The sequence below is a fragment of the Neovison vison genome, chromosome 13 (assembly GCF_020171115.1).
Source record: "Neovison vison isolate M4711 chromosome 13, ASM_NN_V1, whole genome shotgun sequence".
In the NCBI taxonomy this organism is placed as follows: Eukaryota; Metazoa; Chordata; class Mammalia; order Carnivora; family Mustelidae; genus Neogale; species Neogale vison.
Window position 1 is genome coordinate 146,683,416 of NC_058103.1, and position 139,022 is coordinate 146,822,437.

General features: G+C 51.7%; 6 protein-coding genes and 1 pseudogene across 12 annotated transcripts; 2 read left to right on the top strand and 5 right to left on the bottom strand.

Annotated features, from left to right (window-relative positions):
* Positions 1-8,977: 8,977 nt before the first annotated feature.
* PLIN1 (perilipin 1) lies at positions 8,978-20,705 on the bottom strand. Of its 2 annotated transcripts, none has more exons than XM_044230951.1 (9): positions 20,338-20,705; positions 19,649-19,707; positions 16,599-16,803; positions 14,943-15,025; positions 13,347-13,611; positions 12,864-13,036; positions 10,925-11,116; positions 10,249-10,494; positions 8,978-9,325 (listed from the first exon to the last, which is right to left on the bottom strand). In XM_044230951.1, the coding sequence occupies exons 2-9, from the start codon at positions 19,694-19,696 to the stop codon at positions 8,978-8,980; spliced, it is 1,560 nt and encodes a 519-aa protein (XP_044086886.1). In that variant the 5' UTR covers positions 19,697-19,707; positions 20,338-20,705. The 2 variants fall into 2 exon arrangements, with proteins under 2 accessions (XP_044086886.1, XP_044086884.1); XM_044230949.1 differs by having other exon boundaries at positions 20,307-20,705.
* Positions 20,706-23,518: 2,813 nt separating this feature from the next.
* On the bottom strand, positions 23,519-33,354 carry PEX11A (peroxisomal biogenesis factor 11 alpha). Of its 2 annotated transcripts, XM_044232318.1 has the most exons (3): positions 33,192-33,354; positions 27,698-27,813; positions 23,519-25,564 (listed from the first exon to the last, which is right to left on the bottom strand). In XM_044232318.1, the coding sequence occupies exons 1-3, from the start codon at positions 33,245-33,247 to the stop codon at positions 24,993-24,995; spliced, it is 744 nt and encodes a 247-aa protein (XP_044088253.1). In that variant the 5' UTR covers positions 33,248-33,354; the 3' UTR covers positions 23,519-24,992. The 2 variants fall into 2 exon arrangements, with proteins under 2 accessions (XP_044088253.1, XP_044088254.1); XM_044232319.1 differs by lacking the exon at positions 27,698-27,813 and having other exon boundaries at positions 33,192-33,334.
* Positions 33,355-33,397: 43 nt separating this feature from the next.
* On the top strand, positions 33,398-77,892 carry WDR93 (WD repeat domain 93). 5 transcript variants are annotated; one of them, XM_044232312.1, is made up of 17 exons: positions 33,398-33,441; positions 36,402-36,731; positions 37,832-38,024; positions 39,383-39,447; positions 45,187-45,265; positions 47,337-47,452; positions 48,613-48,651; positions 57,000-57,084; positions 60,814-60,985; positions 62,151-62,221; positions 62,780-62,866; positions 63,913-64,032; positions 65,842-66,055; positions 68,183-68,246; positions 68,949-69,105; positions 69,446-69,644; positions 77,551-77,892. In XM_044232312.1, the coding sequence occupies exons 2-17, from the start codon at positions 36,444-36,446 to the stop codon at positions 77,645-77,647; spliced, it is 2,046 nt and encodes a 681-aa protein (XP_044088247.1). In that variant the 5' UTR covers positions 33,398-33,441; positions 36,402-36,443; the 3' UTR covers positions 77,648-77,892. The 5 variants fall into 5 exon arrangements, with proteins under 5 accessions (XP_044088247.1, XP_044088251.1, XP_044088252.1 ...); XM_044232316.1 differs by having other exon boundaries at positions 68,982-69,105; XM_044232313.1 differs by lacking the exon at positions 33,398-33,441 and adding an exon at positions 33,621-33,825.
* On the bottom strand, positions 53,952-54,034 carry LOC122894813 (annotated as a pseudogene).
* A 5,666-nt stretch (positions 77,893-83,558) lies between the features above and the next one.
* MESP1 (mesoderm posterior bHLH transcription factor 1) lies at positions 83,559-84,664 on the bottom strand. The gene is made up of 2 exons (XM_044232426.1): positions 83,954-84,664; positions 83,559-83,633 (listed from the first exon to the last, which is right to left on the bottom strand). Exons 1-2 carry the CDS (start codon positions 84,662-84,664, stop codon positions 83,559-83,561), a joined length of 786 nt encoding a protein of 261 aa, XP_044088361.1.
* Positions 84,665-101,629: 16,965 nt separating this feature from the next.
* MESP2 (mesoderm posterior bHLH transcription factor 2) lies at positions 101,630-103,644 on the top strand. The gene is made up of 2 exons (XM_044232427.1): positions 101,630-102,527; positions 103,378-103,644. The coding sequence occupies exons 1-2, from the start codon at positions 101,679-101,681 to the stop codon at positions 103,642-103,644; spliced, it is 1,116 nt and encodes a 371-aa protein (XP_044088362.1). The 5' UTR covers positions 101,630-101,678.
* Positions 103,645-109,516: 5,872 nt separating this feature from the next.
* On the bottom strand, positions 109,517-135,026 carry LOC122893426 (alanyl aminopeptidase, membrane). Its single transcript, XM_044230411.1, has 21 exons — positions 134,868-135,026; positions 126,498-127,379; positions 125,822-125,964; positions 125,570-125,709; positions 125,016-125,142; positions 124,779-124,933; positions 124,442-124,555; positions 124,211-124,354; positions 124,015-124,080; positions 123,808-123,873; positions 122,184-122,359; positions 121,854-121,933; positions 120,510-120,646; positions 120,334-120,389; positions 119,408-119,555; positions 116,099-116,190; positions 115,276-115,386; positions 114,984-115,151; positions 114,022-114,162; positions 113,548-113,629; positions 109,517-110,134 (listed from the first exon to the last, which is right to left on the bottom strand). The coding sequence occupies exons 2-21, from the start codon at positions 127,151-127,153 to the stop codon at positions 109,982-109,984; spliced, it is 2,955 nt and encodes a 984-aa protein (XP_044086346.1). The 5' UTR covers positions 127,154-127,379; positions 134,868-135,026; the 3' UTR covers positions 109,517-109,981.
* Positions 135,027-139,022: the final 3,996 nt, after the last annotated feature.

A 139,022-nucleotide genomic window follows, 5' to 3' on the forward strand; every position in this document is an offset into this window, starting at 1 on the left:
TCCCGATGCCCCCTCAAAGCTCCGCAAACCTCTCCCTTCCCTATCTCAGGAAGCCTCCACCTCGCTTTCCTCTCTAAAGCTGAGAAGGATCTATTCCCCAGGAGATTTCCGAGACTGGGCTGGCGGCCCACTCCACCCCGTGTGGACGGGCTCTGGCCACACCCTCTGCACTCACACGAAAAGTCATCGCTGGGCCCCTTCTCCGCCAAGACCCAGAGTGACCCAGAACGGGGATGCCTGACGCCACCAGGAAGCTGGCATGCCAGACGGAGAGCAGGATGGAGTCTGCCCCTGGGGGAGCCTCACCAGGGCGGGCTCCGACAAGGCCTGGCCCCAGGATGCTGGCTTGGAAGCCCCCAGTTTAGAATGAGCAGGGCAACCTCTGGTCTATTGGTAGACTCCACCGCCACCGAGCCTCGGGTTCCCCGAGGGACAAGTGCCCCAGAAAGAGGCCACTGGGAAGTGAGGTCGTAGAGTTCTCAGCCAACCTCTCCAGTCAGGGAGGTTACTCTGGGTGAACAGCTAGCAGGAACCTGTCCGAGGTACTCATCCTGCATCTACCTGGGCAGGTGCTGCCCCCACACATCTCTTCTAGTGTGCCCCCCACCGTCCACGCCAGCCTCCAGCCATCCTTGTCTCCTCCATCTGCCACTGAGCCCTGACTGCCCCTCCCCCGCAGCTTCCGTCCAGTCAAAGCTCTTTGTCCGCTATACCCTGGTCATCCAAGCCACCATCACGAACCGTAGAGCCTCATCTGGGCCACTGCAAAGCCTCTTCACTGGTTCCCCTGTCCCTGTAACGCACAGCAATTAAAAGAATAATAACAATAAAGAGCACAACGTAAGAAGGAGGCAGGTAAGAACGGTCAATGTCTTGGATGGTGACCTTCCAACTCTTTTTTTTTTTTTTTTAACCTTCAAACTCCTATTCTCTGTGTGTCTTAGTCCATTTGGGCTGATACGACAATGTCAGATGCTCAGACTGGGTGGTTTATAAACAGCAAACATTTATTTCTCAAGTTTTGGGGACTGGGAAGTTCAAGGTCATGGCACTGGAAGATTGTCAGATGAGGGCGCACTTCCTGGATGTCTCAGAGGGTCCGTGTCACGGTGTGCTCACATGGCAGGACAGACAAGCTGGCTCTCTGAGGTCTCTTCCGTATGGACATCGACCCCCTCCATGAGGGCTCCGCTCTCATGACCTAGTTGCTTCCCAAAGGCCCCACCTCGAGGGTTAGGATTTCAATGTATGAACTTGCAGGAGGACACAAACATTCAGACTACAGCCCTATAACACACAAGTACACACATAGATATAACACACATGTATAATACACACATTATCCCTTGTCCATTGTACCCACTACACCAAGAGTTCCTTGAAAGGAGTGTGCCTTATTTACCCCGTGTCTCTTTCCCTTGACCCACAGCCTGGCACTGTCACTCCATAGCAGTTTTTAGTAAAAGTTATTGAAGAAAGGAAGGAGAACATTTTTGCATGAGCAGAAATACGGACACGGGTCATTACAGCTCATGTTTTCACACTGTAGGCAAAAGGGACAGAAAAGCATGTAGGACACATCTGGAGAATCAAGAAGCATCCCCTTGATGGTGTCTTATGCTTTTGAAGTCAAGGCCCACATCCTGTCCTCAGCTCAGCGTCCCGTCTTCTGTCGCCTCTGTTTTGCACTGGCAGTCCTGAGCGCCTCCCCCAACAAAAAACAGTAGAAATGTCTATTTCCCCCCCACCAAAAAAATGTTTCCTCGTTTCTAAGACTCACATTTTCTCACACTGTAACATTTGTGAAAGGGGAGTTGGATCTTATAGTCATGGCCAGGGGAAACTTGGCCCTGGGAGAGGTGATGGGAATGTCTGCCTGCTGCCTTAAGGAGATGGTGTCTTCACCTCTGTGACCCCTGACGGACTGGTGGCACTGGGAGCACCACACATGATTGAATTTTAATTAAAATCTGGAAACAGGGACGCCTGGGTGGCGCAGTTGGTTGGACGACTGCCTCCGGCTCAGGGCGTGATCCTGGAGTCCCGGGATCGAGTCCCACATCAGGCTCCCAGCTCCACGGGGAGTCTGCTTCGCTCTCTGACCTTCTCCTCGCTCATGCTCTCTCTCACTGTCTCTCTCAAATAAATAAATAAAATCTTTAAAAAAAAATAAAATAAAATAAAATCTGGAAACACATTTGTCACGTTGAATGTCATTAGAACTCTGATGTAGTAGCCAAATTTAATTTATCATGTATACACAAGATTGCCCGTCATAGACCGGTAGTGTAAGTAAAGGCTCTAGAGGTTGCCAAGTCTCTCTGGATAGATCTGTATGAGGAAGGCCTCAGTGTCAAGGAGCACAAACCAGAGCTCGAAGTGGCTGTGCATTATCTCAGCTGAAAGACAAGAAGGAGGCGGCTCTGGGGCAGAGGAGGGAGAGAGAACTGTATCATGCGGCACTCTTTGGATCAAAGGAACTTTTCCTGGGAGCCCTAAGAGCAGCTTTCCCTCACGTCTCTTGTACCGCATGGCTTAGGGCTGCCCCCTGGGAAGTAGCCACTGGCAAAAGGGCAGAATGACTATGATGGCTTGGAATATGCATATGAGACGGGTCTGCCTGGTGCTGGGAAATGTGACGGTTCATTTTATGTATCCACTTGACTGGGCCATGCTGTGCCTGGATATTTGGTCAAACATTATGCTAGATGTCTCTGTGAGGGCATTTTTGGGTGAGATTAACATATAAATTGGTGAACTTTGAGTAAAGCAGATGGCCCTCCACAATATGGGTGGGCCTCATCCAATCAGGTGAAGGCCTGAACAGAACCAAAAGGCTGACCCTGCCCCAAATAAGAGTTTTCCTGCCTGACTTTCCTGGAACTGAGACTTTGGCTTTGATTCTGCCTTCAGACTCAAAGTGAGTATCGGCTCTTCCCGGGTCTTGCGCCTGCCAGATTTTGGACTGGATCGGACTAGAAGTACACAAAGAGTTCGCCTGGTTCTCAGACCTTCAGGCTTGGACAGTGAAAACACTGGCTCTCCTGGGTCTCCAGCTTGTTGCCTCTCCCTGTAACTCTGAGGACCTGTCAGCCACTGTAACTGTGTGAGTTAATTCCTCGTAATGAATCTGTGTGTGTGTGTGTGTGTGTGTGTGTGTGTGTGTGTGTGTGTATACACCTCCTATTGAAATATATGCATGTACTCCCTGTTGGGTTTGTTTTTCTGGAGAACCCTAAGACAGGAAGTCATCCACAACTGCATCCTAGAATTTCTAATGATAAGAGAGGCCAGTCAACTATTCACGTATCATGAAGGATCCTTGTTCAGCTACCAAGCTTCTATCTGTCAGAAGCTGCCACACTTCTGGGGTATAGAATTCAATTAAGGAAAAAAGTAATTCAATTAAGGAGAGACTAAAAATTCACCTATTTGGGAAAAATCGATGCAAACCCAGTGTTCTCTGACATGCTGTAGAAAGACAGACATTGTTGGTGCCAAATATTCTATTTTTTTAAAGATTTTCTTCATTTGACAGAGAGAGACACAGCGAGAGAGGGAGCACAAGCAGGGGGAGTGGGAGAGGGAAGAGCAGGCTTTCCATGGAGCAGGAAGCCTGATGTGGGGCTCAATCCCAGGATCCTAAGATCATGACCTGAGCCGAAGGCAGACGCTTAACGACTGAGACACCCAGGTGCCCCGGTCCCAAATATTCTAAAGCAGCTGGGGTCCTGAGCTGGAATGATACGGAGAATGCCTGTTACCATAACAGTCAAAACAATCCATTCAGACTTAGAATGTGAAGAAGCTGGAAACGAAACTTCGATCTTCATGCATGTAAATGAAACAAAAGTTGGCGAAACCTCATATTTAAGAGAAGGAGGTACAGTGATCATTATAGTTATTAAGCTTAAAGAAAATAAAATTAAAACTTTGATGTTATGATACAATTTTGAGAGACTGGTGTGATTTTAGAGCTCACCGGAACCACCAGTGTGAATTCATGACTTGGGAAAGAAACGTCTTTTTTCTCGCTCTTACTAGTGGTGGTGCGATGGTTTTCCGCCTATCGCTAATATGCACAAGGAACCATCAAGTATGTATAGCCCAGCGTTCAGACTGTAGGCTCTATCGGTATCCCCTAGAAAAGGTAGCTGACTCCAGGGGCATCTGGTGGCTCAGTCAGTTGAGCAACTGACTGCTGATTTTTTTTTAAAAGATTTTATTTATCTATTAGAGAGAGAAAGAGAGACCGAAAAGAGTGTGAGAGAGCTAGTGGAGGGGAGTGGGGAGTGAAGGGCAGAGGGAGAGGGAGGAGCAGATTCCCCACTGAGCAGGGAGCCCGGCACTGGGCTGGATCCCAGGACCCCAGGATCATGACCTGAGCTGAAGGCAGATGCTTAACTAACTGAGCCACCAAGACGCACCCGCCTCTTGATTTTGGCTCAGGTCTGATCTGAGTCATGGGATGGAGCCCCGAGGTGGGCTCCGTGCTTAGTGGGGGGTCTACTTGGGATTCTCTCCCTCTCCCTCTACACCGCCCCCCTCCGTGCTCATGCACACATGTGCTCTCTCTCTAAAATAAATTGAAAAATCTCTTGAAAAAAGAAGTGGCTGATTCCACACGTTAGGTCAAGAACTGGGATGATTTTTTGTGATCAAAAACCTCAGATACTTTTAAAACGTCTGCTGTACACCTGAAAGGAAAAAGGCTCCCCCTAAAAGGGCCGAAATATGACAACTGGAGCACCCAAAAAGCAAATAATAACTATAGTTAATTGAAAGAAACAAAGTCTGTGAAAATTTCTCTTGAAATTTTGACAAGCTGCCTTTATTATGTAAATGGAAAAGCACCAGAGCCGAGACAGCCGCTGTGAGGGCCGGCAGTGGGGATGGAAGCACCTGCCCAACCAGGTATGAAATCATCTTTTAAACTAATGTAATTCAGGGGCGCCTGGGTGGCTCAGTCGTTAAGCATCTGCCTTCAGCTCAGGTCATGATCCCAAGGTCTTAGGATCGAGCCCCCCATCGGGTTCCCTGCTCAGCAGGAAGCCTTCTCCTTCTCCAACTACCCCTGCTTGTGTGCTCTCTCTTGCTGTGTCTCTCTCTGTCAAATAAATAAATAAAATCTTAAAAAACAACAACAACAACACTGTAGGGGCACCTGGACTGTGCCCCACATCGGGCTCTCTGCTTGGCGGGGAGCCTGTTTCTCCCCCTCTCTCTGCCTGCCTCTCTGCCTACTTGTGATCTCTGTCTGTCAAATAAATAAAATCTTTAAAAAAAAAAAACTACCATAATTCAGGCGATGTATTCATGCTAGAGGAACAGACACACACAGCATGTTTGGGAACTTGGTCTATGACACGGCTGAGAGGACTGATCAGTGGGGTGAAGCCCAGCTAGTGCAGACATAAGGCCCAACCTGGTCTCTTACCCCCACCTGAACACAAGAAAACATCATTCAAGCCCCAGACATCATCAGGTCAGAAGCTCCCAGCGGCCTCCCAAGAGGAACTCTTAACCTTCCCACAGTGCACCCTTCTACTGAGGAGAACTCAAGAACTCAAAGAAATAAGAACAAAGAACTCAAGAAATTAGGAAGCATGTATAGGACAATCAGTTTCTCTACGTAGAAGAAAGAAATTGGATTCTTTCTTCGACCAAAGAGAAAAAAATAATTAAATGCAAAAAACAAAACTATGGAAAAATTCAAAGAAAACACAGGGGAATATCTTCATGACTTCATGGTTGGGGAGAATTTTTAACACATAACTCAAAATTGCAAAACATAAAGGAAAAGAATTACAATTTTGATTATAATGAAAAGCATTAATATTTGATTATAATGAAAAGCATTTGTTCAATGAAAGGAACCATAAGTAGAATGAGAAGATAGGCCACAAACTGGAAGATATTTATGACATGTACAGCTGATAAAGGATTAGTACCCAGAAAATGTGAAAAAAATACAGTTAAGAAAAACGGAAACAAAATAGGTCGTTCAATGTATGTCAACTGTATTTTGATTTCCTAATTTTTAATTTTTTGAAAGATTTTACTTATTTATTTGAGAGAGAGAGAGAGAATGAGATGGATGTGGGGTAGAAGGAAAGGCAGAGTCTACACTGAGCAGGGAACCTGACACGGGGCTCGATCCCAGGACCCTGAGATCATGACCTGAGCTGAAGGTAGACTCTTAACTGAAGGAGCCACCCAGATGCCCTATACTTTGATTTTTTTTTAATTTCAAAAAAATTTCTCAAAACTTTTGATAGACACTTCACAGTAGGGACATGCCACAAATATTCGAGAAACACAATAAACAACGTTCAACATCTTTGCTAATCAGGGACTTAAATCCACAACGAGATACTATTTTATCCATTCCAGATTTGTAAAAATGAGAAAACTAGACAATATCAAATGTTGGTGAAAATGTTGAGTAAGAGGACCCATATGCAGATGACTCTTGAACGATGGTGGCGGGGGGGGGCCAGGGGCGCCCACCCTCCTGCGAAGTTGGAAATCCGTGTGTAAGTTTTCACTCCCCAGAAAAGTAACTACTGTCAACCAGAAGCCTTGCCCAATCAATTGATAAATATTTTGTATTCTATATATCTTATACACTGTATTCTTATAATAAAGAAAGCTAGAGAAAAGAAAATGTTATTAAGAAAGTCATAAGGAAGAGAAGATACATTTACAGTACTAGACTGTATTTATTAAAAAAAAAATCATGTATCTGAGGACCTGCACAGTTCAAACCTGTGTTGTTCAAGAGTCAACTGCATTTCTGGTGAGAATGCAAACCAGAACAACCCCGTTGGAGGATAATTTGGCAATATCCAGTAAACAAGACACACACTTTATGACTTAGCAATCCCACTCAGTCCTAGTCCCCAAGAAACTCATAAGAATGTTCATTGCCAAAATTACAGAATAGGAGAAATATGGAGGGGAGCCCTCCTGGCTCAGTTGGTAGAGCACGTGATTCTTGATCTCAGTCATGAGTTCAAGCCCCACATTGGACATAGATCCTAGTTTTTATTTTTTTTTAAGATTATATTTATTTATTTGACAGAGAGAGAGATCACAAGTAGGCAGAGAGGCAGGCAGAGAGAGAGGAAGGGAAGCAGGCTCCCCACTGAGCAAAGAGCCCGATGCGGGGCTCGATCCCAGGACCCTGGGATCATGACCTGAGCCAAAGACAGACGCTTCCCCCTCTCTCTCCACCTGCCTCTCTGCTACTTGTAATCTCTGTCAAATAAATAAAATCTTAAAAAGAAAAAAAAAAGACAGCCATGGTTAATGGTCCCTCTACCCAGATCACACTCTCTCCCCCAGGAAACTCCTGGGGGGTGGCATGGACTGTAGAGGTGGGGTGGGGTGCCCAAGGCTAGCTCAGAGTCCTGGCCATGTCCACCCATGCATGTCCATCTTCAGATTCCAAACCCAAGCATCAAGGACAAGGAACTCATTACACCAGAGTCGGTTTCAGGAAGCTGGGCTTTCGGCTTTGCAACAGAGTGGGGGCCGAGAGGGTCCTCATGGTCTGAGGGGAGCCAGTGAGGGGTGTGTACATGGGCATTTAAAAGGACTGACGGAGTTGGAGCGATTATCTGCGCAGCTGCCAATGACGATAACAAGAAAAACGGAGTTTGGGTTGGAAGGCTACTTGGTGTGATCTAACAATATTTAAAATGCACAGCATGCCATGGTTCCATGTTACAAATTTCTCCTATAGATATACCTACACAACTGCACAAAACATTTTGTATACAGACATTTATTGTAGCACTGTTTGCAGGACCAAATAAAAGGAAACAACCTTAAAGTCCACCACTAGGGAACCAGGTAAATCAAAGAGAGCATATCTACATTTTGAAGCACTTACTACATGGCCATTAAAAAGAGCAAGGAGGGAAAAAAAGAGCAAGGAGGATTTACCGCGTGGATACACAAAGATCTCTAAAATGTATTAAGAGAGGAAAGCAGGATCACATCGCCCAGCTGTGTGAACAAGGTGGGCTTGCCCATGCCCAGTCTGGACTTGGAAGGCTATCCGAGAGACTGACAGCACCGGGGTTTTTGTGACGGGGAACTGGGGATGTCAGTAAGGAAGATACACATCCTTTTGCAATATTTGAATTTTTAAATTGTACTTATGCATTCTCTATATTTACCAAATATTGACATTTTCAGAAATGGGACTTGGAATGAAGTGTGGCTATTACAGAGTCCATACAGGTATCTATGTAGCTGTGACTTTATAAGGTGAAGGGCCACCATCGTAGTCCCCCGACACTGGGGGCGCCGGCATTCAAAAGACCGCGGAAGAGTGAAACGTACAGATGGAAGGCAGGAAGGATGCAAACGGCAGTGTGGATGTGAGCCAGGAGGTGGCGCTACAGAGCCCAGGCCCGGACTTAACCAGAGAAAAGTACCCGGTATTCGGAAAGGGGGGCTCATATTTATATAAACATAAAACAGCTTTTGCACCTCATTGTCGCGCCCTTCAAAGTAGTCTGCTGAGCCTGGATACTCAGAGGAATCGCTGAGCTCGGGCCTTAAACATATGTCAGAGACTCCTGCTTAATCTCTGCCGACAGAGGATGGCTCTAATTTTGGGAAACATTCAGATGTCATTAGGCCACATGTTTGGTTAAAGAAGCGAGAGATCAAGTCAGGCAATTAATTCTTTGGTTAAAAGAACAAAACAACAAGGCAGAGACTCAAAGCAAGCTGCTGCTCTGACGCTTCTTAAAAAAGAGGTTCTGACGGCTAAGCCCGAAAACGGTGCTAGAAAGATAATATGTGCCTCGGGGGCGCCGCGGGAACGCGGCTCGGGTTCCCAGGGGACAGCTTGGAAGAGGTCACCGCTCCCTCGGAGAGGCGGGCTCTGTTTCTATGCTGAGAATGGGTCCAGGCCTCGCCCTCGGGGCGGCGGCCGGGCGGCGGGGCAGAGGCGCGGGGCTCAGCTCTTCTTGCGCAGTTGGCTGTACTGCGCACGGCCCAGGATGGGCTCCATGACGCTGGGCCGGAAGAAGCTGTCGCTGACCCTGCGCCTCGGCTTCTCGCGGGCCACCGCCGGGAAGGCCGGGCGCAGCGCGGGGGGCGCGTCCACCCTGTCCTCCGGCGCCGGGCTGGGGGGCGCCCCGGGGCTGCGCGCGGGCCGCAGGCTTCCGCGGGGCTGCGAAGGACGCCGCGCGGGCTCCGGGCCCACGGGCGGCACCCCAGACGCCCTGCGCTCCGCCTCCTGGCGCACCACCTCTTCGATGTCCCGGAATTCGCTCTCGGGCTCCATCAGGGACAGCCTGGGGAGCTGAGGGACCAGCAGCTGTGTTAAGGCCCCAGCCTGGCCCTCGTCCCTGCCTCTCCCACCCACCGCTTCTCTGGGCCCCTCGCATGCACCCCTCCCAGGAGCGGCCTTCGGAAGGCGCATCCTGGGGTGTGGGGCAAAGAAGCAGGGAAGACATCTTGCCCTCTCCAATGGTCTCCTCGGTCCACACCCCCAAGGTAAGGCAGGCAGCCCCCTCCCAAAGTGCCTGGACCCCTCGGGTCGCCCTCAGGGCTCGCTCCATGGAAAAGCAGCGGATTTCCTGCCTGAGCTGTGCGCTAAGCACAGCCCACCCGCTGTCCCAGCCACGGTCAGGGGATCCATGCCTGGCCCTGTCTGGAGCCCAAGGAGAACAAGCTGGCAGCCAAGACCCCCACCAGCCTCTTGGAAATGAGTAACTGAGTAAGCCCCGCCCCCTCAAGGGGTGGGGTCCTGAGTGGGCCTTCCGGAGCCTGCGCAACCTGTAATTCACTCTGGGAGGAGGCCAAGGGACTGCTAGAGAGGCAGTACTGGTGTCTCTTGGGTTTTTCCTGTTGTTAATAGGTGATAGGATTGAGATGGGGCAGCAGCTGTGCCCTGGAATAGAGCCCGCCTCCCAGGGTGTCCTGGAAGCCTCCAGGCAGCAGCACGCAAACCCCCCACCCCCAGGTGAGAGTTGGGCCAACTGGGGACCCTCAGACTGATGGTCAGAAGCAGGGGCTGTGGGGAAAGGTCTCAGGCTAGGGCCACTGTGTCTATACTCTTGGGGCTGGCAAGCGCCTCCTACTGAGGCCACAATTTGTCAAAATGTTTCTGGGGTGCTAAGGATCAGAAGAACCACACCAAGATTAGGGAAAGGAGGACCACTGCAGCCCCTTGGGTCAAATCTGCTTTCCCCGTCCTTCCTAGGCCGCTGTAGTGGGACTCACCGGCACATAGTGGACCACCGTGTCGACCACGTTGTCAGTGACGCCCTTCAGGGCATCTGACAGGGACATGGCCCTCCCTTTGGTGGAGGAGACAGCACTGGCCGGGGCGAGGCCAAGCATCCTCGCTGCCGAGCCCAGCACCGCCGCAGGCGCCCACGTAACGACGGAGATGGTGCTCTGGACCGCTTTCTGCAGCGTGTGGGCCACGCCGCCCAGGAGGCCTTGCGCGCTGGACAGGGCTGCCACCTGGGGGCCGGAGCTAGGTCAGCACCTGCTGCGGCGCATCCCCGGGCCCGTCTCCAACCCGCGGCCCCCAGAGCTGGAGGGAAAGAACGTGGACACCAAATGGGCGAAACTGTTTGCCGATTTCTTCCCAGCTGTGTGGCCTTGGGCAGGTCACTTGCCCTCTCTGGGCTTGCTTCTTCGTGGGCACCATGGGGATGATAGTCTCCGCCCTGCCTGCTTTCTGGGGGCGAGGGTCAGCTTAGAGAAAGGCATGGAAGTGCTTAGCCGGCTGTCGGGGGAGGGGGTCCGATGAAAGGCGCATGTGTGCTACGTCTCTGGGTCTCGGGGCGCAGACCCCTGTTTCACCCCGTGCCTCTGCTTTGCGCCCCTCGAGGGGCCGTGGGACCTTGAGGCGTCCGCGCCCCCACTCAGCCTCTGCTCGCCCCCTTACCTCGTTGAGCTGGTTCTCCTCCATGTCCGATTCCTCCTCCTCCTCCGTCTCCTCTCCCTCGGTGTCCGTCCGGTCGTCGTGGTCCTCGTCCTGGGCGGCGGCGAGGTTGTGCAGCCAGGGCACGCGCACCTCACTCCGCCGCCGCGACACCACCTGCATGGCGGCCGACGCGCCCCACTGGGCCAGACTGCTCTGCGGGATGGGGGTGGGGGGTGGAACGTGAGCTGCAGGCCCGGCACACCTGCAGTCCCCAATGGGGGGCGCACCCCTACCGCCGGGGCCAGGCCCCGGCGCACTGTCCCCCAAACTTGACGCTGAGTTCTCACTGACACACCTGGGGCGCGCACATCGGGGGCGTGCAGCTCTGTGAGGTTTCCTAAGCACGCCCATGTGCAAACTACCACAGATCAAGAGAGAGGCCATTTTCAACACCCTGTTGGTACCCACCACACACACCCCCTCCGGGGGACCGCATGGGGACCTCTGCCAACAGAGCGTGGGTTCTGCCCATTGCTGAACTTCATGTAAATGGACTCATGCAAGGTGGCTTCTTCCATGAATAGCGCCTTCTGTTCCACATGGTGCTGCGGACTCATCCGTGCTATTGCACATCCAGAGAGCTCCCTGCTTGTCACTCTGTGTCATATCCCATGCAGCTCTACCGCAACCCGCCCACTCTGCTGTTGGCGGACGTCCGTGTTGCGTCCAGTTCTCGGCTAAGGATAAAGCCCGATAGGAACATTTGGACGTGTCTCTGGGGACACGTAAGCTCTCACTTCTGTTGGGTTGAACTGCTGGGTCTTAGCCGGGAGGGGTGTTTAGACACTCCTTGGAGGTCTCTGAAGATGGAAAAATGTCAAGAGGGCCACAGTGTCCCATGGGCAGAAACAGACCCGGGCAGGTGGGCTAGCGCCCCCTGGAGGCACAGCCTGGGAGCGCCCCCAACAGGGCTTCCTCATCATACGGTTCCAGGAGACACCACTGTGTTGGTGTGAACAGGATGCCTGAGGTTGTGTGGTACTAGGCTGGGACACGCGTCAGTTGCAGCCCCCCCGGGTGAATGTCCCCCAGGGCAGGGGACAGAAGGGAACCACTACTCTCATATCCCCACTGGAGCCACACAACCTGCTGACATTTGTTTGAATGCATGAGTCAGGCCTGATGATGCTTTTAAAAAGTGTTATCCAAATGATGGCTGAGAGTGGTTTTGTTTTGTCTGCTGACCCTTAGGCTTTAATTTTTAACTTTTATTTCCTTTATTTCCTTATTTGACCTTTGGTGCTCGCTTCGGCAGCACATATACTAAAATCCTTATTTGACCTTTGTTTCTTATAAAGGTTCTTATGAGAAAATCTATTCTATATCTGCTAAAATACATTGGGGGGGGGGTATGGAGGGGAGTTACCCCTTCCTGGCCTAGAAAAGGCAGTTTTACCTTAGGTGCAAGTAGGATGCAAATTAGAAGCCTCCGGAAAGGAAATGTGAAAACCTGGGGGCAGTTAGGGTCAGGGATGCAGCCCAGCTAGCGTTCTCTCCCCAACAGAAGGAGTTTAGGGCCTTGCTTACTTACAGGTGACACTCCATGGTCCCTGGATAGCAGCTAGGGGTCTCTGCTCCCTCATAGGTGGGGGGGCACAGAAAGAACCCCCTTTGAGAGGATGAATGCTGGGGTGGGACTCAGAGGGAGAGGGAGAGAGACAGAAGTGGACAGCAGGGAGGACCACCCCAGCAAGGCAGGCTTGTCCTTGGCTCACATCCTACCCTTCCCTCTCCTGGAAGCCCAGACAACTGGGTCTCCACCCCCTTAAGCCCTTGTCCTTAGACCAAAATTCCCAGCCCAAGTTGGAGGAGAGAATGTTCCTAAGACCAGAGGTGGAGCTGGGTAGGGACAGAAGGGACCCAGACTGGGGGTCAGCCAGAGCTCAGGGCAGACACTCACCAGGGGTGCCACACCTGGGATCCACATGGCCAGGGAGTGGCCCTGCTTCAGCACCCGCGCTGTGGTCTGGAAGGTGTGCCGAGAGAGGGTGTTGGCCAGGGCCCCAACCCTGTGCACGAGGCTTGGCTTGGCTTTGGGGGGCTTCTGGGTCTGCTGGTGTCCTGGAGCAGGCGCTGGGTGGGATTTGGTAGGAAAGACAGGAAAGCCAATCAGAGACAAGAGAAACTGGGGCTGTGTCTAGGGTTGGAAAGTGGTTACGGAGCTCCACAAGTCTGCTGGTGACTCGGGTCACTCGCTTTCCCCACTTACCAATGGGGAGAGGAGGCTAAATTAGGATAGTTCACTCTGGAAATCTTGCTGGGCCTTTCCTGCTCCGGGGCCGTGGCTGGCTAAGCCCTGGCTGCCTCTTGCTGATCCCCAGGCAGCATGGGTCCCCAACCCACTTCCCAGGGAAGGTCTGCCAGCCCCCCTAGTGGTAGATACCTGACTCTTCCTTGGCTGAAGGGAGGAGAAAGTCTACCATCTTCTCAACACCACCCAGGGCTAAGTCGGCCCCTCCAGAGGCCAGCCGGCCAGCTCGGGTGTTGGCGGCATACTCGGCAGTGTCCTTGGCTACCCCCCAGGCAAGCTCACAGCTGGCCAGAGCGGCCCCCAGGACCTTGTCTGAAGTGCTGGCGATGGGCACGCTGATGCTGTTCCTGGCACTGCGAAGGCGGGTAGAGATGGTGTCCTTCAGCTCAGAGGCAATCTGGGGGAGATGGGGCAGGGAGTCAGGCCTGTCGGTCTGGTAGGCCTGAGCCTGGCCTCCAGGAAGGCCTTATTTAAAGGCTCAGGGGAGAGGTAGCCAGCCGGCTCAACTAGTAGAGCGTGTGACTCCGGAGCTCAGGGTCATGAGTTCCAGCCCTACACTGGGCACAGAGCTTACTTAAAATAAAATAAAGGCCCAGGGGAGGGGCACCAATATCTGGGCTCCTTGATTTATCTGGGCTTTAAAGGGAAAGAGCTCCGGTCCTCCCTGTGCATGGATCTCTTGGTTTCTGTGTGCCCCACTTCTGCCTGGCAACACCCTAACCAACCTTACCCCCCACAGGCCACCTCCTCGATGACACCTGGCTTGATATTCGCAGGCACACAAGGCGTCGCCGCTCCCACAGGCCTTGAATGTCTCGTCTGTCCTTCCCTCAGAACATGCTCCCATTCCCATCTGCATTTAGGTTGATTCAGAGCTGTGGGTCATCTTCCTACCAGTTCCATATTGAAATAATTTATCTTTCTTTCCTATTAGTCTGGGAGCTCTTTGGCGACAAAGAGGCTCCTCAGCTGGAAAAATGTGGAGAGCCCAGGCCTCAGAGCCCAGCAGGCCTGCTTTCATGTGGCCTCCACGGAGGGCTATGCGGCCAGGGAGAAGTCACGAGTTTTCCCATCTGTAAAAGGGGGAGACCCACACTGTCCCAGAGGGCTGACAAGAGGATTAAATGGGAGGCCCCCATAAATCGTACTGTGGCCCCGGGCATAGGGTAGGGCTCAGTAAGTCTTTGTGGGATGAGTAGACAGTTGGTCAGTGAGATGAAGCTCCTTCCCCACAGCACGTGACATGGCCCTTGTCTAGTAAATGCCCAGTGCGTACGCAGCTAGGTAAAGTCACTGTTTCAGTCCCATGGTCCGTAGAGGGCTGGATCTTGAGGGCCTGAGACTGCAAATTTGGGACCTGATGAGTGTGGCCCATGATCTTACGTGACTAGAGTTACCACGTGGCCCAGTGCAGGCTCACCGGGTATCCTGGGGTAGGGAAGGCGAAATGGGGGGATCAGAAGCAGAGGTAACCACCCCAAGCCCCTGTTTCAGTTTACCCCCTAGGTTGTGCTTGCTTTCCAGAAAACCTGCCTTCATGTGGCACCATGAGGAGAGGAACGAGCCCACTGTGTGGCCTAAGGGGCAGGCAGCCACCCCCAAGCCCGGAGGGCACTTGTCGTAGAAATGAAAGGCTGACACTCATGGAACCATCAGCCTGTGCCCTCTCCTCCTGAGAGGCGGGACAACAGAGGACGGGGCACGTTAGAGAAGATGAAAGGGCCTCACCTTTTCAGGAGGGTACTGGAGGGCTGGGATCTTCTCCTCCAGGTGGTCCAGGCCTCGGCAGGCCAGCTCGTTGGCAGCTATGACTAGAAGCGAAGGCCACAGTGGGGTGAGCCACAAGGACCTAGCAGGGGCCTCTGTGCCGAGGAAGGGGCCCTAGAGCCCTCGAGAGCCCCCAGGTCTGCTGCCTCCAAAGCACCTTGGAACCCGAGCCCCCCGCCAAGCCCTTTGCGCTCCCCATCCTCTGTGACTCCTTGAGGCCAGGCTGGTGTCCTCGCTCTGTGTAGGAACTCTGGAGTCAGGCAGATCTGCGCTCAGAGCCCGGTGTGTCCCTCTGCAGAGTGTGGCTTCGGGTAAGTCACTGTGTGCCTCAGCCTCAGCTCCCCCGCCTGTCAGATGTGGACTAAGGGTGCCTACCCTGCAGGGGTGTGGTGAGGAGGAAGTGGCAGGAATGCTGTGAATCACCAGCAAATACTGGGCTCCCCCTCCCTGTCCTCCCTCCTCTGGGTGAGGTCTGGGGGCGCAGGAAGGACGAGGTGTGAGAGGAGCAGCCCTCGGATGGGCCTTGTGGGGGTAGGGCCGGCACTGCTTCGTCCTCCAGGTGACCAAGTCCGAGCTGCAGCCAGCCCAGGCCCTGAACCGTCCGCGTCCTTCCTTTCAGCCTCTAGGAGTGAGATGATCAATGGCGGGAAGAGAAAGGAGTTGCCCCCCAGAGAGGGGGGCAAGTGCCAGGGGACACAGATGCTTTTAGGGGGTACAGGCTGCTGAGGACAGAGCTCTGCAGTCATGATCACGGAGGTCGGTTCTCTGTGCTTTCATACACTCTCTCTCCAGATAGCTCACGTTTCCTCACAACATCCTCCAGCAGCAGAGGGCCCAGGTGACTTGGGCCATCTTCTGACCGGGCAAAGTGAGACCCAGGGTAATTACTGAAGGAGTCTGTGGGCAGGGAGGCTGGCCCAGGGCGGAATCCTCGGACACCCATAATTCTCTAATCAGGATGGTGGAAGGTGCTAGACTTCTTTGTGCTGCTGGAATTTCCCTGGGCCCTGTCGAGAGCCTTGCCTTGGATGCACTTGGGATGGGCCCGGGGTGATGTGCGGAAGCGCTGAATCACTGTATTATATGCCTGAAACGAACATGCTGCTGTATGTTAGCGATCCTGGAATTAGAGAGGTCGTCCTGTCCCCCTCATCCCCTCCCCAGGCTCTGCCGGGCCAGACCTGGTGTCTGCCGCCCCTGCTTCTGTGTCAGACTCTGCCACAGAAGAGCTCCACAGCTGCTGCCAGATTTGGGGCCAAAGTGGGCATCTGGTCTACCACGAGCTCCACTCCCACCACTGCCCACACAGCTCTGCCCATCCCCTCCCCTGCCCATTTTTGGCCCATCACTGTCATCCCAGGAAAAATGTCATCGGGGCTGTAGATGGGACAGCTCCGGATGAGGAGAGACGTAGGTCCACATCTGTACCTGTCTCTACAGCCGTCTCTACTGTAGCATCTCTGTCCGTAGAGAAGATCATGTGACGGAATGTAGGTGGTTAGAAACACCACCGGACAGCCGAGAAGGCACACAGACATGTCAGCAGACAGACAAGCAAGCTCTCAGACAGAAAGACAGACAGACAGGTGGCGGCCTGCCGGTGCCCCGAGGACTCACACTGGGTGGACAGCCTGCGGACCACCGGCTCCATGCTCCAGGCCGCCAGGCTGCTGGCGCCCTGCACGCCCTTCTCGTAGGCATTGCAGACAGAGGCCACCAGCGGGTGGGCTTCCTTGGTGCTGGCGTAGGTCTTCTGGAAACACTCACAGGTGCCGCTCACCACCGGCAGCTGCAGGACCCGCTGCAATGCGCTCTCCTGCTCCTGGCGTGGAGAGAAGGCAGGCAGGCAATCAAGGGGTTCCCCGCACGCTCCCGCCTCACGGCAAGGCAGCCCCGGGGTCATGGAGCCCGCTGCTGAGGCTAGCCTGCGTCCCGGAGACCTAGGAGGAGCCCAGGCCGCAGCGGTCTCTGGATGGCCCACAGGAAAAGCCACAGCCAGCCTGCTGTGCTCTCCTGGTTCAATCCAGCTCTGCAGAGCTACAGGGTCACAGCCTCCCCACCCCTGTGTGGGCTGGTCCCCGGCCAGGCGCGCTCCCCTTCCCTGCCATACCCCTCTTGTCTGGCAGAACGCCGCTCCCTCGACACGCTTGAGCATCCCTGCCTCTGGGAAGCTTCCGGACCCTCCTCCCTCACATCAGCCCTCCCTGGCTCATCTCCACATCCCTCGCACGGCCTGGGATTGTGCGTACTCGTCTCTCTCCCAGCCGGCTGTCATCGCTGCGTCCCCAGTGCCCAGCCGCGGGCTGGTGCAGCAAGGCCGGCTGAACAAATGGAAGGGTCGGGGCTGCGCCTAGGAGGGGTAAGCTGAGGTCTGCCCAACTGCACAGAATCACAGACGTTTAGGCCTCCGGGAGCCTCGTAGCCAAAGGGCTTCCCACAGTCTCTCTGGCAGGCTTGTATTTTTATTTTCTAAAATTTTTTTCCATTTCTTCATTTAAAAAAAATTTAAATTCAACGAATTAACATATCATGTGTTGCTAGTTTCAGAAGTAGAGGTCAGTGGTTCATCAATCTTATGTAATACCCGGGGCTCATGGCATCACGTGCCCCCCTTAATGTCCATCGCCCAGTGACCCCATCCCCCCATGTTCCTCGCCTCCACCGCAGGCTCAGATTGAGATGCCTCCTGGGATGGACCTTGCCCCTCACAGCGTGGCCCATGGCCCTTGTTGGACAGCGCTGCTGAGCTGTGATGTGCCTGCACCCGCCGCTCCACCCCTGCCCTCTGGAACAACACCAGGCAAATCTATTTCATCATGCATGCGCTGGCCCTTCACATGTCTGAAGGCAATGTCTGCCTTTAGTGCTCCTTCCTCCGTGCCGAACAGCCCTAGATCCTAACTTGGCTTACTGGCCTGGTCTGGTGGTCCCCTCCAGATATGCCACAGTTTAGTGCGGTCTTTCTTAAGCATATGGCACTCCACATTGAAGACACCATTCCAAGGGTGGTCTGAGCACGTGGGGTATTGTGAACCTGCTACCTCTCATTACTGGGGTGCTGTGCTTTTATTAATGCAGTCATAAAATGAAAATTCAGGTCACCCCAGAACCTCAGTGAACAAACCCTGGCCTTTGAAGAAAGAATGTGGGTTCGAGTTCTGCACAGGGAAATATTTACTTGGTGCCATTATGGTCCAGACACTGATCAGGGTGCTTGGGGGACAAGACCTGAATTCTAACAGTGACCCTCTGAAGTCAGTGCTAACACTTTGCCGGAGAGGACACAAAGACCCAGAGATGTGAAGTGACTTATCCAAGGTCACACAGCACTTTGCTGGCAAGGATACAAAGACCCAAGATCACAAAGCACTTTGCTGGCAAGGACATAAAGACCCAGAGATGTGAAGGGACTTATCCAAGATCACACAGCAAGGGTCAGGATTCCAACTCCAGCCTGAAATGGCATATCTGCAAGATTCACTTCGAAATATCGCCCGGTGGGGGAGTAAATGAGAGCGCCGATGAGGCAGGACGGGCCATGGGATTGATAATGGCCGTTGCAGTTAGTGCAGAACATTCATATTCTTCTGTCCGCTCTTAGGACTGCCAAGAATTCTGGTGAAAAGACAAGACAGAAAGCTCCCGAGGTCCTGACTCGGACACTGGAGCTCTCTCTGCAGTTCACGGTTCTGCTCTGGAGGCAAGGACCTGGCCTCTTCTCTTTGTAGGCTGAGTTAGGAGACCCGCCAGGGAGACTCGTAATAGCAGGTTACCATGTTTTAGCTTTCATTTTGCAGACAACTTTGAAATTTGAACTAGAAAAAGATTATGACTGTAAACAAGGGAATATTTTCTTTAACATTTGGTCAGAGCCTTTGGGGGTTGTTGCAGGCAAAGCCACAGAGGGAGAGAGAGGTCCTGGCAAGGTGGAAGAGCATAAACCACCAACCATTACACTGGGTTAACTACGCACTGATTCATTTTATGCCTCTGTGTTCTATGATTTAGTATAAAACTTGGTGGTGATTCTGAGTGCAAAAGTTAGCTAAAGTCTAAGTTGGGAAAAGATGGGCATTATATGAGCTCACAGTTTTTAAGTTTCACCGACGATTTGAACTGTGCCTAAATGAGAGAGGCCTTGCCTGGGGGGGTCGGGTACCCCTAAACGTGTCACACCACCCCAAGTCACAGTGAAAACCAGGCTAGACACAAAACCCTGGAAACAATCCTCTAACCCTTTCCCATATGCAGCACAGGCTGTGCATCGTGTAACTCCGAGAGGGGCCGTTCATATGTTCTAGAACACGCACAACGCCCCGGAGTGGCAGAATGCAGAGGCATTGGAATCTACATCCTGCCTGGGGGGACGAGGTGACGGCTTCTGTACCAGGGTGTGGAGCACAGTAGTTCCCTTCCTTTCCTTACCCACTCAGCCAGTATTTCTGTTCTTTTCCTCCAAGGTGCTCAGTTCTCGGTAGGCACTCCCCTCATCCTCTAAGAGCCCCTGCAAAAGGTACTGAGGGCAAGAATAATGACGACATAATGGCCAGTGCGAGGGGATATAATGGAGACAGAACTTGTTCTGAGGCCCCTGAATCTCTCCTCCCTGCTCCTTCCTCCCCCACTCAGTGGTTCCCCCACTTCCCAGATAGGCCCAAGTTACTTACGGGGAGGTCTCCGTCCAGCAAGGCTGGGCCCTTGTTGACGGCCATCATAGCTCTTCAAGCTGCAAAGCAGAGTCCCAGGTCCATCAGAAAGCCCTGAACTTGAGATCTGCAGGGTCAGTCCCCTGCCTCTCATGGTTCTGGCGAGGCCCAGGCTGCTGGGGACCTCCAGCTCTCTCACCAGGAGACATTAGGTCGCGGAGCACGAATGTCACAGACAAGCAGCCACAACCTAGACCCCACTGTGGGGAGCTGCCCCACAGCCTACTTGTTAACGGAAGTTTCTTACAAGGGTTCAGGGTAAGAAACGACAAATAAGGGTAGCTTTAAGAAATGAGGGTTTTAGATGATGGTAAGGGGTCCCCACGTGAGGATCCAAAAGAGACTAAAAGAATAAATTTCAGGTTTAGTCTTTTTTTGATGAAAAAGTTCTGCATCAATTTCTCTCTTTTTAAGCGAGCGCACCTGCCACCCCTTCCCAGAACGCTCAACGAGGAAGCACCTCGTCACTTAAAACCAGCCATTCTGGCTGTGTTCTAGGAAAGCTGGCACCCCAGAATATCTGCCCTCCACTCTTGGTCATTCGCCTTGAATCGTGTCTCCCGCAGTGGTTTCCCTGCAGGCCTCTTCATCTGCAGGGCAGTCTCAGGGGACCCCCTACCTTCGGCTTCTCTCAACTCTCAAAAACCAACCCGGTAAGGCGGCTGTTCGCAGGGCCCCGCGCGCACGCGAGTGGAGGCTGCCTCAGTCCCACACAGCTGGGCTGCCGAGTGGCTCCCCCAGCAGAAGCAAGGCCGGCTGCTCCAGGGACACCGTGGGCAACACTGCCAACGCGTCCCCCTCGGAGGAGGGCGGAGAGGAAGAGCGCGTTGGGTCAGGCGGTTGTCATGGTTATCTGAGCCGGGGTCCCCTGCGCACGGCCGAACTTCTGTAAGGAGATTTGAGCAACTAGGAGGAGGACTGCAGAGCTGACAGCGATCCGGCCCCAGGGGAGGGACTGTTCCAGAGCCATGAAATATCAGCTCTGTAACATGTTTCTGGCTCCCAGTTCTCAAAAAACTGTCTTCCAGAGGGAAGGTGTCGGAATATAGGTCATAGAACTCATAAATTGTCAAGTTCTGTAATCTTCGGCTCCTTTTTCACAGTGTCCTGTGGACCGTTTTTAACCCATTTCCTTCATCCAGTATTATTTACTATTAAGAGTGTATTTTGAACAGTAAGATTTAAACCCACACAGGGACAGAGTTCACCTGAATGTGCCACTCTTTGATTATTACGATAAATTGCTCTTGGGGCGCCTGGGTGGCTCACTGGGTTAAACGTCTGCCTTCAGCTCAGATCATGATCTCAGGGTCCTGGGATCCAGCCCTGCATTGGGCTCCCTGCTCAGTGGGGAGCCTGCTTCTCCCTCTCCCCCCTGCCCCCCACCCCACCCCTACTTGTGAGTCCACTCTCCCTCTCTCAAATAAATAAATATTTTTTTAAAAAAGATTGTTCCCCATGAAGAAAAAGACCAGAACTAGGGGTTGACTCTAAACTTTGAGGGACCCATTTCAATCTCTGAAAATTGCTAGATTTCAAGGAAGCTTATTGAACTCTACCTGGTCTATGGTGCCACCAGAAAATGCCTCGGGAGAGTCAACTGGACTTTGCTGTCTGGAGAAGTGCACTGACCGGGATCCTCTTCCTGATCAACAGCAACCAGATAACCAAGAACTATCACCTCTCATCCCTTCCTCAGCAACAAATCACACAGGAGCCCAAGTTCTAGTTCCTGGCTTCAAAGATGATAGAGGACTGTGGTGTAAGCTATAGTTTTCAGATTATCTATCTGTGGTGTAAACTAGTTTTTGGATTATCTAAGAAGGGTCTTTTAAAATGGGTAACGGGTTGCGGGGGGAGTGCATCAGGCTGGCTCAGTCGACAGAGTCTGCAACTCCTGATCTCAGGGTCAGGAGTTCGAGGCCCATGTTGGAGCTTTATTAGTAATAAAATGGATAATGAAGGGACAAAGCTGATTTTCCTTGTTGTTGGTAGAATGACCTCTCTTGTTGACTTTCCACTAAGTTGTTGCTGTGGGCAACAGGAGAAAGTGGCAAGGAGATGGGGAGATTTCTGACGGATCCTCAGTAATCCTGTACCTGTGATATAAGGCAGGGAAGAGGTCAGAAACAGAGAGTCAGGGCGCCTGGGTGGCTCAGTAGGTTAAGCCGCTGCCTTCGGCTTGGGTCATGATCTCAGAGTCCTGGGATCGAGTCCTGCATCGGGCTCTCTGCTCAGCGGGGAGCCTGCTTCCTCCTCTCTCTCTCTCTGCCTGCCTCTCTGCCTACTTGTGATCTCTGTCTGTCAAATAAACAAATAAAAAATCTTTAAAAAAAAAAAAAAGGAAATGGAGAGTCAAACAGGGAGCCTCCAAAAGGAGTTATAAGTACATGATACGTTTAATACTTATTGATCCAACTTAGAATTTTAAAATACAAGACAGTGGGGTACCTGGGTGGCTCAGTGGGTTAAGCTGTTGCCTTGGGTTCAGGTCATGATCTCAGGGTCCTGGGATTGAGTCCCGCATCGGGCCCTCTGCTCAGTGGGGAGCCTGCTTCCTCCTCTCTCTCTCTGCCTCTCTGCCTACTTGTGATCTCTCTCTGTCAAATAAAAATAAAATCTTTAAAATACAAGACAGTAATGGAGAGGAAAGGAAGCATCTAAAAAAGGAGACCCTACCCTCACTTCAAGGTTCAGGACGAATTATCCATGAGGCTCTGTCTGGATTGCAAACTGGGCCAAAGAGCAGTTCCAAGCCTTTGGAGCCATGGCTCTGGGCCAGACAGTGTATAGGGCTCCGTGCCAGAAAGCTCTGCTGACAAAGCCAGTCCTCTGGCAGCTTCGGCTGGGAGTCCAGAATGTGGGGGAGAGGTGAGAAGTGGTGAAAGGGCACAGGGCAGTCCTCTGGGAGCGGTCGGTCTTCCAGCCCCAGCTTGAGCGACAGTTACCGTCTTTCCTCCCCTCACCCCCCACTTTCCACAGGAGCATAGGGACCTTTGTCCTCCTGTGCACAAGTGGACCCCACTGCTAAGCTCGGCACTCAAAGCTTCATTGCTCGGTCAATTCTCAGGGAACAGCGTTCAGCTGTGAATGTGCTGGCCTGTCCATCTGTCCATCTGTCCAAAACGCCTTTGGTGTTTTGTTTTGGTTTTTTAAGATTATTTATTTATTTATTTGACAGCACAAGTAGGCAGAGAGGCAGGCGGGGGTGGGGGAAATGTAGGCCCCCTGCTGAGCAGAGAGTCCGATGCGGGGCTCGATCCCAGGACTCTAAGACCATGACCTGAGCCGAAGGCAGAGGCTTTAACCACTGAGCCACCCAGGTGCCCCATGCCTTCGGTTTTTAAAATCCCTCATGAATGTGGAAGCTTGGAGGTGGGGAGGGTTCATTAGAAATGGGAAAGATGCACAGGGAAGGAGGTACGAGGGTACCGTTGAGGTTTTCACGAATTCCAGAACAGGTGGTATTTCTCAAGCTCCCCATCACCCCCCCACCCCCGCCGAAGTTGCCGAGGACAAAAGTACCGAGACGGATGCCGCCATAACCTGCCACCACAGATTCGAGACCAACTTCTCCAGGCAGACGCCGGAGTGCCACCTGTCAGAGCTGAGACAGGAGACGCCGTCCTGGGTGAGATCCCCTCAGAGGTCTCTTTCACCCCGCTGTTCCAGGCTAAATCTTTCTTCATCCTCCCCCTCGGCGTGGATCTTCCAGGCAAGAGCTCATCTTACTAGAGCAGCTCTACCAGCCGTGTACCCCCCGATCACCTCTGACGCGCCCCCCCCTTCCAGCTCTTCCTCATTCCCAGGACACACTCCCAGATACTGGAGTCTCTTTTGTCTAGAAATTTATTGGACATAATTAATCTATGACAGTAGAGGATCTGGACAAAGTAAAATTAATTGCTCAAACTTTTTACTTGTCCTGACCTAGCAGCTTTCGATTCACTTAGAATTACCGAAGTATATTCTCAAATCCCGTTACCTTGATTAAACACTTGAAAAATAAGAGCGCCAAGGACCTGAGTCTGCTTTTTACGAATGTCATTCACATTCATGGGGAACGTATTCAGCGCGCGTTTCTTTCGTCATTTCCATTCAGATAAGCGAAATGGCTTCACCGATAGGGCTGACATTGACCTCCCACCTGGCGGCAACCTATTTTTCTGCTTCACTTCCCCCAAGTCAGGGGATCTGCAATCAACATAGAACTCAACAGCCAAGATGGGAAGTAGGACCATGAATAAATGGCCTTTTCCTCGTTGCTCTTTTCCACTCCCCCAACTGCCCCACACATAGGAAGTCTGATTTCTCATAGAAAATGGTGGTGCTCCTCTGTTCAGAGTACTCACGAAATTTCTTAACTGCGTAACTGTTGTTGAAAATGAACGTAGCAGTGCCTGAACTGTTATATGACTTTAAATTTAAAAATCTGGCTGGTGAATCTAGATACAGCTTTAATTTTTCTATAAACCACTAACAAAGTTCTAAAAAAGGCTTTTCACACAGGAGTCTCACACCTCCACTCAATCAGGAAGGCAATGAACTATCCTCGAAAAACACTGGATTTGGAGTCTGAGGAATGAGGTGCTGGTCTGTTTTTTTTAACCGGTTTCCTCATCTGTCACAGGCTACCCACCGGCACCTGTCTGTCATGACCTCCCCTATTAGGGGCCCCCAGTCCTTTCTACGTGCTTCTGATCTCTGCTTTCTCGCTGCACTCCCTAAAGTCACCATTTCTACCACGAAGGTGCCTGATGCTTTTCTGATTGTACTTCCGGACAAAGGAAGGGCAGGGCTGCCCATGATGAAAGGCTGTAAGGGGGGGCATGGGCCTTGAGGGAGAAGCCGGGTGGGGGGTGGGGGGTTGGTATCTGGTCAGAGGAGGGAGAGGCCTTTACTAGGTCTGAGAGAGGGCTGGTGTCACACCTACGGTAGTTGCGCAAAAGCAGTGAGGCGCGCGCCCCAAAGGTTGCTGTATATTCATGTTCAACTGTTTGGGCCTTTTTCAATCGTTATACATTTAGCAAACAATGAGCTCCCACTATAAGCGTAAGATGCTCAATAAATGTTAGACGAACGGAAAATACTCAGAAATTCAGAAGCCACTCCAGCCCTCTCAAAAACACCTATAAATCTTCGCATGCCCCATTCTCCATTCTTGGCCCCACCTTTGGTCACACCACTAGTCGCTAAATGCTCCCACGAACAAGTCTTTAAGCGCCGCCTGACGTGGTCTGTGCCTCACGCAGACGCACCCTAGACGCTGTCTCTCAAGCAGGCGCCGGCTCCGTCCGAAACGGCTTCAGCGCACCCTCAGCTTCATCTGCGGATACGCCACGACCACGATGCCCGCTATGGAGGACACAAGACCTCCAAGTCCAATGATGCCAGGATTGAACTTATAGATCCCCAGCTGGTCCAAGGGGTTCAAGAGATCGCAGAAGTTCTTCACTGTGTCCAGGAGCAAGGGAGGCTGCTTCTTCAGAGATCGGAACAAGAGGAGGAGGAAGGACTGGAGCCATTCTGTTTCCTCATCGGCCACGCTGTACCCATGAGGCTCCTGCGACAGTGACTGCTCCGCCCTCGCCCTGTCGCGTGCAGCCTGTTCCATCTGCAGGGAGAGCTCGTACAGGTCCCTGGCCAGGCTCAGCAGCAGACAATAGTAGTAGTGGCGGGCGGCCCACATTCGCCATTTCTCTTTGTTAATGCCGGAGGCAAGGCCTACGCTCCTCACCCAGAGGACAGTATCACAGATGAAATAAAGCACACGGTTCACGTTGGCTAACGTCAGGCATACGCGGGGCACCAGGTCAGTGGCGTGAATGCTCTCCTGGGTCGCCTGCACAGCATGTACCACGTTGCCTAATCTGAACCCTGCGAGAAGAACCCACAATGGTTAACGAGTATCGAATTCCTAGGCCATATGAAGGCAGAAGCCCTGTATTGGGGTGAGAGGCCAGCACTGGTGTGTTGACTACTATGTGAGGCTCAGTCTTCACTCGGGAGTCGGGAAGGGCTTTACAGCATATTAAGGACACGGAAAATGATCCTGGCAGGCACAAAAGACAGTGATTCTTTAAAGTTACCACCTTCGAATAAATAAAATCTTTAAAAAAAAAAAAAAATAAAGTTACCACCTTCGTTCCAGTGAACAGCTTAACACTGGCTTACAACACCCTTCAGGCAAGGTCAGTCATGAGTGTGGATTGCGACATCCGAAGATGACCAGCTATACATCTTTAGAAGAAAAGTTCTATAACATGAAGTTTAGATGCAACTTTATTTAGTTACTTACTTATTTATTTCTGCACACAGGAAGCTTTGATTCCCTCTGGCCATTTCTCTGACTCAGATGTCAACAATCTTTCGGCGAGTCTAATGCCTTAGATTTTATTTACTTTCCAAACAAAAGATGGCTTTTCTTATAAAACATCATTATCATTTTGCCATCTGTGTGGTCCAATCCCCCTTTGGCTCCCTACTCAGGAAGACAAAGTAAGACGGTAGGAGTTAGTGGCTAGGTGACTCCTACTTGAATTAAATCGACCACTGCAAGGCACACCCTCATCTGAACATGTAACTCAGTTCCTCAGGGATGTAGCAATCAACAGGTATGTCTTGAGCACCTACCCGGGAGGAGTTATAGTCCTATGCATTATGGAGAATACAAAAAAAGTACTTTCCTTAAAGGACTATATCCTAGACTCAACAAATGCTCAAAAGTAGCTACCCTCAAGAGACTTATAATCTCACGAGAATGTCTGGTATGATTTTATTAAAAATACACAAACCAGACTGTGTAATGAACTATCCTGGGTTCCGGTTCTGGCTCTGGCATCAACTGGCTGAATGACCTTGGGTAAGTCCTTTCCAGACTTCAGAACCTTACCTCTAAAGGACTTGTAAGCTCTAACATACTAAAAAATTTGAAAACTTCTAATCCTATCCTTCAAAGCCATCCAAAAAAGCTCGTCCTATCCTCCAACATCCCTCCACTTGACAACTTACGTGCTCTGTCAAGCTAGTTTCCTCATGACCTCCTAATACAATGGTTTGTTCATAACAATTCTGAGCCTTCTAAGGGGATATCACCCTTCAAGGCTTTCCTTCCCTTTCTCTCTTAGCTACACTTCAAGTTCCACTGCCTCCCAAATCTTTCCCCCCGCTTCTATCCTAGCTAATATATCTGGCACTAAATCTTGTATCATTATTTATACAATGCAATCTTATTTCTCTCTTAAAGCTCAGCTATACCTAAAGTAAGTGCTCAAAATGATTGTTCAGGGGCACCTGGGTGGCTCAGTGGGTTAGGGCCTCTGCCTTCGGCTCTCTGCTCGGCAGGGGGCCTGCTTCCTCCTCTCTCCCTCTGCCTGCCTGCCTACCTACTTGGGATCTCTGTCTGTCAAATAAATAAAATCTTAAAAAAAAAAATGATTGTTCAACACGGGATGTCTACATTCCATTCTAACCTCTCTGCCTACCTACTGTAGGCAGAAGCTCATGTCAAGGATGGCCAAGACACTACCTAACTCTAAGAACTAAAGGTGAGCTAACTAACACAGGCTATGATTAAGCAGAAAGATACAGCGTAGCACCAACTGTGCACAAAGGAGGGTGTTTGTGAACAGTCTGCAGCAAAACATTCGGTCTTCTTGGCCTCTCCTTTCGCGAGGGCAGCCTTCCTGGTTGACTTCACCAAAAAACCTCGAGGATTAGAAATTAAAGATCTGGGGGCACCTGGGTGGCTCAGTAGGTTAAGCCTCTGCCTTCAGTTCAGGTCATGATCTCAGGGTCCTGGGATCGAGCCCCGCATCGGGCTCCCTGCTCAGAGGGAAGCCTGCTTCCCCCTCTCTGCCTATCTGCCTACTTGTGATCTCTGTCAAATAAATAAATAAATATAATCTTAAAAAAAAAAAAAAATTAACGATCTAGAGAGTATTTTGTGAACTGCAGGGTCTGACGATCTGAAACCGGGAGCCACTGTCCCTCACGAGACAGGGTACTTACATTTGCGGCCAGTGCTCACACTGGTCTCCAGTTTCTTGAGCTTCAGTACCACCTTCTCTTTGCCAGCTTTAGGCTCTAACAAGTATCTAAGCAACATGCATGTGTATTGAGTGGCTCTGGAATGGAAAAAAAAAATGAGGAGAATGATTTACAAGCCAAATGAGATTTGAATCATGGAGTAAGGAAAGGAGGAACACGTGTTGCTAAAAGCGAAGTTTCCAAGACAAGTTCTCACGTAAGTGGCTCTCACAAGAGCACAATTCTGTAACAGTCACTCCACGGGGCTAAAGGGCAGAACATGGGACGGAAATGTGACACAAAGGTAATGGAACAGACCGGTGAGGTAACAGTGACCAGCCCTTCAAATGGCCTGTTCCTGGCACAGAGAAATGGGTAGAGTCAAAGTGGAAACGGCACAAAAATCTCCCTCATACTGAGTCTGTGGCAATCCCTATTCTTTCTTTTCTCCTGTGTAGAAGGATTTTTCCGATTTCTAAAACAAGCCTTGTACCCATCGCCCACTACCTATGTGATCAGACACACACTCCAACCAGAACTAAACGAAAAGTTCGGTTGTGAATTTTTTGCAAAATGATCAAACCCACACCAACGCATGAATATGGAGAGATAGGTTTTTACATTTGTCTTTCAAAACTAGTTAGGATTTGGGGGCACCTGGGTGGCTCAGTGGGTTAAAGCCTTTGCCTTCAGCTCGGGTCATGATCTCAGGGTCCTGGGATCGAGCCCCGCATCGGGCTCTCTGCTCAGCGGGGAGCCTGCTTCCCCCTCTCTCTCTGCCTGCCTGTGACCTCTGTCAAATAAATAAATAAAATATTTTAAAAAAAACAAAACTAGTTAGGATTTTATATAAATATGGACTCCTTCTTAATAGTAGCCAGTAAAGCTATCATTATTATGACTACAAGTAACACTGCCTCATTAACAGCAATGGAACCCACGAGAAATCCTGTGACACATGCTCGAACATCTAAACGCACTGGAATCCATTTAACGAAGTGGGTGCCTGTTTCCCACATGCCTCTAACTGCACTGGAATCCCTTCAGGCTACAGATATGATTCTCAATAAAAATGGGGCACATTTTCTGAAATGGAGAACCTGTTATTGCAGATGAAGTAAGAAGAATTTTTAAAGCGGTTTCCTGGCTATAGGGCCCAAGTCGGTCATGCCAGTAAGTCCCCTTCTCAGATTTGGGCTAATAGCAGCAAAGTGTCCAAAACCCAGGTATTATTTTATGAATGCCAGTTAGTTCGCAGGAGCTATAGATAACCACGGGGCTTGGGAAATGAATCCTAGAGATCTCAGATCTTGGTGAAAAGTATATCTAAAACAATTATTTAACTAACCAACCTCCCTAATAAACCTTGCAGGGTACATTCCAAGTGCACTGCATTTGAAGCCTTCTTTTTAATGAAGCTTGTACACAGTGCGACCATTAAAAAAAAACCTATCAAATAAATTACTACAGTGGTAGGGGCTGGTCATTACCATGGTGGCGGGCACAAGAGTTACCTGTGTGGATTTAAATCTCAGCTCTGCCACTGTGTTCCTATTAACCTCCCGCTTCAGTGTCCCTATCTGTGAAATGGGAATCATTTAGAATATCTACCTCTCAGGGTTGTGATGAGGGTTAAATGGATGAACAGTGGTAACATGTTGAGAACAAAATCTGGCATCAAGTCGGTTTTGGAAAATCTCATGATCAGGGCTCTGCACACTGGCCTGTTTGTGTCAGCCCTGGCACACTCAGAAGAGAAGGGAAAGCTGTTAAATGAAACCACAACCCTAATTATTCCTTCTTTACTACTGAGCAAGAATCAACCAAATTTCTAAAAGAAACATCCTGAACTAATTAGTACGAAAGCACAACCTCTGTTCAGTATTTTCAGTAGCATAGCGGGTACTGCAGAGGTGCAGTCAGCCCTGTCTGGTGCTCTCCACACAGTGCCTGGTTTTACAGTTCACAGAACTATCACACGCAGAATCTTACAGCGGCCAAGAGCAGGCTGCCCTCAAATGTGCCCACTGATTATTTTAAATAAAAGTTACTTAAGAAACAGCCAGTGCAGGGACACTCAGACCCTCCTCTGTCCCCCAGGAAGCAGGAAACACATCTCCCATGTGAAAAATACCTTCCCTGTACTAAGGAAGTCAAAAGACATCCTTATCACCAGAGATAGGGGCTTTAAAACTGAGAAAGTTGTAGAAGCAAACCTTGTTACTTTTTTCCTAATCCTACTACTCAAGAGTAGGATCCTGCCGGCTCAAGAGAAGTTTCTGCCCCTCCCTTAACTACATAGAATCTAAATTGAGGGTCTTTCCTAGCAAAAGCGTTATTAGCAGAGATAAATTTTATCTGAATGACCCATCGGTATGGTAGGGCAAACAGTTAATTACTGAGTATCTGCTCTCCTTATGACTGTAAAATGCATTCCTTTCCTCTGAAATCCCAGACCTCTACTCCCTTCTCCTTAGCTCAGCATGAGACAGACAGACAGACATACACACACACAAAACACCCCTCATTTTTCCTGTCTTTGGAATTTTCATGTCTATGTGGACACCCTGTGTACACCTGTTAAATCTGATTTTCTCTTTTTAATCTGTCTCAGGTCAACTTGATTCTTAGTCTAGCTAGAAGGATCTTTGAGGGAACAGGAATTCTTCCTCCCTGACAAACTTGAATCAGCTCTTCAGCCATGGCCATTTTAAACTTTTTTGTCATTCTTACATTTTTACTCAGATCCTTTTACAAAAGCTTCCTGCAAATGTGTTTCAACTTGACAGATTCATAATAAGGAACTTTGACAAATACAGGTTTCCAATAACCTTAAGATCATAAAACTGAATTGGGAAAGAATTTCTGGAACTAACAGGAGAACTGAATTAAAGCAGATCAAGAATAAATAACATGGGATTAAATGAACTGAGAAGGATAATTATAATTGTGACATTTTTGCTTGAAATATTGATACATTTTTAATGTTTTGTTTTCCAGATTTAAGAAAATTTCTTCTCTTAAGCTACGATTTACAACAATTTCTTTTTTCCCTATCTGATCCCTTCAGAATTCAAAAACACCCACTGAATTCTTATATATTTTTGACAACATATTTATTTAGCCAAGTTCAGTAAGAGTTTGCTCTCCTTGTGACAGGACACAATTGGAAGCATGGGTTATGTTCAAAGGCTGTGACTGGAATGTCACATTTGGGAGACAGGCATTAACTCAGATATGACTAGACAGTTTGAAGGCCTAAGGGTGATCTACGGAGCCAGTAAAGCCCTTTGGAAAAAGAGTCTGACAGCTTGCTTACCAGGCTCCCAGGAGCCCTACCAGGTGAGTAAGTTACCTCCTGACAGGTGCAAAAACCTCAGGGTATTTTGGGGACCTCAAGAAGAGAGGAATTAGCCTTAATCTCTAGGTATTAAAGGTGACAGCTGAAGGCAAGTCTTTGACTTGACTTCTGACCTCAAAAAGTTCAATATGGAGATTCCTTACAAAAAGTTCCAGCAAAGCGGATTTTAAAAGGCCTGTATGATTAAGCAGTATTTTTGCTGCACTTATGTAAATAACCAGGCCAAGTTTCTCCAAACTAGATATAATTTTGCAAAGAAATTAGTCTTAGCTTGGCTATCTTTGGTAAAATGAAACTGATTATACAAAAACAAAACTATATTGCAATAACACAACTTTGTGGATATTAGGTTCAAATAACAATTTTTTATGAACTGGACTAGGTCCTGGTTTCTTCTAGTTTCTTCCAATGCTTGGTTACAATTCTCCAAACTAGTATTTTTTATATTCTTGATTGAAAATCATAGGTAACTACAACTGCCCTTTTTCCTAAAGCCCTGCACACAGAGCATGAAAAAGTTGATGTGAACTTTAGAAAAACCACAACAGCTCACACATGAGCAATTTTCATGCCTGGTGCTCTGTGAGCCACTCAAAATGATCACCAGAGACACTCAAACTACAAACCAAGCAATTCTGACAGATGGCCACTGCCTGCTCTCACTTGATATAAAGATCCTTTAAACCTGACAACTAGAAATCCTTGACTGGCTACCCTCAGAACTCAGAAACTGGTTTGTAATTTGATCCGATCATGAATCATTGTTTTTCTTTTGTTTTCATCGAAATGCCTTATTACCTGATTATCTGAACCACAGGCCTAACTCCAGAAGAACACTCTTGCATCACCACCTCCTGAAATGAGTTTAACTAAAATGACCTTTTGTCAGAACTGAGTCGCTGGTTCAACGAGACCGGACCATCTATCAGCTCAACTTTTAATGTAGGAAACGTCCAGGAAAGTTTCAGAAAGGGGAAGTGTAGCAGCCAAGGGTAAACCACCCCAAAGTGTATCACTCGGGCACACTGATTATTTTAAGTAAGAAAGTTACTTAAGAAACAGCCGGTGCAAGGACACTCAGACCCTCCTCTGTCCCCCAGAAAGCAGGAAACACATCTCCCATGTGGAAGATACCCTCCCTGTACTACGGAAGTCAAAAGACATCCTTATCACCAGAGATAGGGGCTTTAAAACCCAGAAAGTTGTAGAAACAACCTCGTTACTTTTTTTTCCGGAATCCTGCTGCATCGGCCTAAATCCTGATCAGGATTCCCTCCTAAATGCAGCTCTCAAACACCTGTTTTCCTTATCCTGTCAATTCCTCACAAATGTTATTGTCTGTTTGTCTAAAATGTATAAAAAGTGCCTGCCTGGGTCATTTCTCTAGGTCTGAATGTCAAGTATGGGCCTCTGTGCACACACCTTCTTTTTCTTTTCTCCCCCTCCTGTGAAGCTGTTCGGTGTAAGTGTAATTCTTAGTCTAGTTGAAAGACGTCTGAGGGTAGGGGGAGAATTTTTCCTGCCCTACAATCTCAATGAGATAGACAGGGCAATAATAGTAGATAAAGACAAATTCTGTCTCTCCGTAAGCATTTCATGGGGTATGTGAAGCCACAACCAAATGGCTGGCTTCCCGGGTCACAAATGTCAGCCCAAAGTGCATCTTAGAAAAAAAAAAAAAACCAAATCCCGGGGGACGCCCGGCTGGCTCAGGCGGTGGAGCCGCGGACTCTTCATCTCGGGGCTGCCAATTCGAGCCCCACCTTGGGTGCAGAGATTACTTAAAAAAATAAAATCTTAAAAGAAAATTTAAAATGCCGGGAGGAAGGCTGAGTGGAGAGGACCCGGTCTTCCCCAGCTTAGAGGAACGCTGCTGGACTGCCCACGACGGTCAGGGCCCGGGCGGCTGCGGGGCCACACACCGGGCTGTCCCGCGGAGGCTCGGGCGGCTGCGGGGTCCGGTCCGCCAGGCGGCCTGCGAGCAGGGCTCCGGAACCGAACTCCGTCCCGCCGCGGTCCACGGGGCGAGCCCCTCCTCCGGAAGCCGGGGGACCCGAGACCCGGCTCAGGTCGCAGCACTGGGAAGGGGGTGGAGGTCGCGGGCACCCGACTCACCTGAAGAGTCGGTCCCGGCCCTGGGTCTGGTTGGTGAAGCGGATGAAGGTGTCCATGGCTTCCGGCCCGAGGCCACGTGTCGCCCCGAGTTCAGTCGCGAGTCCGCAAGGGCTTCGCCGGGTCCCCTCGGGAGAAGCGCAGTCTCCCCTCCCCCGTGGGGGCGGGCGCGCCTTCCTCAGGACGACTTCGCGGGCTTCCGGTGGGGACCGGAAGTGGTGGTTACTAAGGCGACGCCACGCTCCCGGCCCAGGTGAGCGGAAACTTGGCTTCTCCGCTTGGGTTCAGCGGTTCCCCGCGTGTCTCTGGAGGCCCCTCGACATCTAGGGTCTCCTAGAGGGGGACTCAGGGGGGGGAATCTCCCGACGCTCCTTGACATCTAGGGTCTGTTAGAGGAGGACTCGGGGTGGGGCATCTCCCCAGCCTCTGACCTTTGCGGAGATCCTGAGAACTCCGGAACCCCATGCGGCATCCCGAATGGAGATTCCCCTGAGGTTTTGCTTGGGGACTTTGGGGCCTAATCGTGTCCCACCTCTGTACCTCGGTTTCCCTTGAGCAACCCCAGCTCCAGTTTGGGGTAGGAAATAGAGCAGAGATAATCCAACACGTGGCATGTATTTCCAGCATGGAGAGCCAGGTAAAGCGGGAGAATTTTCTGTGCGGATCGTTAAGTACTCAAGATTGCCACCTGAGGAAATCCTAGAGGGGCTAATATGAACAAAGTTGAGGCAGAAATAGATTCCGGCGAAATTGCAGCACTGAGCGTTGGTTCTTTGGGGCTTGAAGACATGGAATCCCACCCGCCCCATAATAGTAATATTACGAAATATACCCCCTACAATCAATAAGTTTATTTTTGTAACCTTTATTCCCTTGGTCAGGCCTGCCCTTAACATTTGCAGGCCAGGGGGAGGATTACAAATAAAGACCCACATACCGTATGGCTATTTTTTTTAATTATTTTTAAAAAATATTTATTTTGGGGGCGCCTGGGTGGCTCAGTGGGTTAAAGCCTCTGCCTTCGGCTCAGGTCATGATCCCAGGGTCCTGGGATCAAGCCCCGATCAGGCTCTCTGCTCAGTGGGGAGCCTGCTTCCCTTCCCCTCTCTCTGCCTGCCTCTCTGCCTACTTGTGATCTCTGTCTGTCAAATAATAAATAAAATCTTTAAAAATTTATACTTATTTTTAAAGATTTTATTTATTTATTTGAGAGAGAGGAGTGCTCAGGGACATGGGGGGGGGTTTGCATAGAATGAAGACAAGGGAGCAGAGCCCAAGCACACTCGCAGTGCGTGGGGGTATGTCTTCATCTAATTTTGTCTTTATCAAGGGTTTTGCCCATGATGCGCCTTGGTGTAGATTTCTTCATGTTTCCTTTGCTTAGAGCTTGTGTTCTTCTTGAATCTGTGAGTTTACCGTTTCATCAAATTTAGAAATATTTTGTCTATTTCTGCAGGGCTTTTTGTTTTGTCTTGTTTTTGTTTTTTTGCCTCTTCCCTCCTTTGGGGATTTCAATCACACTTACATTAGACTACTTCAGGTTCTCCCACACCTTTCTTCATTTTTTTTTCCTCTCTCTCTTTGTTTAAGTATTTCTATTTCTGTATCTTCAAATTTCCTAATCCTCTGTCCATCTAATTTGTTTTGCTCTGAAGAGCTTGTGATTAATCTGATCGAATGTACTCTTCATCTCAGACACTGTAGTTTTCATCTCGGGAAGTTCAGTTTGGGTTTCTTCCACATCTCTAGCGAACATTTTCTCTTGGTTTTTAAACACGTGAAATACATTTATAACTGTTTTATCTGCTAGTTCTATTAAGTGCGTTGATGATGAGTCAGCTTCAGTTGACTGACTTTTCTCTTTGTGAGTTTCTTGCCTCTGCATGCCTGGTCTTTTTTTTTTTTAAATTGGATCCCAGATATTTATTTTATTGGATGCTGGATATTTCTGTTTTCCTATAAATATTGTTGAGTTCGCTCTGGTATGCCGTGAAGTTACTTAGCAATTTTTTGATCTTGTTACTTCTAAAATTTGACTAGCAGTACCAGAGCAACGTTAATTCCAGGGCTAATTTTTCCCTTGCTTGGCAAGACCTTCTGATCACTCCACCCAGTGTTTGTGAATTATGAGGCTTCCCATTCTCCTGGGTGGAAACCGGCATTATTCCTGGTGTGAGCTCAGCTTACTGTTCCTACCCGTGATTTCAGGTGGCTCTCTTCTGTCATATTGGGGCTCAACTAGCTCCTCTGGCTATGCACCAGAAACATCACAGATGAACCCTAACGGGTGAGGTAAGAGGATGGCCGTAGGTTTCTACAAGGGTTCCTCCTCCCCCCCACCCCAGTGCTCTGACAGTATAAGACCCCCACTCCACTACGTGTGAATCATCTCAGAATGGACCCCATGTGCCACATTAAATGCCTTTATTTACCTGTAATTTTGAGAGCCTTTTTATAATTTGTACAGTTTTGAGTTCTATGAAGTTCAGGTTACTTGTTCTTTTCTATGGACTGAAATGTTATGCACACACACAACCTGGAGCTGATAAGTTGTGATATTTTTGTGAATGTTTAATTATTTTCATTTCTTGGGGATTTCGTTTTATTTTAGTCCATTTTTTCCCCCGAGTCTCAAACATTTCTAGAGGCCCTAGAAAAATCTCACAGGCCATGGGCACTCTGTCTACAGAACTGCCTGCCAGTCAGTAGCAGGGGGCCTAGAGAGAAAGGACCAAACGAGACAGCAAGGATTCGAAGTGCTTGGATGGCATCTGGTCAGAGACGAGGGGAAGGAAGGAGAGCAGTTCTGGCTCACTACCCAGCTGGCCTGGCCATAGCCACTTGCAGAGATGGAAGAAGGAAGAGAAGACCTAAGTTGTAGGAGAGAGGTGGGACCCAGTCTCTGAGCAGGAGCTGGAGAAAGACAACAAAGATGCCACATTTCCTCTCCCTGTGCCATAGCCCCCATCATCTTGAGCTATTCTGGAAGATGTGACTCATTAATACCCAGTTCTGCTGATATCCTTATTATATGAAGGGCATACTTTAGTAATGTGGTACATTTGTGATAAATAAGGAAAGTGTGATAAATAAGGAAAGTGCCAGTCTCTAGAATAATATTTCCCAGGGATTTTTGTGCTAGAGAGGGAGATGTGCTGTCTCCTGGTAACTTCTCTTTTTTCTCAAAGGACCTTTGCTTGCTTCCTTTGTCAGCTTTTCCAAGTTTCCTAGACGCTCCCAGTACCAGCTTCTGTGATGTCAACCCCCAGAGGAAGTCAAGGCTCCAGTTTTATGAGAAAGGGGGTGCTCGAGGTGCCATCCCCAACAGAGAAGGACTGGCCGAAGGATGATGAAGATGATTATGTCTTCTTTGATTTGGGTGAGGAGGTGGATCCTCTGCCACAGCCTTACCGCATGATCAACAAGATGGTGAACCTTCTGTTTGACAAGTGTTGGGAAGTCATCCAGGAAAGGGAGGCACGGAGGAAAGTTGAGTTCAGCCAGACCCAGCCCACCACTTACGCTCCACTTATAGAAAGCAAGGTATGGAGCTGCTGACCAGGAGTCTCTCTTTCCCAGGACAGTGTTGATAAATGAAAATGCCTGATCCAGGGAAGGAGCTCCTACAAGGAACCTTCCCTCATTAAGACAGGTGCATTTCTGAAAGATTACTAGGCTTGCTGATGTTGATTAAAATGGATCTAGTAGGGCGCCTGGGTGGCTCAGTGGGTTGGGCCACTGCCTTCGGCTCAGGTCATGATCTCAGGGTCCTGGGATCGAGTCCCGCATCGGGCTCTCTGCTCCACGGGGAGCCTGCTTCCCCTTCTCTCTCTGCCTGCCTCTCTGCCTACTTGTAATCTCCATCAAATAAATAAAATCTTAAAAAAAAAAAAAAAAAGACAGCCACGGTTAATGGTCCCTCTACCCAGCAAGTAGCATGGTGTTTTAATTAATTAATTAATTAAAAATGAATCTAGTAATTGCTTGGGAGAAATGGGTATTCTGATTAGTTGGAGATTATACAGAAAGTCTTCTATATTCTGTTGTTATTTAAAAGTGCTTCTGAGGGACGCCTGGGTGGCTCAGTTGGTTAAGCCTCTGCCTTCAGCTCAGGTCATGATCCCAGGGTCCTGGGATGGAGTCCCGCATCAGGCTCCTTCCTCAGCAGGGAGCCTGCTTCTCTCTCTGCCTGACTCTCTGCCTACTTGTGTTCTCTCTCTCTCTCGCTCACTCTGACAAATAAATAAATAAAAATCTTTAAAAAAAATGCTTCTGAATACTTTAACCACTCTCTTGCTTGATGATTGGGAATCTGCCAGTGTCTCAGCGTTTCCACGGCATTCTAGATGATAAAAGTACAGGGAACAGGGACACTTGTCTACTCATCACAGGACCTGTGGTCATGGTTAGTCTTGTAAATGTGTACTTATTCTCAATTTGGTTGTTTTCTCTGGCTCTTTTCTCCTAAAATTAGAATGCTATGACTTTCCTGATGCTTGGGCAAAATACTTAGGTGAGCACTGTTAGGGGGCGATATTCTACCTAGTAAGGGCCCACATGCCTCTTTGAAAAGTTAGCTCACGTTCTCGCAGATGGTGGCAACTGAAAATCATTCCTTCTTCCTTTGTTTTTTGTTTCCCCAGCTCAACAAAATGCCAAATTGTATGGCGATTTCCCAAGACTATGTCTTTATTGGAGGAGCCAAAGGATTCTCCATCTATAATCTGTACAGTGCCAAACGAGTATATGGTTGGGAGAAACTTAAGGTGGATGTCACTTCCATCTGGGCCACAGATTTGGGGAGTGAAATACTTATTGTTCCCGTGGATGAAATGGGTACATGTTCTTCCTCTTTTTTTTTTTTTTTAAGCCAAATATATAGTTATCTGTAGACTGTTCCAATATAATCTCCTTTCTAGGTATGGGTGGGGCCAGACCTGGAGCCTTCTCCCTGGTCACATAGTATTAACTCACACACACAGACCATGATAGTTTGCAAAGCACTAGTCTAACATTGCTCATAAGCTGATCCATGCAACCCTCACAACAGCCCTGGGAGGTAAGTAGAATTTCTTAACCCTGTTTTTCAGAAGAAGCCTCTGAGGCATTGAGGTTAAATAACTTACTTGGGATGATGTAGAAGGAGAGTAGCGCAGCCAGGATGCTGCCCAGCCAGCAGGGACCCGGAGTCCACACCCTTTGGGCACTCAGAAATCCCGCTGCTCGAATAAAGTAGGGATCGTTTCTTCCCAGGCCTTCATGGGGACGAGAGTACCCAGAGCCATAGACAGTGTTGAGGAGGACAGTGTTTCTGCAGGAGAGTGAGCCGACCAGACTGGGCTTTTAGGAAGGGTGCCGTGGCGGGACTGAGTCAAAATGAGAGAGAGAGATGCGGTTGTGTAGTAGTTGGCTTGCCCGGGGCTACAATTCTGTACTATCGCCAAATAAACCTATCTTCTGTTGGGAAAGAAAGACAGAGAGAGTGATAGAGAGAGAAAGAAGGAAAGAGGGAGGGAGGGAGAAAGAAGGACTGTTGCTTTCATCAAGGAGAGAAATGATGAAGGTCTGAACCAAGGCACGGGCTGTTACAATGAAAGGAAAAATCATACTATAGTTCTGTAAGATGCTATCATTGGGGAAGTGAGCTGAGGGATATAGGGGTATTCTTGGTATTATTTTGGAAACTCTTCTTTAAGTTTGAGCATGCGCTTTTTGAGGCAGCTAGAGGAGGCAACGTTGAATTCAAGAGGAATTTGGTCTAAAGATAGGATTGTATTTTATCACACTGTGTTACATCCGCTGGGTTTCACGTCTGTGTGACTTCAGTGTAATGCATGGCTGTCCCTGGCACGTCTGTGGTCCTGCAGCAGATATCCTGTGGTGGTTTATTGGGTTGAGTTAGACCTTCACCCACAATGGGACCTTTGCCTTTGTTTTTCTGGATTATGGGTGTCAGAGCGAGTTAGGAGTGTCTTACAGAGGCTTCCGGGACCAGAGGATGGGCCACGGCAGGCAGAGAAAACCCAGCAGGGAGAACAGCCTGAACATGTCAAGTCAGGGGTGGAGGAAGCCAGGGAGACCAAGAGGCCAGGAGGGGGCTTAAGGACCCGTGAGCGCAAGCTGATAATTCAGAAAGTCAGATCTAAAATTCCAGTTCTTTGATTCACTTGTCTGCCTTACCTTCTCTGTTTCAGGCATTGCTAGACTGTTCTATTTTTACAAGGATGGTCTTTTCCTCATCAAAGCCATCAATGAAGTGGTAAGTTCCCGCTGTTTCCCCTAGAACTGGGCCAAAAGCTGTAGCAAATGAAGTTGACTTTTACTATGGAGGTGATGACACCTGTCCTAGAGTTGAAAGATAGAGACTCTCTGGACAGAGGGCCTTCTCTAAAATATACAATTTAAAGACCCCCCCACCAACTGAGGGCACATGCTGAAAGCTGTGGATTTATTTACCCTGTTTTTGGCAGAGGAAAGTTACTAAGGATCTCCAGTCCAGAATGAGCACCTGACCAATATATTCAGCAAATACTTACAAGTCCCTACAATTTCCAGGCTGCTTCCCATCCTGTCCCCTTGCCTATGCTGTTCCCCCTGCTCAGAGTGCTCGCCTTGCCTTCCTACCTACTGTATGTACCTCTTAAATTTCCCTCATTCCCTTACATTTCCTTTAAGAGCAGCTCAGATATCTCCTTCTCTGAGATACTTTCCCCGAAATGCCCCTAAAGACCCAATCTCTCCCTCCTCTGTCTGCCCCCATACGGAACGGAATCTCTGTTGCAGTATTTTCTCTACCTTCCGTCCTTGTTTGTTTGAATGACTACTTCTTCTCTTGGATATAACCATCCAGAGGGCAGGAGACGTGTTCTTATTCATGCATGTTTCACCCACATATCCCTTGTTCCTAACACACTGCCTGTCTACCGTAGGGTCTCGGAAAGTGTTTTGTGAATCGAGGAGTAAAAAAAAAAGAGAGGATATTGCTCAGAGTAGATTTTTAACTGCAGTTTGTCTTGTAAAAAATACCACTGATGGGCATCCAAGCAAGTCAGTGGGGAAAAGAAAGTATTTTCAACAAATGATGCTGGAATGCTAGAGGGGAAATGAATTTCACCCTATTTTGTACCATATATAAGAATCAATTTGAGATGGATTATGGGTCTAAATGTAAAGGCTAAAAACATTATCCTTTTTAAAGAAAACACTGGAAAATATTTTAACCACCTCAGGAAGGCAACGATTTCTTGTAGCATTTTTTAAAAAATTTTATTTATTTATTTGACAGAGAGAGGGAGAGAGATCACAAGTCGGCAGAGAGGCAGGCAGAGAGAGAGGGGGAAGCAGGCTCCCTGCTGAGCAGAGAGCCCAATGCGGGGCTCCATCCCAGGACCCTGAGATCATGACCTGAGCCGGAGGCAGAGGCTTAACCCACTGAGCCACCCAGGTGCCTGGGGAAAACAAAGATTTCTTAGGACATGGAAAGTACTAAATAGAAAAGAAAAAATTGATATTGGGCTTCATCAAAGTTAAAAACTTATTATTCTCACAGCATATGCAAAAATTAGCTTGCAGTTGTGTTATAGGGTCTATCTGTAAAATCTAAACTCATAAAACCTCTACAAGAAAACACAGGAGGAAGTCTCGTGACTTTGGGACTGGCAAAGAGTTTCTAGCAGCAACATCAAAAGCACAATCCATATAAGAAAAAATTAGTAAGTTGGCCTTCATCAAAATTAAAAGCTTCTTCTGTAGATGGCACTGGCAAAAGAATAAAAAGACAGGCAGCGGACCGGCAGAAAATAATTGTAAATCACCTACCTGATGAACAACTTGTATCCAGAACATGCGATGAACTCTCAAGACGCAAACTCAACAATAAGGCAACAAACAACCCAGTTTTCAAAATGGGCGGGGGTTTGAAAAGAAAAGACGGTTCACCAAAGAAGATAGATGGGAAGTAAATGAGCTGCTCAGCATCCTTAGTCATTAGGAAAACGCAAGTCAAAATCACAGCGAGCTACCACGACACATGTATTAGAAAGCCTCAAGTTCAAAAGAGTGACGGTACCAACTGCTGGCAGAGATCCAGAACAGCCGGAACTCTCATACACTGCTGGTGGTGAAATACAATGGTACAATTATTTTGGCAGGTTTTTCTTTAAGTTTTTTTTTTTTTTTAAATAAGTAATGTCTACACCCAACGTGGGGCTCAAATCCACAACCCTGAGATCAAGAGTCACGCGCTCACTCAACTGAGCCAGCCAGGCACACCTCTGGCAGTTTTTTAAAAAAATTTAAATGTACACCTACCATACGATCTGGGTGTTCCACTCCTTGATATTTACACAGGAGAACTGAGGGCGTATCTCCGTACAAACATGTGTATGTGAATGTTTATAAGCAGCTGTCTGTGTCCTACCCCAAAACCGGAAGCCACCCAAACGTCCATCAGCATGGGGGGCGGGGATAAGCAAATTGTGGTATGCGCACATGATAGTATGAACTATTAATGCACATGGATGCATCTTAAAATAATTAAGCTGAGTGAAAGAAGTGAAAGACACAAAAATCAAAGACACAAAAAGAGTACACACCGTATAATTCCATTTATATAAAATTCTAGAAATACGAACTAATGTAGTGACAGAGAACATCAGTTTTTGCCTGGGGTGGGGTGGGAGAAAGGTGAAGGGATGATTACCAAGGGCAGGGGGAAACTTCAGGGGTGATGGATATGTTCATGGGCTTGTGGGATGGTTTCAAGAGATATACGTGTCAAAACATCAAATTGTACACTTTAAACATGTAGTTGGTACATGTTATCATATCCCTAATAAAGCAGTTTAAAAAAAATTAAAACTTCTCATCAAAAGATGCTACTGGCGTTCACTCTCTCGCAGGAGCTGACGGGGGTCCCTGAGAGCCTTGACCGGCCCCACTGGCACCAGCCCAGTGACCCTCACACTCCAGGGGGAGCCACAGCTGTCCCTGATCAGAGTGACAGCAATCCTGAGCCATGGAACGAAGACCCAGCAAGGGCCTCCACAGTGCCCCCGCCCACACCGCAGTGCCACATGCCCACCCGCCCACAAGCAGGGAGCAGTGGCACCTGCTGGTGGGGACAAGGAGGTCATGGCAACCCAGGTTTAGGGACCAGTCAGGTGGTTCCATGCGCAGAACAGACAAGGTTTGATCAGCAGCAAGGACACCAAGGAAGATGTATTTGGATAGCAGACTGCCATAAAAGGTAAACCCAAGAAGGGACTTTTTTTATATAGGACAAGGAGAGATGGAAGAGTTGGATTGTTGTTGGAGGAGAAAGTGTGCAGAGGCAGTGGGCGTCATAGGCCCTGGTGGAGTTCAGCACAAGGCAGTAAATCAGTGCAGAATAGAACCAGGGGGAAACGCTGTCCACATCTAGGGCTGGGCCTCCACGCAATTACCAGTGGGATTCCAGACTTGTAAGAGTAGGGAGAGGAATGAGGGGTCAGAGAGTGCCCCTGAAGGTCAGGCCCCACACCACTGGGCCCGGCACAGGTGACAGTCCCCACCTGCATGTGGGCAGAGCCCGTCAGGGAGCCCAGCACACTATGCCGACCCTCCCATGCAGAAGGGACGAAGGGGGTAGATGAGTAGGGTGCAGAAGCAGGTAGATCAGTGAGAGAATCTGTATCGGGATGGACCCACCTCACCAAAGGCTGCCTAGAGAGGACAGCAATGAAGAGGAGAAGGAAAATCAAGGAGATGACACCCAAGGTCAGCAGCCTCCTCAACCCTGCAACTTCTATTACTGATGCAAATGCCTGGAGAACCTAAGCCATAAGATGGCAAAGGGACAAAAGCAGCTGAGAATTCAGGTGAGGCGTCATGGCTCCCCAGGCTGAGCAGGGCGGGACTGAGCTAATGCAGGCTTACCACCTGTCTCGGCATGCACTCCGGTCGGCTGACAAGGAGTGATCTCGAAAAATAAATATCCAGACTACACCAAAATAAGAGGTTTTTGCACAGCAAAGGAAACCATCATCAAAACGACAAGGCAACCTACAGAATGGGAGAAGATATTTTCAAATGACATATCTAATAAAGAGTGTCCAAAGTGTATAAAGAACTTACACAACTCAACACCCAAAAACCAAATAATCCAATTTAAAAATGGGCAGGAGATATGAACAGACATGTCTCCAAAGAAGACATGCAGGTGGCCAACAGACACATGAAAAAATGCTCAACACCACTCATGATCAGGGAAATACAAGTGAAAAAACCACAATGAGATCACCTCACACCTGTCAGAATGGCTAGAATCAAAGATACGAAATAACAAGAATTGGCAAGGAGCTGGAGAAGAGTAACCCTCGTGTGCTGTTGGTGGGAATGTAAGTCAGTGCAGTCACTATGGAAAACAGTATGAAAATTCCTCAAAAAATTAAAATTAGAAATACCACATGATCCAGTAATTGTACTGCTGGGAATTTATCCAAAGAAAATGAAACACTAATTTGAAAAACTATATGCACCTCTGTATTTACTATAGCGTTACTTACAATAGCCAAATTATGGAAGGCCCCAAGTGTCCATTGATAGATGAATGGATAGAAATTATGTGGTATATACAGATGCAATGGATTATTACTCAGCCATAAAAAAGAATGAGTTCTTGCCATTCACAACATGGATGGACCTAGAGGGTATAATTCTAAGTGAAATAAGACAGAGAAAGACAAATACTATATTCCTTCACTCTTATGTGGGCTCTAAGAAACAAAACAAACAGAGAAAAAAAAGAAACAAGTAGACTGTTAAATACAGAAAACAAATTGGTGGTTGCCAGAGGGGTAGGGGGGTGAAATTATGACATCCCAGCAATAAGAAGTGAACGAAAGATTGGAACTGAAGACCTTCAGTGCTTGTATTTCTACTGCTGACCAGACAGCTAGAACTAGTGGCATCATCTATGCAGCATCTGGTTTTTGTTTTTACTTAAAGATGACTCTTTTTGGTAATAACAAATAGGTTTTTTGAAAAGTCTGGTTTTTCTCAATACACCTTTAAAGGTTTTAACATTGTTTCATATCTAGTCAAGTTGAGATATTTGTTTGTTTGTTTGTTTGTTTGTTTTGGAGAGAGAGTGAGCCTGGGATGGTGGGGGAGAGGCAAAGGGAGAGGGAGAGAGAGAATCCCAAGCAGGCTCTGTGCCCAGTGCGGAGCCAGATGCAAGGATTGATCTCACCATCTGAGCCAAAATCAAGAATTGGATGCTCGAGCAAACTGAGCCACCCAGCTGTCCCTCACCAAGTTGAGGTTTTTAAGCACCTCATTTTTAATTTGTAATAAAACATTACAACTTGATTTTTTTAAAAAAGTCAACAAAATGCAAGCACCAATTAATAAAGGTCTTAATAATAACAAGTATCTTTGTTATTATAAAGATACAATTAAGAAAATGAAAAAGCAGGCCACAGACAACCATAAACATTGAGTCTCTCACCTGGCCTGAAATTTGAGCAAATTTCAGACCAGGGTTACAGTCAGTCTCTTCTTGCTATGGACTGAATGTTTGTGTCCCCACAGAATTCAGGTTGAAAATCCTAAACTCCGGTGTGAGTATTAGGAGGTGGGGCCTTTGGGAAAGGTTTAGATCATGAAGACAGAACCTTCATAAATGGGATTAGCGCCCTTAGATGAGCCCCCAAGAGCTCCCTCAACCCTTCCACCATGTGAAGGCACCTGAGAAGGTGGCAGGCAGAAAGTCTACAGACCAGCAAACAGGCTCTCGCCAGACGCTGAATCTGCCAGATTTTTGAAATCTTTGGAAATCTTGGCTTTCTAGCCTCCAGGACTGTGGGAGATAAAGGTCTATTGTTTATGAGTCATCCAATCTATGGTATTTAAGAAACTAGGAAATACATCCAAAACCTTTAGGCGGGAAATCGAAATTCCACCATTCCTCTCCATCATGAGGCTGACCTTACTCTATCAACCCCTCTCTTCTTTTCAGGATGATGCCAGCAAGCAAACCACCTGTGTGAAGGTGGCGATCTCTCAAGGAGGGGGTTTCGCGGCCTTCCTCCTACAAGGTGAGATTAACCATGAGCTGATAAGAAGGTTCAGATGTGTAGCCTCTTCCAGATGACCACCTCTTTTCAAACCTTTTATTTAAAAATAATTTACGGGGGTTGTAAAGATAGGGACAGGTGCCCCTGGTTTGCCCATACCAACATGTAACGTGACCACAGTTTGTTTGTCAAAATTAATGACAGGGGCGCCTGGGTGGCTCAGTGGGTGAAGCCTCTGCTTTCCGCTCAGGTCATGATTCCAGGGTCTCTGCTAAGCAGAGAGTCTGCTTCTCCCTCTGCCTGCCACTCTGCTTCCTTGTGCTCTCTCTCTCTCTCTGTCCAAAAAATAAATAAAATCTTTAAAAAAATTAAGCAATGACATCGATATAATACCATTAACTAAAGGTGGTGGCTTTTTTCTTCAGGTTTTGCCCGTTTTTCCACTAAATTTTTGTTCTAAGGCTCAATCCAGGATTTCATATTCTATTTAGTCATTGTGTCTTCTTAGTCTACTCCAATCTGTGACAATTTCTCAGTCTTTGTTTTTCATGGCCTTGACACTTTTGAAGAATACCAGTCAGATATTCTGCACAAGGTCCCCCAATTTCAATTTGCCTGCTGTGTTTCTCATGATTCAACCAGGGTTAAGGATTTAGGGGAGATGCCACAGAGGTGACATGTTCTTGTCATTGTACATCAGGGGTATGTGCCAGCAATATCACCCAGGTAACTGGTGTCTGCCAGATTCCCCCACTATGATACTGCTTTTCCCGTCCCATACTATGTTAGAAGCAAGTCACTAGGTCCAGGCGACACTTAAGGGGAAAGGATTTAAGCTTCTCTTCCTGGAGAAGAATCAAAGAATTGGGGGGCACATGTTGAAACTACCACAGTAATCGATAAGCATTTGGGGGGAGATACTTTGAGACTATGCATATATCCCGCATCCCCTTGAAGTACAACCCACCAATTCTATCATTTGTCATTGGCTCTTACCTGCTGTAATTATTACTGCCGAGATAGAACATCTTTTATTCAAGTGACTCTTAGCTTGATTTTTATCTTTTTTAAAAGATTTTATTTATTTGGCAGAGAGGGAGAGACAGCAAGAGAGGGAACATGAACAGGGCCAGAGAGAGAGGGAGAAGCAGGCTCCCCGCTGAGCAGAGAGCCTGATGCGGGGCTCGATCCCAGGACCCTGGGATCATGACCTGAGCCGAAGGCAGACACTTAACGACTGAACCAGCCAGGCAACCTGACTTTTAACTTTTAAATATTTAGACATACGGTATACGGGCCTTATATTCTTGCCACAGGTCCCTCAAATGTTAAGTGCTTGAGGAAAGTATATACTTCAAAGGAAGCTTTTATACTCTGTCCTGTTTCCTAGGCCCCAACAAAGTACCACAAACCCGGTGGCTCAAAACAAGACAGTTATTCTCTCCAGGACTGGAGACCAGAAACCTGAAGTCCAGGGGTCCAGATGGTTGCGTGTTAAAGGAAACACTCAGCTAGAGCCCCAAAGCAAGGGGAAGGGGCTCTGCCCCGGTTGTCAGCTATGGGGTATAGAAGCTGAGTGTGTTTCCGTGATGAGTTAAAGCCCCACACCCAGGTGGTCCTTGGTGGTCATTTCCTCAAATATCAGAAGAATGCTCTGGAGGGAATCTCTCCCAGCTCCAGCCTCAGCCATCCTCTCTCAGTCCTGGCTTCTGTGTCCTACCACCTTCCTCCCCTGACAGGAAAGCAGTATGACAAAATGTCTGTGTAATTTACCTCCTGGAACCTAGAAAAAGACAGGGGGACTGGGCAGAGGCGACAGCTTGGTTAAAAACCGTAATACCAGTGCCGTGAGGTAAGGAGGTCGGCTTCCTTCAGAAGGCGGTGGCCCGAGGGGAGAGGCCTACAGCTCGCCGGGAGTGAGGGCTGGCAGCGACCCATGGCAGGACCACGGCCCCCTCGGTCTGCCCAAGTCTCTGTTCCGAGGGTGCCTGCTGGGCCCCACGCGGGGGGTTCTGAGAAGACAGGCCTTTCCTCACGGGAAGCTTGTCACCTACTCACAGTTGCCCAATGGCGCCTTGGTTTCCCAATGCAGGAGCTGGGGACACTTGGCTGGACGTGTACAAACTGCCCAAGGAGTCTTGGCTCAAGGAGGTGGAGCACCCCCAACCGGCTCTAAATCCGAAGAAGAAAGTCCGACAGCCACAACCGGTAGGAAAGGCCCCTGCTTCCCACTGATACGTTTCTCCCTCCCCTTGACCCACATCTGCCTAAATGCCCCTTGGAATCAGGACGAATGGGGCCGTACGGGGGCGGCAAGAGAGGACAGCAGGCACAGGGGCCCAGGACTCCAAAATCGATTTGCTTTGGTCAAAATAAGATATTAAGAGGGGCCCTCAGTAGTGGGAGCCTCTCTCTCTCTCTCTCTCTCTCTCTCTCTCTCTCTCGTCTGAGAGGTGCCTCTCCACCAAGACCACTCCCAGGTCTTTCCTCCTGGTTCCTGCCTCCTCGGTCCTGTTATTCCCACCACCCCCACCCCCGCCCTGGGCTGAAAGAATCCTTTCATGCCGCACTGCGTTTCCCAGGTTATGGTATAAACAGGTTGTTGTCAATATACAGGGAATACATATGTTCTTCATATTATTCTGAGAGAGTAGGAGATCTACCATTTCAGTCTATTTTTTAAAAAATAATCTCAATGCCCAACATTACCTCTGTTCATTCATATTTCTTTTTTTTTAAAAGATTTTACTTATTTATTTTTTTAAAAAAGATTTTATTTACTTATTTGACAGACAGAGATCACAAGCAGGCAGAGAGGCAGGCAGAGAGAGAGGAAGGGAAGCAGGCTCCCCGCTGAGCAGAGCGTCCGATGTGGGGCTTGATCCCAGGACCCTGAGATCATGACCTGAGCCGAAGGCAGAGGCTTTAACCCACCCAGCCACCCAGCGCCCCCTAAAGATTTTATTTATTTGACAGAGAGAGCGAAAGAGGGAACACAAGCAGGCGGAGTGGGAGAGGGAGAAGCAGGCTTCCCACTGAGCAGGGAGCCTGACTCAGGGCTCGATCCCAGATCCTGGGATCATGAACTGAGCTGATGGCAGACGCTTAATGACTGAGCCACCCAGGGGCGCCCACATTCATATTTCTTCCTCTCACTATTGCTAATCTCCCCTCCTGCATCCTAAGACCCTGGACAGCAGGGGATCCTGTGTTAAAATCCTGCGGGCCAGGCAACCACGCAAATATCAGTCGTCTGTGTCTGCAGGATGCGTTCACTACTGACGGCAGTGACGGGGAGAGAGAGAATAAAGCAGGGGACGCACATACATCAGGCCTATCGTGACTTAATTTCTCACTTTTCTCCTCAGAATCCTCTTGAACCTGTGACTTCAGAGGATCTAGAAACGGTAAGGAATTTTAAAGAAAATCTGCAGGGAAATTTAGGTTGCATGCCACAGATTTTTATGTTGACTGAAAATGTGCTTTAAATACCAAGTATCCCAGGAAAATGTTCCAGTAGGGCACATTTTCAGATTCTCTGTCACTCAACTTCGTACCTCATATCCACGAAAGACAGGCCCCTATCCTTGAGGATCATTGCCCTGAGTCGTTTGTCCAGAGATGGGTTTCCATGAAGATAAGGGAGGTGAAATTTTAGGGCCCCTCGCCTGTATGGCCCCTTCCAGGGCCCTGCAAGGGATCCTAACAGTGTATTCCCATGGGCACGTAGTCTTGTAAAATTGGCAAAAGTAACATTTTAACCACAGTCACTTCAGACCACTGTCTTCACTCCTTCTCCCCCTGTCGCCATTTACTGCATATTGGGTGGTATTAGGATGGCCATGGGCATTTTGCGTTCAAAATTTTGTGTTCTCTTTTTCACAGAGGCCCCCAAATTATATACCCTCCGGCCCATGAGGCCCGGTTTGCTCCTGCCTAAATAACAGCCCAGTCCCCCAAGCCAAGTTTCCTGAGGGGTTTCATCTTCGTACCTCAGGGGACGAGTGTCTTCCCTGGAGCTTCTCGGCTCTCGCTTTGAGGCCAGGAGCACACCAGGCTTTCCAGAGGCTCTGCTCTGGGGAGGACCCAGGCTGGCCAGTACAGAAGAGGTCACCTCCACATGGAAGTCTCTCGAAAGCCCTCTCTTCTCCCCTTTTTAGATTACATTATGCTTCAAATTATACAAACAACAGGTGAATCTATCACTCTGGGAAAAGCCAGGTAATTCGGAGATAGCAGTTGTCTCCGCAGGTCCTCATTGTTATTAGCCTGATGTGTGTTTCCTCGATCTTAGGTGTGTATCTAGGTTCTTGCATGCATTTATCTTAAAAAATATATAGTTTTGTTTTATGGGAATGTCTTTTCTATGGGAAATTTTTTCTATTTATTTTTTGTTTTGTTTTATGAGAATTTCTTATACTATTTATATTTTCTTACAACTTTGCGTTTTTTTGTTTTGGGGGGTGTTATTTTTTTTTTTTTTTGCAAAGTTTTTCAACATCAAATAAACCTACCTTGTTCTTTCGACCTCTCGTATTCTGTTCCATATTATGGATATACCACAGTTTATTTGGGGTATGAGCCTATTGATACTGAAGACATTTCCACTTTGTGGCTTTTACATTATACAGTGAAAAACTTTGTCAATTCTTTGTATACCTGGGTGCTTCTGAGCATTCAGGCATGTGCATTTTTAGTGTTAATGTAGATACTGCTAAGTTGCCTCCCCAAAGTGGCGTGACAATTTACTTTTAACCAATTTCTCCACAGCCTCTCTGACCTTGCTATTATCCTTTTTTCTGTTGTTTTTTGTTTGTTTGTTTGTTTGTGGGTTTTTTTGTTTTTCGTTTTTTGTTTTTGCAAACTGGTGGAACAAAATGACATCTTGTGTAATTTTCATTGATCTCCATATTTTTTACTGGCCTTATTTACTGGTTTTCTTTGGATTGCCTGCCTATATAGTTTGCTTGTTACATATTTGCTTCCAATTTTTAAATTCCATTTCTCCATTGTTCGTGTGCTTTTCTGTTGTAAAGAAGTTTTAGGCTTGGGGTGCCTGGGTGGCTCAGTCAATTGGGCATCCAACTTGATTTTGGTTCAGGTCACGGACTCAGGGTCATGAGATCAAGCCCCACTTGGGGCTCTCTCTCCCCCTTCTTCTGTTCTCCCCCCTGAATGTGAATGCACACACACTCTCTCTCTCTCTCAAAAAAAAAGCGGGGGGCGGGGAGAAGTTTTAGGTTTGAATACAGTGAGAATTTTCTATCCTTTTTTAAAATATTCATTCTACTGAAGAAGGCTTTCCCCTCTCAAGGTTATAAATAAGTTCTCCTGTGGTTTCTTCTAATAATTTCAGAGTTTTGTTTTTGACATTTCACTCTAATTCATAGAGGAGAGTGTCTTTTGTGAATGGAGTGAGAAGGGGGTCACTTTTATCTATTTTTCAAATAGCCAATCATCACACAAATATCCTTGAGTAATTCATCTTTTCCCATTTGTTTTGAAGTGTGATCTTTTATCATTCCTGTATATACTTTTATCTCTTTATCCTGACCCATCACAATATTCATCTACCTACACCAGGACCTTAATGAACTTTGGAGCAAAACTGCCAGGTTCTAATCTCATCAATGCCACCCAATTATTTTTCAGTTCTATTTTCCATACTTTTGTTGTTGTTCACCTTTTGGGGAGAGTTCATTGACTCAGTCTCTCCACTCTCTCACCGAGTTTTTCATTTTTGCAATCATATTTTTATTTACAAGAGCCTCCCTTTTTTCTCTGATTGTTTATTTGATAAATACTATGCCTTCCCTAAAAACGTTTCTAGTTGTTGGTGTTTCTTCTCCATGTATGGTCTGTTTTCCCCAAGTTGCTTTTTTCTTCCAATTTGTTTTGGTCTCTGTCTTTCCGAAGAGATGCTCTCCTCACTGCCTGGTGGTAGTTGGCTCTCTACTCGGAAGAGTGGGAGTCATGGGGAAACTGACAGGATGCCAGCCTTTGGGCATGGGTGGGGCTGGTTGGCTGTGGTTTTGCTAAAGAGTGCCCCAGCTGGGTTTTAGTATTGGGAAATGCTCAAGTCGGTGTTTGGAGAATACAGGTCTCTCCTGCGATCTGAAAGGAGAGCATTCCTATGAAACCTTTCCTAAGCCAAAATGGCGTAAAGTGAAGAAGGAATTACCATTAATTTATATGGAAAAAATTTTGAGCATTCCCAGACTGCCAAAATAACCTTAGGCTTTTCTGATATCTTAGAACACATCTTGCTAATGTATATGTAAAATAAATTGACATGAAGTACAGATGCTCACAGACACAGTCCAAAACTACGGTTCATGATGCCTACATGCTGGGTGTAGCTCCCAGGGACGATTTGCAGGGGTGGGGTGGGGGGAGCTGCTCTAAGCAGGTGCTGGGTGCTTCTCTAACTGCAGCTCCCACCTGAATTGCGGAGGTTTGTGGGAAGACACCTTGGGGGTGGGGGTGGGGGCGGGGTGACATCTACATTCATTGTGTCAACTTTAACTTCATTCTGTGGGCTCCATGGAGATAGGGAGTCTAAGAAAAGCCTAGCATCAGCTTTGGTGGCTGTGTCTCTTGAGGGTGGTGATGTTCAGGAGTGGTGTCTTGGCTACATTTTCACTGCCTACCCTCTTCCCTTGGTTCCTTCCAATTTTCTGAATAAGGAATAAATTTAATTCCTTCCAATTTTCTAATTAGGAATAAGTACTTGAATGCTTAATGAGATTTTCAACCAGGGGTGCCTGGGTGGCTCAGTTGGTTAAGCTGCTGCCTTTGGCTCAGGTCATGATCCCAGGGTCCTGGGATCGAGTCCCACATCGGGTTCCTTGCTCAGCAGGGAGCCTGCTTCTCTCTCCTCCTGTCTCTGCCTGCTTGTGCGTGTTCTCTCTCTCCCTATCTCGCTGACAAATAAATAAATAAATAAAATCTTTAAAGAGATTTTCAACCAATCCTGTTTTTGGCCCCACCGGCAGTTCACTCGAGACACCTGGAGCTGCCGTTTTCTCAAGTCTTAGGGTGTTTGTGGTATAAACTGGATGGCTCCCAGGCTTTCTCCCCTACTGGTTCAGACCTGACATTCTTGGGCCTGCTAAATCATTTAGCCACCTGCTTTCCAACTTCAAAATTTTCTTGCTTTTGTCTCCTTTTTATTCTTATTCCTTATGAGTTTAGTCCTTTTTGAAAAAGCACCTTTTTGTCATTTTAATGGGGTTTCAGGAAGGAGAGGTGTTAAGTGTTAAATGTTGACACTACCATCTGCATTTTCTAGCATGTTCGTGCTAGTCTGTGACTATATCAGTATTCATCAGGTCCTTAGTTACAGCAAAGAAACTGGAAGAATATCAAGTTTCAGAAAATTGGAAGGAATGCTACTGATTTTTGTATATTGATCTTGTATTTGAGTGAGGTCAGCAAAACCTAGATCCTGGCAGGTTCATGCAAGCACAGGGTGGGCACCTAAGGGTGAAAGCCTCCTTAAATTTCGTACTTTACTTCCTTCACCTGAGTCTCAGGACCCTTGGCCTCTTTACTGAAGTTCTAATGGTCTGTCAGCTGATACTGTTGGATTTTCTAGCTAGACAATCATAGACAATCCTAACGGTAGATAATGACAGTTTTTCCTCTTTCAAGTATCTATTCCTATTTATTTTTTGTTCTTGCCTTGTTCTATTTTCTAGGAGCTCTAGTAAAATGTTGAATAGTCGTGGGGACAGTACACTATCCAGGACCCAACTGGGACACTCCCAAGTGTTTCACCATTTTGCATGAAGCTTCCTAAAGGTGTTTGACATAAATATCCTTCTGCAAGCTAAGCATGTGTCCCTCCAGGCTTTGTTTGCTAAGAGTTTGTTATTTCTTTTTTTAAATTAGGAATAGATATCGACCTTCATCAAATACTTCCTCCTCGTCTTTTCAGAGTATTTCTCCTTTAATCTGCTAATGCAGTGGATTGCATTAATAGATTTTCTAATGTGGAAACATTCTTCCTTCTATTCTTGGGTAATCCATACTTGGTAATAATTCATTTATTTGCTTTGTCGGTTTGCTTTGCTGATATTGAAGTCCTAAATAAGATATTAACAAAGCAAAATAGTTTGGTGTTCACAGAGTATCCATGTTCAAACACGAGATTGGCTTGTAGAGTATTTTTTTTTCCTTGTGGTTTTCTTATCAGCATGTGGTCGTAGTGTTATGCTAGCCTTGTAAAGAAAGCTGGATGTTTCTTTTTTTACCATCTAGGTCTAAATAAGTCCTATATTATTTCTTTTTTAAAAGATTTTATTTTTATTTATTTATCAACAGAGAGAGAGAGTGCAAGTGGGGGGAGTAGAAAGGGAGTGAGAAGTGGACTCCCCGCTGAGCAGAGAGCCCGATGTGGGACTCAATCCCAGGACCCTGGGATCATGACCTGAGCCGAAGGCAGACGCATAACCATCTGAGTCACCCAGGCGTCCTATATTATCTTTTTAATTTCAAAATTTAAAAAAAATTTTTGAGCCTAGTTCAGTCACAATTCATTTATTAGTGTAGATATATAACTGTAGATGTGTGTAAATATGTTTTTCCTATTGTATAAAAATAAAAACCTGTCTCTTAAATTAGTCCCTTTTCCTGTTCTTAATGTTATTTATGTGTGCCTTCTTTTAATTTTTTTCTTAAGGGACTGTTTGTAGATCCAACTCACCAATTTTAGGAAAAGTTTTCAATTAGCAATAATTGCACCTCGGATAAACCTCATTGGCTACGATACTGCCACTGCGCAAAGCTCAACTCACCAATTTTAACTTGCTAATATTTTCTTAATAAGTTTTACATGTATATTCATGAAGAATATTTAATTTCCTTTTCTTTAAGATTTTTTTTAAGTCATCTCTAAACCCAACTTGGGGCTTGAGCTCAAACCCAAGATCAAGAGTCGTACGTCCCACCAACTGGTCCAGCCCGGTACCCCAGTTTTATTTTCTTATAACATCTTTGGTTGTGGTATCAGGGTGATGCTGGTCTTGTATAATAAGTTGGAATATTCCCATCCTATTTTCTGGAAGAGTTTATATAGAATTGGTATTTCTTCTTAAAATGTTTGATAGAGGTAACCAATAAAGCCATCTAACTGTGGAATTTTCTTTGTGGAACTACAAATTTGATGTCTTGAGTGACAAAGGGTTATCTCTTTCTTCTTAAGGAAACTTTTGTATCTAAGTTACCCAAGGTATTGACTTAAAGTGGTTCATAATCCCGTGTCATCCTTTCATTATCTGTAAAATGTGTTTTTTTAAAAAGCTAGATGTATGTATGTATGTATGTATGTATTTTAGAGAAAGAAAGAGAGGGAGTGAGCAGGGGGAGAGGCAGAGGGAAAGAAACTCCAGCAGACCCCATGCTGAATGCAGAGACCAATGTGGGGCTTGAGCCCATGACTCTGAGATCATGACCTCAGCCAAATCCATACTGAGCCACCCAGGCACCCCTGTAAAATCTGTTTTTATAGATTTTACCCCTGTAAAATCTGTTTTGATGTCACCTTCTTCATTTCTGATATTGGTTGGTTTGTTTGATTGATTTGAGATAGAGAAAGAGAGAGACAGAGAGAGACAGAGACAGAGACAGCTGGTGGGGGAGGAGCAGAGAGAGAGGAAGGGAGAATCCCAAACTGACTCCCTACTGATGGCAGGTGGGGGACTCGATCTCACAACCTTGAGATCATGACCTGAACCAAAATTGAGAGTTGGACACTCAACGGACTCCCATTTCTGATATTGGTAATTTGTATTTTCTCTTTTTTTCTTAATCAGCATAGCTAGAGGTTTGTCAATTTGATTAATCTCATCAAAGAGCCAGCTTTTGGTTTCATTTCTTTTCCTCATTTTTTTTCTGTTTTCTATCTCATTGGTTTCCAATTTGATTATTATTTTCTTTCATCCACTTACTTCAGGTGTAAGTTTTTCCTTGTTTTCTAGTTTCTTAGGCAGAAATGTAGGTCATTGATTTGAGATCTTCTTTTCTGATATAGGCATTTAGTGCTATAAACTTACATCTAAGCACTGTTTTAGTTGCTTCCTTTATACATTTTTTAAAAGTTTTTAAATTTTTTAATAAACATATAATGTATTATTAGCCCCAGGGGTACAGGTCTGTGAGTTGCGAGGTTTACACACTTCACAACACTCACCATAGCACATACCCTCCCCATTGTCCATAACCCCACCACCCTCTCCCTACCCCCCTACCCCCAGCAACCCTCAGTTTGTTTTGTGACATTAAGAGTCTCTTATGGTTTATCTCCCTCCCGAGCCCATCTTTGTTCATTTATTCTTTTTCTACCCCCAACCCCCCCACGTTGCATCTCCACTTCCTCATATCAGGGAGATCATGTAATAGTGAACATGAATTGGAATAACAAATATTGTGAAAATGTCTATGTTACCTAAAGCAATCTACACATTTAATGCAATCCCTATCAAAATCCCATCCTTTTTTTTTTTTCAAAGAAATGGAACAAATAATCCTAAAATTTATATGGAACCAGAAAAGACCTCGAATAGCCAAAGGAATATTGAAAAAGAAAGCCAAAGTTGGTGGCATCACAATTCCAGACTTCAAGCTCTATTACAAAGCTGTCATCATCAAGACAGTATGGTACTGGCACAAAAACAGACACATAGATCAATGGAAGAGAACAGAGAGCCCATCAATAGACCTTTCTTTATATGTTGATGTTATTTTTAAAAATACTTCAAATTACTTCCCAGTTTGCTTTTTGGCATATTTTTTGAACAATGAATTATTTAGAGGTGTATTATACTTCTAAATACTTCTATACTTTGAAATATCCAGATGTCTTTATTTTTGTGATTTCTAATTCCATTGTGAATAGAGAACATGCTTCATATAATTTGAAACCTTTTAAATTTATTAAGATTTGTTTTGTGCCCAGAATATGGTTTATCTTGTTAAATGTTTTATGTGCACTTGAAAACAATGTATATTCAGCTATTGTCGGTTAAGTTATTGAAGTCTCCTATATATTTACTGCTTTTCCTTCTATATCCTTACTATGCTCCTACTGGGTTTCTGTCTATTCTATCAGTTATTGAGAGAGGAGTGTTCAAATCTTTAAGATTACAGATTCATCAGGATCGCTGCCTGAGGTGGGAGGGCGGAGATGTTTAAAAAAATAAATTACAGATTTATCTATTTCTGCTTTCACTTCTATGAGCCTTTGCTTCATGTATTTTGAAGCTCCGTTATTAGGTGTGTAAACATTCGGAATGTTATATCTCCTTGGTGAATTGACTATTTTATCATTATTCAGTGAATCTTTGAACCCTGGTAATATTTTTTGCTCTGAAATCTATTATGTCAGATATTAATACAGTCACCCCAGCTTTCCTTTCATTATTTTTACAAGATGTATCTTTTTCTACACTTTTAATATTGGTGTCTTTGTATTTAAAATGAATTTCTTTTTGACAGCATGTAGTTGGGTCTTACCTTCTTATACAGTTTTTGTACAATTACCTTTAATTAGGGTAGTTAGGCCATTTATGTTTAATGTAATTATTGATGTGTTTGAATTTAAATCTATCACTTTGCTATTTACTTTCTATTTGTCCCGCTTTTCCCCTTTTTTCCTTCCTTTCCCCTCTTTTTCTGTCTTCTTTCAGATATGTTTTTAATGATTCTGTTATATCCCCTTTGTTGGCTTCTTAGCTGTGCCTTTTCCTTATTATAGGATATGATGGTTTGTTTTAGAGGAGACATTAAGTTGAGTCTTCCAGTTCACATAATGAAGATCAAACCACCCAAACCAGTTACAGGTTAGTATAATTCAACTAACTGCTCTCTTTCCTTCTGCCATTAATTTGGGTTTTTTTCCTTTTTCCTTTTTTTTTTTCCTTTCTCCACATTTCCCGTTTTTTCTACTTATTAGCAGCAATATCTAAACTACAAGTATAGTTCTGAAAGGAAAAAAATTTTCAAGTCATAAGATCTGGGATCTGAAGACAAAAAAATATAGAAGTTACAAGGATACAGCTAACTAACAGAATTGGGAAATCTGGAAAGACAGTCATCTAGCTGGAGTTTATTCATTTCTATATTTCTGTGTTCGTTCACTGATCAGTATTTGCTGAGTGCCAGTAACACACCAAGCACACAGATGAGGTAGACACACCTTCCTGTGCTCTAAAAGCTGCAGTGCTACTAAAGAGGAGTAAGAGGAAACCAACATTGTACGTTATGATAAGTGCAATGATGGGGAACATCTAGGACCACGAGAACATAGAGGAAAGAGTGACTAACTCTGCCACAGAGCAGGCAAAGCCTTTATCAAAGGATGAGGCATTTGGGAAGGTTTTGAAGGATAAGTAGGAGTAGGTCATGAGGTGCAGAGGAGAAGTCCATTATAGGCAGAGGATAGAGTATATCCTTTCGATACGTGCACATGACATAAAAGATATAGGAATATTCACTGCAGCAGTATTTATAGATGCAACAGACTAGTTAAATAAAATCTGGTCACACACATCCAAAGGAATACTTTGCAACCATTAAAAACAAAGAAGGAAATTTAAAAAGCCAAGAATATCTAGTTCACTCTCATAAAAGAACATGATGATATGATTTGCTCCATCAAGATTTATCATAAAGCTACAGTGATTAAGACAAGATAAAAAAAAATAGATGAAAGAACTATCATAGAGGCCAGGACAGACTCAGGCATTAGTGGCCACTTGATATCTGAGGGGTGGCACTCCGGAGCCGTGGAGAAAGGATGGTCATTTCAGTAAATGGTGCTGCTTGTCCATATGGAAACAAAAGTGAGACAGGACTCCTGCCTCATGCCACACACAAAAATAAATTCCAGGTGACTCACAGAAGTAAATAAGAAAGAGAAAACAAGAGAGCTTTTAAATATTTTTTAAAGATTTTATTTATTTGAGAGAGAGAGGGAGCATAAATAGGGGAAAGGGGAAGAGGGGGAGGGAGAAACAGATTGCCCACAGTGCAGGGAGCCTGACGTGGGGCTCGAACCCAGGACCCTGAGATCATGACCTGAGCTGAAGGCAGATATTTAACCAATTGAACCCCCAGCTGCCCCAACAATAGGCTTTTAAAAAATAATATAAGACAATATCTTTATGACTTCCGGGTAGGGAAAGACTTTTTAAACAAAACAAATAGAAAAAGCACTTATAATAAAAGAAAAATTTGATAAATATGGCTACTAAAATTAAGGACTTTCTGTCACCCTAAGACATCAGTAAAACCATGAAAGAACAAGCCACATAATGAGGGGAGACATTTGCAAAACACATAAAACTTATGAATGGTCCATATCAAGAGTATATACAGAATTCCTACAACTTATTAAGGAAAAGTGACAATCGAGTATAAAACAGGCAAGATGGCCTTATTCAAATGGCCAATAAACATATGAACATATGTGCTTAACATCCTTAGTTATCAGGGAAACGCAAATGAAAACCATTACAAGCTACCATTCCACACCCACCACGAGGGCAACAATGAAAAGAGGCTGATGGTACCAAGTTGGTAAGGATGTGGAATAACCATAACCAGACGTCGCATGAAAATCAGTACAATCATTTTGAGAAACAGTTTGGTATGATCTAGTAATGTTGATGATAATTTATACCGAGACCCAGCACTTACACTCTTAGGCAGCATAACTCACCATTCCAGCTTGCCTGGGACTGAGGCATTTCCTGGGGTGTGGGGCTTTCTGCGCCAACACTAGGGACTTCCTGAGCAAACCGGGGGGAAGTGGTCCCCCTCCTTCTAGGTGTATACCTGATAGGTTCACAAGTAAATGCTCCCCCGATATTTACAGACATGTACAAGAATGATAGCAATGACGTGATTTTTCAGTACCTGCCCATGTGGAACAACCGAAATGCCCATCAACGACAGAACAGATGTAACTGTCATATATTCATTCACTCGATGGGATACTGTCAATAATAAGGAACAAACTATAGCCATCCGCAACAAAATGGCCAAATGCCACAAAGAGTATTAAACCAAAGAGGGCAGACTTAGAGTTAGCGCTGTATATAATCCCATTTTTGTATATAGTGCAAAATCAGGCCGAACAAAGCTATCGTGTTTAGATGCACATGGAGACCGAAGTAAAATAAATTGAACGTGGTGCTTACACAGAAGCCAGGAGAGTGTTTGCCGCTCTTCCCCGGAGGCCATGACTGGAGACAGGCCTTTGCAGAATTTCTAGGGAGCACACATTGTCCCATCTCTGGACCTGAATAGAGACAGATGTTTGCCTTGTAATAATTTATTAAGATATATATTTTTATACTCTTTGCTGAATGTATTATATTTCACATAAAAATTTTCAGAGAATGGAAACAAGCAACAGGAACACTCGGGTGGCTCAGTCAGTCACGCAGCTGCCTTGGGCTCAGGTCATGATCTCAGGGTCCTGGGATCTAGTCTCACATCGGGCTCTCTGCTCCACAGGGAGCCTTTTTCCCTCTCTTTCTCTCTGCCAGCCTCTGTGCCCACTTGTGATCTCCGTCTGTCAAATAAATAAAATCTTAAAAAAATAAAAAAAAAAGGAAAAAGGGGGAAAAAAAGAAGAAGAAGAAGAAGAAGAAAAGAAAACAAGCAACAATGAGGAAGGTCTATAGTACTGATAGGAAGAGATCTCCAAGCCATTTTGAGTGAAAAACGCAAGGGTGCTCGTGTCTAAGAACAATTCTCAAACGTTAGTTGCATCAGACTCACCTGGAGAACTTGTTAGAACCCGGATGGCTGGGCTCCACCCACAGTGTCCCCTTCCGCCTGGGGTGGAGCCTGAGAATCTGCATTTCTAACAAGTTCTGTTGAGCCTGCGGGATCCCTGATCAGGGACCCCACTAAGGGAACTGCTTGTGCATCGTTCGCTGCCATTTGTTTATACAAAAGGGGTCTCCTTGGAGCAACCAGTGCAAGAAACCGGGGACAGTGGGTGTCTCAGGGGAAGGGCTAATGGGGCACTATGGGGCCTCCAGCCCACTCCAAAGAGAGCAGAGTTCTCAAAGCTGGGGTGGGCGCCCAGAAAATCAATCACCCAGTTTTACTGAGGATTTAGGAACAGTTGAAAAAGAAGGAAATGAAAGGTTTCAGGGGGAGTCGAGTGGTAAGAAAAGTGATTGGCAGACAGGAGAATTTTGCAGGAAGGCGGCGCGGTAGGTGAACTCGGGGCGGGCCTGAGTACGGGGGCCTTCAGCAGCGCTCAGTAGTGACCGAAACTGGCCGTTTGGGGCCTTGCTGCCCTGGGGACACAGCACCGGAGGTCTGAGGCCGCCTCTGCGGATCCGGTAACCCGGAAACAGGAAGTGGCGGTGGGATGGGGCTGCAGGAGCTGCGCTTGGCCTGTGGCAGGGCGAAGGCTGAACCCTGGGCTCCCCCATGGACTTCTGGGGATGGGGGATTCCACAGGAAACTGGGAAGCACCGAGGAAGGAGGGAAAATCAGGAAGGCGGAAGTCCCAGGGTTTGACCGATTCCGGAATCTTTTCATCCTAGGTACCACGTTCAAAAGCCCCCTGGAAATCTTTGCCAAGGTAGAGGACTACTATGGCCTGGGCTCGGGGCAGAACCACTTCATCAAGGACAGTCAGTGGGAGCAGCAGGCGGCCATCTTCCACGCCTCATACCGGAAGGACCCGGACACGGCGTGGGAGGAGGAGCCACTCAGGTGAGCGGGCTGGGGGCCCCCCCCCCGGGAGCCCCCTGCTCCCCGGAGCCGTGCGGGCACTCACGGGAACGTGTGCCCAAGCCCGTGAATTCATCTGAGGTCTAAGAGCTCATGGTTTTGGGGACTTTTTTCCAAAATTTTCAGCAGATGTTTTGAAAAAGTTTTATCCTTGGAGATTATTCAAATACTGTTAGAATAGAGGCTGATCACGTGAAGTTCAAAGAGGGGATAGACGTGTGTGTGCAAGAGGAGTTTAGTTTACAATTTTGTGCATATCTTCTCTTAAAAAAATTTTTTCCCGATTATCTTGACAACACAGAAGAGCCTGCAGACAGACATAAAAGTCTCACTATTCACTGAGACTTATTATTCAATTTCCATCCAGTCTTTTTAATGTCATATATTAATGTCTAATTACTTAAATACTTTCCTCTGTAACCTCAGGCAGCAGGAAGGGCTCATGAGCCCTGCTGTGATTGTAAAAACTGAGCCCAAGTCTTTGAACTTGGTAGAGCTGGTTTTAGGAGCTAGCTCTCCTCACAGCTACGCTGAACCTCCGGAATGTTCTTGCTTTACCCGGGAAGCCTCACATCTTGCTGTCAAGAGCATCTCGAATTTTCTCACTTGGGGACACAGACCCCTAGGGTTGTGCCCTCATAGCAGCTACCAGACACCTGAAGCGGGACCCCCATGAGGTTCAGGGGTGCACTGCCTAGCTGGGTAGTTAGGAGTGTTGCAGGCTAGTTGTTAAACTATTCGCACAGTCTGTAGTGGGAGTCTTTATACCACAAGAAGCTCATGTAAATGCAAACTCTATAAATCAAGCAATTGATTGGCTTTTTTAAGAAGAGCAAATTTATCAGCACCCCCCTAGTTGGATTACCCCCCAGCATGAGGGAGCCGAGTCTGATCACTAAGGGATCTTCCTCTAGGACAGAGAAAGTTCTGCTAGGTGCTGGGCACTGTTCCCAACCTGCAAGTGACTCCCACAGCTCAGTCCGCCCCGCCCTCACCAACTTCCAAGGTCTGCAGCCCAGGACCAGCACAGAGAGCGCGGAAGGTCCATCCTAACCACCCACGTCTGGTTTTAGCACCAAGACTGCCAGCATCTCTCCTGGCCAAGGAGTCTGCCGGGGCTCTGACTGGTGTCTCTTTTTCTCCCCAGCATGGCCACGTTCCATTTCCTCCTTCCCAGCAGCATGATTGCAATGCCAGCAGAAGTCAAGAGCCCCTCGGGTAAATGAACACGAAGCAGGGGGTTATCCTTGGCAGTGAGCCCCTGGAGGGAATGCCTCAGCAAACCCTGCGCTGTGGGAGGGAGGGAGGCCGGAAGTAGGTCACTAGCTTCACAGCTGGAGCTTAATGGTTTCTGGCTGGATGCATGGCGCCCAGATTCCCTGATGACAAAGACTGGCATCATCTCAGGGAGGGACCTGCCACAGAGGAGGGCATGAGCCCATGGCCCGCCGGGCTGCTTGTGTACATGAATTCATTTTGTGCAAAAGGTTATTTAAAACACTGACAGCCAAGAGGACATGAATTATCTAGAAGATGTGAAAGCAGCCCAGGGGCAGTGGGACCATCCTCCCCACCCAGGAAGGTGACTTGACCTTAGGTACAGCCCTCCCAGGGGTGCCCCCCCACTCCCCAGGAGGCACGTCCTTCTGTTGCCTGCTGCCCATTAGAACAGACCACTTTTGATTGCAAACCGACTTCCTCTTGGGCAAAAGCTTCTGTACAAACCAGAGGGTATCTAGATTCCTTACATGATGCCCCCTCTCTCTTCTTTCCCAGGGGTGGCCTGTGTCCTTGGCATACACTGGCCTGGAAATCACAACTTCTACCTCTATTCACTTCACCGAACTCCGAAGGATAAAGTCGGTACTTTGAGATGGGGGTTCCCTAAGCTCGGGGCTCTCGGAACATGGCCTTCTCCAGCTTAGTTGAGGGCACGTGACTGACGTGTCACTTTAGGGGACCAGAGCTGTGCAGGCAGAAGCAGGTGGCTCAGTGGCTGGGGTGTGAGTGACCGCAAGGCTCTGTCTCTGAGCGGTCCCGTTTCTTTAAGAGAACAGGTCAACAGGGACAAAACCTAGTCCAGTCCCCAGGACTCCTTTGGCAGCTCAGGTAAAGAGAGGCCTGGCGTCAGAGGCCAGATCCAGCCCCGGCCCGAGTGTTTGTAAACTGCGTGCCGTCAGGCCAGCCACCGTGAGCCCCAGTTCCCTTTTCTCATCTGAAACACAGAGCTAATTCACGAAGCCATCCCCGCCCCCTGCTCGCCCTTGCTGGGAAGAGCCAAATCCAGAGGGTTTCCGGATGTGAAAGCTCTTTGAAACTGACAGGCACTTTGGAAACACGGTGGTGGTTTGGTTTATACAAACTCATGGCTGTCGAGCAAGTTCACTTCGGGGTGATTCCTTGAGCTGTTCACTTAGGTTATATTTCAGAATTATACAAGGATAGTGAAATGTGAAAATGGGCAAAGGAAGAATCTCTCTCCTTCCAGCCCTCTCCCAGGCAGCGCGGCTTCTAATACCAACCTCTGTACCAACTGGCTGGGACCTGGGGCAGGTCGCTTACATCCTGCCTCAGTTTCCTCATCTGTGAAATAGGGGTGCTAACAGGACTCACCTCACGGGACCCTTGTGAGAATTAACTGAAAGGAGGCATGGAAAGGGTTTACCACAGTGCTCAGCACCTCGTAAGCCTTCACTGTTAGCTGCGGGGGGACAGTAGCGTGACCCCCTCTTTTATCCTTAGGAGGGAGACAGCATAGCCGAGAGGTGAGCAAGAGGGTGAGCCCAGACCACGGCTCCTGCCCACATCCCAGACAGGCAGACTCGTCTGGGTCTCGGGCTGTGCAGGTGGAGGTGCTGGGTGGGGGCGGAGGCTGGGGGACAGCCTAGCATGCTGTGTCCTCCCCGCAGACCCGGAGAGCGTGTGGCCGTGCGCCGCGCCCATTACGATCTCCCAGCTCAGCTGCACCTCCACCTACCTAGCGCTGGCCTGTGAGGATGGCGTGCTCACGCTGTTGGACCTGGCTGAAGGTGAGCCCCCATCTCTGCCTGACCCCTGGGTGGGTCTCCGGGTAATGAGAGTCTGGGAATGCTGGAATTCCTGTAGGCTCGGAGCCTTCTGTTAGTTACTCCGTGTTCTTAAGTCATCTTGGGGAGCCGGTCCTGCCTTCCCCTCATTCACTCATTCAACAGACATTTACTGAACTTAGTATGTGCGGACAATTCCCATTCCCTGTGGATTTACTGAGTGCCAGCTCCGTCCCCGCACCGGACCAGGGCCTGGAAGTCTGTCCATTTCCTCACCATCACTCTCTGGGGAGGAAGTGTCTTCCAGGCCCGGGTGTGGCACCATGGCAGTCTCGGCCCTCTCCCCGTCTCCCCCAAGCTCTCAAAATAAGCAAGTCCTGCTTCCTGCTATTCTACCCCCTCCCTGGTCAGCAGGAACCTCACTGGTATGGAAACTAAGAGACCTCAAAGGGGGCCAGGGCAAGACCAGCAACTATTCTGGGTGGGCGGTAACTTGCTAGAGTCCTGGGTCCTGGGTCTAGCTCTGCAGGTGCAGAAAATCAGCGGTGTCTACTTGCCCTAAGTTGATCAGGATGTAAGGGAGTGTCTCCCTTTAATTAATTAATTAATTAATTAAAGAGAGAGTGGGGAGGAGGGGCAAAGGGAGATGCAGAGAGAGAACCTCAGACTCCCCACCAAGCACAGAGTCCAACATGGGGCTCCATCCCACCCATGAGATCATGACCAGAGCCAAAACCGAGAGTTGGACGCTTAACCGACTGAGCCACCCAGGCGCCCCGGGAGTGTCTCCCTCTTACCAGACTTTCTTAGATGGGATGACTGAATCACTGGTTTGGCCTTTTGTAACTGGATAGGTGTTTCATTTGGGAGTAGAGGTACGCCATCTTCCCCGGCAGCGCTCCGAGCCCACACGTCGGTGAGAGTTCGGGTTGGTGCCCTGGCTTGTGGCCATCGCAGGGAGGCTGTTGTCAAGCCAGTGAAGTGCTTTCCTCACTTGGCTTATTTATCTGAAGAATGCCATGGTTGTTTCCAATAGTGCGTACTCCGCCCGCATGGTGGGAAGATAAACAGGGCTCCAGGCCCTCTTGAACTTGAGTTACTGCACCCACAGTGTTCTTACAATGGCTAAAGATATGTCCAAGTCAGGGGCGCCTGCGTGGCTCAGTGGGTTAAGGCCTCTGCCTTTGGCTAAGGTCGTGATCTCAGGGTCCTGGGATTGAGACCCTCATCAGGCTCTCTGCTCAGTGGGGAGCCTGCTTCCCCCTCCCCTCTCTGCCTGCCTCTCTGCCTACTTGTGACCTCTCTCTCTGTCAAATAAATAAGTAAGATTAAAAAAAAAAGATACGTCAAAGGCAGAAGGGTGATACTAATGGCACATTCCCTTGCCCAATAGCTTGCTTTCATTTTTCTGGATGTTGATACATTCTAGATATTGCTTGGTGACACACACACATGTCCCTCTTCTTCTCTGAGACCACCCTGGCCCTTGCCCCCTCTGTTGAACCTCGTCCTGCCCTGGTCAGCTGTGGTTCAGGACCGGGCTGGATGTAGCTTCCTTCCTTCCATCCCAGTGCTGACTCAGCTCCCCTCCACAGGTCTGGTCCTCTCTGTCCCCCACACCTCTCCGTACTCAGGAGGCGGGGCTCTTCTCTCCCACTGGGCTTTGGGGTTTCTGGTTTCACTCTCAAAGGGCTCTCCTGGCTGGATCTTGCCTTCACATCACTCACACACCTGCTGGTCATGGACCCCGAGCCCTTGGCTGCATTATCGTCTGGCCACTTTTCTGATCTGCTGGTGGAATTATTTCTCCAGGTTTCCCTCTTGGGGTCATCGCGCTTCCCAAGGGCTGTTCCTGCCAGAGCATTCACTTCCTGAAGTACTTCTTAGTCCACAAAGGAAAGAACATGTATCCTGAGAATCCCTTGAAATCCCAAATGAAGTGTGTGGTGCTGTGCACAGACTCTTCTCTCTACCTGGTGACAGCCAGAGGGACCCAAGGACCCAGCATCAGTGTGCTCGCTGAGAGGTGGGTGGCTCGGGCGCAGGACGGGGTGAACGAGCTGCCAGCCAGATGGCGCCTTTCACTGATAAGACACCGACCACCTCCCCAGTGGGAGTCCACTGCTCTGTAGCCGCCACCTCCCACCCGTGAGCGTCCCAAGGTCCCCACTGTCTTTTATATGTGGGTAAATATGTAAAACTCGTCTTGCAAAAATTGTATGATGGCACAAGGGACACCTTTCGTGTCCCACATGACCAAGGAGAGCATCATTTCTGCCAAAAGAGCCTTTTATCCGTTTCCTCAAGGGTCTCTTTCTCTTCTAAATTGTGAAATACTTTAAGCTTGCAAATGATCAACAGAATATGTGTGTGGATTTTGGCTGTTTCTATATGCACACCCTATATGTATGCATATATATATACATATACACACTATATTTAGTGTGTGTGTCCACGTGTGTGTATATCTAGAGGCAGAGAGAAACTCCCCTGCATCCATCATCAAGCTTAAGAACTAGATCATCTCCCAGGTGCTTGGGTGGCTCAGTCAGTTAAGCATCTGCCTTTGGCTCAGGTCATGATCCTGGGGTCCTGGGATCGAGCCCTGCATTGGGCTCCCTACTCAGTAGGGAGTCTGTTTCTCCCTCTCCCCTCTGCTTGTCCTCTCTTTCGCTGTCTCTCTCTCAAAGAAATAAATAAAATATTTAAGAAAAGTTCATCTCCAGTTCAGTTAAGGCTCTCTGTGTGCTTGTCCCCGGTCACATTCTCTCTCTCCTCCCCAAAGGTAGTTATCTATCTATTGCTGTATGTAACAAACCACCCCACAACTTAAAGGCTAAAGGAAACACTCATTATTTAGCCCCAGACTCCCGATCCTGTAGGTCGGCTGTTTGGGCGAGGCTCAGCTGGGCGGCTTCTCCACTGGTCTGGTTCAGGCTCTCATGTGTGTCCCAGGCCACTGGCAGCTTGGCCAGGGGCTGGGCGGTTCTCAGTGGCCTCACTCACCTGACCATTGGCCAGGACGCTTGTTTCTCCTCCTTGTGGCCACTCCTGCAGGCTGTCTCAGCCTCTATCACCTGACAGCCCAAGGGTCCCCTCAGCAAGCAAGGGCCACCGCAGTGCACACTTTCCAGGCCTCTGTTCATGCCACACAGGACAGAGCACATCACATGGCCATATCCACGATCAAGCAGTGGGAAAATCAACTCCATCTTTTTCCTTTTTTTTTTTTTTAAAGGTTTTATATATTTACTTGACAGATCACAAGGAGGCAGAGAGGCAGGCAGAGAGAGAGGAGGAAGCAGCCTCCCTGCCGAGCAAAGAGCCCAATGCAGGGCTCGATCCCAGGATCATGACCTGAGCCGAAGGCAGAGGCTTTAACCCACTGAGCCATCCAGGCACTTCTATCTTTTTCCTTTTTTTAAAGACTTTTTTTTTTTTTTTGAAGATTTATCGATATGGAGAGAGTGAGTGTGCATGCACAAGCAGGGGGCAGGGTAGGGCAGAGGGATTCTTTCAAGCAGACTCCCAGCTGAGCAAGAAGACAGAAGCAGGGGGGTTCAATCCCACAACCCATGAGTCCATGACTGGAGCCAAAACCAAGAGTCAGACTCTCAACAGACTGAGCCACCCAAGCGCCCCTTGACTCCACCTCTTGATGGGAGTTGCTGCAAAATATTACGGCCTGTTTCTTTTTCCATCTATAATATGGTTTTCCAAAATTCATTATTCCTTGGCTCTCCTGTAAGAATTAACCACCTGTGTCTCCAAGTTACCAACCACTTAGCTTCGCATTATTTGGGGCAATTGTAAATGGAATCCTATCCTGTATACCCCCCAGCTTGTTTCTCAGTGCTGTTTCTTCTATCACTTGCCTCGCAACCTTGCTCATGGGAGTCGCACATGTTGGAGAACGCGGCCTGGTTATTTTCCCACCTGCACTGCAGCCCGTCATATAACAGAGTGCAACGAGGCATGCTCCTCCCAGGGGACAATCAGATTGTCCCCAGTGTTTGCTACTCCGAAAAGTCCAACATATCTCCTGATGCTTATATACACAAGAATGTGTCTGGGGTGTATGCCCAGGAGAGGACAGTGCAGCCTGAACTCTGGCCGACTCAGTACGACTGGCCATGTGTCTTGTTTCCTGCAGGCCTATAAAGCACCTGGATGAGGCCATCTGTGCAGTGGCCCCGGTCCAAGCCTTACCTGGCATGGTAGGTTCCTTGTGCCCTCACTCCTCTTCAGTAAACGTGGTCATTTGTCCTTCAAAAACTACATGTCAAAGGCAGGTCAAGTGCTAGACCCTGGACTAGCTCTGGGCTACCTGGGGATGAAGGAACAAGTCATTGCCCTGCTGGGGTGCACAGCTGAAAGCAGCTGCTTTCAGGAGGCGGTGACAAGAGGGGGTGGAGAGGACAAGGACAGACGCTGGACTTGGGAGTCTGGGGGAGAGGAACCGGTGTGGCAGCTGGAAGAGGATGACATCGGGGCATGTCCCATCTCCAGGGAGGAAGGAGCCCAGGCAGGAGGGAGTTCTGGCTCAGATCTCAGGCTAGGAGGGGCCATTGGAGTGAATGGGGTCCCCGAGGACGGAAGGAAAGGGTTTGTACACAGAGGCAGCACTAAAGTCATGTGGAGGGCCAGCACCTCAGCAGGGCAGGGTGGGATACTGGCGGACTAGAAGCCAGGGCAGAAGGGGGAAGCACCCCCAGGATCAGACCCAGCGCCTGGAGGAGAATCTGTTGCTGGGGGGACCGCCAGAGAAGGAAACACGCACACTTCTCTGCTCCCTGAGCTGCACTGGGTGCCTGAAAGCAAATCAGTTCTCTCTGTGGCCTGCTGTAATGTCCAGCTGCTTCTCTGACTCCGAATGGAGGGGACAGAGAAGTCCCCACCACCATCTCTCTGCTTCCCAGTTGCTGATCTTCTATGGGAACGGCTCTCTACAGCTCATGGATGTGGCCAAGCCTCAGATCATCTGTGCCTTTGCTCTACCCAGAACCTACCATCTGGTGGTCCCCTGGAAGCCCTTGTTTGTCGTGTCTGTTCAACACCCGTGTTTCCTGCTCCGAGGTACCGGAGGGGGATCCTGTGGCCTGCTGGCTCTTTTCCTGACACTCTCCGTCCCCTCCCAGAACCAGATCGGGTGACACTGCCCGATCTCTTCCCCGCTCTCCCACCCCACCCCACAGGCCAGAACGACGCGGCTGTTCAGCCCTCCCTAGGCGCTTAGCTAAAACACAAGGCGAGGTCTTTGCTCTGGAATCTTGCTATTCTAGATCCAGTGAGCCCCTCACAGCTCAGTGCCAGTGAGCCAGCCTTACCAAGAGCGAGCAGCCCCCCTGTGCCCGCCCGGCCCACAGAGAAGGTCATGTCATCCCTCCACAGCGCTGGCCCTCTCGTTTCGTCTCAGGAGACCTGCCCGACGAAACCGAATCCAGCAACACCAAGGACATCCAGAGCTCTGTTTTCTACTTCAACCTCGAGGCCTACCCACTCCTGGAAAACCTGTCCAAAAATCACACCATTCTGGAAGCTGACATGACCGAGAACGCAGCCTTTGCCCAGGTGCTGCCCTTGGAGAAAAGATGCGAGCGGTTCCTCCAGAAGAGGTAGAGTGCTGGGTCTGCCTCCCTCCCTGCCCCTGGGGGTGTCTGGATGGAGGACTAGTGGTGTTCGTTTGACGGGAAGGTCCGTCCAGCATTTAGAGCCCCCACCAGCGGGGAACCCCACCCTCTCCTAGCCCCGGAGCCGCGCCCCCGTTCCCGTTCAGCTTGGTAGAAAAGGAGCAGTGGATTCAGGCTGGAAAGGAAGGGCTGCCAGTTGCTGTTTTCTCCTTGTCAAGACTGTCTTTGCTTTCTGCTTTCTCGAGTCTTTGGTTTTACGAATCATATTTGGATTATCAGACGCAATCATCTAAGACGGGCTGTGGCCCGTTTCCATGAATAAAGTGTTGCTGGAACAGGCCTGTTTGTTAGGTCTTACCAGTGGCTGCTCGTGTGTCACAGCGGCAGAGCTGACACTGCCAACAGACACCATAGGATCCGTCACGCCTTTGCAGAAACGGTTTTCCAGCCCCTGGTCCAAGCTCCCCTCTGCTTTATCCATCGTCTGGACAAATGTGAGGTCCTGCGTCTCTCCCCTTTCCGCTGTCGCGGTGCGACCGGGACTCTGTCCACAGCCCTTTCCACTGTAGAAGCATCGTGAACTGTGCTCTGTCCGCTCTGGAGAAGCAGGTCTCTCTTCTCTCCCATTCACCACAAATTTCTGGCGGCTTGCAGATTCTTGTTGATTTGTGTCATGATTTGGACTGTGCATTTTAAGCGGGACAGGGTCACCAGGTGAGCCCTCCACAACAGATGGGGTGGGGAGGGAATCGAGTGGTCCCTTTCCTTCCCGGTCCCCCACTCTGGGACTCTGTGATCTCTCCACTATGATCTCCTCACGCTTGCCTCCAGAGGAATGAAGGAATGGCAGGGTACTCAGCTCTGAAATCTGCCCCCTCCGCCACTCACTAGCCGGGAGACCTTGTCGAGTCCCTTAACCTCCAAGAGCCTCAGTTTCCTCATTAATTCAAAAAAGATGTGTGGTACGCCCACGGTGCAGCAGACTGTGCTGTGGGCTCTTCCACGATGCCTGGCCCGCAGGTGGTGTAGGTGTTCGAGAGCTAATACATGTCAAGGGCTGGGCATAGAGTCGTCACTCAATGGTAGGTCCAAGAGTGATGCTGGGTTAATCTCAGTTCGTGCCCAGGAGACGCTAGACACCACGGCTAGGTGGCGCCACGGCCCCCATGATGGCTTTTACCGGCTGCACTTGGTTCCTTCCTGGGCGTGGTGGGCTGGCCTTAGGGCTTTCAGCATCCCCGGGAGGGAAGCAGGACCTTCCTTGTCGAAGCCGGGGATGCTCTGTCGGTCTTGGGGGAGGACAGCAAGGAAGGGGCCAGTAGACATTTCGCCTGATGGAAGGATTACCAAGATTTACTAAGAGTGCCCCTGTTCCTCCCATGGAGGCTTCTTCTTTTAACCCTTGATTTGTTCTGGCTTGACTTGTTCTGAGGACATGCGGCTGAATAATTTAAGGGTGAAACATCATGAAGTCTAGTTTATTTTCAAGCAGACCAGGAAAACATTTAGTGAGAGAAAGAGAAAATGTGAACAGTCTGTGAAACCCAGGACAATATTCATAGAGAGAGACAGACAGACAGATAAAATGTTTATAGGTGGTGAATACAGGTGTATTGTACTACTTGCAACTTTTCTGTAGGTTTGAAATCTTTCTAAGTAAAAGATAAGGCGAGGTTATAAATTATTACTTACAGTATAATCCTGATTTTGAGTAAAAGAAGACTAGAAGTGTGTATACCCATAGTAACGGCAGTTATATTTGGGTAATCACGTATGTGTGATTTTCTTTCTTTGTACTTTCCCTATTTGCAGCTTTTCTAAAAACAAAACCAAAACAAAACAAAAAAGTTATTTTGGAAAATGTTAAATATCGGTGAAAAAAGAAGTGAAGAGTCTGAGTTTAGGCCATGGCTGTAGTGGGACTGTTCTCAGGGAGGTCCTGGCATGGAGATTTCTAGAGCTTTTTCCTTGTTAAATTTTTTAATTAGTCTCATAGGTAGAAATTAGTGATTCGCCAGCGGCGTATACTACTCAGTGATCATTAGAGGAAGTGCTCTCCTTAATGCCCATCCCCCAATTACCCCTTCCCCCCCTCCCCGCATCTCCCCTCCAGCCACCCTCAGTTTGCTTCCTAGAGTTTGTCTCTTATGGTTTGCCTCCCTCTCGATTTTCATCTTGTTTTATTTTTCTTTCCCTTCCCCTCTAGCCATCTGTCTCTTTTCTTCAGTCCCCCATGAGTGCAATCATACGGTATTTGTCTTTGACTTATTTCGCTTAGCATAACAGCCTCTACTCCCATCCACATCGCTGCAAATGGCAAGATTTTATTCTTTTTGATGGCTGCGTAGTATCTGCAGCTCTTTCTTGAGGAGACCCAGAGAACCCCTTGTTTAAGGAGCTTGTTTCCATTTCTGCCTTCAGTCTGACCCCTCTCTTTCACTGGCCTGGAAAGGGTGAGCCTTCCCACTTGAGCTGGAAGCCAGCCGGCTGCCCCACCTGGGGGAACGGCCCCCCGGCCCCACATTTCCAGCACTGGGAGGCTCTCCTCCCACCTGGCAGCGGAGGGCCTGGCCAATTCAGGCTGCCACAGTCCCTGATGGACAAGTCCCACCCTTGGCCAAGGTATAAGTGGAGATTAGAACTCAGGACACCCGTGGAAGGAACCCGCGGAAGGAAGGAAATTTGCTTCAAGCAGAGCTACTACTAAGTACTTCTCCATTGTAAAAAAAAAAAAAAAAAAATTATTCACTATTTCTGATAGAAGTTATTATCAATGCACTTGTAGAAATTTGGAAAATAGGACAATGCAAAAAAAATTTTTTAAATAACTCAGAGTCCATCACAAAAACCCTAGCAGGTCTGTTAATTTGTTAATTTAGGTTCAGGTTTTCCCTTTGGTGTTTTTACTAAGTTGAGATCCTGTTTCATGATCAGTTTTTAAGTCTGGCTTTGTGTCGCTCCAGAATAGAAGTTCATTATTTTTTAAGAAAAACCTCCTTATAAATATGGCTTTTAATGCCTATGTAATTTCCATGGAAAGACTGTGTCTACAGTATAGTTCTCCACTCCCCTGTGGCTGGGTCTGCTCTCATAAGGACAGGGTCCATTTACCCTGACCACCTCCAGTTCCCGTGGGAATGGACTTTTTTAAGGTGCTTTTTTCCTAATGTCTTTCCTCCTTATCAACACAGTTTAGCTCTTAGGACCCACACCCCAACCTCTCCCTGGGAAGGCCCCACAGCCACTGAGAGGGGTGGAGAGGACTGCCTCCTGGGGAACCTTCTGCAGGGAAGAAGGTTGGAGGGGCTGACCACGTGGGACCTCAGGAGCCAGGGGCCAGGGCTTGGGAGCTTGGGAATAGAAAAGCTCAGGGAAGTGTCACTGGGTCCTGGAACCCAGCAGGAGCTAGGAGGGGTCACACTGTGTGGTTGTGGCCAGCCCAGATTGAAGGAACATTCACTTGGGCCTGATCACAGTGTTCGAATTATATCCCTTATGGCAACCCATTTTCCAAACTGGATCCCAGCAAGAATTTGGGAAACATTGATTAAAAGAAGGCTTTTTTCTGTTCTCCTGCTCTGAGGTCTGATACCTGGGGTTTTCCCAAAGAGTAGTCCCTGCCCCAGCATTTTAGTTTGAAATTGTCCATCCTTCCTTCCTTCCTCCCAAAAGAAAATGCACACTGGGTGGGGGTGGGCAGGGGGAGACAGAGGGAAAAGGAGAGAGAATTTTAGCAGGCTTCTCGCTGCTTGATCTCATGATCCTGAGATCATGACCTGAGCCAAAATCAAGAGCTGGACTCAACGGTGTGAGCCACCCAGGTGCCCCTTACTTTGAAAAATTTCAAACATACAGGTTTGAGGAGAAAAAAGTCACTGAACAGCCACATGCCCATAATGTAGACTTTAACATACTTCTGCTGCTATTTCTCACATAGGCCCCTATGTGTCCCCCCAATTTTAATCTCACCTCTTCCCCCCCTTTCATTCCTCGTGTCTGAAACATCTTCACTGATGCTAAAAATAAGTGAAATTTCAAGGCAATGGGTTTATGTGGCAATCGAGTCAAAGTTTCAGACTTGCAATACTCTGTCCAAATTGCTTTCACAGAACCTACCCTTGGGACTTTTATAAACAGCCTGTGTGAAAGGGAGCCTGCCTTCGGGGCTTTAAAAGGAGGCCAGTTAGCTCCAAATACGTGTCCCTACCCCCCACTCCGCCACCCCCCTCCCCGAGGCCTGGCCTCTGCTCTCCTCCAGCCCGGGTCTCTAGGCACCATTTCCTGGCTCCCTGCCCTGCTTTAGAGTCTGCCCTCTCTGGCTGGCTCAAACTCGATCACAAGACAGCAATTTCTGGACACCAGGAAGCAGACAGAAACAGAGTGCCCCTTCCTCTCTGTGTCTCTGGCTCTCTCTCCTTTCATTCCCTGTGAATACAAAGCCCAGAAAGATGCAGGGTTCTCCATAGCCGGCTTTCTGCCAGAAGGTGGGCTTCGGGGGTGACCCAACAGTCCAGGTCCACGGCCAAGGGAACCAGGAGTGGGGCAGGCCGGAAGTGATAGCCCATCACTATTTTCATCCGGAAGTGAAGGACACTTTGCAGCTTTTGTTACATACATTGTACATGTCTCTCTCTCTTTCAGTGACTTGGCTTGGATCTTTTTCCCAAGCATGAGTTCATTCTCTTTTGATTTTAAGAGTCCTGTGTCAGTGTGTTGCGAACGGTTTTTTCCCTGGTTTGTCTGGCTAGCTGCAAATGCGGCTGCTCACGCAGCCAGACAGAAGTTTCGAGGCTCGGGTCGCTGGAGTTTTCCATCCTCTCCCTTAGATGTTGCTGAAGGGCAGATGTAAAGAGCCTCGAATTCAGGGCACAAGCCGTGCAGTAGGCCTGGGGCGCAGACCGGGGGCCTCTAGCTGTGGGACGGGACAGGCCTCAGGTCTTCATGCATGAAATGAGTGACGGCCACATCTCTGCGTGGGACACGATGGCATGCGCAGTAAGGGCCAGGATTACTTATGAAACCACAGAGAAAGGCCTTCTCCGTGCCACGGTTTATGTTGCAAATCACCCACGTTGTCTTAACACACAAACGGCTTTATTCTCAGGCTTCCTTTTCAGACTTGCCCTCGTCCAATCCAGCAGCCACTTGGGCAGTCACTTTTTCTTTTCTTTTCTTCTCTGATTTTATTTTTAAGTAATCTCTAAACCCAACAAGGGGTTCGAACTTACAACCCCGAGATCAAAAGCCATGGCTCCGCCAACTGAGCCAGCAGGCGCTCCTGGAGGGTCGTCTATGGAAGTCATGTTGTTTTGACCTCCTGAGCCAGAAATTTCACTCCCACTAATTCATCGGCAGTGGAAGTATTTTTTTTAAAGATTTTATTTATTTATTTGACAAGCAGAAATCACAAGTAGGCAGAAGAGGCAGGCAGAGAGAAGGGGGAAGCAGGCTCCCTAAGCAGAGAGCCCAATGTGGGGCTCGATCCCAGGACCCTGAGATCATGACCTGAGCCAAAGGCAGAGGCTTAATCCACTGAGCCACCCAGGCGCCCCAAGAAGTATTATGATCATTAACATGCACTGAGCACCTACCCGGGGTCTGGTACTATGCTAAATGTTTTGCAGGCATAATCTTATTTTTTACTGTTGTTATTATCGCCTGTCCAGGGTCACCAGCTTGTAAGTGAGGTACAAGCAGTGTGCGTTCAAAGCCCGAGTGTGTACCCTGCGCACACTCAGCCTCCTCCCCAGGCTCCCGCCGCAGGCACCAACGGTTCACGCAGCCTGGAAGACCTTAACAAAGGATTTTCAGCCCTGGGGTGTGTATGTTAGGGAGAGAGAAGGTGGCGGATCTGTGAATGGCCCCTGGAAGCAGTTTCTAGGATACATTTCCAGTGCAAACCGGGGGGTGCACAATAGTGTGTGGCCAAAAAGAAAAAAAAACAAAACACAAGATTTTATGCACGTCTATGCTTGTACGTGTGAAAGCAATTTCCAAGGACTTACAGGGAGCTGTTAATTACAGTTGCTTTGGGAAGGGAAAGCCGGGATCTGAGGTGAGAGGGAGATTGCTTGTAATTGTATACCCACCTGGATTTTCTGATTTCTTTAAAAGCAACGTATAGGCTACTTTTTCAAGTTAAAAAATGTTTTAGTGCATTTAGACCAGATACGTCTCCCCGTGGATGCGCTTTGGCAGACAGAGCCTTGAAACAAATCCAAAGCTGCAATCGCTGCCTTTCTCCCCAGAAGGAGCCCTCCTCCTGCGTGCCCGGACTGTTTTGACACGCTCGGTGCACGCAGGCTGCAGCAGGAACCTGGCCAGCAGCCCGAACCCCTTTCCCCAGAAGGAAGGCGTCCTCCGCGCGCTCCCAGGGGCCAGGTCTGTGTGCAGAATGAGGGGTGGACCCCGGGCTTCTCCGACTCTCCTGTACTGACTCTCCTGTACTGAACGTGCATCTGCTTGGTTGTTTTTGTTTTTGTTTTTAAATTAACCTCTTACTTTGTAAGAGACCCAGCTCAGACACTTGATCTTCCAGGAGCACTCCCCGGGCAGGGTGGACCCCTCCCAGGTTCTCCCTGCTTTGACCTTGACGGCCGCTGAAATGCCTCGGATTACAAATGTCCTTCACTCCTGTCACCCATAGGAAACCGGGGGGGGGGGGGGGGGGGGGGGGGGGGGGAAGCGGGGCTGTTTCTGTACACTCTGGTCTTCCCTGCACTTGCACCCGTGCCTGTCACTAGCGTAACCAAACCCTCCTAGGAAGCTACATGCAAGCTTTGCATGAAGGGAGCTTGATTTGCAGCCAATGAGGTGATCATGGGCTAACTTGCAAAGTTAGTGACTTGCAAAGCCGTGACTCCCTGAGCAAAGGGGACTGGGTTCCTTTTAGTGAGGGTTAGGATGAGTACTTAGCTAGGGAAGCCCCGTCATTGTACATAGAGGCTGGCCTAGGGTCACGCGTGCCTTTAGGAAACTTGCCCGTGCATACATTGTATGTTGTATAAATGAGGCTTGTGCTCTTCCTTGGGTGGAGATTTTAGTATTACAAGGAGGTAGAGGCAACTGTCTGTCCCTCTGTGGGTCACTCCATGGTCCACATGCGCAGGCGTGGGTTGGGGGTTAAGCACAAACCTGTCGGGGTGGTCTGGGCCTCCAGAAGGCTTTGTCTGGGCTATTGTTGCTGCTTGAGGGGTAGTTTCAGGTTTAGTCAAGATTGCTGTGGCCCTCGGGGCTTTTGCCTAAATTAAGAGATATGCTGGAAAGAAGAACTTAAGGAGGGGCATCTGGGTGGCTCAGTGAGTTAAGCCTCTGCCTTCAGCTCAGGTCATGATCTCAGGGTCCTCGAGCCCCGCATCAGGCTCTCTGCTCAGCGGGGAGCCTGCTTCCCCCTCTCTCTCTGCCCAATAGTGATCCTCTGTCAAATAAGTAAATAAAATCTTTAAAAAGAAGAAGAAGAACTTAAGGAAAAATGTACCCACAAAGGTCGGTGGGCACAAACGGGGGGGGGTCAAGGCCAGGTCTTGGGGTCCAGCTGAAGACACTAGTCGACGCTTGAGGAGTATCTAACCACAGGACGTGCTGGCATTCCGATGTGGCTGGCGGTGGTCCATGCACAGGGACCACGAGTCCCCCAGCGCACTGTGCCTTCTAGCGGGCTCGGCTCCTGGCTGAGGTCGCTGGCGCTGTCATCAGGCAATAAAGGTTCTGAGGGCAGGCTGTGCCCCAGGCTGAGTCCCGAGGACACCGACAGGCAGCACATGTGTCACTTGGCGAGTTTGTTAGTTTAGCACAGGGTGGTCAGGGGCTGTCCTCGGACCGAGGAGCTGGAGGGGTGGGGGGCACAGGGCGCAACACAATTTCCTCTCATTCCCACCCCTGTGGCCCACAGGTTCCAGAAGCTGGAGAAGGCGGCGAAGGAGCAGGAGCACTGCGCGCGGATTCGCAGGTATTCCTTGCTCCTCCAAAGGGAGAACTTCAGGAAGTGACCGGGCTGCTGCTCTGGGCTCTCTGAGCAGGTTGGCCGCAGGCAGGCTTCCCCCCCAGGGTGCCCTGAGGCCAGGCGACGACGTGGGGACAGGGCTGCTGCTCAGTAGGCCCAGGGACCCGGACTGGCGACTGCAAGGGAGACGTCAGCAAGGGAGAGCCATGCTCTGGGGGGGCTTCAACCCTAAGCCACTTGTGAGAGCCCTCAGGCAGACGATGTGTTACCCCAATAAACAGCGATACTGTTTCCAGCCCCCAGAGCTGCTGTGGTGTGTGACTCTTCCTTCCCACCCAGTCCAGACCCTAGCGAGGTCCAGGCAAGAGTTTCCTGGGCCTTGTGAGGACCACTCGCCTTCTGGGCCCCGGAGAGTCCCTTTACTCCCATGAGCAAGACCCCAGGCTCCCCCAGCGACTGTGTGGCCCCCTTTCTCCCCACCCGCTTCTTTCCCTCTTGGCAACTGGAGCCACTTTGGAGAGGCTGAGGCTCACTCAGAGTGGCTGGGCACTGCCTGAGGTCACAGGGACCTGAGAGGGTACTTGGGAGGCAGAGACGGTGCCACTCCTGCCGCTGGCTGCTGGCTTGGAACCCTAGAGGAGGCTGGAGGACCGGAGGACAGGAGGGGTGGACAGAGAGGTGCCTTTGTCTTCTCTGGAAACTTCTCTCCCAGCAAACAGGCCAGAGGGTTGCCCTGGCTCAGGGCCTCCGCCTGCCTCTCTGAGGACACCGTGTGGCCCCTCCGAGAACTGCAGGTGGCTGACGTGTCCCAGCCTGCCCGTGATTGCGGCAGGCAGGGTCTGTGACAAGCAGCTTCCTTTGTGTCCCCATCCCTCTCCTCCCTTGGATCACACACACTCCTCATCGCCACGACACATCCTTCACAGTGCTGGTATTGATTGCAGAATGTCCCCAGATGAAGAGGTCCCCCCACCCAGGAACTCTGTCCCCCGCCCTCCCACGGTGGGAGCAGCGACGGCCGCAGCGGCAACTTTCACAACAACCCGCTTCCTCCACCCGCCAGGCACTGTGGCCACTCTCTTTTGAGGTGAGGGAGGAAAACTTAGGATGGTGGCCATGACCTTACATACACTGAATGGGGCAGGGAATTAAGGTTTACGGGACACCGTAATTGTGGGCTCGTGATTGTGGGTTCAACCTGTGCGCCTCAAGTGACTTGTGAGATGCAGATATTGTCATTATCCACATTTCCCAGAAGGGAAGTTGAGACTCAGGTTACACGGTCTGGAACAGCCTGGATCAAGTCCTAAAAGACTTGTTCATCAGCAAGTGTCAGAGACTCAAATGAACTTTCAGGTTGGCTCATGTAATGTTAAAAATCCAGGTGTGAGGGCGCCTGGGTGGCTCAGTGGTTTAAGCCTCTGCCTTCGGCTCGGGTCATGATCTCAGGGTCCTGGGATTGAGCCCCATATCGGGCTCTCTGCTCAGCAGGGAGCCTGCTTCCCCCTCCCTCTCTGCCTGCCTCTCTGCCTACTTGTGATCTCTATCAAATAAATAAATAAAAATCTTTTAAAAATCCAGGTGTGATGCTTTCCCCGCGGCTGGGTCCAGGTGTTGGAGAAATCAGGACTCTCTTTCCAACTCTGTTTTGATTCCCCTTTCTGGGAGGCCCTCTGCTTGGCTGGCAACGTGACCGCCACCACCACCCACAGCGGGTGTCCCTTTCTCTACAGTTCCAGCAAAGTCCGAAGCCTGCTTCTCACTGGTCTGAATGTGGTCACATTCTGGAACCACTCAGGGGCTGACTGTGCAGGCCTGTGGCACAGGCCCATCCCTGGAGGGACATGGAGGTCACGCCCAGCCAAACTAAGGAGGGCAGAGCTGTCTGAAGACAGGAAAATGCCAGATCACAAGGGAAGAAGGCAGGAGGGGTGCTGGGCTGGCCCTGTCCTCCTCCTCCAAAGTCACGTGCCACCCAAACCCGGCCACCTCCTCAGTTGCCCAGTGTGTGTGGGGAGAGCAGGGAGGGGTGAGGGGAGCTGGGACAGTCACAGGGAGCCTCCTAGGACAGGTACATGGGAGGGGGGAGGGAGGAGGGCAGAGGACCCCAGTCCCAGCAAAGTGCTGGGAAAATGGGCAGACGAGGCCTGAGCAGCGCTGAGCTGGGGACCCATGGCCCTAGCCGCCCCCCCCCCGCCCCAGGGCTGATGCACGACGAGGGCTGAGTGGGCGGTGCCAGTGGTCCCCAAAAGAGGTCCTTGCCCACTGGGTGACAGAACCCCTCAGAAGCACCAAGAACCTCGGGATTTCTCAGGGGAATGTTAGAACTAGTATCAGTCAAAGGAGCGCCCCAGGTGTCATAGTTAGGACACATCACACTCAGGGTTGTGCAAACGCAGGGATGACCTCTGGTGAGCGGGCTGGGCAGAATGGCTCCTGGCCTCACCCAGGACAAGCAGGGCTTTGCAGTTAGGCCCAGCTTCCCTCCCCAGCCCTGGGCTACCCTCCTTCTCCAGATACTGGCGGTTCCAGAATCCTAGCACATCCGCGTGCCCCTCAGATGGCCCTGTTGACTGAGCAACACGTGGCCGGAGGGACGCGTGGGCTTGGCCTCCTCCAGGTGGGCCACCCAGACGCACAGGGCCTGGCCCGGCCTCAGTCCTATCACCTCCGACCCGCCGACAGACAGCCCATGACCACCACCCCCTGGCTTCCCCAGGGTTCCTACGGCGACCCATGGAGCCTGCCCCTGAATAAATGGCTTAAATATGAAACCGTCAGCTGTCCCTCCTTAGGACGCAGCCCGTCAGCATCAGCGCCCACACAGTGCGGCCTTCTCAGGGAGAACAACATCTCCGCTCAGCAAGCAGAGGCAGCTTCCTGCTCTGGCAAGAACACCGGGGGCCAAGGTGCATGAGGGGCCTGGTTCTGTCCTCCCAGCGGGCTCGCGCGCGCGCGTGCACACACACACACGTGCGCACACACGTGCCTGCCAGGTCGATCCCGGAGACCTGATCCGTCAACCAGCAGCCACGGGCGTCCACGCCCCACCAGCCGGGTACCAGCTCTGTGAACAACTCCCTGTTCTCTGTGCTGCTGTGCCCCGCTCTGGAAAACAGGTCTAACTCCACACACCTGCCCCTCACCTGCGGCTCCCATGCTCAAACCACGTGAGGTCAGTTGTTGAATTTGCAGCCCTCGCCACCGAGCCCGGCTGACGGGAACCGCTCTGCGGCCCGTGCCCCGTGGGTTCTGACCCGACCAGCTGAGAACGCAGCTCCTCAGGAAGGAGGCAGCACCCGCCAGCGGCCCGGTGGGGCTCCGGGCCTGCGCCTTCCCCACCCAGCCAAGGCCTCAGGGGATGGAGAGGGCGCCACCCAGTACCCTGGGTCCCCGTCCTTGGGACAGACGGGTGCTCACCTGTGTGCGCGCCCGGGGAGGCTGCCCTCCCATCGGGGCCCAGTCCGACGCTGCCACTGGCCATCTGCTGGGCGTGTTCTTAGCCTCTCCTTCCTCCACTTTCCCAACCTCACCCTGGCCCCAGCAGCTGCCACTTTCACAGGCCGGTTAGCTGAGAACTGAGAGTCGCCTACCTGGACGCTGCTGGCCGTCCCGGAGCCTCGCAACGGGGACGCAGGCTCTCCTCCGGGCGCGGGGGGCGCAGGCGCAGGAGCGGTGCGAGGAGCGCCCTTCCCAGCCCCAGCCCTCTGCCTGATTAGCAGCGACGCGCTAATGAAAATTCACACCCGGGTGCTAACAAACACCCGGCCGCGGCTGGCTCCGAGAAGGAGGTGAGGCTCTCCCCAGGGGAGGGCGCTGGCCAATGAGCTCCACTTACCTGTGAAAAGACTTGCTAATAACTTTAATTCCCCATCCTAAACCGCAGGACCTTTGCCATGCAAACAGATTTTCTAAATTGGCCAGGCCCCTGGAAAGGCCTTCCCACTCGGCTCCGGTTAGGGTCCTGGGAGGGGAGGTCTGGGAAAGGGGGTGGTCAGCGGAGGTGTGAGGTTTGCCCCCTGCAGGGCCTCTGCGTTCGGATCCCACTCTCTGCGGCCAAATGCTGGCCAGGGTGCGCTCGGCCGCCTGAACGACACGGCCCTGCCGCCCGCCCGGTCTGAGCACCCCCCACCTTCCCGGCCCAGCCAGAGCTGGAAAGGATCTCTGAGATGGCTTCAAAACAAACCTATCCGTATCCACGGCTAAACAGACCCGGGGACTAACCCTGGCGGTAAGAAGCACGGATGCCCGAAACCACGTGGCTAAACCCTGAAAATGCTCTGACCGGGGAAAGAAGCCGGACACCAGGGGCTTCATGTTGTGTGGTTCCACTCATGCAAAATGTCTGGAACAGGCAGATCGAGGGAGGCGGGAAGGAGAGGAGTGTCCTGGGGAGGGGGTATGGCGTAATGGGGGGGGGTGGTCTGCTAATGGGCACAGAGTTTCTTTGGGGGGTGGTCGAAATGTTCTCAGTCTAGGGGTGCCTGGGAGGCTTAGTCGGTTAAGCGTCTGCCTTTGGGTCCTGGGAATCGAGCCCCGCATCTGGGCTCCCTGCTCAGTGGGGAGCCTGCTTCTTCCTCTCTCTCTGCCGCTCCCCCGTTTGTGCTCTCTTTCTCTCTCTTCAAATAAAATCTTAAAAAAAAAAAGTTCTCAATTCAGACAGTGGTGATGGGTGCATAACTCGATGAATACACTAAAACCACTGAATTATAAAGTTGAATTTGATGGTACATAACTATCTCAATAAATCATTTATAAAAAATAAATACAAAGGCCTGTATTTCAAAGATGCTTGAGGGAGAGGGGAGAACTCAGTACCCATCCACAGAGGGCCTTTGGGCCTCGGCTACTTCCCCTCGCCCCACCTCCCCTCCCCCCTCCCCCGCCACCCTGGGACCTCTGACTGCTTCCTATACCCCTTGAGCAAGGCCAGGGTCAAGGCTTTCCTCTTCCCCATGCAGCACATCCCGGATCAGAATCCAGCAGTGTAGTCAGGAGTGTGGTTCCAGGTCAGCTGTGTGGCTCCAGAGGCAAACCCCATGAGTCTCTCCATCCCAGCTAGGCCGCCGGGAGGTCACCCTTACACGAACCCAGGACTGACTCACTGATGTTAGTTTATGTCCCTAAACCACCAGGGAGAGAAGTGAAGGAGATGAGAAAAACCCCAAGGTCTAGGCCATGATGCTATAGCACAGGGGGAGAAAGGGATTGGGACACCTGACTTGAACCTTGGTAGCTGGTGTCCCCTCAGACCGCAGAGCTGGTAAAATCCTACTGGGGATTAGAACTCAGATTCTGAATTCATATCAGGACTCAAGTGCCCATCCTTGGTTTATTCTTCTGTAAGATGGTGATTTCAGTATAAATTGTGTAAAGGACCCGATACACAGAAAGTACTAATGGCAACGTATTTTCTGCAGAGATCCTTGGGTTTTACCCAACTCCCACCAGGTTCAAAGAAAAGATGGACAGACCCTCATATGCAGCAACTCTCCCTTCTAGGCTGAACTTGGGGAATAGGAGATGCTAAGCCAGGACTGGGGGCAAGGAGGAAAGGGCCTGAGCCTGTGTGCTCTGCGGGCTGAAGTCGGCAAGAGACCCTCTTGATTCTTCCAGGTTCTTTGGAGAGGGGGAGGGAGCTTTGTGTCCGTGTAGAGGAAGAAGAACCGGTCAATGGACACCAGCAAGTTTATTCACAAATAAATAAATACATACTAGGCAGGCACCCCCTGCCGGCCTCCCAGGGTCTACCTATGGGTCCTTCCATTGAGGGAGGGGCTGGGGAGGACCGTCCTGGGTGGGTCAGGCTCCCCCTCTCAGGAACGCGTATGCCAGTATCACAGGGGCCCCCTCCCAGGAAAGGGAGTCTGGAGAGCGGCCGTTTTGAAGGTGCCGAGGCCAAGAAGGCCTCGATGCTCACAAACAGGGTGTCAGTTACAGGGAGTCACTTCAACGATTCAGGCGGGCGGCCACTCCGGCGGCGAAAGGGGCATCCAGGTCTCCAGCAGGGCCAGCACGTCGCCAGGAAAGAGCTGCGGGGAGGAAACAGTTACCATCCGCGCTGGCTGCCCAGTGTGGGTGTCCGCGCCCAGGGGTTCCCCTCTCAGGGGACCTTTGGCGGGGAACAGGCCCCTGTTCCCGGCGTGTCCTTTCCCTCCCGTCCCCGCTTGAGCGCCCGGGGACACACCAGTTACACTACTCGGGACAGCACGCAGACCAGGCAGGCTGCCGGTGGGGGTGCCGCGGAGTGAGTGGCCCCGCAGGGGGAGCTGCGCGCCCGGCACGCGGACAGCAGGTAGCGCCGCCCGTGACAGCGCCGGGAGGGAGTCCCGCGCGGGAAGGAGGTACTCACCGGAGACGAGGGGTCCAGCTCCATTGTCTGCGATTCCGGACACGCCGCCTGTTCGTAGAGCACCGGCGGGTCTCGAGGCTCGGGGGCCCCCAGTGCTGCGGGACAGGCGGGCGAGGACCCCCACGTCGCGGCGGAGCCCACGACCGGGGCGCGCGCCGCCACCTGCGCCTGCACCTGCGTCTGCGCCTGCGCGGGGCCGCCGTCGGGGCACAGCGGGCAGCCCCGAGGGGTCGCCGCGTCGCTGCGCCGCCGCCGCCGCTGCTGCTGCTGCAGGCTCTCCTCGCTGAGGCCCAGCACGGCCGACAGGTGGCCGATGTAGCGGATGGCCAGGCGCAGCGTCTCGATCTTGGTGAGGCTCTGGCCGGCGGGCGCCACGGACGGCGGCAGGAAGCGGCGCAGCTCGTGCAGGGCGCGGGCGAGGGTGCGCATGCGCAGCTTCTCGCGCTCGCTGGCGCTCTGCCGCTGCCCCGAGCCCAGGCGGCTGCCCCGGGCGCCTCGCCTCCCCGCGCTCCGGGCTCTGGGGGCCGCGTGGGCGCCGGGCCGCCCGGGGCTCGGCTCCGGGCTGCCGGACGGGACGCTGCCCCAGGAGTCCGGGGACGAGGCCGGGGAGCACCCGCAGTCCCTGTCGGAGGGCGGCGGAGGCCGAGCGGGGCCCCATCCCGGGGAGAGGAGCCAGGACTCGGAGAGCGGCGGGCACAGGGACTGGGCCATGGCGGCGGTGGCGCGTCTGCGGGGGCCGGCGGCCGGCGACCGCTTTATCCCTAGCCCGAGGTGTGAAGTGGCCCCTTCCAGGCCGCATCAGCACTTCAAAGCGGGCTCGGGGCCTGGAGGGGGCGGGGCCTGACCCTTTGAACAAACGGGGGTGCCTAAGGTGCGGGCTGAGGGCTGCCCCAGGTTGGCCTCACCTGGGTCCTCGAATGGGCACCTGGCCCAGCCGCTCGGTCTCTTGCCTGCACCTAGTGGCCCGAGCTGCCTGATGTGTTGGGCCAGCTCAGGAGGTTAATGGAAGTGCGGTCAGGGAACTGGACGTATAGGACCTAGATCTGGGCTGCCTTCACCTGTTGAGACCTTATGCAGATTCTTAACGTTTTCTTGCAAATTTGTTCCCAGTTTGTACAGTGGGGAGCCTTGGGGCATGCTGCAACCAGATCTGTAGAATCAGTAGGATGGGAACCCTGAATGGGGCCCTGATCCCTGCTAGAGGTGAGAGGAACAGTAACCCATTTCTGCTCCTGGACATGGCCTTACCGGTGGTGGTGGTGGGGCGGAGGAGGCAATATGAGGAAACTATTCCACCCCAGTCCAACAGGCTAGCCAAATCTGGTCAAGTTGCCAGACCGTCGGAGCTGGAGGAGGGGAAGCCTGATGCCCTCCAGGACACCCTCAGCCTGGCGGAATCCAGTTGCCACCACTGGCCTCTAGCTGGTATTCCACCACTTTGGGGCAGGCAGAGAAGACTTTGCCACTGAAATGTGAGTGGACGTAACACAGAAAAAGCATTTAACAAAATCCATACCCCTTCATGATAAAAATTCTCAGCCAGCTAGCAACAGAGGGGAACTTTCTCAACCTGATAACAGGCATCTGCAAAGAACCCAAGGCTAATATCGTACTCCACAGTGCAAGACTGAATGCTTTCCCGTAATGCTGAGAACAAGGCAGGGATGTCTGCTCCTACCTGGGGCTACTTAGCATTGTCCTGGAGGGCCTAGCTTGTGCAATAACAAAAGAGAAATAAAAGGCATACAGACTGGAAAGGAAGAAATAAAACTGTTTCCATTTATCGACGATATGATAGTCTATGTAGGAAATCTCCGAGGACCTGTGCTGCCTGCCTGACCCCTCAGGAGTTTGAGTCTGTCCCTTGTCATAATAGCTACTCTGTGCACAGATGTCTGTCCTCTGCCTAGACCCTGAAGTACCTGGTGTCTAGCATCATGTCTTTAAGAGCCTTAGTCTTTCACATCTTTCAGTGTGTGAGAGCTAATATTTCCCACCTGCATCTCCCATGGCTTCCAGCCCAGTGAGACCGATGGGTGAGCTGGTCTGTAGTAAAGGCAGCCAGGTGACTTGGTAACTTCCCTGTGGGATCTCTGTTCACCACCATCCCTCCCCTCATTTCTTATCTACTGCCCTTGGTCTCTTCTGCAGTCTGTCCCAGCAGCCCCAGAATTCTTATGCCCATGGTCACATCGAGGAGAGGCAATGCCAGCCCACCCTCGGAAAGAAGGGGAAGAACCCATTCCCTGGGCCGTGCTGTAGATCCATCTACTCCCAAGGAGAGCCTGCTCCAGGAGGGCCTTCCTCAGCGGGAAGCTGTCAGTGGGGTCTGGGCTTTTCAGACCCTTGTCAAGGGAGGCCTTCCTGGGGCTCCAGATCCAAGCCAAGAACCTGGCATTGCAGCCCAGCTGCTGGGCCCCTTCAATGTCATTGGGCCTGAGGGGACTAACAGTTGGCAACAGGTAGAGCGTGTCGTACACTTGGGTGGGACGGGGTGCAGAGTAAAGTCAGGCAGGAGGGGTGGGATCTGCGAGGGCTCTGGGCACCCTACAGTCAACCTTCTGAATGTCAAAAAATCCTTCCAATTCCCACATGATTCAGATTTCCACTTTGCAGCTAATCATTGACAAAACTCAGAAGGACCAAAAACGCCCAGGCAATCAGCCACCCTCTTGTTTCATTGTCGTCTCTTTGGGAATCCAGTACGCGCCCAAGGCTAGAAAGTCCAGAGCCCAGCCAGCATGAGGGTCTAACAAAGTTCATTACCTTCGTGTCTCTGAAACCTGCAGTTCCCCGTCCAGGGGAAACCACCAGTACTGGTGTGTCGTTGGAATGACTCTATTCAGCACAGAATCAACCAGACACGTTTTGGACAACAGGCCATATATGTGGGAGGCAGACTGTTTATCCTAAACACAGCTCTGGCTCCTGAGGATTCGCACACTGGGGACCTAAGATCTGACCTCCTTGGGCCCTTGCCTGGGAGCCACCGAGAGGCTTGGAGCAGGAGAGACACCGCCTGTGACAGGAGGAGTTCTGCTGTCAGGCTGGGAGTGGGCTCAGAAGTCCCGCGGGCGAGTGTAGAGGCAAAGAGTCCCCCGAAAGGGCATGAGAGGTGCACCAGATGTCCGGTTTCACCTCCATCCCAAGCTGGGGGGCCTCGGTCCCAGAGGCTGCCACCACGGAGTCCCTCCCTCTCCTGCTACCACCCTTGGCGGGGGGGGGGTCCCCAAGGCCAGTGTGTGCAAGGGACATTGCCAGTGGGCCCAATGCAGCCAAGATTGGGTAGAGGAGGGACCCCCTCCCCAACCTGGAGCCCCGGCTCTGCCTCCTGCCTTTTCCCTTTCCCCCAGGCCTCTCTCACCTTTGATCTCCTTATCAGCCAGCCTCTCCTGTGGGCTCATTTGGGAGCTGCCCCAGCTAATGAGTTCTCCGGGCAGCAGGGCCTGCAGGCCCTCCTGCCGGGGTGAGGCCTTCACACCTCAGGGGCCTGTGTTTTGACAAGTGCCGGAGCCAGTGGCTCCTGCTCCCCTGGCCCGAGCCTGCCTTCGCCTGCCAACGTGTAAGGCTGGGAAATGAGGCCTGGGGGCAGCCCCACTGAGCAGAGGTGAGAGTTCAGTTGGGGCCCTTGGCCGGGGTGGGGGGCAGGCAGGACAGGGCAGCCTTCTCTGAGATCCAGGGTAGAGCACATAGGACTCTGTCCGAGGCCTGGGTCTCAGCCTTCCGCTAAGAAGACTCAGCCAGCTCCTCGGGCCTAGGCCTGGGTCCTGGACGCAGCCCCTCCCACCTCCCAGCCTCCGGGCTCTCATTTCCCGGCCAGCCCTTCTGACACAGGAGTGCTAATCAAAGGTGCTATGTCAATACTCCTCTTGTGGCCCCTAATCCCTGTCCCCGCCGGAGCCAGAGGCCCCAGGAGAGGGAAGCAGCTCTTAGCATCCGCAGGGGCGTCTCCCAGGAGGCTCCTCACGGAGGTGTCCCCGACGCCGGGGTCTTCCCACCACACTCCGGCACCAGCCTGAGAGGGAGGGCCTTCGGGGTGGGGGGCCACTATTAACAAGCGGCCGCCTTGACACAGCCTGGGACACCCCCTCTGGAGTGTGGCCTGCCAGGCACCGCCTGTGTCCCGTGGGGAACTCACTCCCGGTCCTCGGGCCCCAGCTTCTGCTCTTGAGCCACGGGGTAATGCCTGCCGTGTTGACATCATAAGGATCCAGTTGTCCTGCGTGGACTGGCCTTTGGCCACAGCCGTGGTCACGTTTGCTACCGTCACCTGGGCCTGGCACCGCACTGGGCGTGGCTGGGTCACAGCTCTCTGTCCTGCGGTGATGTGGGCATCACTGCCTCCCTCTGCAGATGAGGGAATGGAGGTGTGGAAAAGTGGTCCCGTGTCACATGGCAAACAGGGGCCGAGTTGGGACCCTTTTGCCTCGGCCTGGGTCAAAGCCTGTGTTCTGTCCTCCCCAGCACGGGTCCTGTCTCCTCGGGAAGACGGGAGGGGCTCCTTCCCTCCCAAAGGCTGCCCCAAGAGGGAGGGTGCTGGTGTGGGGGAGACTCCCCCAGAATCCTCAAACACCCACAACATCTTGTCACAAGTCACAGGGACCCGTGGAGATAGAAGAAGGTTTCCATGCTCCCCCTGGACCTGTTCCACCAGAGCCCCTGGGGGGACGGAGCAGGAGAATGTGGGTGCGAAAAGTACAGTTGCCCCAGAGTTATGAACCTCAGCCCCTTCCGAGCAGCAGCACCCTATAGTGGCCACGTCCCAATCCAGAGAGTGGAAAAGGCACTGGGAGTGCCCAGTCCCCCAGCACAGATCCTAAGACCCCGTGGGTCCCAGATGGATGAGGCCGTGGTCCCCTCGGGTCCCAGAGCGGCCAGGGGGCTCAGCAGGAAGGCACCCGACTTCTCCTCCACCTCCCTCCTTCCCCCACTAAGGCCCCCGAGGATCCCCAGGAACCCCTTCCTACCAAGATCACCCCCTTTCCTCACACCTTTAGCTCCCGGAGCCTCAGAGTTGGCAAGCCATATGGAATGGATTATTCTGGACCCGAGGTAATCTGATTATCCTGGTCCTGGGTCAGCTGGATGGGCAGCCAGTGGGAGTCACAGGAGGCAGAGGGGTGATGAGGAGGGAGGGGGTGGCAAGAAAGGAGAGAGATCTGGCGGATTCCAGGAAAGGCTCCCGGGGAGATGCACAATCTCTGTGGTTCTGGGAGGGGGGCTGAGAACCCAGGGTCCGCAGATCGCGCTGCTCTTCGGGGAGTCACACTTAGACTCCTCTGCTTCACCTGGGTAGGTGCAGGAAGAGCTAAGCTTTATAGTGTAATGTGGGGAAACTAAGGCAGAAAGGGTTTAGGGAGCTGAACTAGCCCAGAGCAGAGATACAGACGTGTGAATGGGGGCGGGGGTGATCCTGGCACCTGGCTCCTTGGTTTCTCCAACTGTAAAATGGAGTCTAGACCTGCCGACTGCCTGCTGAGGTGTTCGGGGGAGACTGTACGCCCTGCTTGGAAGGCTCCCATCTCTGGCCAGCGGGTTGACCCTGGGTCCACTGGAGTAGACCAGGGTCCGCGAATTCCCAGCCATCACCAGCAGAGGGCACTGCCCAGCCACCCGGGGTCCGGGGATCTGCGCAGGGCACACCTACCTCCGCGAGTCAGGGGCCTCTGTCCTAGGGCCAGGGCCCGGGTGCGGTGGGTGGGCTGATGGGCACCAGGAACCGGAGATGCGGGGCTGGCTTCGGAAGCGGGTGAACCCACGCAGCGTCACCCTCGCTCCCTCTGACCCCATTCTCACTGCTGGGGGGCTATGGGAAGCTTTCGTTTTGGCCTCGCTGCCCTCCACGCTGCCAGGTGCGGCCTGTGGCACCAAGGCTGACATTTAGGGACAATTGCTTCTCACACTGCAAACGGGTTATTAACCTGGGGAGTGCGGCCACCTCCCTCAGTTTACTTTCCGTGAATGCAAACGGCTGCCTCTCCCTGTGCAGGCAGGACCCCTGACTCACTGAGGGTTGGCCCTGTCGGGCTACCGTGCCCGTATAAACTCGGGGACATCTGAGGGGACACAGACTCACTCTTCCACATCGCCACGTTAGCCAGGCCTGGAGCAAAGCGTGCCAGGCTCACCTCCTGTCCTGAGCCCCAGGGCTGTCAGAAGGCAGGAATTGCCTCACTCCAGGCTGACCTTCGCCCCTGGGGCCCAGGGCCCTAGCTCGGCCCCTGGACTCCACTGACTCCTAAAAAACAAACAAACAAACAAAAACATGAAACAAGCTTCCTTCCTTTAAAAAAAAAAAAAAAAAAAGTGGGTGAAGTCAGCTCAGTGCCAGTGTGATGGGCTGTGTGGGAGCCCTATGTGCTCTTCTGGCCACTGGGAAAAATATGTATCTGTGTGCAGAGAAGCAGCGCAAGATCGAGCCCAGAGGAATGAGGAGAAGAGGAAGGGGTCAGGAGGGCAGGGCCCCAGCAGGTCTCCCCGGGCCCCTGACCTTCCTTATATACTCCTGGGAGCAAAGTCTGAAAAAAGACCCCAAGTTGACGGAAACTCTAGACAGGGATGTGTTGGGCTCTGTGCCCTTGCCAAGTCCCTGGTAAGGATTTGCAGGTCCAGCTCAGCTGCCAACTTAGGACACCAGGCCCTGCAGAAAGCACAAGGTGGAGCTTCCTCCAGGCAGGATTCACGGCTTGCTCCTCGTAACACCACCCCTCCCTGTGCTGACTGCTCACCACAGCACGGTGAGGTGCCAAGACCGTGATGAGCCCCTGCCAGGTCACTGTGGCTCGGGCCCTCGGCCAACTCCAAGAGCAGAGGAAGCAAGGGAAAGAGGGTGCCCGCAGAGGTACCTGAATTCAGGCCCAGTAAAAAGCAGAGTAGGGGCTCCTAGGACTGAGCTGGAATGTCTGGCTGAGACCTGGGGAGTGAGAAGCCTCTGGGCAGAGGTTTCTTTGCCAGAGACTGGGGGACAGGGATGTCCCCAGACACAGTGGAGAACATCTAGGGGGAGGGGACAGAACTTACATTGATCAGATACAAAATCATGCAGGAGGAGGGTCTTACGAGGTGAGTCTGGTTATTTGTGAAAGGATGAACCCACCCTCAGTTCTAGAGTTTCCCCAAGAGAAATCTAAGATCCAGCCCCCGCCCTGGGAGAACACAGAGTGCCCAGCACGGCGCAGGCGGCCAGGATAGCTGGGCACCCCAAACCAGCTGAGCCTCAAGAGCCCACCTCCAGGGCTCCCCAAGGCCGCCTGCAACTTCAGAACAGCTTCAGAACCTCTGCCCAGAGGGTGCCCTGATGGGAATTCATTCTGCTTAGAAAAGATTAAAGGCACAGAAAAATCAAGTCCCAGAAAAACCCATTCAGCAGCACACCACTGACAGACGCACAAACAGAACAGAGATCTGAAGCCCAGCCCCCACACAGGCGTCTGGTGATGCCAGGCGAGTTCCGGGGCTCCACTGTGTGCATGCGTATCTGTGCACAGCCTCGGTCCTGGGGCACCTACCCAATCTCCACCAACGTCCCAGGACTTAGTTGGTGTGTATGTGTGGTGGGTAGGGAGATCTGGATTCTGGGAGGTGATCAAGGGAGACTTTTTTCATTTAATATTTTATTTATTTGAGAGAGAGAGAGTGCAAGTGAAGTGGGGGCAGATGGAAAGAGAGAAGCAGACTCCCCATGGGGCTCGATCCCAAGACCCTGGGATCATGACCTGAGCCGAAGGTGGATGCTTAACCCACTGAGCCACCCAGGCGCCCCCAAGGGAGACTCGAATCTCATCTGTAAGGCTCAAATTTATCACAAGAAGTTTGCACTCATGTATTACATGTACAACTTAAAAATAAATTTAAAAATCTAGGTATAAGGATGTCGCTGTGTGGAAAGCCATTATGCACCTCAGTGTGTACTAGACAACTTGTTACCAAAAATGCCACCACATCATGGAGAACCAGGTGTGCCTGAAACATCTCATTACGCAAGTACATCTCCTCATGGGGATCTGGGGGGCTCGGTCTGTTGAGCGTCCGACTCTTGATTTCAGCTCAGGTCCTGATCGCAAGGTCAAGAGACTGAGGCCCACGTCAGGCTCCACACTCACTGGGGGTCCGCTGGAGACCCTCCTCCTCCCCTCTGTTCCTCTCCCCACCCCACTCACCCACACATGTTCTCTCTCACATAAAGAAGTAAAATCTAAAAAAAAAAAAAAAATTACAACTACTGATATGGAGAACGTTAATACATTAGCAAGAAAAGTTGGTCACAAAACAACCTGCCCTTTTCACACCCAAAGAACTTGAAAGCAGGGACTGGAACAGAGGCTTATATGGCAACTTTCGGAGGAGCATTAGGCACAATCAGCCAAAAGGTGGGAACGAGCTGAAGGTCCACCAGCAGATGAATGGGCAAACAGAATGTGGTCTATATGGACACAGGAATACTCCTCAGCCACGGAAAAGAATGAACTTGGGACACATGCTACGCTGTGGATGAAACTCAAGGGCGTTATAAAGTGAGCCATATACAAAAAGCACGCACTGATTCCCCTGCCGAGAGGCACCCAGAGTCTACCAGATTCGTAGAGACAGGACACGGTCGAGAGGTTACCAGGGGCTGGGGGTAAAGGGAGCTGTTGCTTAATGGGTACCGTGCTTTTTTTAAAAAAAAAAAAAAAAAAAAAAAAAAGATTTTATTTACTTATTTGACAGAGATCACAAGTAGGCCGAGAGGCAGGCAGAGAGAGAGAGAGAGAGGAGGAAGCAGGCTCCCTGCTGAGCAGAGAGCCTGATGCAGGGCTCCATCCCAGAACCCTGGGATCATGACCTGAGCCGAAGGCAGAGGCTTTAACCCACTGAGCCACCCAGGCGCCCCGGGTACTGTGCTTCTGCTCAAGGTGATGGAAAGCTGTGGAAAGAAGTGACCACTGCATTATGCTGCGGATGTAATTAACACCACTGAAAACCAGGTAAGATGGCAAATTCTGTCACATATATTTTATAATGGTTTTTTAATGCAATAGATCTACAAAAGTACTGAATTGTACGCTTTACACAGGTGAAAGCATGATGTGTGAATTATTTCTCAATAAAGCTGGTATAAAAAAAGAAAACATGGGGCACCGGGTGGTTAAGTGTCCTCTTGATTTCGGCTCATGTCATGATCTCAGGGTCATGGGATCGAGCCCCGTGTCCTGGCTCAGCCGGGAGTCGGCTTGAGATGCTCTCTCCCTCTCCCTCCGATCCTCCCTGCCGCGTGCATGCGTGCACTCTCTAAAGTAATCTTAAAAATATCTAGAGATATATACCAGAAACTTTAAGAAATGCAAAAATAAACAAACAAAAAAACAGAAAAGCCCCGACATACTCCCCTTGATGCCTCTCTCTGTGCTGGCGAATTTGCAGGGCTGCCGGGAGAAGCTTAGGATCCAGGATCTGTGCTAACCCAGTGCCAACCTGGTGTTAAGCTGGTTCTCTCTGGGTAGACGGAACCAGGGGCATTTAAAATTCCTTTTGATTTGCCTACATTTTCTCACTTTCCTGTAAGGCGCATGCCTCGCTTTGATAATTCAAGTAAGAGACAGAAAAGGAAGGCAGGGAGGGGGAGAGAAGGGCCGGGAAGAGAAGGGGAGGGAAAAACTTTGCAGAACCAGCCCAAACTTGTTTGCATTCCAGCAGGTGGGCCCATGCCCCCTGGTGTCTTCTGGGGCCAGAAGGCTGGGTCTTCCCTCCCAGAGGCTGGGTCGCAGGAGGGCTCGGCCCTCACTCTCCCCTTCCGTCCTTTCCTGGAGCTGCAGGAGCACAAGGGGTCGCTTCTCTCCAGCCGGGCAGGCAGGCAAGACATCTGGAGTCCCACATGCCAAACCCATGATGCTCCAGCGAACCCTCCCAGCAAGGACACCCATTTCAGAGAAGAGGAGACTGAGGCTCGAGGGATGGAGCCCAGGCATGGCTGGCCCTAGGCCTGAGCCCCCTCCACTGGGCCTTGCTACCCCAGGAGCTGGACTAGGCAGTCCTGGGGCCTCGGCACGCCCTCTCACGCCAGCCTCCCTGGATCAGCCCTCTTGGAGAAGGGCACCCGGCCTGCTGGGCAGCTTCTGTCCCCCTCCTTACTCAGAATGTCTGTCTTCCCACTGCCTCCCTCCCTAGGAGGCCCAGCTCACCAGTCAGTAGCCTTTTGAAGCCCACCTCCTCCCGCTTGCTAGCTTGCTAGTCCTCTGCCTCTCCCACCTCTCTGGGCGGGAGCCCCAGCCCACCTGCACTGCCCGGAGTGGGGGGGGGGGGCTTCCCACTCCCAGATGCACACACCCACCTTGTCCCTCTGCCAGGAGAATACCCACAACTCTGGGTCCCCCCCAACATCCTCCTGGGTCCTGCCCTGATCACTTGGCCGGGTCGTGCCCCTCTTTGGGCCTGGGCTCCCGGCACGCGAGGCCAAGTTCTGGATTCCAGACGGCTCGTCCTTCCCCAGAGCCTCCCCTCGGCCTGGGGCAGAGTTTCCCCATGGTGCCTGGTGCCTGGCCTCCGTCGATCTGAATCCTGACTCTGGGGCATGAAGGCTGAGGGGCTGACTTCTCTGGGCCTGGCCTCTCCAAGCACGGGGAGAACAACAGGCCAGAAGTCGAGGGGTCTGAGCAGTGATGAGGCTCCTGCAGGTGGCGCTGGGCGCGGTACGGTCTAAAAGGGCTCAGAAGACCAGGCGGTCGGGAAGCCCTGTCAGGGTGACCTTGCCCTGGTGGCTTCAGTCTCTGGGCCCCCTGGTGACACTGATGGCACTGCCGGGCAGGACCTTGTCATGCACCAGCCCCCAGAGCCAGGAGAGGGGATGGAATGGGCAGGTGGACTCGGGGCTCCTGTCTTCCCCCACTCCCCGCTTCCTCCTCCCCGTCCCCAGGACACAGGCCCTCCCTCCTCCCTGGGCCTCCCGGGGTGGGGACCTGCAGCCTCCCACCCCCACCCCAGAAGGGCTTTCTGGGGTTTCTGAGAGGACCTGCTGCCTGTTTTGGAGGCCCCCGAACACCGTGGTTCCCAAGTCGACACCTTCCGCCCGGGGGGAGGTGGCCTTGTGTCAACAGCGGAGAGGAGGTGTGAAGGCGGCCACAGTGGCCCGGGGGCGGGGGGTGGGGGGCTGGCCTGGCCCTTTCTGCTCCCTGGTAATGAGAATACCACACGCCGCTGCAGCCCCCCGTGTGCCCAGCCTCTCCTTCCCTCCCATGTTCCCACACCCAGGGCTTGGCAGGAACCCTAGGGGGAAGCAGGCAAAGAAGACCTAGAGGGCAGAGGCCAGGCCTCCCCCAGGCTCCAGGTCCTCGGACCTGCTCCTGAGGGCCCTGCACGGCCTGCCCAGGGGAAAGAGCAGCTACGGGGAAGGAGCGGGGCTGGGGGCGAACAGACCGGGGGGCCTGCGCTGAGACACAGGCTGGGCCGCCGTCACTGGCCTCCCACAGCCTCTTGCAGGGCCGGAGCTGACTGAGAATGTTCAGGGGCCAGCCTGGGCCTCTGTGCCCTTCTCCTGGGACTGCTGGCCTGGGGCAAAGTCTGGGGAAGTGCCCTGGGGAGGATGATTCTCTTCACCTGTATGAAAGGATCGTGGACACCGGACTGCACCCCACTGGCCGGCGGAGCCAAGGGTCGTGGTGACTTGATGGTTCCAGGTTGCCCTGGAGGCCCGCTGAGCCAGACTCAGGCACAGAGAACAGGGGAGAGAGTGTCAGGGGTGCTAAGGCCCTGGGAGGCCTCGGTGTGTACCCCCAGCCCAAGACAGCCTGTAGGGGCCCCCGTGGCTCCTTGCCCTCTATAGCCGGGAGCCCTGAGGCGGCCGCCCCACACTCTCCCTCATTCTTGGCCTCAGCTCTGAAAGTACCTCAGGGGTTGTCATGTCTAATCCCCTTGTCAGTGTTGGCAGAGGCAGACACAGCCACCACCCCAGCTCCTGCCTGTGCCTAGCATGTGCTAGTCTGGCCTCTTCTTGATCACCTCCACAAACAGGCCACTCACTCCCTCATAAGACAGATCTTCCCATCTTAGGAAGTTCTTCAGTCTCCCTGGAGTATTTCCTTCCAGGCACCTGGAGATGACCATCCTATCATATCCTGAAGTTTGTGTTTTGTGCACAAAACATCCCCAAGTCCTTCGACTATTTCTCTGGTGACCTGGCTTGAAGCCTCGTCACTAACCTTGCCGTCCATGGCTAGGGCCTGCTTCCTTCCATCATGAATAGTGGCCCCCACATTTGACCACGTACTTGGGCAATGACCTTCCTGCAGAGCGAACAAGAAACAGTCACCTCTTTGACTGAAGACCCTGTTTCTCGAAAATGGAATGACCTTGTTTTCCATGCGTGCTGCTGGTTACAAGCCACCCGACCCCCAAACCGTGGGAGGATTTGTGGCGCTCTGGGGATCCCACCTTACTCGAGCTGGTAGGGCTGCTCCTGCCTGTCAGCCTCTCTCTAGATCCTGGCTGTTATCCAATTCGCTTGCTGCGATGGACCCTACCCCCACGTAGACCAATCCGTATCTTCATTCAAGGTCATAACGATGCCCCTGACAAGGCTGGGAACAGAGGCGGGGGCAGCGTCACCGTCGACCTTCCTCCGGGTGAACACGCAGCCGCTCATCTGTGGGAACATGGAGTCTGTCAGGAGCTCACTCAACCGCCATCCAGCTGGCGCGGCCCTATCTGTTGACAGGGATACCCCGGCTCTTCTTCGTTACAGGAATCATGTGGGGCCACTGGTGTACACCCGAACGTCAGGGACTTGGACAAACCGGTGATTTGTTTTCTCTCACGTTGAAGAAATTCAGGGACAGACAGTGCTGGGCCAGTATGATGCTGACACACAGTGCCCCAGGTTTCTGTCGACCCTGTCATCCTCAGTGGATGACTTCTGTCCTTGGGACCGTTTCGGTGTCACCAAATGGTTGCTGAAGTTCCAGCCATCACATGTTCCAGGAAGAAAACATAAGGGGTTAGGAAACATGGGAGTGTACCTCTCTGCCTTAAAGAGCTTTCCTAGGGGTGCCTGGGGGGCTCAGAGGGTTAAAGCCTCTGCCTTTGGCTCGGGTCGTGATCCCAGGGTCCTGGGATCGGGTCCCACATCGGGCTCTCTGCTCAGCTCCCCTCTGCTTCTTTCTCTCTCTCTCTCTATTTGTGATCTCTGTCAAATGAATAAAAAAATAAATTAAAAAAATTAAAAAATAAAGAGCTTTCCTAGAAGCCCTATCCAGTATTTCCGGTAACATCTTATTGGCCGTTCCGCGAGCAAGACAGCCAGGGACGCGTGTTCTGGCCGGGCACTCTGCCACCCACATAATGCCCAGTCCTGTTATTTAAAAAGATATAAGAACAGAGGCTGTAACAGATGCTGTGTGTGCAACTAGAAGGGTCTGTCATACCCGTGAACATTCTACTGCCATGTTTCCCTAACCTTAGCACCTCTTCCTCCCAGCACAGGAAGGAGACGGTGAACCCAGAGCCAGTGGCCTGCTGAGGCCCAGAAGTTAATCACCTTTTCCAAGAGCACAGAGTGGCGGATGTCCCTCCTTGCAACAGGACAGTAGGAGGAGGAAGGGAGGAGAGCCCCCCGTGGGGCAGGGCCCAGGCCCGGCCTGCTCACCGAGCACCATGCACCTGGGGCAGGTTCCTGCATAGAGGAGGAATGCTTGAGGGTCCCAGAAGCAAGCTGGTCAAGCACCTGGGCCAGGACCCGGCCCATCAGAAGCAGGTTCAGACCCTCCATTTTCTAGCCTTGGCTGGGCTGGGCTGGTGGGCTCTGGATCCAGGCATCTGAGCTTTCCTGTTTCTGCTGCTCTGCAGCTGTGGTGACCCCTGCTGCTGGTCAGGGCTGGAGAGCCCTGCTAGGGACCCCCCCCCCCAATCCTTGGTCCACAGAGGAAAAGGGCCACAGGTAGAGGAGGGCGATAGGGCAGGATGCAGCTGGCCTGGTGCTGGAGCCTCAGGAACGGAAGCAATCACCTTCTTCTAGGGCCAAGACTAAAAGACACCGGCCCCCTTGCCCCTGCCTAGTCCTTTACCTACTTCATTCTGCTGCCCCTGAACTTGCCATAAGCAAGACTCACACATGTAGGCTCCATGCGGAGCACTATGACAGACGTCATCTTTATTTACCGCAACAGTCACCCTGGAAACCAGAATCCTCCACTTTGGAGATGAGAAAACACATACTGAGTTGCCCACGTTCTCACAGCTTAGAAGGGGTGGGGCTGGGACTCTAAGCCCAGGGCAGTCTGATTCCACGGCCCAGCCTCCTTACCATCAAGCAGCACGGCCTCCCTGTGCTAAGCCAAAGTCACTTTGGCTTCCCCTCTTGATGAATGGGGCTGGTCGACAGTGTGTCCCCGCGCTTCCAGAGCCTGGCTGAGGGGCCTGGTGAAAAGCCCGGCTAGAACCTACAGTCCAGCGTCCCAGTCAGTGTGAGGTCCGGGCTCCGGAGCCAGCCCAGACCCAGAGAGCAGGCCAGGCTATCCTGGCGAGGCAGGAGAGCAAGCAGGGGCTGGCTCTGTGCTGACGGTGGGCTCCCCTTACTCACCAAATCCTTTCACAGGAAACTCCTCCAGGCTGGCTCTGAGCGTGGGCATAATTCTGGATTTTCGGACCCTTACTGGAGGTCACAAGGCCGTTCCACCTCTCCAGCTCTACAGGCCTGTGCACAAAGCAGGGTTATTTGGCAAAAATAAACACACACTAACGATGCATCAGTAAGAAAAAAAAAAGATGCATCCGTAAGAGCCTGACCAGGGCACATGGGCTATAGACTATGATAGAAGAATTAAAAGAGATGAGTCAGAAAAACAGTCCCAGCAGAACATTCATCTGAAACTTCAGGATCCAGATCAGGAAACACACAAGAAACCTGACAGATCTTGTTCGTCCCTCTCAGTCACACGGAAAACAACTCCCAGCCGGTACAGCCCTGAGCGCAGCCAATCAAGTGTAGGATCGACTATTTTCTAAGTCCCCGCCACCCTTAGGAAAAAGTTAGGTTTTTGTTGTTATTGTTGTTCTAACTTGGTTTAAATCCTTTTAAGTTGTGAAATACTGCGTGACTCCCTGCTTCCTTCCAGAGAAAAGCCCGTTTGGATTCAAGGTCACTGTTAAGTGAGTCACCTTTTTCCCCCGTGCTGTGGACAAACTAGAAATTTCCTCTGCTCCTTCATGGCAGCTAGGACCACCTAAACAGGGGTTGCCCTGACCAACGTCGTTCAATGCCAATTATTCCTTCAACATCAAATTAGAGCGGTAACTCAGGCACATTTTCTCTGATATTAAAAAAAATAATAATAAGTCATGAGCCAAAAAAGTGGTGTCATCTCCTCACGGAAGCTTTGCCGGCCCCTCTTGCCATTTTCCTTCCGGTTACAGTGATCTGCTCTAATGTTCGTATAATGTTTAAATGTTCATCCATTTAAATCGCCTATGACCATCTAGGAGTCGGCTGGTTCTCTCCTGACAGGACGTGCTGTAAGACATGGTGTTGACTGAAACAAAGCAAGTGACAGGGTACCCCGGGGGGGTTCAGCTGGCTAAGCTTCCCACTCTTGATTTCAGCTCAGTTCATGATCTCAGGGTTGTGGGATCGAGCCCTGCATCAGGCTCGGTGCTAGGCGTGGAGCCTGCTTGGGGTTCTCCCTCTCCCTCTGCCTCCCCTGTAACACCTCCGTCAGGCTCCCCGCTCACCGGGGGGTCTGCTTCTCCCTCTGCCTCTGCTCCACGTCCCCCCCACCATTCATACACCTTCCTGTTCTCTCAAATAAATAAAACCTTAAAAAAAAAAAGAGAGAGAGAGAGAGAGAAAGAAAGAAAAGCAACTTACAAACAGGCCGCAATGTTCCCTCATTTACATACGTGGCCGTGTGGGCCCGGTGTGGAGCCGCACGTGACAACCTGCGCGCTGCTACCTTTGCTGAGGGACCCTAGCTTCACCTGTAACGCTCCCACTGCGGCCAAAGAGAATGTATTCCTTATGTAATTTGTGTAACTAAATGTTTCTTTGTAGGCACAAATACTACAAGGCCATTATTTATTACTTCAAGCGGATACAAGGCCATCTATCCCAGAAACATCATCATGTTGACCTTTCGTTACTGATGGCCCGCTTTTTTTTTTTTTCCCCCACGTCACACTTCTGCTCTAAGGTCCACCTGGCAATCCTACTTCTTAGGCTGGCCCCAGCCAAGCTGTGCTCCCGCTTTCCACATCAGCGCCTCTGCACACTGTCCCGGAAGGCCCTCAACAAGTCCCACTGCCAGGCCTTTCCTTAAGCAGTTCCTGCAGCCCAAATGCTCCCTACCTGCCTCTCTCCTTAACCAAGTCCTACTCATGGTTCAAGGCCCAGTGGCAACCTCTCCAGCCCTGTGGCCAGAGCCCTATAGCCCCTGGCCCTCATCTGGCCCTTAGCCTCAGAGGTCAGCCCTTTCTCTGAAGATCACGAAGGACACTGATGCCTCCTTTAAACTGTCATCACGGCTGACTGTTATCTCCAGGTTTATATTATGAGACTGTAACAACAGTCCTGCGAGGTAATACTATAATCATTATTTATAGAGCCCAAGTTCAAGCTCAGACAGGTTAAAGGCCCAGCCCAAGGGCACACAGCCAGTTAGGGAACACAGCCTGTTCACTTGCCTCTCAGCACAAACCTGAAATGTCATGAGAGCCGAGACCGCAACTAACTTGTTCGTGCTGCTGTACCTGACCTTCACCAGTCGCTAAATAAATACGAGGTAAATGACTATTGGCGGCAGCGCCTTGAAATGTAAGCACCTTCCTTATGGAGTGATCGCGGCAAACATTCCACTCACCTGCCGGGCCCAGGACTGAACGGTTCCAGTCGGTTCCGCTGAGTACTAGCTGACACCCCAGGTGGTGGGCGGGCTGTAGTATTAATGCTAGGAGATTGAAGGAAACTTGTCAGAAGACCTACGTAACTTGTCCCGGGTCACACAGCAAATCGACTCAGGCCTGCCTGGGGCGCTCACCTTCCCCTCTTTTCATCACCCACTGCTTCCTATCCCTCTTCTCCAGGCGGCTCTAGTTTTCAGGGAAAACGAGTTTTCAGCGGAAACTATCTGTGGGTAGTGAGAGGACTTTCCTCCCACTATGCAGCAAACCAGCCAGTGTGGATTCTGGAAGCAAACCAGGGACAATGCACCTGTATGTCCCCCTACTTCCACCCCACCCCCCATCACTGTGGACACCCCTCCTGGCTTGTCTTGCCGCCTTATCCAGCACACCTGTAGACAGTGAGTGGAAGTTACTGGACACCCGCCCCCTCCCACTGGGAGGCTAGTGATGAGAGGGGCGGCCCCTCGTTACATGGGTCCACTCTTCACATGAGGGACCACCTGGCCATCCCTAACAATGGCACTGCCCACCCCTGTCAGGCTCCTGGGCACTCACCACGCACGAGCCCGGGTGGGTGGGAACTCGGTGAGAAGCTTAGCAGCTCCATCCAGATGCGAATTGTCCCTCCCACACTTCCCGGGCTGCAGGGGCCTCCATTAGAGCCCCCGAGGAGTCAGAATCCACACCTCCGCAAATGGGCCCGCTTTCCCAAGGCCCCCCTGCCCAGGCCTTCCCTGGGCTCTGTGGGTTTTGACACCTCTCTGTAACCTGGCAGGGGGCCACCTCTCACCTTTGGTCCAGATAAAAGCTCAGGCCTGGAGGTGGCCGGCCCAGCCTCCCAGAGCCCACTGCAGCCCCGGCCATGGCCCAGTCCCCTCCTCTGCACAGCCTCCTGGGCCACGACCACTGGATCTTGCCCCAGGGCTGGGGCTGGGCCGGCCACCCGGACTCCACGTCCCCGGCCTCCTCCTCAGACTCGTCGGGCTCGTGCCCCTGCGACGGCGCCCGCGGCCCCTCGCAGCCCGTGCTCCCGGCCCGCAGCGCCCGCGCCGCAGAGGCCGCCCCGACGGCGCCAGGACGAGCCCGCAGCGGGCCGGCGGGCGGGCAGCGGCAGAGCGCCAGTGAGCGCGAGAAGCTGCGCATGCGCACCCTCGCCCGCGCCCTGCACGAGCTGCGCCGCTACCTGCCGCCGTCCGTGGCGCCCGCCGGCCAGAGCCTCACCAAGATCGAGACGCTGCGCCTGGCCATCCGCTACATCGGCCACCTGTCGGCCGTGCTGGGCCTCAGCGAGGAGAGCCTGCAGCAGCGGCGGCGGCGGCGGCGCAGCGACGCGGCGACCCCTCGGGGCTGCCCGCTCTGCCCCGACGGCGGCCCCGCGCAGGCGCAGACCCAGGGGCAGGCGCAGGTGCCTGCGCCCGCCCCGGTCGTGGGCTCCGCCGCGACGTGGGGGTCCCCGCCCGCCTGTCCCGTAGCACTAGCGGCGCCAGAGCTCCTGGGGAGCAGAGTGCCCGACGTCGATCCCTGGGTTACACCCCCTTACTGCCCTGTGACGCAGTCGCCCACGCAACTCTCCCAAGGGCCAGCCCCTGAGACGGCCCTTTGGACAGCGCCCCAGGCCTGGTCCGGAACGCAGACGTCCCCAGAACCTAGGAACCAGGCGGTGCCCTGGACGTCGCCCCCCGCGGCCCCGGAGCTTGCTGTCGTATACCAGGTATGCGTGCAATCCCATGCCGCTCCTCTCGGGGGTCGTCCCCAGGTTCATTGGGAGATGGAGGGAGTGGGTAGGCTCCAGTCTGCAGACACTGCCGTGCTCTTTAGATCCTGGTTTATCTAATCCAGCCAAGTTAGGGTTAGAGAGAAGGTGAAGGGAGTGTGGAGAGGCCCCTAACCTCCTGGGGAAAGAGGTGGGGTCCCAGTCATTAAGGACACCACCACGGAGAAGTCTTCGCAACCACATTAAAGAGGGGGGATCTTCGGACTTGCTCCGGAGGCAAGATGAAAGGTAGCGAGAGGTCCTGGCAGGGAATTCGCTCCAAGTTCTCCACTAGGGTTTGGGGTAAAGGGAGGCTGGCCAGCATCAGGGGCGGTGACCGGTGACTTCCAGAGTAGATGGGCTTGGAGCTGGTGACCTTCTTGTTTCCATTAAGCTTCATTTGTTCATGAGGCCCATGAGTGGATGAATCATGGTCCATAAAAGAGCATATTAAGAACCAAAATTTACTGCTTGATTGCTGTTTGCCCAACACCGTTCTTGGTGCTGTACATGCACTAACTCAGCCAGCTCTCCAGCAACCCTGTGCGGTCGATACTGGTATCATCACCCCCATTTTACAGATGAGAAAACTGAATAAAAGAGGCTGAGTTCTTAAAACTAGTTAGCAGCAGAGGTGGGATTTGAACCCCTGGAGCGTATCCCCAGAGCTTCACCATTTTGCTTCACTGCATCCATGGTACCAGAGCTGACCAGAAACTGCCAGCCATGCTCCAGGGAGCATCCAGGTTCAAGGTCTCAGGACATCAGGCAGTGGGCCACTAACCAGCTGCTTCTGTCTCTCTTGCAGGGTATTTCTGTGTCTCCAGAATCCTGTCTGTTGCCAGAAACCCCACCGCTCCTGTCCCGCCCAGCATGCCAGAGACTCCAACCTCAGGCCCCGTGGGGATGCTGGAGTCACAGTGCCAACGTGCTCCCCAGCTCAGAGGACCAGGGAACAGTCCCTGGCTTCCAGCTTGGTGACCAAAGCCCTTCCCAGAGCTCAGGCCTGCAGCTCAGTGGCTGCCCTGAACTTTGGCAAGAAGATTTGGAGGGGGGGCACCTGGGCATCTTTTAATAGCCTTGCCTGTCCCCTTGTCAGCCAGGAATCAGCCCTCTGGTGTGCAGTGTCCCCCTCCTTTGCTACGTGCTGTGGTCTTCAAGCTGTTTTTAAGCCAAAGACCTCTTTTCCAAGTGATGTCTTCCACGGAGGTAGTGTTTGAAACAGAGCGTGGGGGGCTGCCTTGGCTAGGGTCGGGGCTGAGGGAGCGGCCTCTACTCCCAGGTACCCCCCAGAACGTCCAGTGTCTGCAGAGCACGGCTAAGGAGCAGGAAGGTGCTGGCCGCTTGGCCACGGAGTCGTCCAGGCTGGGACTGCCGGGGATGTGGGTTCTGGGGGTGGGGGAAGGGGGAGAGAAACCTGTATGCTTGGATTTTGTACTTCTTTTAAAAACAACAAAAATGTGGGCTTGGTCTGTTTTTCTTCCATCAACCTGGATTTTTATTGCCTTTGGAAAAGGAAGAATGTTCCCATCCTGCAGGGAACTGTCCTGCTGCTCTCCACCCTCCCCCCCTACCCCCACCTACCCTCTCCACCCCGGAGCTCCCCTCCCACCCCCCCCCGCATCTAGGCCTCCTGAGGTTGCGTGCGCCCTCCGGAGCCACTGTGACAAGTCTTTATCTCTAGGGGCTGCCCTTGGCCTGCTGTGCGTGGTGGCACAAGTGGGGTTTCACGTTTGAGCCTGTTTGCTTGCCTCCAACCCATCACCACACCCTTGTCCTTTCCTCTGCACGCATTCCCGCTGACGCAAAGAACTCTTTCACAATTACGGCGAAGCATTTTTGAAGGATGCACGGTGGTTCGCCTCCACAAGCGAGGCCTGGCCAATTTGTTCCGAGGGCTGCCATGAGGAAACAGTGCGCACGGGGTGGCTTGGAGAACAGAAACACCATTTTCTCACAGTTCAGGAGGTTAGCGTCCAAGGTCAGTGTCAGCAGGGTTGGCTTTCAGATGGCCGCCTTCTCTGTGTCCTCACATAGGTACGCTGTGGTCGGTGTGCCTGGCTCAATCACTTCTGGTAAGGCCCCCAGTCATACTGGATTAGGGGACCCCCCATGAGAGCTTCTTACCTCTTTACAAGCGCTCTCTCCAAATACATTCTCGTTCTCAAGTCCTGAGGGCTAGAACTTGCCCGTGGATGTTGGGGGAACACAGTTCAGCCCAGAATACCCAGTGTGAAGTGCCAGGGAGAAAACAGCCCCCAACTAACAGCTGGATTAGAGGAAAGTAAGCTGTTAAAGCCCGGGTCGAGGATGGGAATTTTATAAGGTACTCAGGGACCAGAGAGGATGTGACAGCTGGTGGGAGGTGGGGCTGACCACACTCTCTTCCTTGAGTTACCTGGTCGTGTTAATGCCGCTTTGAATAAGGATAAGCTGCACCTCCAGAATCTGGAGGAAAAGAATTGCCACCCGCGGTCCGTTGACAATGGCCGCCATGGGCTGGAACCAACCATGGTGGTGACTTCATGGTGTCTCTACTGACCGGGGTAGGGGAGAACCGCAGGATGTCGGGGGTGGGTATTGAAGGGTGTTTGCCAGGAGGGGTGAGTGGGGAGTGACCCAGGCAGAAGAAACAGCGTGTCCAGAGTTGACAGAGGTGATGAATAGGGTGGGAAAAGGAGCTCATAGACAAGGTTGTGGGGACCCCGTATGGCCTCTTTCTTGGGTGATGGGGGGGCACTGAAGGCAGGGAACTCAGAAGGAGTTGGTCAGAGGCGCAGATGGTCCCTTTGGCTGCGTGGCCACAAAGGAGCCGGGCGGGGAGGCCATGGTCACGGTGCCAGGCTAGAGGAGGGGCAGGAAAACCAAGCAGAAGCTGCCTGAGCTCTCAGCTGTGCATAGGGCCGGCCAGCTGACCCGCTGATGTGCCCGGTAACATCAGGCAAGTCACTCCCTCTCCGTGCCTCAGTTGCCTCATCTCCCAAAAGAGGAACTGGTTTAATTGCCCACTGAAGTGGCTTCTTGCCCTAGCGTTCTAGGATTCAGGTTCTTACCCGAAGGCCTCCTGTCCCTAGGGGTTGCCAGGCACAGTTGGAAGGATTAGAAAACCTCACACATGATTACATACATCGAGGAGATGGATACAGGGCACGACTAACCTGGGGGCACGTTCCACTCAGCCCTTGCTCACATATAACTGAGCAAACGGAAATCTTCCTGAGCCTCAGTTTTCTCAGCTGTGAAATGGGGACAGTAAGAGACCCAGTCCCTCAGGATTCTTAGGCAGGGCACGTAGTCATTGCTGAATGGAACCACACGACCTTGCAGTCCGGAGGTTCCCTAACCTGGCTGCCTGCCGAGACACTGGTTCTCGGGGCCCACCCTGAGAGCATGAGTCAGCGCAGTGAGCAGGGACTTAGAAACCTGGGGATTTAGAAAATCCTTAACAGGTTTGGGTTCAGTGGAAATTCCCCACCCCTTCATTTCATAGCTGAGAAAGCAAGCCAAGGCAGAGAAGCCACTTTCCCTAGCCCCTGAGCTAGGCAGGGATGCCTGGCCCCTGACTCCCTATCCAGTGCTCTCTCCTTCCCTAGAAGACCCAAGGTCTTGGCTCCGTACTCTCACAGCATCTGCACCAAAGGCAAAATTAAACAACTGCCCATCTCCTTCCTTTGGCTCCCAGGGGGTTGGTTGTTGTCGGGACAGGGAGAGGTGCTCGCTGGTCTTGTCACAGAGGGCCATGCCCTTCCAGCTCCAAGGTCAGCTCCCCCGTCCTGCAAGGGCTGGAGTGGAGCCCAAAAGAGGTGCAAAGGCAGGAGAGGCAGCCAGCCAGCGTTGCCTGGGAGACATCTGGGTACAACTGGAGTGAGGGGTCCGGGAGCGGGGGCGGGGCACTTGGGTTGACCTCCCACCCCTGTCCTCAGCCTCTGCACGGGAAGGCTCAAGCCTGCCTCTCAGGAGCCCGTCACCTCCTTCCGTGGCTTCACCTTGGGCGTGCCACTCTTGACTGTGCCTGTCTGCTAAGGAGGGAGAGGCGCTGCTGCCTGGGGCCTGCCCGGAATGACTGGTCTTCCCGCACCTTCCTGGGGACCCCCCTCTATCCCCAGCCATAGGAGAATGGACATTCTCTCATGATCCTTCACTGTAAAGGACATGCCTCCCAAGAAGCCTCCTGGGTAAGGGGAGGTGGGAGACCTCCCCCACTGTCCCCAACCCTGCCCAGGGCCTGCCTCCCCACTGGCCCTGAGCGGTCAGCCCACCGCAGAGTGCTGGGCACAGACGAGCAGCTTGAGTTCCACTCTGGCCCTGCTCTGTGTGCGACTTGGGGGAGGTTCTGCAGGTGGGCGTCGGGCTCTGGGTGCCCTCGCTGGATTCCTAGGGACCTGATTTCCTCGAGACACCCAGGTGTTGGGTCCCCCCAAAATTGGATACCCCAAAAATGGGTCCGTGATTAAAGAAGCGAGACTGATACAAAGCGAAGGTCAAGCAAAGCTTTATTTCACGCCAAGCATCAGGAATCAGACTGACCGTCAAGCAGACCAGTTGGGGCCGCCCCTACAGAGAGGAAGACCCCTCCTTGCTTTGTAGACTAACTTTTATAGAGCAAAGGCCACGTAGTTGGGCCTGGCCACACACAGGTGGCCAATGAGATTATAACACACACAGGAAACTCCACAGTGATGCTAGGTGACCAATTGAATTACAATTTACCCTAGTAGACATTTGATTTAGCCTATCACACCTTGGTTAGGATTGGCGCCAAAAGGCTCCCAAAGGGTGGGGCCCATACTCCTTGGTAGCTAGGAGACAGTATGCGCCCCCCACTGATTGAATACCTCCACCTGGTCTGACCACCCTTGTACTTGGACTTTGTTACCTGGGACTGGTTTCCCGGACTTGCTTTTATTTTATTTTATTTTTTTAAAGATTTTATTTATTTATTTTACAGAGAGAGAGCACAAGTAGGCAGAAAGGCAGACAGAGAGGGAGGGGGAAGGAGTCTCCCCGCTGAGCAGAGAGCCCGATGTGGGGCTCCATCCCAGGACCCCGGGATCATGACCTGAGCCAAAGGCAAAGGCTTTAACCCACTGAGCCACCCAGGCGCCCCCCAGACTTGCTTTTAAATAAGTTCCCCTGGGGGGGTGGGCAAGGTCAATTTAAGTTTTACAGCAAATTGGCAGTTCAACCGGGGTGGGGCAGCTCTGGCTGAATGGGCCCTTACAAGGGCATCTGAAGGCCAGCTCGGGGAGCCATGCGGTGGTGGGAGCTGCCAACAGGTGGGTGCCACAGACCTCATCCCAGCTCTAGATGGGGGGAGGCCTTCTGTTCCGCGCGGCTCCGAAGCCGGCATCTCGCTCTAGCCCTACTGACTTACCCTTTCTGCGCCTCAGTTTCCTTATCTGCAAACCTGAGATAAGAAAACCAATCCTTATCTCCTGGGACTGTTGAGACCCAAATGAGATAATGCGCATAAACACTCGGCCCAGTGCCAGGCACAGAGCCGAGGCCCCCTGCAGACTCCTCTCCCTGGAGGCCAGGTCTCTCCCAGGGACCCTGGTGGGGCTGGGCCCTCCCCCAGCGGGACCTCCTGAGGGGGCCTGCCATCTGATCCCCAGAAGGTTAAGTGCCAGCCACAGCTGCTGGGCACTGGCGACAGGAAGGCCTGGCCCCGAGGGGCTGGGCTGAGGGAAGCCTCCTGATTGGTGGAGAGTCCACCCCATCCCCCCGGGCTGCTCTCACCCCTTGGCGCGCCCCACCTTTGATGAGGGACAGCATTCCGGGCCCAGCCCCACCCCCACTTCTCCCAAGGCCAAGCAGAGGCTGCAAGGGGAGCCCGCAGGCCAGGAGACCAGGCTAAGGGTAACAACACCCAAATCTCCTGTCGGGGAGAAGGGGGGCAGTGCCGCCAATACCCTGATACGTGACTGTCCTTAGATCCACACTCCAGCTCCATGATCTGTCACCTTTATCGTGCAGATGTGGAAGCCAAAACCCAGAGCTTTGGGTCAATTGCCCAAGAAACTGGCCAAGCTGTGCTCTGACACCAGGTCCCCTGGTCTCCGGGCCTCCAGCCCCAGCGACTCACTTGGAGGAGATCCCCAAGGAGCCCTGTGGTGTGTCACCTCCCACATGCCCTCCAGCGGCTGGGGGTGCTCACGTGGGCCCTGGGGGTGGGGGACTGAGGCTGAGGTGAGCTTCCAACCACCTGGCTCCATGGGTCAAGAAACTTCCTCCAAGGCCAGTGCAGGCGGCAGAGCCATGCGAGTCCCAGAGCTTCCTCGGAACAGGCACTGACCCCCTGGCTACCCCGGGCAGTCTGGAGGGCACCGGACCTTCTCTGCGCGCTGCTCTTGAAAACAACCACTTCACAAAGTAACATCCCACTTTCCACTGTGGGTCCAGGAGAGGAGATGGGTCAGGCCCTTGGCCAGGGAGGGGTCAGACGGGGCCTGGGTCCCAGGGCCTGCTGCCCTCCCTCCAAGCCCCTCTCTCACTGTTCCAGGCGTGCTGACTGAGCCACGAGAAGAGAAGCCCACTCAGCACCTGCTCCTGTCCCTCATGCTTGGGCAGGGGCTGACCCCAGCATCTGCAACTATGGAAACTTTTGCTTTCTGAAAAACAAACAAACAAACAAACAAACACTGCCTCCACCGCCATGACCTGTCCCGGGCCCGGCACCGAGCGCCAGCTCTCTCACTGCACCAGGAGAACCGTCGGGACTGGTTGCGTGGCCTCTACCTCCTCTTAGCTCCCAGCACCCAGGTCCCCAGCCGCCACAGGGGAGTGGATGAGAGGCACCACACGCGGACCCCACAGGACACACAAGCATTCTGGATACTTCTCCCCTCCTGTGCTCCCTGGGGATCCCTACACTCCAGGTTCCCTCGCCGCCTTCCTGGCTGCTGCGCAAACTCAGTCCTGCTCTAGTTTAGTAATGAGTCTCGACACTGATCTAGAAATCCTTTATTTACATTTTCTCTTAGAAAAAAAATATATAGGTCTTGTGCCCTGTTGATTCTTTAGGTTCAGGGTCTTTATGGGAAGGTGAGAGAGGGCACAGGGCTACCCCCCCAAGGCCATCCATCATCCATGGAGGGCTTCTGCTCATCTGGCCCTGGAGCAGGGCTTCCCTGAGATCAGCCCCAGGGCCTGGGGGACAGGCACCGTGCCAGGCCTGGGGTGGGGGTGAGCACGAGGGGCAGGGGCTGGGAGGTGCTTGGACAGTCTGGCCATTGGACACTGGATTGGCCCCATGGGCAGACCGGAGAAAATGTGGGCTTTGTCCCTGAGGGGAGGACACCGTCACCTCAGGCTCCAGGAAGGGGTTGCTGCCGCGGGCCACCGGGCAGACAGATGCACGCATCTCACTCACACAGGGAAGTGGAGGCGGGCAGGTGACGAAGGACCAAGGGCTATTGGCTGTTTTCTGTGAACCACCTGAGCACCACCTCCTTGTTTTCTTTCACCCACTTGATGTTCGCTTTGGTCTTCTCCAGGGCTTGCTCCAGAGCCCGCGTGGCTGAGCCGAAGCCTATGTGCATGTTGTTCTTCTTGAACTGCTCCAGCTGCCGGGAGAATGAGGATTCTCAGCCCCAGGCTGGGTCAGTCACACAGCCTCAAGCAGAGGGCTGTCCAGGCCTCGGGCCTCCCCCCAAGGGCCCTTGGGAACACAGCCACAGGCTTTCTCCAGCAGAGGAAGGGCCGCAGAGGAAGGGCCAGTCCTTCTTCTCCCCTCCTTCCCTCCCATAAAGTCTTTATCTAGAGCAGAGCTCAAAACCAAGAACCTTGTGGTTAAATCTGGCTCCTGGACATCTCTGATCTTCACTCTACGGTTCTTTATTGAGTTGAACCTTAGCTTTTAATTGAATTGTAATCTCAGTCCAATCCAGGAAAGAGAGAGGGACAAATCAGACAAGATACCACAAGGAAGTAATCAGCCAAATTCAAAATGTGGCCATTTCTATACTACAAACAACCTAGCTGTTTCAACAAATAAATGGCACTGTAAAAAAAAGAGAGAGAGAGAGAATGAGAGAGAGATGTCAGAGATTAAGATATACTATTAGAGGTTGTAACCAGGGCAATTAGGCAAGAAAATGAAATAGATGGCATCCAGAAAGGAAATAGTAAAACTATCTCCATTAGCAGATGACATGATTTTGAATATAGAAAATCCTAAGGAATCTACCCAAAAAACTACTAAAACTAATGAATTCAGCAAGGATGCAAGATGGAAGAGCAACATCAAAGAATAATTTTTTTTTAAAGATTTTTATTTATTCATCTGACAGAGAGAGAGATCACAAGTAGGCATCGAGGCAGGCAGAGAGAGATGGGGAAGCAGGCTCTCTGCCGAGCTCAATCCCAGGACCCTGAGATCATGACCTGAGCTGAGGGCAGAGGCTTAACCCACTGAGCCACCCAGGCGCCCCTACAAAGAATAAATTAAGAAAACAGTTCCATTTATAATAGTATCAAAAGGAATAAAATACTGAGGAATAAATTTGACAAAAGACATGCAAGGCTGGCAAGTTGAAAACTATAAAATATTGTTGAAAGAAATTCAGAATACCTAAATGAAAGAAAAAAAGACCCAAATAGACCCAAATCTGTGTTAATGGGTTGGAAGATTTAATATTATTCCATGGCAACCCTTCCCATATCGATCTACAAACTCAATGTAATCCCTCTCAAAATCCCAACTGCATTTTCTTATTTCCAAGAAATGGACAAGCTGATCCTAAAATTCACAAAGAAAAGCAAGGGACTCTGAATAGCCAAACAGTCTCGAAATAGAACAAAGTTGGAGGGTTCACATTCCTAAACTCACTGCACGGCTACAGTTATCAAGAGAGTGCAGTACTGGCTTAAGGATGAACAGATAGATCAATGATGCACAACTGAGAGTCCAGAAATAAACCCTCACATTTATAGTCCATTGATTTGCAGCAAGGATGCCAAGACCATTCACTGGGTGAAAGAATCATCTTTTCAACAAATGGTGGTGAGACATTTGGATAGCCACATGCAAAAGAATGAAGTTGGACCCCTACCTTACACCATATACTAAAATTAAGCCAAAACTAATCAAAGTCCTAAATGTAAGAGCTAAAATGGTAAGACTCTTAGTAGCATGTGATATGACACCTAAAGCACAAGCAATAAAAGGAAAATTAGAAAACTGGACTTTATCTAAATTTAAAAATTTCAGGACATCAAGAGACACTATGGAGAATGTAAAAAGACAATCCACAGAATCGAAGAAAACATTTGCAAATCAGGTATCCAGTAAGGGCCTACTATCCAGAGTATATAAGGAACTCTTACAACTCAACAATAAAGAGACAAATATCCCAGTTAAGACACGGGCAAAGGATTTGAATAGACATTTCTCAAAGAAGATGTATGAATGGCCAATAGGCACATGAAAAGATGCTCGTCATCATTAGTCATTAGGGAAATGCAGTCCATATACTTCACACCCACAGAATGGCTATAATTAAAAAAGAAAGGAGGGAGGGAGGGCGGGGAGGGAGAGAGGAAGGAAGGGGAAAGAAGTAAAGGAAAGAAGGAAAAGAAAATAATAAGAGTCCACAAAGACAGAAAGACGTTGGAACCTTCTTACTCTGCAGGTGGAATGTAAATTAGGTGCAATTATTTTGGAAAACATTCTGGCAATTTCTCAAAAAGTTAAACAGAGTTACCAAACAATCCAGCAGTACCACTTCCAGGTGTATACCCAAGAGAAATAAACACATACAATCACTCCAAAATCTGTACATGAATATTCATAACAGAGTTATTCATATAGTCAAAAGTGGGGGCACCTGGGTGACTCAGTCAGTTTTGGTCTGCCTTCGGCTAAGGCTGTGATCCCAGGATTCTGGGAATGGAGCCCCATATTTTGGGGGTGGGATCCTTGCTCAACAGGGAGTCTGCTTCTCCCCTGCCCCTCTGCTCCACCCAGCCCCGCTCGTACTGTCTCCCACACTTGCTCTTCATAAGACATAAAGAGATAGATAAATAAATAAGATAAAAACTAAAAAAAAAGAAAAAAAAGTGGAAATAACCCGGTGTCTACCAACTGACTGGTGGATAAACAGATGGGGTATAGCCACACAAATATTATTCAACCATAAATGCTACATGCTACAACATGGATAAAACTTGAGAGCCTGATGCTAGGCAAAACCCAGACACAAAAGGTCTCGTATTATATGATCCTTTTTATGAAATATCTAAAATAGCCATATCCATAGAGACTGGTTGCCAGGGGCTAGGGACAGAGGAAGAGTGACTGCCACAGCTTCTTTTGGGGGATAACAAGAATGTTCTGGAACTGGACGGTGGTGATGGTTGTACAGCCTCGTAAACATACAGAAAACCACTTAACATGATGAGCGTTGTGCTACATAAATTGTATCTCAATGAAAAAAGAAAAAGGCAAATCAACCTAATACAATGAGTTAACTTTGTTTGGCTTCTGATTCAAGCATATCTATCATTGCAAAAGGAATTTTAAAAGAAGCCACCTAGAGGGTTTCAAATGTCGCTGAATAGAACATGATAGCAAGAAATTGTTCATTTTTCTTGGGCCTGTTAATGGCACTGAGATTATCTTTTAAAAATTCCTTTCCTTTAGATATAACTAAACCACTTACAGGTGAAATTATGTAAGTGACCTGTGCCCGAAAATTATCCACCCCCCCAAAAAAGAAGCAGCAAAATGTTGATAATTGCTCAATCTGGGTAATGGGAACATGGAGGTTCGTTTATATGATTCTCTTTACTTTTTGCCTGTACAAGAATTCCCAGATGCATGTTTCTGATTGAACTGTCACCACTTAAAAAGCCCGGATGCCCTCCTTCCCCCGGAAATGAGGAAGGCTCTGGCAGTGTGGAGAGGTCACTCAGGGGCCACTCGCTGAATAGACTGGGATGGGCCTCTGGGGCCACTTGAGGGTCCGGGGCTGCTTACCTGCTGCAGCTCAAACTCCGAGGAGAACCGTCGGGTCACCGCCTGGATGAGGTTGGAGAAGGAGAAGGAACCAGTGCCGAAGCTGTGGGGGAGAGAAGAGCCATGAAGGGCCGGGAACTAATGCTCAGGGACAGGCGGGCGACACTGCAATCCTCACAGCCACGCCGCGACTGTCCTTATCTCGTAGACCAGAGGAAATGACATGCTCTAGGGACATGCACACAGATCTGATCGCAGTGTCCCTGCCCCTATCTCTGCAGAGAACCAGACTCTCTTCCCTCTGCCGGCCACACCTGCCTCGCGTTGCCCCCCACCCGACTCCCCTCGAGCTGGTTCATTTTCCCGCATTCCTCAGCAGTGCCCACAGGTCCCCCAACTTCCAGCCCTGAGGAGCCCCATTCACACAGACACGCCCCCCCCCAGGACACCCCAGCCTCTGCGGGCACTTCTCCTAACATGCTCCCGCAGACTCACTCGTCAAACAGCTGCTTCCAGTTGCTCTGGACAAAGTCCCAGACCAGATTTTGCCCGATGACATTGCTGGCGATGCTGCTCAGCGTGGAGGTGACATCTTGCTTCCGGATGAGGTCAGGGTTCAGGGTGTAACTCAGGTACCTGTGAGGGCAGGGTGCTGACTTCGTGACCACCTCTGAGGGCTCCGGTCAGAGGATTTGTCAGAGAGAGAGAGAACCCAGGAGGGCAATGGACCCCACCCTCCCCTCCCCACACCTCTCTTGCAAGCCTCTTCATATCGCTTCAGCCTACCAGGGTTTGAAGACCCCTTAGTCGACCTCCCTCTAGTACGAGGGATACTGAGTCTCCCCGGCAGGGTCACTGGCTATGCCAAACGTCATGCGTCCCGTGGCCCCAGTGCCTGATAAATATCTGATGACGGGCCATGGACAAATGAAGAAAAGAAAGAAAACCTGGCTCAAGAGCCCTATCCCAGGTAGGGTGGCTATGTTTGTCTTTGACATGGACATTTTTGTCTTTCAAAAGAGCTTTTGTTTCCTGGGGCCCAGGAGTGGGAGCCAGGAGCCCTCGTGCAAGAGCTGGAGGTGTGCCCGGCTGCATGTCCGAGAGGACTCAGGTCCAGCTGCCCCAGAGCCCTTGACAGAGAGCAGAACTGAGCTGTGGTCAATCACCGGCCAAGAAGCTTCAGCAGCTAAAAGCTGGGGACGGAGACCCAGACCCGGGTTCAGCTCTTGACTCCACGACTTATTAAAGCTTCTGGGCTTTGGGTAAGCGGTTTTGCTTCCCTGAGCCTCAGTGTTCTCATCTGTAAAATGGGGAACGTACTACCCCACGGCACGAGTTTGTGGGGATCCTGTGAATGAGAGTGCGGAGGCCTGGCTGGTGTGTTCTCTCGCACGTGGGGATCCTGGTTCCCAGTGGGGAGGGACACTTACCCAGCCCTGGCCGGCCGCAGCCCTCACCTGTTCAGGATCCAGACCTGGTTGGTGCAGGCCAGGGCCGCACGGAGCTTGTCGGCCTCGTTTACCACCGTGGCACTCCGGAACTGCTCCCACACGAAGTTCCACTCCTCCTCACCGCCCTGGGCCACGGCGTTGCAGTACACGATGGAGCGCAGGTTGGGGTAGATCCTGGTGAGGGTGGGGGCGTCAGGGGGAGCAGCTGCAGGGAGTGTGGGACGAGGGTCTGACGAGGACATGGCTGTGGGCTTGAGGGGCGGATGAAGGCGGGGGGAGGAGCAGGGGACACACTCACGGGTTGTTCTGGGGGTTCTTCTTCCACTCTGCGAAAAGAGTGGAGACCAGCTCCTTACACTTCGGAACCCCATAGGTGCAGGCGGTGCTCACGGCGTTAATCTCGCCATACCTGTGCCGGGGGTGACACTTGGTCAGTGTGCCCGTGGGTCACCTGGCCCAGACTCCGGCCGGAGTCCCCTGCTGATGCACATCTCCAGGGAGGATGGCAGAGCCTGGGCTCTGTCTGCGGCTACAACCCACTCCGCCCATCGGGTCCCCCTCTTTGCTTTGTGCCTTGGGACCTAGAGGGGTCAGTACAAGCTCCAGCCCCAATTTGAACACCTGGAATCTAAATGACCAAGGGGCGCGCGGGTGGCTTGGTCAGTTAAACAGCCAACTCTCGGTTTCAGATCAGGTCATGATCTCAGGGGCCTGGGACAGAGCCTCAGGTCAGGGCTCAACAGGGAGGCTGATTGAGGACTCTCTCCCTCTCCCTCTGCCCTGCTCCAGCTCCTGTGCTCTCTCTCTCTCTCTCTCTCCAAAAGAAATAAGTAAATCTTTAAAATAAAATAAAATGACCAAGCCAGTGAGGAACCTCAGTTTCAGTTTGGTCCCTTGTATAAGGAGTTCAGACAGGCTCGCAGGCCACAGAGAGCCTCAGGGCAGGCCTCCTACTCCTAGGAGGGGTTCTCTCTGTGGCCGGTGGCCCTGGTCCAGCCTAGAGCTGTCCTCCAGAAGATGACACTGCAGGACCCCGCTCGGGACTCCCCAGGTCAGGGGAGCTGGGCTGCCCGTGACTTCCAGAAATGAGGCAACAAGCAGGGCTCTGAGCTTCCACTCACTGTTCCATCAGGGTGTCTGGGTGCTTCTTCCAGCCCTGGGTGAGAGTTTCGAAATAATCAAACAGAGGCGAGACCTGCTTCCTCAGGTAACTCTGGGGAAAAGAAAACAGGAAGGGCTTCAAAGGTGAGACTCACACTTGACTTTTCTGGAGCCCCACACAGCCTCTGGCATGGGTGGGGAGGTGTCGCCAGGGTGAAGGGCAAGTAGGTGGAGGCGGAAAGGTTGGAGGCTCAGGCCTCACCCGGGGGCCACAGGGCTCAAAGAGGCCAGGGCTGGCCCAGGTTGGAGCTCACAGTTCTGAGGTTCTCCCTCCCGAAAGCCTCACCCAGTCTAACAGTCCGGTCTCCGGGTCACCACTTCTGAATAGAGTGTTATGCCTCGCCCCACCCCCGCTGCCCGATGCTAAGTATCCCACTTTCCTTTTTAATTTTATTTTTATTTTTATTTTATTAATTTTTACTTATTTTATTTTATTTTTTTTTAGTATCCCACTTCCCTTATGTAGAGCTTAGGAAACATGGAGCAGCGTCTGCAGAAAATACAACCCACCCAGGTGCTTCCCCAAACTATGATTTTCACATTGGGGAGCTTACCCCTTCTTCTTCCTTTTCTACCTAGCATCTCTACAACTCTGCACACTGCTCTTTGTCCCTGACACCGGGATGGGAGTCCTGCCTTATGTCCAAGAACAAACGAAACAGGAGGGGAAACCAGAGTGGATGAGGGACCCGTGCAGGCAAGGAGCCAGAAGGTGGGGAGAGAGGGACAGGGACGCCTGCAGCACAGCGCCTGCTGCGGGGAACACACCGCCAGAAGCGACACTGGCTTGAGGGGCCCAGAATCAGAGGGACAGGTCTGCAGGGGACAGGGGTGAGGCGGGGGCTGAGCACGAAGGAGTCAGAGTCTGTGGCAGGAGTAATGAAACCCCCAAGCTCCTGCTTCTCTCCTGGCAGCAGGCAAACCCCGCCCTCCCCCGTGGGTGAGGCTGAATGGGTTGGGGCTCAGAATCAGGGGTCACCAGACTCAGGGGAAGGATTGGTGGGCTGCAGAGAGAGGTCAGAGGTGAAAGGTTATATCCCGAATGGAGACATCTCCAGTTTCTTGCCCCATCCCCAATCCCAAAAAGCGAGCATCACAGCTTTGTTATACAAGATAAAGGATGAGCCTGGGCGCTCAGTGGGTTAAGCCTCTGCCTTCGGCTAAGGTCACGATCCCAGGGTCCTGGGATCAAGCCCCGCATCAGGCTCTCTGCTCAGCAGGGAGCCTGCTTCCCCTCCTTCTCTCTTCTGCCTGCCTCTCTGCGTGCTTGTGATCTCTGTCAAATAAATAAATAAAAATCTTAAAAAAAAAAAAAAAAGAAGAGAAAGGATGACTCTCCGGTCTCAGGGGAACAATCTTGGGCACTGGTTTTTGTTTTGGTTTTTTTCTTTTTAAGTAATCTCTAGACTCAATGTGGGACTTGAACCCATGACCCCATGATTAAGAGTCACATGGTCTCCAACTGAGCCAACCAGACATCCCATGGATACTAATATTTGAGGGTCCCCATGAGGAGTCACGTAGCCCTAGTCACCCCCCAGGGAGACCTGGTGACAGACATGACCTCATGGAACTTCTAATTGCCTTTTACTGCCTCACTCTCAAATCCAAAGAGGGCAGCTCAGCCTCTGCCGTGATCTCTCCAAAGGAGACCAAAACAAACAGAAGACTCATGGAACAAGTCAATGGAAGAAAAAGAACGCTTGGAGAAAGCCCGAGATGAGTCCCTTCTGAGAACTCGGAGATCTGCAAAGGACACTGGGACCAGGAGCAGCTCTTGGGAATTTAAGGGCAGGACAGAAGGCAGGCCAACGCAAGAACAATGCGTTGGATAAACAGGGGACCCAGAAAGAGAACCAAACATCAAGGAGGGGAAAAACATTTTAGGGAACAATGTCAAAATGCCCGGATGGAAAGGGTAGGGGAGGAGAGAGACCCACACAAAGGCGCACCAGGACTGACAGAGGAGCTCACAGGCTTCCAGAAAGGGGAGAATGGCCACATTCAAATAACCAGAAATGAGCAAGGCTCTGATTCTCAACAGCAACATGAGAGGCTGGGGGTCAGTGGAGCAAGCCCTGAAATTCGCTGAGGAACAGTTTCCAACCTAGAACCTTCTAAACCTGGGTGAATTCTGGGTCCTGTGTGGCAGTAGGACAAAGATGTTGCGGATGCTATGCCTCCATGTCCTTGAACACTTCCCTGAGTTAAAAGCTCATTTACACTAATACCGCATTTACCCTGATAGAAAGTTAATGTGAAAATTTTTTAATTGAAAATGACCTCTTTGGGGCACCTGGGTGGCTCAGTGGGTTAAGCCTCTGCCTTTGGCTCAGGTCACGGTCTCAGGGTCTTGGGATCGAGCCCCGCATCAGGGAGAACCTCCTACCCCCCCCCCCGCCTGCCTTTCTGCCTACTTGTGATCTCTGTCTGTCAAATAAATAAATAAAATCTTTAAAAATAAATAAATAAAAATGATGTCTTCAAGGGGCGCCTGGGTGGCTCAGTGGGTTAAGCGTCTGACTCTTGATTTTGGCTCAGGTCATGATCTCAAGGTTGTGAGACTGAGCCGTGTTGAGCTCCGTGCTGGGTGTGGGGCCTGCTTAAGATTCTCCCTCTGCCCCTTCCCACCCAACCTCACGCACGCCATCACTTGCTTTTCTTCGAGTATTATCTGATGGCCGTGTAATACTCCATTAAATGGATATTGCCATTTACTTAACCAATCCCCCAATTGTTGGACATTGAGAGTTTGGGGTGGTTTTTTGGGGGGGGTCTGAAACTGCAGAGTTTCCCTCATGGGAGCCTCAACATACCCGCCCCCAATCACCCCAACTTCAAAGCTGTTAACCTGCTTCTCCCTCCCCTCCCTTGGGCGTGGCAGGTACGGGCCTGCTCCCTTCACAGAGGGAACAGTGCGCGGGGCCTGAAGAGAGCTGGCTGAAGCCACAGGGCTGGTAAATGGCAGGCTTCCCAGCTCCGAGCAGCGGTTTCTTCTGTGCCTTCGGACAGTGCTAACTTCCCAAACAGCAAACTTCGCTAGCAGTCCGTGTCCTTTCTCTGCCCTCCCCAACCTGCCTCGTCGGCACCTGCTCCCTTCACCCCATATCCCTCTCACCACCCTGCCCAGGCGGCTCTTGGCAAAGAACCCAGCGTCGTGGCATTCTGAAGGGTCCACCACTCCAGACAGCATTTCCGTGAACTCCCTGATGGTGCAATTTCAGGCACTAGACCAACGGGTCCTTGAACCCTGCCACGCCCCTCTGTACCTTCATGGGGCCGTAGACCTCAGAGCGGTCGAACATGAGCTTGAAGTAGCTCAGGCTGCTCAGGGCGGCCTCCCAGGGCATGTACTCTCTCTCTTGGTTCAGGAAGAGAGTGCTGTTCAGCGCCAGGGTGACGGGGACCATTTGGGCACTGCAGACAAACAGAGGGGCTCAAGTAAGTCCAGCCCCACGGAGGGAACTCCAAGCCCTTCGTGGAACCTAAGGTCCCAGAGCCCCAGACATGCCAGCTCCGGTGCTCACCGGAATGGATGCGCTGGCACCGCAGATGAGGCCAGCTCAGGCCCCGCCCTCACCGGCAGCCCACCGCATACTGTCCCCATTTTACGAATAGGAAACTGAGGCTCAGAGAGGTCAAGTGACTTGCCTAAGGCCACAGAGCAGAGATTCATAAGGGCGGAAACCTATGCTCTGCCCCCCTCTTCTCTGATTTGTCTGGCCCTCTGCGCCTTCCACCCCCCTCCCTCTCAGGCCGTGTGCACGCATCTGGCTCATAAACGTCCGTGTCTATGGGGGACATCACTTAAATTGATTTAGCACCTGCGGGGAACACAGTAGGTGCTGCCTCTCTCCTGTCCTGGCCTTCCCGGATTCTCTGAGCGCCTACCGTGGAGGCCTGGCCCACTGTCAGTCCTCAGGAAAAGCCCGTTTAGAGTGGTTTTAGAGGGGACGGGCCTGTGTCTGGCTCTCAGGGGCCACTGCTATATGGCCTGAGGTAAAGTACTCAAACCAAGTCTCGGATGAGTATCTGGGGGCCCAGGGCGGGGTGTGCAGAAGCCCGGGGAGCCCGCCACCCTGTGCCTGGGACGGTAAGGCCGAGAGGAAGAGCAACAGCTCTCATGATGGGACAGCACTTGCTGAAGTCACCAGGCCTGAGCCAGGCCGGGCCCAAGGAAGACGGGGGCGCTCACCTGGCCAGGTTGAAGGTGTCATGGATGACCTGAGCCCGGTTGATGACAGGAATGACCTAGAAGGGGCAACAGAGGGCGTCACCTCAGGCTGGTAGTGGGGGCAGGCCCGGCAGTCTGGGGCGCCATCTTGGGCCCGGGGCCTGGGCAGGGGATGGGGTGGGGCTGCAGACACCTACCGACAGGTCTGTCTGCAGCTGAGTTTGGATCTTTCTCCAGTTTTCTACATCATAGTTCACCAGGTAGTAGCCCGTCACGTTGAGGTTCAGCAGGACCCACTCATCAGAACCTGTGGCTCTGAACAGGTTATTCTGGGCTGTGGAGAGAGACAGGAGCTGGGTGGGGCTGCCCAGAAGGCCACAGGCCCACCCTTGGCCTGCCTCTCTCCAGGCCTCGAGGAGAGCTGCCTCCCACACAGCCTGGCACCGGCTGGCCCTCAAGCCTTGGGCAGTGCCAAGGAGAGGAGAGAAGAAGGGGTGTAGGAGGGGGCTGCCAGGCCAAACTACCGTGGGTTGGCCAGTGACCACTGCCTGGACATCTCATCCCCATACCCCCGGGCCACTCAGACTCAGCTCCCCAAGCTGTGGTCCTCCTCATCCTCTCTGGGCTTATGAACAGCTCCAGCACGCCCCAGTCACTGAGGGGGAAGCCCAGACAATTTGTCCCTGCCAGTCAACCCCCCCCAGGGTTGGCCCTCTCAGCCCTCCCTTCCAGTCTTTTCTTCTGGCAGCCAGAAGGGGTCCTTCCACAGAGGTGGTCCTTGCCGACTTCCCACCTGCCCTGGCTCCTCCTGGCCCGAGGACACAGCCGCTGTGCCTCACAGCCTGCAGGGACCTCAGGAACCTGCCTCACCTGGAGGGCACACCTCTGCCCTAGTCACAGTCCCTACGTTCTCTCCTGCCTCTATGCCTTGCACTTGCTATTTCCTCTGCCGCCATGAGCCTGGCTAAGTCTTTCCCTTCCTCTAAGGCCCTGCTCACCTCCTCCAGGAAGCCTTCTCTCACCTCTCCACAAAGCTGACGCTTTCTTATTCCTGGCTTCCCGTCCCGCAGCAGCCCAGAGGCCACATGCCTCTGTTAAAGTACTCAACATAGCTCTGGAAAGTTCTAGCTGCTTATCTTCCTTCTCTTCATCTGCAGTTCTGGCCTAGGCCGATGAGGAACTGCCTTGAGCTTGGTTTCCTCAGTACCTGGCACAGCAGGGCTGTTCATATGCCATGTGCTGTTGTAAACATTTCATATACATTCTCTTCTTTAGTCCCCACACAACTCAGTGGGGTAAGATATCGTTCTCGGCCCCATTTTATAGATGATGAAAAGAGACCAGAGAGGGATGGTAACTCGCCCAGGGTCACACAGCTGGGCAACAGCAGAGGAGAGCTTAGAACCGAAGTACTCAGCTCCATTTGTTGAATGAAATGACAAAGGAAGCTGCCCCCGAGTCCTGCTGTAACCCCCAGAACGTGGGCCAGGAGCTGGGGGTTTGGGGTGGGCCCGCCGTCTGCTGGGACAGGGCTGGATTACCCTCTCGAACTCCCGGAAGCCAGTAGTCTGCCTGCTGTACACCCTTTTTGACGGACGTGATGGGCACGATCCACAGGTAGCTGCAACGAGAGCCCCCCGAGATCAGGGTGAGGGACAGCAGCTCCTGGAGCGGCCGGGGAAGAGCTCTCGGAGTCTGCCCCGCTGCCGCACCGAGCACTCCCATCCTCCCGGCCACAGAGGGAGAGCCTGTCTCCGGCCACGGGGCCGGGATCGCAGCACTCCTGGACTTGAGATGGCCAAGGGGCGCCACGGCCACTGCCCCTCGGAGACCTCCCTAGGACACCTGCATCGGTGACCCCTTCCACTCACTCGAACTCTGAGGGGCGGGTGACAACGGACTCGGGGTCGAGGAGGAAGTGCTTCTGGGAGATGTTGCCCGTGGCGGTGTCCACAGTGATGACGGGGAAACCCATCTGCAGGATCCAGCGGTCCATGATGTCGCTCACAGAGTAAGGCAGGTTGATGGCTGCCTGATCGTCTACAACCTGGGGCAGAGCCACAGGGGCAGCCTTCAGTGGAGCGCCCCCTCCCGCCTCGCTCCGGAAGTGCCACCCCGCAGGGAGGCAGGAGCTGGCTGGGTCCCAGGGCTGGGCCCCCTGAGAACGGCCAGGCGTTTGCGCGCTGCAAATCTAGATGGGCTCCCCACTCCCACCACTTCTGGGGTCCAAGGTGAGGTGGGTATTGTGGGGGCAGGCGGTTGCCCAGAGTGATCAACCCGCGAGGAGGACAGGAGGGCCAGGAGCAGGCAGCGTGCAGAGCGAGCGCAGGGTGAGAGAGTGGGTGGTCTGGGGGACGGGCTTAGGGTGCTCTCTACTGTCTTCTCGGGTTTTTATCATCTGCTACCGCGCACATGCGTTGCTTTTGTAATAACAACAAGAAGTTAACATCTGCTATTAAGTGAGAAAATAAAGACAGGAAAGAGAAAGAAGAGAATCAGAAGGGCAGAAGCTGAGCAGGAAGGGGAGCTGGGAGGGGCTGCAGGGGGGGGGGGCTCGGGGACAGAGGTTGTGGGAGGGAGGGGTGGAGGTGGAGAGGCACCTGGCATGGAGGAGGGCTCAGCTTTGCAGGAGAGGAAGGAGGGAGGGACTGAGGCAGGCTAGGAAGACGGTGTGGAGGCAGTGAGGTGCCCCTGTCAGCAGGTTGTGGGGGGTCCAGGGAAGGAAATGTTGGGGAGAGGGCCCAACCAGGCTCCTGGCAGATAGAAGTTGGCCTGGAGACCAGCCAGAAGGGTGCTGGAGCCCAGCTGTGACTCCCTGACAAGACCCTGGTCTCCCCTCCCTGCTGGACTGGGCTTGGGACTCAGGAGGGGTCAGTCAGGCTGCTGTAAGGGAGGGGAACCGACGGGAAGATGGCAGTGTGCAGACTCCAGCGCTAGGAGAGGCAGGGAGGGGAGAGGGGAGGCGGGCCGGTCAGAGGGTCTGTCCCACAGACAGGGCTGCGTGAGGTTTGAGTGGACAGGAAGACAAGGCAGGGCAGGGCGAGAAGGTCAAAGCTGGTGCTGGGGGTGCCGGAGTGTGCAGAGTCAGGCCTGGGAGGGGCCCACTGGGGCACAGGGCAGCCAGGAGTGCTGAGTAGGTAGAATGATTGACTCCAAAGTTCCAGGCAGGGGAGGGACTCAGGAACCGTGCGGGCTGGCTGATGAGGGTGCTCCTGGGCTCCCGCCATGGAGCTCACTACGGTTTGTGGCGGGGAGGCAAGGTGCCTGCCTGGGGTCTTGACCCATGGTCTCCAAACACCTCCTTCGAGGAGCTCTCGCTGCACCCATTTTACAGACAAGCAACCAAGGCTTCCTTCAGAGGACCTGCCTGGGCTGGGAAGCTGTGGAGCTGGACACATTCTCTCCCACACGTGCTGCGCCAACCACCGCCCCCCCGAGACTTACAGCATCTCAGGACCCCCCAAAAATGGCCGCGGGCAGCTGGCTCTTACTGACCTTCTGCAGGTGGTTCCACAGGTCCAGGTAAACAGTGTTATTGTAGGCAAAGGTGTGGAGGTAGGACTGCGGAAAGAAAGGCCACGGTGAAGGCGAAGCTGGTGCTCCCCAGCCTCTCCCACTGAACCCCTGGGGTAGGCGGGGGGCTCGGGGACACACAGCAGGGGCTGGGGAAACGCACCCCCACGGCTGGCCCAGGGTACTCACTGCCACACCCTTCTTGAACAGGTCCTCTGTCAGGAAGCTGGAGAGCATCCTGAGGACGGAAGCTCCCTGCGGAAGGGGAGGGCGTCTCAGAAAGCGGGGCTGAGCCAGCAGGACCGGGCCAGGGCGCATGCTGCCAGAGCGGGGCTCTGTGGGCCGCGTCCCCACTGCCTCTGCCTGCCCGCCGCTGCCTCCGTACCTTGCTGTAGGAGATGGAGTCGAACATCTCGCTGATCTGGGCCGGCGTGTTGACCTCGCCGGCAGGCGAGGACAGAGGGTGGGAGGAGACCAGCGCGTCTATGGCCATCACACGGTACACGTCATTCAGCACCATGAGGTCTTTCTGCAAATCCCCAGTTGCTCATCAGGAGACCGGCCTGGCGGCGGGGTGGGGGGCCCGCCGACGCTGCACCCGGGGCCCCCGGCTCACCAGATTCCAGGTGGGTTCTGCATAGTCGGCGCCCAGGTATTCCACGTAGGAGGCAAAGCCCTCGTTCAGCCACAGGTCATTCCACCATTCCAAGGTCACCAGGTTCCCAAACCACTGTTGGGGAGGGAAGGTCACTCACAGTACCCAGAACTGCCCTTCACCGAGGGTCCCCCACGTGCCAGGCGCTGGCCGGGACTTGGCTGGCATCACCGTGTCTCCCCTCAGCTATCCTGCTAGCTGGGACCCTCCTCCCTTCGCAGCTGCCTAGGGCTTGTGCCCTCTCCTCCCAGAGCCCCCCACTCACTTCTCGGCCCTCCCTGGGATGGGGGGGGGCTACCTGGTGGGCCAGTTCATGAGCAATCACAGTGGCCACCCGCTCCCTGTTGCCGGTGGAGGAGGACAGCGGGTCATAGAGCAGGGCACTCTCCCGGTAGGTCACCAGCCCCCAGTTCTCCATGGCGCCAGCGTTGAAGTCAGGCAAGGCGATCTGGTCTGTGGAAGCAAGGTCATTGGCAGGATGGCCTCTGGGTGGGGTGCCCCATCTTCTGTCCCCACCACAAGGCCCCTCACTCACCAGATTTTTTGAGTGGGTAGGGGGTATCATAATGTGCAGAAAAGAAGTCTAGGATGGGGCCTGTTACATTCAGGGCGTAGTTTCCATGGCTCTCGTTGATCGCACTAGGCCGAGCCCAGATTCGGATCTGCAGAGAGGATGGAGGTAGGTCAGAGGCCCCTCCTGGGTCCCGGTGCAGATGGGCGGGGCCCCAGGGGCCAGCAGGCTAGTGAGGGCACCGACTAGGTTAAACTGAGAGGCATGGGCAGCAGAGGGGAGGTTGCGGGGGCTGTCTCTGAGGGGCTCAGAGTCCTAGGGAGGAGTCTTTGGGAATAGCAGTAGTCATGGCCGCCGTCTGCCTGACACCCAGGGTTGGGAACGCCCTTCACGAGGAGAGAGCGAACATTCAGCTGCAGAGATTGAGGGCCAAAACTTGTCCCAGACACTCAGCGCCGGGATTCGAACACTGGTCTAACAACTCAGGGGCAGAGATGGGAATGAATTAGAACAAGAATATCCCTCGGGTTGGGGCCAATCCCAGAGAAGGGGAAGGACGAGTGGGCCCAGCTTCTTACCAGGACGCCGCTGGGTGCTAGCCTCTCCAGACTCTTGAACTCGCTCACGATGTAGGCCAGCAGGTAAGTAGACATGATAGGTGTGGTTTCAAACTCTGTGACGCTCCAGCTGGGATCTTCCGGGAAGGGGACGCTGGGGCCTGGGCAGGGAGCACTGGAATTTGCAGGGATGCCTCCTCTCCCCTGCTCCAAATCCTAGCCCTGGGGTGCCTCCTTCCCAAGGCTGTGTGGCCCCAGGACAGACCCACTCACCTCTGGGAAGCATGTTGGACAGGGCAACGAGGTTGCTGGGGTGGATGAGGGTGATGTTGAACGTGGCCTTCATGGCTGGCTCGTCGAAGCACGGGAAGGACTTCCGGGCGTCTGCAGCTTGCATTTGTGTCGTGGCGATCACCCTGCCCAAACCAGGACGTCAGAGCTTGTGCTGGGGGACTGTTTGCGCCCCGTGAGGGTGGGCGGGTGGGGGTTTCAGGGTGCTGCCAGGCGTGCAGGGGAAGGGGTGCGGGAAAGGCTGCTCCAGACTCATTCTTGCCCTCCCCGTCTCGGTCTCCCCCGGGCAGACTCTCGGCCCTGACAGGCCAGCTCCTGGGGGAGAGCAGAGCTCCTTCAGGAGTCAGGGTCAAAGTCCCGGCAGGCTCCATCCCTATATTAGCCAGGAGACCTTAAGCAAGTTTCTCTCCCCTGAGCCCCAGTTTTCCTATCTGTCCAAGAGGCTCTTTTACCACTCGCCCCTGACTCCCTAATGTGGGGTATGGAAGCCCCCAGGGGAGGGGCTGCTCCCCTAGCACCTGGGATGGAGTCAGGGGCCAGCAAGAGGCTCCAGGTTCCAAGACTTGCAATCCAAGCCCTTCCCTGGCCCCCAGGATCCAGCTCTGCCTCGGATCTGGTACCTGCCCCCACCAAGCAGACAGACCCCACTGTTACTTACTTTTTGACACCGTTCTCCATATACTCGCTGCGGTAGAAGCCCGCCAGGTCGTCGGCCAGCTCCCCCTGGAACTCACTGTCCATCTCGTACTGGCTGTTGACCTGCAGCGGCTCCCGGAGGTGCACCACCAGGTACTCAGTGAGCTCCACCAGCTCGGTCCTGTCGATGGCGGGGGCCTGGATGCCCCCCACGCCCTTCAGGGCCACCCTGTGCCCCTGGATGTTGGTGTAGTTGAGCTTCTTGCTGTGGATGATGATGACGTTGGTGGACTCAGTGCACAAGAAGCGCACGGTGCTTTTGCCGCTGAAGGTGTACAGGCCGTCGTTGTTGGGGGTGAGGTACGGCCGCAGCATCACATTGTAGGAGCTGGGAATCAGAGCCTTGGGGAGGCGGTAACGGTTCCATGGCTTGCTCTGGTCCAAGGTGGTAGCCGCGGTGGTGGACCCAGTGGCGGTGGGGGCCGTGGGGTTCATGGGGTTCGTGGGGCTCGTGGGGGCCGTGGGGCTCGCTGTGGAGCCATCGGCGGAGCTCCCGATGTTCTTGTTCTTTTCCTGGGCATACACCACGGACAGAGCGATGATGGTGCACGCGGCCGCCACGCCCAGGATGATGAACAGGATGCCCAGAGCCTTGGAAATGTAGAAGCCCTTGGCCATGGTGAGGGCAGGGTGGGGGCTGGGGGAGGTTCAGGATGGCGAGGAGCAAGGCAGCCTCGGGCCAGACTTATATCCCTGAGGGGACGGGGGAGGAGCCCTACAGCCCACAGCCTGGGCAAAAATTAACCAGGGCTCACACAGGCAAAGGTCAGTAGGCTGGGCAGGGACACCCTCTGCTCAGGCTCCAGAGAGGAGGAGGTCCAGACACAGTGTGCCAGGGCACCTGCTGGGGAGCAAACAGTGTCCAGTTACGGGCTGCAGGAAGAGGGAGCAGCGGGGCTGGGGGGCACTGATGTGCCTGCGTGCTGGGACAGTGGGGACAGAAGCGGGAGGGTTGAGGTTAGAGTCAGGGAAGGACCTCCCAGGAGCAGGAAGAGGTAGGAGATGCAGAGGAGTCAGTCTCTGGCTCAGGTCAAGAGTGGCGTGGGTCACCCCTGTGGCTGGATCTGGCCCACCCAGACAATCCAAGCCCTGGGGACAGGGTCTCAGAGTCCCTTGCATTCCTCCAGAGCAGGAGTTCTTCCAAGTTCCCCCTCTTACCCCTTCTTGCCAAAAAGCTCTAGCTCAGCTATCAGCACACGGAGGAGAAAGAAAGGAGGTGTTCTACCTTTTTTTTCTTTTTTTAAGAGAGGAGGCTGGTGAGGTTTCACCTTTTCCCAGCTGTGACCTTGAGCAGGTACCTTGCTCAGAGCTCGCTCCTCACAAATAGATAACAGTATTTATCTCTCAACTTTGTTGCCCAGATTGAACAAGAGAACGTATTAAAGATCACAGAGCACAACCTACGCATCATTATTCCCTTCCTCCTTACCCAGAGCTCAGCCATGGCCTCTTTTCCTATCCTTAGTAGAAATGAAGACATGATTTATCATACTTAATAAAAGAATGTTCATTATCGCTCTGCCCACCCATCAGTCCAGTGTCTCAGACCTTGACACCTCCTGACCCTGACTTCCATGTCCAATTCTGCCCCCATCCCTGCTCTCATCATGTCCTTGGTCAAAGCCGCTCTCCCTGTTCATACAGAGTCCACTATGCCCTCATGGACTCACCACTTCCATTCAGGCCCCCTCAAACCTGTTTGCCACAAGAATTGGATCGGCTTCAAACCTTCCTAGGGCAGCTGGCTGGCTCAGTCAGTGGAACATACCACTCTTGATCTCAGGGACATGAGTTCAAGCCTCACGATGGGGATAGAGATGACTTAAAAATAAAATCTTTAATAAAAAAAAAAAAACTTTTTTGCTCATAAAATCCAGACTAAATCTTCCAAAGAGACCTACAAGTTCAGCCTGCCATCAGCCTATCCCCTTCCCAGCCTCATTTTCACCACATTCCCTTCTGTCCCAGTGGTCCAGCCACTCTGGTCATCATCCACTCCCTTTGCCACAGGACCTTTGCACATGCTGTTCCCACTGACTGGATCAGCATGTGATCCAGGGCTCACACAAGCAAAGGTCAGTAGGCTGGGCAGGGGCATCTTCTTTCCTTAGTTATTTCCTACTCATCCTTCCATTCTTTCTCAGAGAAGCCCTTGCTGGCGAGGTCAAGGCCCTATTAGTTCCATTAGTACCACAAACCTCTTTGTCGAAGCCCTGTAACTCAGTGCAGTTTTCCGTTTGATCTGCATAGTGAAGACTTGAGTCCTATCTGTCTCCCCCAGCAACCGCAGTCCCCATGAGAGCAGGCCCTTGGCTGCTTCCGCTCACCAGCCCGACATGGTGCCGGGCACATAGCAGGTGCTCAACGCGTAGTCATTGAGTGAACGCACACATACATGAATCACTGCTTACTCAAGTCTTTCTAGCCCATTTCCACCCCGTCCCTGCCCCCACTCTGGCCCTGGGAGAACGGCCTGCCCCCTTCTAGGAAGCCTCCTCCAACCATGGCAGACGAGTGGTGTTCTGGTTCAGGCCAACTCTATCCCAGGGCTCACCTGGGCCGGCTCCATTGGCTTGTAAGCTCCTCATTCATCTGTCAATCCCCGCCCTGGCTCGGGTCTGCCTTCCCCTGAGCTGTGCAAACGCTTGGGAAGTGAGTGCACATACGCACTGAATGGACACATAGATCAATTCATTCACATGTAACCACGAGAATAAATGACTGCCACCTGTCCTTGGGCCGGCAGAGGTGCTTCAGGCTGAGGGTGTTCTGAGCCCTTGGCGCTTCTCCCCTTCTCTCTAGAGACCTGCCTACGGGGCCCTGGGCTGGCCAGTGTGGACTTCCCACCGTGGTGGCCAGGACCCGCCCTCATCAGGCCTGGGCTGACGCCCAGGGTACTCATAGGAGGCCGAGTGCCCAGGAGAAGTTTCCAGCTTGGGCATGGTGACACAGTGGACAGTGGCTCCCAAGGGTGATGTGGCATGTGCTCCCAGTCTATCTTCAGGGCCAGGACAGGCCTAAGGAGGCCATCTTTATAGCGACCCCATAGGCTGGCCCCCCGGAGCCATGTGTCCCCCTAAACCAAGTTTCAGTCCGTCCCTGATGGGCCTGCAGCCCCCCACCTCTGAAGCAGAAGGACCCACAAGCCCACTTGGCCTAATCCCTTCTCCAAATAAAGAAAGAGGCCCTGCCTGGCCCACTGTGGTCTCTTCCTGTTTGTTTTGGATGCAGACCACAGGCCCAGCTGGCTGGACTCTTTACTCTTTTGGAAAGAGCCTCTAGTTTTCAAAGTTGGCGCAGCAGGCAGCTTATTGCCCTGTAATAAGGGGTCCCTGCTCTGGGCACCAGGCCAGCTCAGGCTGGGGGGCAAGTGAGGGGCATGCTCTAGCTTCAGAGCTTGCTATCTTCACACCCCAGCGTGTAGTGGTGGGCATCTCCAGGCTCACCACACACCTCAGCAGAAGGCTCTTCCTTTCCTGCTACACAGTCTCCAGTTCCCCCCTGCCTGCAGAATGAAACCTCAGTCTTGAGTCCGAAGACCTTCGGTGAACTTGACCATCTGGCCTCTCCTCTTCCCAATGCCTACTGTGCCTCTAGCCTCAGCCATTTCCCCAAACCTGCTGGGCCTTTTCATGCCTCTGTGCCTTTACTCGTCCTGTTTCTACTACTAGGAATGCCTTTCCTCTCCCTCCTGTCAAACTCCTACTCATCCTTCAAAACACCTCAATGTCATGGCCTTCTCACGCACGGGGACTCCTCTCCCCTCTGTGGTTCCCTGGCCCGTTTCACATTTCTATCACAGCACTGACGACTACACCATCTATGTGTTCAAAGCCTGCCACTAGACCCAAGCACCTTAAAGGAAGACTGTAATTTTGTAAGCCCCTCCATTACCAGCACAAGGCAAGAGTCCAGTAAATATTGGCTAAATGAATGACCATGTACACAATCCTTGCCATGGCCTTTAGACCTGGCATGATCCAGCCCTCCAAGATTCTCTCGTCTTATCTCAAGCTTTCTTTCCATCACCCTCTGCACTCTGCCCACCAGCCTCTTTCTGATCCTCAAGCCTACCACATTCTCCCCCTTCTAGCCGCATACTGCCACCCCTTCCCCACCAGCAACAAGTGGCTCTTTGGGTCTGGGAAGCTTCTGTGTTTCCCGCACCCATCATCCTGGAGGCTCGCTTCAGTGATGCTGTCCCGGGACAGCCCTCCCATCACCCCCCAAAACTCAGAGCACCATGGGGACAGTATCCCCCACACCAGGAAAGCACTAGCACACAGCAGGCAGGTAACAACGCGGATGGAACTCGCCCAGTTCAGACCCTTGATCCTGGGGGCTGATGCCCCCCCTATACCCCACACTCCTTCTTGGGCTTCTGGAGCATAGACACAAATCGTCTTTGTGACTTATCTGTGATCCTCTTGTATATTATTCACTTAAGATTTTTCTTTTTCTTAAGATTTTATTTTTTGAGGGAGAGACAGAGACAGTGCACACGAGTGGAAGGAGAAGCAGAGGGAGGAGAGGGGGGCAGAACGAATCTCTCGCAGACTCCACGCTGAGCAGGGAGCCCGACACGGGGCCCTACCTCCCGACCCTGAGAGCATCACCTGAGTCAAAATCAAGAGTTGGAGGCTTAACTGACTACGCTTTGCAGGCACCCCAATATTTTTCTTTAAGTCAATATATTTACTCTCTTTTGGAGCAGTAATTAGCAAGAACTCAGAGTTAGATGTGCTAAGTTATAATTTTTCCTGTATACATTTTTTTTCCTGTATACATTTTAATGAATGATTATTGATTTAAAAACTACTCATCTAGGTAGTCCCTAAAATCATCTTGTGTCACCACACTCACTTTGGAAATCATTGCCCCGCCCTGTCTGATTCTGAGGCTGGTGTCCCCTGTGCGCTGTCTTTGCCGTGGGACCTTTCTGCACTTGAGCAAAATATGTGTGTCCCTTTTACTGTGACTCTCTTGATGAGGGAGAAGCTCAGTACCTCCAGCCCCTTCGCAACCAAAGCAGCCTTTCTGTGGGTTTATATATTTCTGCTTGTCTATGTTTTGGTTTAGAGAACAAAAGTTCTAAATTAAAAAAAAAAAATTAAGTTCAACAACTTGGAGAATACTGAAGGCACAGATCACCACACATGTAGGAGACATCAACTGAACAAGAAAAGGCACCTTTGTCTCAGATGCAGGGGGCACAGATTGCCTTCTGTTCCGACACAGGAAAGCCAGGAGCCTGGGGCGGGGTGGGGGTGGCTGGGGAGAGCCTGGGACCCACAGTCGGCTGCGATCCAGGCTCCCTCACAAACCCCTGGTGAGCTGCTACCTAACACTCACTCCGTTGCCCCTTGTCCCCTGCAAGGCTGAGCAGGCTGGGTTCTAGGGGACAACCTGCAGCCCATCGTCTGTCGTGAAGGAACAGTGAGGTGGGGGGAGGCTCGGCTCCAGCATAGGACACACTCTGGCCCCTCAAGCCGCTGGCCCACTCCCAAGCTTCCGAGCCCTCCATCCACAGCTGCGTGGGCCAGTTCCCAGGGTGCTTCCTCTGGGAACATCAGACATCGTCTGTCCTGTGAGAACCTCAGAAGGCCCTAATGGGAAGTTAGCTCTGCTATGGATGGATTTCTAAGCCAAAGCAGCGCTCTCTGGAGGGAAGGAGCACAGAGGCCCTGGGGGGCTGGGGGGCAGCAATACGCCAGCCGAGGAGGTGCCGGGGCCAGTCTGGGCTGTGGATCTTGCCTGGAAGCTCCCTTCTGTGCAACTGAGCACCTACTATGGGCCCCGCCAGGGTCATCACCACCAGCGAGCTGCTGAGGAAACCGAAGCAGAGGGAGATGAAGGGACTTGCCCGAGGTCACACAGCTAGTTAATGGCAGCTTCTACAGGCTTAACTACAGCACCGTCCCAACCTTATAAAACTCATAAAACCTTCTCCCACCCCGCCCTCCCTTTTCTCCTGGGCACTGGAGGAGGCAAGACACTTTTTAGCCTAACAACACACGATAGTAAGTTAACAAAGGCAGATCTGGGCAGGATGAAAGGTCTGATCATCTTTTAGGGGGACTTGTGTGTCCCTTCTGAATTTTTATTTACTTTTATTTTGAGAGAGACAGCATGTGTGGGCGGGGGGCAGAGCGAGGGGGGGTCGCGGGGGCGTACAGAGAGGCTGGGGAGCGAGAATCCCAAGCAGGCTCCACGCTCAGAGCAGAGCTGACCTCATGAGATCAGAGTTTGATCTCATGACTTCAAGATCACAACCTGAGCTGAAATCAAGAGTCAGATGCTTGGGGCGCCTGGGTGGCTCAGTGGATTAAGCCGCTGCCTTCGGCTCAGGTCATGATCTCAGTGTCCTGGGATCGAGCCCCGCATCGGGCTCTTTGCTTGGCGGGAGCCTGCTTCTCTCTCTCTCTCTCTCTCTGCCTGACTCTCCACCTGCTTGTAATCTCTCTCTCTGTCAAATAAATAAATAAAATCTTAAAAAAAAAAAAAAAGAGTCAGATGCTTAACTGACTGAGCCACCCAGATGCTCCTCTCTTCTGAATTTTAAAGGACATTAAAGGTCATGGACCTGAAGCGGCTGTTGTAGGGAATGGCCAAGAAACAAAAACTCTGATGGAAGCCAGCTTGCGGGCTCTGCCCATGGGCTCTGAGCTCCACGCCTCAGAGCACTGGAAGCTGGGAGTGGTTCTAGGAAGTGGAACTTCCTGGCAGGAGGGCTGCGGTGGGGGTTGGTGCCAGACACAGGCCTGTGCTGGACCCTGGCCTTATTTCCACGGGTGCAGCTGGAGCCCCTGTGGGGCCTTTGGTGACAGATCTAGGGTGCGGCCAGGCAAGTGGCGATGGCGTCAGTGTGGACGAAGGCACCGAGGGGCCTCAGTGTGAGCAGCTGGCCACCGTCCCTGCCGCCCCTCTCACACCATCCAGCAGCACCCAGCAAGGGGTTCTGGACCCTCCACCAGAGCCACAAGCCCAAGAACTACAGCCAATACCGATCCCCCTGCCCCTTCCAATGTAGGGATCCCCACTGTCTCCTCATAACGCTGAGCAGTAAAACTTCAAGCAGAGGGGCGGGAGGACCTGACTTAGGGACGTGGGCGCGGCAAGGAGCTGCCCCCAGGGGCTGCGGTGGGGCGGTGGGAACCCAGGATGGGGGCTGGGCCGCCTCCCACAGCTGGGCCTATTCCCCGTCGCCAGATGGAAGCAGCTTCCCTCCAGCCTTAGACTCCGAGGCTCCGTAGGGAAGCGGGTTCGGAGGCCACAGGATCACAGTGGGATCTCTGCAGGAAGAATTCCTCTTACTCGTGGTGGTGGGGTCTGGGGAAGGGGCCGCAGGCACCTGCTCCAGAGCCAAGAAGCGACCCAAGAAGCTGACTGAGGAGGTGATCCGGCTCAGGCCCTCCCGCGGGAAGAGAAGAGCGGGAGAAACTCAAGTTGCTAAAGACGAAGCCCCCGGGAAGGGCCCCCGGGCCGCAGGTGGACCGAAGAAGTCTGACCCCAGCAGACCCCTCCCCAGCCTGGGGCAGGGGCGAGACCACATTTAGCCCCTGCGGCGGCGTCCGCGTTCCTCCCGCATCCGTCGCCACCTATACCTCGAACAACGTGTTGTTTCGGAACCGGTTCTACGCTAGGGAAGAACCTTCTGTAAAAAGAAGAGGACGAGGAGGAGGAGGAGGAGGGACAGGAGGAAAGAATAGAAAAGAAAGTTTCGCTTCGCTCTCCCCTGGACCTCGGTGTACCCGTCTGCGGAGGGGTCGTGGGCAGCAGATGCGGGGCTCTCTGCTCGCGCTTGCGCCCGGGGCCCTGGCGCACTCCGGCTGCCGCCCCGCAGCCGCGCCCCCGCCGCCGACCCCCTGCGCCCGCAGCCCCTCCGCCGCGCCCTCCACTTGCCTGTCGCCGCAGAACCGCGCGCCCCGGCCCGGCCGGGAGCCTCCTCGCGTGTCCCGTGTCGGGCCGCCACCAACGCTGCCCCACTAGCGCCTGACTCCTCCTTTCCCCGTCTTTTTAAAGGGAAGTAACCCGACCCGACCACTACTCCTCGGGGTTAACCCCTTTCAAGCCTCCCGCCCACAGCTCCGCCCGGACCCCGCAGCCTCCGCGGAGCCCCCCGCGGGTCGGGAGCCGCTCCGCCGCTGGCCGGGGCGCGCCGCCTGGAAGCGCCCCGGGTTCCCGGTCCCCTGCGCCCACCCCCCCGAGCGCGCCCCGCTGGGGGCCGCAGCCCCAGCGCCCCGCCCCTCCACATCTGGACAGCACGAGCCCCGGAGGGAGGGGCGCAGAGCCTCGCCCTTGGAGCTGGGGGTGGGGGTAAAGCCCTACTCACCCAGAAAGCCACCTGGCAACGCCTGGAGATGAGTGTTCCAGATAAATGAATTATGCCAGGACGTAATTTAACTTTGGTAATACCTTCATCCTCAAGAAGGCAGAGAAGCAACAGGACTTAGCAAAAAAAAATTAAAAAAATAAAATAGACCAGAGCTAGGATATGCATACGCTTCTCGTCCGGATTCCGGACTCTGTGCAGCCAAGCGCAGGGCACTCTTCTAGGGCCTTCCTTCTGCTGGGCAGTACCAGATGATACTCCTATGCCTCTCCTCTGGCTGCTGTAACAAATTAATACAAACTTAAAACAATGCGCATTTATTACCTTACACTTTCGTGAGCCAAATCCAAAACGGGTGTCTCTAGGCTAAACTCAGGGGTGTCCATAGAACCTCCTTCTGAAGGTTCTAGGGAGCATCCACTCCTTTGCCCTTTCCAGCTTCCAGAGATGGCCCACATCCTTGGTTTGTGGCTGCCACCGTTTTTCAAAGCTGGCAGTGGCCCCATCTTTCTGACATTGTATCCATGTAGTACTAACTCTTCTGCTGCCTCCTGCTCCTACTCCCTGTGATTACATTGTCCACCAAGATAATCTCCTATTTTAAGATCCGCTGATTAGTGATTTCAATTCGATTGACACGTTTAATTCCCCTTTGCACATAGTGTAACATAATCACAGATTCTGGGGATTAAGAAGAGGATGTCTTTGGGGCAACTGGGTGGCTCAGCCGGTTAAGCGTCTGCCTTCGGCTCAGGTCAGGATCCCAGGGTCCAGCCACGATCCCAGAGTCCTGGGATGGAGCTCCGTGCTCAGCAGGGAGCCTGCTTTTCCCTCTCCAGCTCCCCCTGTTTGTTCTCTTCCTCACTATGTCAAATAAATAAAATCTTAAAAAAAAAGATGACGACGGGACGCCTGGGTGGCGCAGTTGGTTGGACGACTGCCTTCGACTCAGGGCGTGATCCTGGAGTCCCAGGATCGAGTCCCACATCAGGCTCCCAGCTCCATGGGGAGTCTGCTTCACTCTCTGACCTTCTCCTCGCTCATGCTCTTTCTCACTGTCTCTCTCTCAAATAAAAAAATAAAATCTTTAAAAAAAAAAAAAAAGATGACGACGACGATGAAACATCTTCGGGAAGGGGGCCATTATTCTGCCTATTACAATATTCAAGATGCCCACCAGAATGTCAGGTCGAGGAGCACAGTTAGAGACCCCCCAATCTAACCGGCTCCTCCTTACACATTACTGGAATCTGTGGGAGAGTTAAGCTCTGTGCTGCATGGTCCAGACTAGTTGCTTTCTGACTCCATTTTATTATACTTTCACTTGCTCTTCCTTTAGAAGCTGGAGAGTGAACCAGGGTGCCTCTAAGTAGCTGTCTTGCTTCCCCTTCCTAATAAGTTGCTGTGCTCGTAAAAGCCAGGTCACAAGTTTACTGGACTATAGAAGTGTGTGTAAAGTAAGTGTAGGCAGGCTCTGAGTGAGACCCCAGCAGCTACTATGGGTTTTCCTTCTCTCTCGGGTCTCATTCCGCCTCGCCTCCTCCTCCAGCATATTTTACATTATTTGCTCTACGGCTCGGAAGCCAAGGAAAGACCCGCTCAGGCCAGGAGAGAATCTTCGATCCTGGGTCCCTGCCGCTCTGTCTTAGGCTCCGAGGGCATTTTAGGAGGAGTAAACATGTCTGTGTGGCAGAAGTGCAGCCCAGCTTTCTGGAGGCCAGTTTGGGGACCGACATGAAGGTCACTTTCAGGAATTGAGCCTAGTGAAATAGAATATTTGGGGTGCCTGGGTGGCTCTGTCGGTTAAGCTCGACTTTGGCTCAGGTCATGATCTTGGGCTCAGGTCATGATCCCAGGGTCCTGGGATGGAGATCCTTGATGGGCTCCCTGCTCAGTGGGGAGTCTGCTTGTCCCTTTCCCTCTGCTCCTCCCCCTGCTTGGGCTCTCTCTTTCTCTCTCTTAAATAAATAGATTTTTTTTTTTTTTAAAGAATATTTATGGGCGGGGCACCTGGGTGGCTCAGTGGGTTAAAAAGCCTCTGCCTTCAGCCCAGGTCATGATCCCAGGGTCCTGGAATCAAGCCCCACATCAGGCTCTCTGCTCAGCAGGGAGCCTGCTTCTTCCTCTCTCTGCCTGCCTCTCTGCCTACTTGTGATCTCTGTCTGTCAAATAAATAAATAAAATATTAAAAAAAAGAATATTTATGGACAAGGCTTTTTCACTGTAATATGACTTATAATTCAGGAAAATCGGAAAGAGCCTAAATGTTCGGCTACAGGTGATTGGTTAAATAAATCACAGCCTTCCCATACAAAATACTACCCCACCATGAAAAACAAATCGTATTTTAACTAAAAACAAAAACACACATCCCATAGTGGAGAAATGCTTTCTAAATATTACACAAAACCTAAAGCCCCAAAAGACTGATAAATTTGACTAAAATAAAAATTTCTGCATCGCAAAAACTGCCACAAACCAAGTCAAAAGAGAAACTTCCAACGGGGAGCGGGGCACACGGGGGTGGGGGTGGTGGGCATAACCTAGGCAGAGGGATGATTTCTCCAATATAGAAAGGGCTCCCACAGATTATTTCTAAATGAACCAACAGTGACTCAAATAAGGAGAAATAGGTAAAGGATATGAAGAAACAGTTCCTAGGAAAAGGGAAATTCACCCAAAAGCATTTCTTAAACATATGAAAAGATGCTCAAAACTCCCTTATAAGGATACATGAAAACTTTATCTCCAAAGATACTGCGGTTCACTTAGCTGATCAGCAGAGACAACAAGGTTTATTAACACACCAGGTTTGCAAGGGTTGGAACACCCTCCCGTCTGGCTGGCTGGTGTATAAACTGGTTTAAACCTGATAGAAGGAATTTGGTAATATTTATCAAACCTATAAACTCACGTCCCCTTTGACTCAGCACTTCCACTTCTGGAGATGTATCGCACAGATAGCCTCACACAGAAGTGAAATGCAGAATGCACCAGGCTTTTTCACTGCAGAGCCCTCTGTAGTTGGAATGAACCTGAACGTCCACCTGCAGAGACAAGATAACTGAGCTCCCTGTATGTCCGTGCAACGAGGAGTGTAGGTAGCTATAAAAAAGAGCTAGGGGGCTCCCTATAAAAATCTCTAAGACATGCCGTTAAGCAACAAAATAACAAGTATAATTTTTTAAAAAAATAAAATAAACAGATCATCGTTCAAGTAGATTATCAATTGTACTTTAAGCAGGAAAAAGCACATAATTCACTTTGACGTAGATAAATAATGACTCTAAAGATACACAAGACACTGACAACACTGGTTGTTTTCCAGGAGGGGAATGGGGCAGCGAGGGAACAGGATATAAAGCAGATTTTTCCATGCATCCTTTTGGAATGTGAAGCCTTGTGAACATGCTGCCTATTCAAAATATAAATAAAAGTATGAGGCAAAAAGACCAGAGGATTAACAGATTTTACAATATAAAAAATGTTTAACTTTTCTATATTTGCGGATGAAATGACTTAATGTTTGAGGTTTGCTTGGAAATAATCCAGGGGCAGGGGCAAGTCAGGGCTACCTGCTCAATGCAGCATGATTAAAAATAGTGGGAAATCAGGGGCGCCTGGGTGCCTCAGTGGGTTAAAGCCTCTGCCTTTGGCTTGGGTCTGGTCTCAGGGTCCTGGGATCAAGCCCCACATCAGGCTCTCTGCTGAGTGGGGAGCCTGCTTCCCCCTCTCTCTCTGCCTGTCTCTCTGCCTACTTTTGATCTCTGCCTGTCAAATAAATGACTAAAATCTTTTAAAAAAATAGATAAAATAAAATATAATAGGGGAAAATCAGAAGCAACTTTAATGTTCAGTAGTTGGGGACTGGTTAAATAAATTATGATCCTCCATGTGAAAAATACTATGTCATCATTTTCAAAAATAACAAATAAAAAAAAATCATGTTTTAGAAGTAATGGAAGAGGGGTGCCTGGGTGGCTCAGTGGGTCGAGCCTCTGCCTTTGGCTCGGGCCGTGATCTCAGAGTCCTGGGATGGAGCCCCACATCAGGCTCCCTGCTCAGTGGGGAGCCTGCTTCCCCCTCTCTCTGCCTGCTGCTCTGCCTACTTGTTTGTGATCTCTCTCTCTCTCTCTCTCTGTCAAATAAATAAAT

Coding starts and splice junctions, on each gene's coding strand:
- PLIN1 (XM_044230951.1), bottom strand. CDS start 19,696: ATGATGGCCGTCAACAAGGGCCCAGCCTTGCTGGACGGAGACCTCCCC. Junction 16,804..19,648: donor TGCTGGACGGAGACCTCCCC/GTAAGTAACTTG, acceptor TCTCCACGCCAG/GAGCAGGAGAGCGCATTGCA. Junction 13,037..13,346: donor TTCAGCCAAGGAAGAGTCAG/GTATCTACCACT, acceptor AATCCCACCCAG/CGCCTGCTCCAGGACACCAG.
- PEX11A (XM_044232318.1), bottom strand. CDS start 33,247: ATGGACACCTTCATCCGCTTCACCAACCAGACCCAGGGCCGGGACCGA. Junction 27,814..33,191: donor GGCCGGGACCGACTCTTCAG/GTGAGTCGGGTG, acceptor TTTCCATTCCAG/AGCCACTCAATACACATGCA. Junction 25,565..27,697: donor TGTGAGCACTGGCCGCAAAT/GTAAGTACCCTG, acceptor TTCTTCTCGCAG/GGTTCAGATTAGGCAACGTG.
- WDR93 (XM_044232312.1), top strand. CDS start 36,444: ATGTCAACCCCCAGAGGAAGTCAAGGCTCCAGTTTTATGAGAAAGGGG. Junction 48,652..56,999: donor CTTCAGAGGATCTAGAAACG/GTAAGGAATTTT, acceptor TCCTTATTATAG/GATATGATGGTTTGTTTTAG. Junction 64,033..65,841: donor GCTGTTGGACCTGGCTGAAG/GTGAGCCCCCAT, acceptor TTATTTCTCCAG/GTTTCCCTCTTGGGGTCATC.
- MESP1 (XM_044232426.1), bottom strand. CDS start 84,664: ATGGCCCAGTCCCTGTGCCCGCCGCTCTCCGAGTCCTGGCTCCTCTCC. Junction 83,634..83,953: donor AGCTGGACCCCTCGTCTCCG/GTGAGTACCTCC, acceptor TCCTCCCCGCAG/CTCTTTCCTGGCGACGTGCT.
- MESP2 (XM_044232427.1), top strand. CDS start 101,679: ATGGCCCAGTCCCCTCCTCTGCACAGCCTCCTGGGCCACGACCACTGG. Junction 102,528..103,377: donor AGCTTGCTGTCGTATACCAG/GTATGCGTGCAA, acceptor TCTCTCTTGCAG/GGTATTTCTGTGTCTCCAGA.
- LOC122893426 (XM_044230411.1), bottom strand. CDS start 127,153: ATGGCCAAGGGCTTCTACATTTCCAAGGCTCTGGGCATCCTGTTCATC. Junction 120,647..121,853: donor GCTTCCGGGAGTTCGAGAGG/GTAATCCAGCCC, acceptor CTCTCTCCACAG/CCCAGAATAACCTGTTCAGA. Junction 119,556..120,333: donor GACACCTTCAACCTGGCCAG/GTGAGCGCCCCC, acceptor GTTTGTCTGCAG/TGCCCAAATGGTCCCCGTCA.